This window comes from Elgaria multicarinata, chromosome 5 (genome assembly GCF_023053635.1).
Source record: "Elgaria multicarinata webbii isolate HBS135686 ecotype San Diego chromosome 5, rElgMul1.1.pri, whole genome shotgun sequence".
Lineage (NCBI taxonomy): Eukaryota > Metazoa > Chordata > Lepidosauria > Squamata > Anguidae > Elgaria > Elgaria multicarinata.
Window position 1 is genome coordinate 68,680,998 of NC_086175.1, and position 144,179 is coordinate 68,825,176.

General features: G+C 42.3%; 4 protein-coding genes across 6 annotated transcripts; 2 read left to right on the plus strand and 2 right to left on the minus strand.

The window, feature by feature from the left end:
* Positions 1–5,828: 5,828 nt before the first annotated feature.
* On the plus strand, positions 5,829–44,586 carry DNMT3L (DNA methyltransferase 3 like). Its single transcript, XM_063127692.1, has 14 exons — positions 5,829–5,896; positions 13,251–13,441; positions 16,283–16,369; positions 16,625–16,708; positions 20,424–20,503; positions 21,740–21,852; positions 24,569–24,740; positions 26,433–26,517; positions 28,520–28,608; positions 29,405–29,480; positions 31,948–32,087; positions 33,171–33,256; positions 34,130–34,185; positions 44,219–44,586. The coding sequence occupies exons 1-14, from the start codon at positions 5,829–5,831 to the stop codon at positions 44,584–44,586; spliced, it is 1,695 nt and encodes a 564-aa protein (XP_062983762.1).
* ICOSLG (inducible T cell costimulator ligand) lies at positions 44,561–68,016 on the plus strand. 2 transcript variants are annotated; one of them, XM_063126561.1, is made up of 8 exons: positions 44,561–44,724; positions 48,898–49,042; positions 53,078–53,118; positions 58,189–58,539; positions 61,076–61,345; positions 63,362–63,523; positions 65,966–66,001; positions 67,116–68,016. In XM_063126561.1, the coding sequence occupies exons 2-8, from the start codon at positions 49,029–49,031 to the stop codon at positions 67,124–67,126; spliced, it is 885 nt and encodes a 294-aa protein (XP_062982631.1). In that variant the 5' UTR covers positions 44,561–44,724; positions 48,898–49,028; the 3' UTR covers positions 67,127–68,016. The 2 variants fall into 2 exon arrangements, with proteins under 2 accessions (XP_062982631.1, XP_062982630.1); XM_063126560.1 differs by lacking the exon at positions 48,898–49,042.
* Positions 68,017–75,763: 7,747 nt separating this feature from the next.
* Positions 75,764–85,912, minus strand: GATD3 (glutamine amidotransferase class 1 domain containing 3). 2 transcript variants are annotated; one of them, XM_063126563.1, is made up of 8 exons: positions 85,724–85,912; positions 83,088–83,140; positions 82,761–82,874; positions 82,155–82,274; positions 81,397–81,489; positions 79,407–79,563; positions 77,892–78,027; positions 75,764–75,775 (listed from the first exon to the last, which is right to left on the minus strand). In XM_063126563.1, the coding sequence occupies exons 1-7, from the start codon at positions 85,865–85,867 to the stop codon at positions 77,899–77,901; spliced, it is 810 nt and encodes a 269-aa protein (XP_062982633.1). In that variant the 5' UTR covers positions 85,868–85,912; the 3' UTR covers positions 75,764–75,775; positions 77,892–77,898. The 2 variants fall into 2 exon arrangements, with proteins under 2 accessions (XP_062982633.1, XP_062982632.1); XM_063126562.1 differs by lacking the exon at positions 75,764–75,775 and having other exon boundaries at positions 77,089–78,027.
* Positions 85,913–88,225: 2,313 nt separating this feature from the next.
* PWP2 (PWP2 small subunit processome component) lies at positions 88,226–111,287 on the minus strand. The gene is made up of 21 exons (XM_063126565.1): positions 111,207–111,287; positions 109,148–109,260; positions 108,618–108,712; positions 108,162–108,261; positions 107,233–107,376; positions 106,199–106,334; positions 105,465–105,691; positions 103,629–103,772; positions 101,890–101,960; positions 101,027–101,163; positions 99,933–100,081; positions 99,361–99,508; positions 98,341–98,491; positions 97,710–97,890; positions 95,937–96,084; positions 94,916–95,024; positions 92,997–93,062; positions 92,501–92,719; positions 90,116–90,266; positions 89,681–89,755; positions 88,226–89,153 (listed from the first exon to the last, which is right to left on the minus strand). The coding sequence occupies exons 1-21, from the start codon at positions 111,222–111,224 to the stop codon at positions 88,994–88,996; spliced, it is 2,742 nt and encodes a 913-aa protein (XP_062982635.1). The 5' UTR covers positions 111,225–111,287; the 3' UTR covers positions 88,226–88,993.
* Between the last annotated feature and the right edge of the window lie 32,892 nt (positions 111,288–144,179).

The window sequence follows — 144,179 nt, forward strand, 5'->3', positions numbered from 1 at the left end:
TGGGTGGTATAAAAATGCAATAAATAAATAAATAAATAAATATGTTGATGAAATTTGATTGCAAGGAAGAAGAAAGAGGTTAGCAACAAGTCAATGTACCATTTATTTTAAGCACCCCCAGGCACTCTGGACACAGACTAGGGATGGCAGAGAAATGCATTTGATTCTCATTTGATTGTGAACTTCATTTTGCACTTTCGAACCCATATGCAAACCACAATTCAGCTATCCTTCAAAGTTTGTACTTCTAATTTTGAGATGGAGTCCCCCAATCATAAGAAACATGCAAAAATGGGTATATTGGGAGAAAGTGCACACAAAAACGTGTAAATTAATGAAAATAATGGCAAAGAAAATACATTATATTAGGGAATGGTGCTTGCAAAAATACATATATTAGGCAAAATTGTGTACAATAATGTGTATTCAGAAAAATGCATTCATCCAAAATACTTTTTTTTTTTTAAGAAAAAAATCAAACTCATGTGGAAATGGAACAAAGTGTGTGGGGGTGGGATGAGAAACAAAGACAGACACAGAAATCGACAGATTTGTCCACTCCAGTGAAGTCAATGCATGTGTGTGTGTGTGTGTGTGTGTGTGCGTGCGTGCGAGAGAGAGAGAGAGAGAGAGAGAGAGAAGATTTAAAGAGCTTAATAAGAAACTCCCTGAACTTCCTACTTCCTTTAATAATAACTTTTGTTAGACTAAGGGGCAGTATCCTAGTAAATTGTGCTGCACTAGCATAAGCAACCTTTAATTAATAAGATTAATAAATTTCTCACTTGCAGAATATCTTCCTAGCAAAAAGAACAAGAGAGAGAGAAAAGGATTCTTCAATTATTACTATACATTTCCTATCCTTAGAGAAAAGTCATCAGTGTTGTGTTCATTCATTCGTTCGTTCATTCATGATAAGCTTGGCTTGGCTGGAGCTTTGGTTGTGGGAGGCCCAGTTTGCAATGGGCTCGGTTTGCTTTGCGTGGTTTCTTGTCTGCCTTACATGGTTTTATGGGTTAAGAAAACATTGACTGTCTAGACTGACACACTTATACGCCTGGTTTGCCCTTTTCAAACTGCAACCAGGAGAAATAAGCAGCTCTACCCAGCATCCTCAGGGAGTACTTAATGAAGTCTGTAGCATTAAGTATTGTCATGTCTGGATCCACATGAGATCATGTTTTGGCTACGTAGATGTAGTAATTTGCACAAACATGTGATTCTTTTGTGACTGTTGTTAAAACACTAGAGATTAGAACTGTTAAATGTCTTCTTGAGACATCTGGTCATACTGTTGGAATTTGACAGGGTACAAGAGAAAACATCCATAAAACACCCGACTGGGAAACATTGGAGGGTGTTGATGTTTTTAAGGGGACCTGGTATACAAGCAGATGGATAAGAGAACTAAAGTGTAACATGGGGGCATTGCTACTACAAGTTCTTGCACTTCCACCTGGTAGGAGAATATTAAGCAAAACCTCTGCTTTCTTCAGGCCTCCTAAACAAAACCATCTTAAGAGTTGGTGAAAAGCCAGGAAAGACCATAGATCACTTATACTTGACCGCCATCTAGTGACATGTGAAAATGCACTCTTCTTTGAAATGCAGCTGCTAAAACCAATGAAAAGGCTTGATTTGATTTGATTTATTACATTTATATACCGCCCCATAGCCGAAGCTCTATGGGCGGTTTACAAAAGTTTTGGCTACGCTGCATTTGTTTTGCTTTTTATTACAGGAGGGGACATTTCTAGATTAAGAACAGCATACTTATAGATTGCTTTTGGCATCTTTTCATTTTAGGAATAATCTTTAAAACATGGTTTGCAATTAAATGAATATTTTTTTTAAAAAAATCATTTAGATGTCAGGTTTTTAACCCAGCAATTAATGTTTCATATATAGTCATGCGCATGTGCTCTCTCTCTCTCTCTCTCTCTCTCTCTCTCTCTCTCTCTCTCTCTCTCTCTCTCTCTCTCTCTATATATATATATATATATATATATATATATATTGCAAAGCTTGAATGAACATGCCAAAGGAAGTTGCCATCTAGCTAAAAATGACAAAGGAAGGGGCCAAATTTCCTCTTATACAGAAGAGATGTTACTAAGTAGCAGTCAAACAATACAACTCAAGAGAAAGAAAAACAGTCTTTGGTGCCATCTTTTTCAACACACTTACAGATTACAGAATATTGAATATTTCCTCTTACACTATTACACCAAAATGGCTTCAAGCATAAATCAGTTCATGGCCCATAGGGTTTGGCATAGATTTCATATGGCCCATAGGGTTTGGCATAGATTGGTCAGTTTCTGTTGCCTATGGTGAAGAGAAGCCATCATCGTTCCATCCTGAAAGGCAACATATGTGTTGGCTTGGGATACATAATGGAACGAGAAGTCTATTGAAGAGTTTTTCCAAATGGAACCGTCCATACACTAGATCACACATACACCAGGAACAGAAGGGAGCCAAAATGTGTCAAAGGAAGGAAACAATGGACAGAGTCCTATTCAACATTAGTAAATCACATTGCAACCTCTAGCACAACTCCAACAGCATTTGCTGATGCGCTACTTCCCCCTGGAAAACCTACTTGGCCACCAAACGCTACTGGCGTTGCACTAGTGGTTGCTTACCTTAGCTCAATGCAGTTCATATCACTGCTAGTGTCAAATAGGATACTGCTTCTCAGTTTAACAAAAGCTATTTTTAAAGGAAGTAGTAATCTCTGGGAGGTGCTTTTTATTTCTCAATGATATGATGATAACGATCATCAAATGTTCCTGTCATTGGAAAAAATCAAGAAGCTGTCGTGGGGGGGGGGCATGGAGCGATGGGGCTAAATACTAATATGTAGAAATAAGGATGAAGGTATTGACTGCCAATGGTAGGAGAGAAACTCAGAACAAATACTTCCATTGATGACAGACAGACAGCAGGTGATCCAGATGTATCCAGAGAAAATCTTCAAAATGATTGTTTGTTCTTAGACATTTTCTTGAAAACAAAATTAAAATAGGGAAGAAAGAATGGAAAACTCATCCCAAAAAAGTGATTAAAAAGAAACCAGATCAAGGATATATATTTTTCACCCAACCATTTAAAGAGTTTGGAGGTTAGACCATCTGATCGATGGGCCAAATCACATCTTGGTAGCTCGTCTCAGAGTACTAATTGTGGAAAATGTTCCTCATCAGCTGAACAGTGATAATATTCCCCCTCAGTAATGAACCACGAAAACTGGACATACTTGTGGAAAGGAATATGGCAGTGAAACAGCAGCGCCTTTAAATGTTAAATGTTGTGGTTGCATCAAAGACGAACCAGGAAATAAGGATTAGTATATTTCCAGAAATGACCAAAAAAATAAAATCCTGTGACTCACTCATATATTAATGGCTGATGAATCATTTTTACTGTGCAATGACTGGCTGGCTAGAAACATTCTCTCTTTCGTTTGGAGGTTGGAGTCTGGGCACATGGAACCTGGCCCAGCTCTCCCAACAGACATCTGTTGTAGTCCACCAGATGTGTTGGACTACAACCCTCATCATCCCTAAGCTGCACTGCTGGGGATGGTGAAAGATGTCATCCAATGTGTTTGGACTGTACCAGGTTAGGGAAGCCCTAGTTAGGCTGTCCTGCACTCTCTATCCTGGCAGAAATCAAGCCACCCTCCGCCATCCTGTCTGCCTGGATCCACAACTGCTGATGAATAAGAGCAGGCATGAGGAAGGAGTGCTATGGAAGCTCTCCACTTGTATCTCCAGTCAATGGAGAGCGGCACCAAGTGCCCTAGCCGAAGAAGTATTTGCGCATCCACATGTTCAGGGATGCATGCATCTAAGGGGCCTTTGGAGATTGTAGCATATCTTGGCAGATTTTATCCCAATGACACATAGAGGTATATTCAAAAGGGAAGCTGGTTGTCATTGTACAAGAACTAAAATGTACAAATGGAGGCCTTGGCTCAATGGGAGAGCCCCTGCTCTGCGTGCAGAAGGTCTTGGGTTCAATCTCTGGCATCTCCAGATCAGGCAGGGATAAATCCCTGCCTGAAACCCTGCTAGTCAGTGTTGGCAATACTGGAACTAGATGGTCCAATGATCTGACTATGGTCATAATCATGGAGAAATAACTTATTGCAATAAGAAAGTACTTATATGATTTTATTTATTTATTTATTTATTTATTTATTTATTTAAAATGGATAAAATCGAGAGGAGGAAGATTATGTACATCACCTTGAGTTCCTTGGAGGAAAAAAGGTGGTATATAAATGATAATAATAATAATAATAATAATAATAATAATAATAATAATAATTTTCATATATACTAAACATGCTCGCACTAACTTCCAGCGGCAGCGCCTTGCACATGGATCAATTCTTCTTGTCTTCCCTTCAAGAACTTTGTCCAGACCCACCAATGTTTATATTGTTAAATCCTCCCATAACCCACGGTCCCCAGGTTCAGACAACACAAACCGCAGCTGGGGCTTGAATATTCAGAACAGCTGCCCACATGTGCTACAATCCACTTCGGCTTAAATAAGCCATGTTGAGCTGTTTGATCATGCAAATAGACCCAGTGTCTGACACATTCTCACTGCTTGAAGATATATATATAAAAGTGCAACAAAATATTACTCCTCTGAAATGGAGTGCTCCTGTTCAGGGTTCTAGCAGCATGCCCTCCAAGCAAGACACTGCACAGCCCTCGCCTCCATTTTTTCCGCCCGACTGTCTGTGGCTACTGACCATGCTCAGTCTTTTTTTTCCTTAGTTGCCCTGTTAAGGCTGCAGTCCTGGTGGCCCTCATCCACTGAGTTTGTTATTAGAAGGATGAATAACCAACAACACACTTCAGATAGGTATACACAAGTGGGCAGATATTAATTTTCATCTCTAGCTGCAGAAATTTTAAAGTAGTTAATAGATATTAAAGCCAAATAAATTATCATATAGTGGGATTCAGTTTCTTGTTACTTTAAAGAAGAGGCACAAATGAAGACCAATGAGGTGCTAAAATGTACCAGTTCTACAGTACCCACAAAATTCTCTCTTTTTTCTAGTTACTTTACAGGAATTATAGGGGAAGACATGAGATTATTCATGCATTACCAGGTTGTTTTTCCCCATCCTGCACCCAGGGCAGGAGATCTGCAAGAAAAATAAACCTGTTTCCAGCGTTCAGTTCAGTCTTTCTGTTTACCATAATAACTTATATAATTTTCTAAAGAGCTTAACATGTACAGTCATTTTATTAGCATATATATTATTATGAGTGTTTCAAGGCTTTCTCCCTTGACTTTGCCTTTGCCTTTATATCACTTTGTAGTTGAATAACAGCTTGTCCTGGGAGAACAACTACTGCTCTCTCCAAATGCTAATCACTTCAAGCACTGCAGTCTTCAAATATAACGGCCCCGGGGTTTCATCCATTTTCAAGGAGTACTTCTGTGTTGGCTAACAAACAGCATTGTAACAAGCAGAGTGCAGAACACAATTGCTTCAGATGACTCAGTGCCCTACAAGACAAAGTGCAGCCTATTCATACAGCCTATTCAGACACACTTTACTCCAGGCCGGTTGACCATGGCCAGATCTACACCAAGCGTGTCCTGGGCCCCAGCAGTTGTCACTACTGTTATAAACCACTTTAAAGCAGTAGTATAGATCCTGCCCATGACTGAGAACCAGACTGAAAGTATATCTCTGGGAGCTAGTGTGAACAGTCAATTTTCACACAGCTAACATAATCTGCGAGGTGTCTGCGGAAATGTCTTTAAAACCATAGCACCTGAGTCGGACCATGGAAGATGAACTTTTCATACAAATTCTGGAGTGCCTGAATCTGACTGTAGATGAGAAGAAGGAATCGTAAAAGACATTACGGCTGGGAACCACCTCTGCAGGCTTGAACGGCTTTTGAGTTTTTGTGTCCCAAACAGTCCTGTGACAAAGGCCGTAGCTAGACCTAAGGTTTATCCCAGGATCATCCCAGGTCCGTCCCTGCCTGAGCACTGGATGCCCTGTGTGGCACTTAGATGAACAGGTTTGACCCCAGCACAATCCTGGGATAAACCTTAGGTCTAGCTACGACCAAAGTACTTTCAAAACTGACTTTCAAAAAATGGTTATTTTAGAGTACTGTACCTGCTATTCAAAGGAAAAGCCCTGCTGCATGCTCAAAGAAACTCTTTCAGTCTCAGACTTTATCATTAGGATGTGTATGCAGAAGTGTGACCGATTCTCACTCATGCTTTAACGGATGACAGTGGGCAGAATCCAATGGGGCGCTTCCGCCCCTGCTGTTTCTATTTCGCATCGTCAACGGTTGTGTCGCACAAGTGTCCCTTGCTGCTTGCGCAGTGGCGCTTCAGCACTGCCAGGCCAACCAGAAAGGAGCCAGAATGCTGATTTCTGGAAGGAGGAAGGTTGGTGGAGCTCACACAAGGGAGCTCTGCCAATCTGCCTCCTTCCAAAAACAAGCATTTCTGCTTATTTTTGGGCTTCCCCTAGGAAGCGCTAAATTTCCCTTGTGTAAATGGTGGGTTCTGTGTGCATAACACAGTCAGCAGGGCCCACCACTTGTGCAATGACATCAGCCCAGGGGGTAAGGATCAGAGGGGGCAGAAGTGCTCCATTGGATACTGCACACCATGTGCAAATTGCTGGATTCCACTCCTCATTATGTTGGGGGCTGTCTTCAGGGTGCCGGATTGGCACTGCCTCCCTCCTCAATCCTGCACTTTCCTTCTCCTGGGGCCCAACACCAAGGAGGGAGCACTGGCATTCTGGATGGCCATCTCATCCCAGAGCCGCCACTGCCGTCTTCCTAGTGGAAGGCAACCAATCACTGGTCACCTTGCATCAGGCTCCGCCCCCAGGTAGGCCCCAGATTAGCCCCGGAGCAACATTACACGTGTTGACATCACTCCCTTGGTAAACCCCCAACTTTTTCAAAATGCACCGTCATGGCGAAACCCCATCGTGGCTGCGATCCTGCACCTGCGTCATCTAACTGACAGGGCACAGATCCACAGCCACCATGGGGCTTTCCCCACATGTAGACAGCCCCTTGGCTTCCAAGCTGCACATTGCAATTAATTCTGAGTTCTCTTAAACATCATGTCAATGGACTTCCACTTGCACAACAGGACTTCCTCCCATGTACTCCACATGCGCTCCCCAATTCTGCTCCAGATAGTCCCCAATCCTCCGGAGCAGATTTGGGGGAACACAAGGTGTGCAAGAGCGGGGAAGGGAATCCGTTCCACCAGTAGTTTCCATTCTGCTGGTGGATGAATAGAATAAGATACAGCCCTATTTTACACCCTGTTACTAAAGAGTGTGGTATGGGATCGCTACTATAGGAGGTGACATAACATATAGTGTTGGGTTTAGAATGGGAAAGTTTGGGTTCACATTGCTCAGCCTAATCTACCTTGCAGGGCTGTTGGGTAGATATATTGGAGAAACCCAAGCATGGTGCTGTGGAGGCTGGTGGCTCCAATTTCGGTGGGGCTGTGAATTCATTCTGGGTTTCAGTCGGAACTAGCCAGAATTCTAAATGAACTATCCTATGCTGAACCCTATCACCAAAATGTGGTAAGCACCTTGGTTAGCTCCTTTAGAGTGGATTTACAACCCACGGAACTAGGAGCCACCAGCCTCCACTGGTATGATGATTCCCTGAGCCCCCTGGGTGAAGGGCAGAATATTAACATAATAATTCCAGCACATTCACTTACCTCAGAACTTGATATCTCAACAGAATTGTGCTGGGATTCAAACCTGCCTTTCAGTCAGTTTCTGGCCAAATTCTCTCAACCACCCTGCAACCACACACAGTTACAACTGGGTCTTTATCGCAGGCCCAAAGCACAGCCTCACAACAATTCTATGAGGTAGGTGAGATTGAGAGAAAATGGCACCTGGGGGCCCTGTGATGTGCACTTCATAGAGGAGCAGGAATTTGAACCACTGTTTGGCACCATTGTACCACACTCGAAAGCCTGCCCTCTTCTTCTTTACAGATCTGTGGAACTGACAGTGTTTCGTCTAGGATATAGGAAAAGCTTTTTGCATGTGTTCAAAGATATGTTTTCCCTTTCTTATTACATTACCCATCCCAGTCATTTACTAAGGTTCTGGAGGGAAAAATCCAAATGAGGTAAACTCAAATTAGGCCTGCTTAGAACCACAGACATCTTGATTCCACTTCCAGTTATGAAATGGAACAGCCCTCCCTCTCTCTCTCTCTCTCTCTCTCTCACACACACACACACACACACACACAGACACACACACACACACAAACACACTTTTTTAAAAACAGAAACTGTTCAGAGAATGTGGTTTCTAAGTAACAAGTGTGGATAAGCAAGATGTTCAAATTTAGGTTCTCTCAGTAGAATATGTTGCTAACCAACAGAACAGCCTTGATGTTACCATTATTTTTCCAGAAGCTTGAAAGCTCTTGGAATGCATTCAGGCAGGCCGTTATATCTGTTCGAGAAAATGCCATACTAAAGGCCATATGTCACATTTCTTTCATGTCCATTGGAGGAGGTGGTGGTGGTGGAGGAGGAGGGAGAAATAACTGTTGGACTCTGTTCATGTGTTCACTGTTGCCAAAAGGTCACATGGATGATTTGTCTTGCACTTTACTAAGAGCTCCATCAGATGAGTGTTTTAGTGCACGCTTGTTACTGGGCACTCACAATCTTCATGGGTTTTTTGCTGGTCCCTCTGATGATGTCGTCTGCCTCCTGCATGCCTCTCCTGCCCCTTCCAGTCTTCTTCACACAAGAAAAAAAAAAACCCAGTAAGTCCGAATTAATTTTTAAAATGGAAGTTGCCGCTATCCCCTGCAGGAGAAGCAGCACGATCAAAACGGCCCATTGAAAGAGCCACAGGCATGTTGTTTACTTCCACTTTCAAAAGAGGATGTAATGAGGGACAAACACACAGGTGGAGAAGCAACGGTAAGGAAACACGATTTCCCCCCGTGTGATGATGCTCTAATACACAACTGGCAGAATTGGGGTTTAGTTGGATATTCCATATGGTTTGAATGCAGTTGTTCTTTTATATGGTCACAAGCATGCTGCTAAATGTCAGTTTATGCAACAAACAAGGCAATAAAGTTCTGATACAGCGGCTTTCTCACCTTTCTTTTGTTGCCCTATGCTATGAGATATTGTCACAGCAGCTTATTATTATTATTATTATTATTATTATTATTATTATTATTTATTTATATAGCACCATCAGTGTACATGGTGCTGTACAGAGTAAAACAGTAAATAGCAAGACCCTGCCGCATAGGCTTACAATCTAATAAAATCATAGTAAAACAATAAGGAGGGGAAGAGAATGCAAACAGGTACAGGGTAGGGTAAGCAGGCACAGGGTAGGGTAAAACTAACAGTAGAAAGTAACAGTAGAAGTCTGCACAACATCAAGTTTTAAAAGCTTTAGGAAAAAGAAAAGTTTTTAGTTGAGCTTTAAAAGCTGCGGTTGAACTTGTAGTTCTCAAATGTTCTGGAAGAGCGTTCCAGGCGTAAGGGGCAGCAGAAGAGAATGGACGAAGCCGAGCAAGGGAAGTAGAGGCCCTTGGGCAGGCGAGAAACATGGCATCAGAGGAGCGAAGAGCACGAGCGGGGCAATAGTGTGAGATGAGAGAGGAGAGATAGGAAGGAGCTAGACCGTGAAAAGCTTTGAAGGTTAACAGGAGAAGTTTATATTGGATTCTGTAGTGAATTGGAAGCCAATGAAGAGATTTCAGAAGCGGAGTAACATGGTCGGAGCGGCGAGCCAAGAAGATGATCTTTGCGGCAGAGTGGTGAACAGAAACCAATGGACTGATGTGAGAAGAAGGAAGGCCAGAGAGAAGAAGGTTGCAGTAGTCCAACCGTGAAATAACCAGCGCATGAACAAGTGTTTTGGCAGAAGAGACAGACAAAAATGATCGAATCCTTGCAATATTATACAGGAAAAATCGACAAGATTTAGCTACTGCCTCAATATGAGCTTGTGGGATGGGTTTAAGGATACCATTCACTTCATTTGCTACTTACTAGCCTCAGAGTTATTTGCTGCTGCTGCTGCAGCTGGGGGCCAAAACAGACATTACTTTCAGTCCATCTCTAGTAGTTCCCCCCCACACTTCCATTTTTACTCTAGAGTAGGTGGGGAGAGAGCAATCCAGGTTCCATGCAGCCTACATTACTTGGAGAAGAAGGTGAAAAGAATACTGAATATTAAATGGAGACTCCTGAATTACAATTACATGGTGCATTTGCAAACATGGAGATTCTCTCATCCATAGCACATGGGAACAAAGCACCCAAATACAGCCTTACATTTACAGGGCAGTTCAATACATGTTTTCTTGGAGGGCTCCATTAGTAAAAGAGGTAACAATGCAAAACTATACATGTGCAGGCAGAAAAAGTCCTACAACTCCCAGCATCGGTGGCTGGGGAATGCTAGGATTTGTATGGATTTTAAATATTTATTTATTTTTATTTATTCATTCATTTTGTCTTAACATGCATAGGAGTGTGCCCTAAATGTGTTTAAGATTACAGGCTTTGTGTCCAATATTTGATTAGCAGTTTCAGTATCAAAATGACAGCATACTGTATTATTCTGGCTATCCAGATGGTGCCTAAAGTTTATTTTTAAAAAGTATTTACAATCAAAACCATATATAAAATTAATGAACATGCCATGGTCACTTATATTTCTAAGAGATGGTAGAATGTAGAATAGTACGTACATGTATGAATGAAATAATTCAAAGCTCCAATGTCCAAAGTCATTTCGCAGAGAGTTTTGAATATTTTGACTTGCTGGATGATACTATTGATAAGGAAAGGACCTGAGCATTTGGCATGGTGAGGAATCGAAGCTTCTTTCCTGTCCAATAGCACGTTAATATTGTTAACTATTTCATTATATGAGACAGACAGACAGACAGACAGACAGTCTTACAAGGCTGGAGAAACACATTAGCATCTACCGGAGCAGATAACATCAGTGAAGGATAGTGGCTGTGAATCTACTCTGGGTTTCAGTCATAACTCTAAAGGAGCTGTCCAAGATTCTGAACCTATATTGTGGAGGTAGGTTTCAGCACCTTAGATCGCTCTTTTTGAATTCTGGCTGGTTATGACTGAAACCCAGAATGGATTAACGTCCCACTGAAATCAGAGCCACCAGCCTTCACTGAATAACATTCTGCAAACGCCCTTCGCTTTATTGGGATGTGTAATACCGCACTGCGACACTAGAGGGCAGGCAAGCGTCATCGGTGTTCACCGAAAACACCATGAAGGTTGCTATAGGTAACTGCCTTACGGAATGAGCCTGGATTTGGTGAGATGGTGGGGATGTGTAGTTGGCTGGAGATCCTTTTGATATGCTAAGATGGTCCAAGTTCTGTGATAAGGTCAGGCAAGGAAACGCCCGTAGCAGCAAACTGACTTGCCTAGCCAGTGGAATTTTAAGATGTTTTTATAATGTTTTAGGATGTTTTTTAGGAAGTTTTTAACAATGTATATTATGTTTTAATTCAGTTTTATGTATTTTATCATTTATTGTTGTTCCCCGCCTCGATCAGAATGGAGAGCAGGGTAAGAAATAAATTTATTATTATTATTATTATTACCGTATTTCTTCGATTGTAAGACACCATCGATTGTAAGACACACACTAATTTCAGTACCACCAACAGAAAAAAAAACCTAAGACACACCTGTGATTCTAAGACGCACCCCATTTTTAGAGATGTTTATATGGGGAAAAAAGTGTGTCTTAGAATCGAAGAAATAGGGTATTAAGGAAAGTGCCGTCTGCACATATATCTGTCGCCAGCACTAGTACAGTATGAGCAGCTGAGGCAGGGCAGGAGCTTCCGTGGTGGCTCCAATTTCATGTGAATCCATTCTGGGTTTCAGTCAGAACCAGCCAGAACTCTAAAAGAGCTGTCCAAGGTGCTTAATCCGTTTTGCAGTTCAGCACTTTTGAATAGCTCCTTTGGAGTTCTGGCTGGTTCTAACTGAAGCCCAGAATGGATTCATGGCCCCACCAAAATCAGAGCCACCCGCCTCCACTATCTTCCCTCCTTCCATTTCATGTATGAAAGACCACGTTTCAGAACAGTCCACAATCAACAATCTGAAATGCATGCAGCAGCCCTTGCTATAAATCAAGGTTTTAGGAGCATTTCTATAAACATGTGCTATAAAGCAGAGGATATTCCATAAATGTGCTATGAAATATTTTAAAACTTCCCTCTTCTGATGGTTATATATTATTAGCACAAGAAATTAACAACTAGGTTAGAACAAATTGGGGGGGGGCGGACAGGGCTTACTTCTTGGTTGGAAGGATACCTTAAATCCAGCATGGCCACGTTGCAGCCCAAAACAACCAGAGAGCACCAGGTTGTTGGGAAAGTCTGCTTTAAATGGCTGTGATCCTTGGCCACTAGCAACCGGCAACACCACCTTGACAGTGCAATCCTATCTTATACAGGTCTCCTCAAAAGTAAGACCCTTCAAATTCAGTTTGGCTTACTCCCAGGTAAGTGGGGATAGGATTGCAGCCTAGAGGCACAAGCCTATGTCTCTTTAGATAGAAAAAAATGTCCCACAATTCTCAACGTTTCCCAGCCAGCCATGGCTGCCTGGGGAATGCTGGGAGTTATAAGACCTTTTTCTGTCTATAAACAGGCAAAAGAATTTCACCCCAAGTTTGTTTTTCCCCACTTACTAGCAATTGCAACCAGAATCCGGAGTATAACTCAGAACTGAGAGTGAAGAGTAGCTCCGCTTGACTCATGGGGGATCTCTGGATCTCCAACTGGACAACCTCTGTCAAAAGCGGCCTTCGCCAGCCAGGTGGTCCAGATGATTTGGACCTAACTCTCACCTGCCCCAGCCAATTCTGCGAATTATAGTCCAAAACAGCTGGAAGGCACAAGTTTGGGGAAGACCTACCAATCCTGTTGCTTTGCCCTCATCCTAGCTAACACCTTTTTTGCGACCCTCAAACACATGCTTGGTAATGCCATGAACTCTTATATGTAAAGTACCTATTTTGCTCCATGTTACGTTTTGGGCTAGAATCTCCTGTGCACAAATTAAATGACAGATCTTCTCCTTCCATGCCTTGCATCTTCCACTTGACCCCACGGGAACCTCTTCCTTTGCCCTCACAGAAAACACAGCCCAAGCACCCTACGCAACTTTGGTCTCTGTGCTACAGGCAAGAAGGGCTGTGTGCTCCATTCTGCTGCTAGGCAGGGACAGGGAGACCTGCAGACTGTAGTCATGACTCAGGAACATCCAGCGGTCATCATGGTGGATGCCAACAGTGACTCGGAGGAAATGTCCAGTCTCTCGGAGGCAGGTGAGTGGAAGGTAGATTTCCCCTGGGCATACCTACCCCCTATCCCCTTGCAAGCACCCCCAAAGCTGAGGAGACTTAAGAACAGCAGCAGCAGGAAAGACTCCCACCTGCTCACCACTGACGATTCACATAGAAAGCCTCACCAGATCAGCTAGGCAGCCAATCAGCTAGCCCAGGCGTGCCTGGTTAGGGAATGCTGGAGTTGTAGCTTCATCACACCTCCCGTACTCCAACGCATCTGGTGGGCACCAGGTTGGGGAAGGCTGCCTTTTAGAAGAAGCCACCTTTTCAGTACCCAGTCCTCTAGCCTGTCCCTTGAATTCACCAAATGACATACTCGGCGTGTGTGTGTGTATGTGTATGCAATACATATGAAAAACAGTGCCTTCTGCGGTGATGATGAGTACAGGTATGGAACTGCCTTCAGTCCCTCACACTGCAAAGATGGCCTCACTCAAGAGCATGTCCGGCAAGGAACATTTCCAGCCTGACAAAAATGAGATGAAATGTTCGCCTTCTGCCTTGCTTTCTTTACTAAGCAAAGTACGGTCCAGACAAATTGTGTAAGGCCATATGCAGCCTGTTAGTATCTAGGGCGGGAATGGCTATTCTTGGAGGTGAGGGCATAATTTTCTTAACATACTAGTTCATGGGCCAGAATAATCCGACCTACTCATAATATCTGCAGGCTCTCTGACAGGAATAGACCCTGGCTCCCTCCAAACAACAACTCCCATCAGCTCCAGCCAGCATGACCAATTATCAGGGGTGATGGGGTTTGTAGTCCAAAACACCTAGAGGTGCCAAGTTGCTTAAGGATGACATGCGTCCTATAACTGCAAGCATTCCCCAGCTAGCTGTACTGGCTTCAAAATGCTGGGAATGTAGGACCTTGTTCTGTCTAAACCTGCACAGGATTGTGCCCTAATTGATTCTTTTCCTTACAAGTCAAACTGTGAACAATACTTTTCATCATGCTGGTTAAATGTTGGTAGACCCACCAGGGCTGCTCTTCCCAATAAAGTGTCTTCATGGGCTACATCAACTGGCCCGAAGTCCTCATTTATGGTATTGGTTGAATGTGCTCTCTTAGTATACCTGTACTACCATTTAGTACATAAATACTAAATAAAAACAAATACAATCCTTCCCAGACCATTGAGCATTGCCATAGCATGATCCAGGGAGGATTCCAAGGATTGTTACCCAACCGTACCCTGATCTGTTTCTCTCTCTCTCTCTCTCTCTCTCTCTCTCTCTCTCTCTCTCTCTCTCTCTCTCTCTCTCTCTCTCTCTTTCAGCACTGACATTCAAGGGTGGAAGTCTTCCTGCTATCATTTCTGTCAGTTCTCTGGAAGAAATGCCTCCTGGAAGTCCCCAAAGGCCAAACATAAGTAATGGTGTTTTCAAAAACAACTTAGAAAGTTATGAAAATGTTGACCCAGTGAGCGGCTGCTGTGAAAAAGGAAATTCCATGATAGGTATAATTAGGAAAGGAATTTCAACATGAAATTGCCAAGATTAAACTCCCCTTATACAAATTTATGGTGTGACCATACTTAGAGTACTAGGTAGAGTTCTGGTCACTGGACCTAAAAAGGATATTGTAGAGATGGGAAAAGGGCAGGAAAGGGCAGCGACAATGATCAAGCTTCCCTGTGAGGTTACAACAGCTGGGATTGTTTAGCTTGGAAAGAAGATGAGTAAGGGGAGACATGGTAGGAGACAGGATAGAAGTGTACGAATTCATGCATGGTGTGAATACATTTTTCTCTCTCTCTCATAATACTAGAACCCAGTGGGGTCATCCCATGAAACTGCTTGGTGGGAGATTCAGGACAGATAAAAGGAAACACTTCTTCATGCAGCACATAGTTAAACTATGATGTTACTAAGGTCTAACTCCTTCTCCTGTACCATTTTGTGAACTTTATAAAAGGGCTGTTTTATTTCATTTGCAGATGGTTCATTGTTTGTTTGTTTGTTTGTTTGTTTGTGGTAGAACAATCACCAGCCACACCTTTCAAGCAGAGAATGCTTTGCTAGCTCCTTATACAGTAAAGAGCTATTGTTAGCACAGCTGCTTCTGCCCCTTTTAGCAAAACCGCCACCATTTCACAAACATGCTAATCCATTTAATACTAAGTTTTAAGGTTTGGCACCTTGCATATTGGGGCATTTGCCAGGGTCCACATGCCTCAACAGGGCCTACCTTCGCTAATACTTTGCCTGTGCCCTGCAGCAGATTTCCTGGGATCCTTGGCAGCCATACAGTCACAGAGGCCAGCCTCCTACTCTGGCTTGCAGAACTGGCCAAGCTGATGTCCTCTAGATGTTTTGGATTTCAACTCTCATCTGGAAGGCACCAGCTTGTAGTGGATGGACAAGTTGAGGTTCTCCAGATGTATTTTAGGCTACACCTCCCATCATTCCACTATTGGCTATGCTGGTTAGGGCTGATGGGAGTTGTAGGTGAAAATATATGGCCCACAGATTGCCCACTCCTGGCCTACATGAAACTACGCTTTCCCCATTTTCAGTTCCTTGCTTTTGACAACAAGTGAAATCCACCAAGATCTGCAGCAAGACATACCTCCAGCTATATTCTGTAAAGCAGCCTTCCCCAACATGGCACCTTCCAGATGTGTTGGAACTGGGAGCTGTAGTATGACACATCTGGAGGGCACCAGTTGGAGGAGGCTGCTGTGAAGCAAAGCCTGGATACAATGCTACGTAAACTATTGGATATACTTTGATAGGGGATGGGGGTCGCACAAAGAAAAAAAAATTCAAGTGTTAGACCTGATGCTCTTAATCTCTTTCTATCTATCTCCCCCTCAGTGATATCGTTCAGGGATAGTCCTGACATGCTTTCTCTGGGTTCTGTAGAAGAAGTTAGTCCCTCAACCATGCCAAGGTCAAACAGAGGTAATTGTGGCTTCAGGAGGAATGAAATGCATGTTGGTGTTCTGAGTATGGTTAAGTGGTCAGAATCTGAGTGAGTTATTTATTCATATATTCCTTAGATTTGTATCCCACTCTTGGGTTGAGCTCAAAGTGTGGCCTTCACAGCAACCCTAAAGGTTGCCCAAGGCCACACCGTGCCATAGCTATCTTCTACAAAAACTGGATGTGTAGGCTATTCATTTTAATTTCTCTCTCTCTCTCCTCTCACACATTTAGCTGTATCACTGGGAGACTCTAGCTCTGATCATGTGATTTCTGTAAGTTCCATAGAAGAATTCAACACTCCCAAGTCAAGCAAAGGTAACATATCTTTTTCAAGAGGAATTAAATCCATTGTGTTTGACATTTTGTTCTGCCTCAATGTACATTGTTTCTACTTCAAGAACTGTCCATTCACCCCAGCCCCCACCCACAGTATTTATACTTCGTTGCAAGTCTGCATTCCCCCTACCCGCCCCCTCAGTAAAACTGACAGGCTTTGGGGCCGGGGTGGGTGGGGGGAATCACGTCCTTGATCCTTCTTCGTGCCCTGAACAAAACTAACCCAATGCCAGCCCCACTATGAGCCAGAGTGAAGCAGCTGCCTCAGGTAATTGCTTTTGAGTGTCGTGAAATAGAAGCATTTTGTTCATTATTTCATTTATTGTTATTGTATTTTTTAATTTTAATTTTACTGATATGAAACGGGAATGGTACTTATGGGATTTACTTATTTATTTATGTCTCAGGCACAAAACAAACTTGGCTGGCTATACACCTTGGGAACTATACACCTTGAACTTGCTGGCCCTGCTAACACCCTGATTCTAGGAGACAGTGAAATAATACCTTCATTTGAAGCCAAAGCCTCGCTCCCTTCATCCTTCAGCCAGTGGAGCCTACACACCACTGATGCAGGGGATGCAAGAATGCAGCACCAGCACTTTTTTGTATGCCCGGATGCCGGCATCATCTGCAACAAACACACCCCGGGCTTCCCTGTTCCCTCTGAGCTTCACTGCAATATTCATAGTAGCTGGAGGGAAATGAATTTTCCCAACAACAATATCGTGCTCCCTGTTGCAATGCAAATATTTAGGGATGGGTTGGTCTTGAATGGTCTTAACAAAACACTATTAACTTTACCAAAGAGCTGCTCTTGGTGGAGATGAAAACTGCTAGAACTATTTTGTTGATATGGATCAACAGAACTGCCCGCATTTTTGGACTCTCCTTGGGGGACTGTCATGATGAGTGCCTGCACTTCAAAATTTGCCAGTGCAGCACTGCTAAAACAGCACAGCTAACACCCATCCCATTCTAGTATCAATGTCCTCTGATGTGAACCTATTTGTGATGTAATCTGGGAAACTGTTTCCACGCACTAAAAAGAACTTTCAGACGTTTCTGGTGCAACGTGCGCTATATGTGTTGCTAATGTGGGATGGTATATGGAAGAAAAATCAGATGGGGAGCTTTTCTACATGAGCCATTTATTGTGTACTCTTCATTCCCTACTCGCAGTTGGTTACAGGTTCTTTAAATGAGGTCGTGATCCTCCAGTTTTGCTTCTGTTTGTAAATAACACTATCTGTGAAGTTTGGAGGGGTTTAGAGCAGGGAAAATGGGGTATTATTTCTGATGGCAGAAAGAAGATGCTGTTTCTAACTGTGTATTTGCACTATTCTGCTATATCACAGTACCATCTAGATGTTACGTAGTAGAAAAGCAAAAGTTCTTTGTGTAGAGTTCAGATCTCAAGTCTGCAATGAAACGAAAAGTAAGATGCAGCAGATTAACATCATTGTGTAGAAAAGCCCATATACTCTAGCCAATGTAGATTTACATTTGAATTATAGATCAATTTGATCACCTGTGAAAAATTCCCTCCACAGAAAACATTTTATATGAAGTAAAGTGTAATGAGAGAAGTATTGAAGGTAAGATATTACTATTCCTTGGTACTGGTGCCACAATTACTGTTACTGTATACTACTAATACTACTAAAAATAACTATTAGCAGGACTTTAATGTTTAGTCAGTTAATCTATTTGACTAAAAAGTTGCCCATCAATTAATTGGGTAACAAGTTTGTTTGTTTGTTTGTTTAATTTTTTTAATCATTTTTAATACAAATTTGTAAACAAATTATGAGGAGCAAGCAACATTATAGGGTAGGGGGCGGGAACCTCCCTGTCTCTTTGGCTCAGGAGGAAGTGCCTCTTTTAAGGTGATGTATTCCTATGTAAAAAAAACAAAAACAAATATTTTATTTATTTTTCAGAATTATTGTTCTTGTTCACATCCAGACAAGACGATTAATAAGAAGTTAAAAATGATATGGTTGTTCAACTAAAATTTACTTAATCTAGTGATTTATTATTGTTGTTATTGTTATTATTGCTGTTAATTTATTGAAGCATTTAGCCCAAAGGCTACTAATCCATCAGTCCAAAACAGCAATGGCATTTCATATATGGAAGCAAGCGTCCATTCACAAATCTGTTTACTAGGTCAAGACATGTGTGTGAAAGATTCCTTGCTTGCATTTCCAGTTATAGCAATCAAGACTATAATGGATTTGAACCATGTGTGAAGCACCAAATGATCATTGCTATAAGGTTTCACAGACAACCAATCACCTGTATGTGGGTGGTATGGAGGTATTAAATATTCTGTGCTTGCCCACTTCCTCTTCCTCTACCCCACATCAAAGCTAAAAGCACCAACAACTTTTTGGCAAGGAAGGGCACAGATCCATACACACAACTCCCTGCTGTGCACAAAGATCTCTAGATTGGGCCAACTTTATCATAATGCATTGCAGGGAGGAGAATCCTAGAGTTCTTTTGATGAAGCAAATTATGTCAGTTCAACTGCAATTAATTTTTTGCTTAAAATTATTATTATTGTTTCTAAAGCATTGTACTACATTATAGATAGATAGATGCATTGTTTGCCAAGTTTCAAGGCAATTACTATGGAGGGGAGCTAGCACTGAAAAACAGATTATGTACAGACTGTCTGAACCCACAATTAATGAGTGTCATCACATGGGGGGAAATGGTGTTTGCTTACCGTCGCTTCTCCACCTGTGCGTTTGTCCCTCATTACGTGCACATGGCCCATTCAGTGGGCCGTTTTGATCCTGCTGCTTCTCCTGCACACAGCAGGAGATAGCGACAACTTTCGTCTTTAAAAATAAGTCAGACTTACTGGGGTGTTCTTTTGTTGCACGAAGAAGGCTAGAAGGGGTGGGAGGCACGCGGGAGGAAAACATCAGCATGAGAGGGAACCATGAAAATCCATGAGTGCCCAGTAATGAGCGTGCAATAAAACACTCATCTGATGGAGCTCAATGAGACAGGATCTGTGTCCATTCCATGTCTAGTTCACTACTTCAAAACGATCTCAAGTTGTAGAACCCAAAGTAAAACAAATTTGATAATTGATTGTCAGCATGGACCCTTAGCCCAGTGAGCTCCAGATGTGTTGGACTACAACCCCTATTGTCCCCACTGGCCAGTCTGGCTGAGGATGATGGGAGTTGTAGTCTAACACATTCTGGAAGGTGCGAGGTTGGGGAAGACCAATGGTTTGACTCAGTGTTTGTGTACAAAGAACTATGATTATCAGGCATGGACCATGGAAATGAGTGTTTTCACTTCATAAGAAAAATGCTATTATTAGGTAAGGAAAGGTAATTCTCCTTGGGGGTGGGAAATTTTACATAATTCTTGAAATGTTTTTGTATATGTAAGTCATGTCCCTTCTCCATGGCTAGTTGTTTTTACTCTTATATGATCTGTGTGACAAGAAAATATTACATATGATTAAATTGAAATTATAGAGAAATCTATAATGATTTAAATGTTTTCTTATATATCTGATCTATTTTACATATTTTATCATTTAATATTTGAACAACTAATAAACAGTGCTTTTTTTAAAAGAAAAAAGAAAAAAACAGTAATCTGTCGCAGTATATTCCAAAGGCAAACACTGTGTAAGATAACATTCTTTTCTGCTTTGTAGAAATTTGCATATGCTGTGGAGGACTTGAGATTCATACTAATCATCCTTTATTTCATGGAGGAATATGTGCTCCATGCACAGTGAGTAACTGATAGGGCTGTCCATCCTTAAAACAAATTAAAGCACTACATGTGCATTTATTCAGCTAAACATACATACATTCCCTTTAAAAAAAATCAGACAGAACAAAACAAAGCTGATCTTTAAATGCTGAAAACTATTCTGGGTAAGTCTTGGGGGGGGGAGTTTGTGATGTCACTGGTGTCAGCCACTCAGTACTGTGCATAGCTGGTTTCTGTCACGCTCAGGCAGAACTGTTTTCCCCTGTGTTTGACCTGGGAGAGAAGAAGGTACATCTGAACAAAATGCAGGCTCAGATTATGTACTTCTCTATGCATGCTATGATGCATCAGACTTCAAGCCCAAAGTCACATCCTCCAATCTGCAAGCTTTTCACTTAGTAGAATGTAAGCCTATGCGGCAGGGTCTTGCTATTTACTGTTTTACGCTGTACAGCACCATGTACATTGATGGTGCTATATAAATAAATAAATAAATAAATAAATAAATAAATAAATAAATAAATAATAATAATTAATCTGAGATATGTTGAGGGTGTATGTTCCTTAATGGTAAAAGGACCCCAAAACCATTCGCTGCTTCATTGTACTTCACATGTTCCAAGGACCTGGCCTATATTAAAAGCATCCAAACCAAGGATTTTAAAGCTTGCAAAGTCAGTGGTGGTAATACTAATAGCAACAGTATTTTCCTTTGGTGATGTTCACCATTCATGACCTATTTGTTCTATGTCAGATCAGCTGTCAGCTTCCTAGTCTGAGAAACTGGATGGTAGATATAAGATCTACCAAGAGTAAAGTATCATAATCACTAGAAGAGTAAACAAAAAACAAAAAACTATTTCTCTCAATATTTTTCAGACATTACAAACGATTAAGTGAAATGCAAGCATAAACAAAATCATAACATATTTTGGTCCACAAATATCTGAAAACAGGAGATTACTTTTTTTAAAAGAAAAGATTATGAAACGTATTGGAGAAAAAGACAACGTTGTATTGTCTGTTTGTCCTGCTTACTAAAGCAAAAATACAGCTGATTCAGCAGTGTACGAAAGCCTATATGGAATATGGGGATAATAGGAATACTAGCCTACTTTAAAGGGCTGTTTCAAGATTCACTGAGCTACTGCATGGAATGAGCTCTGAATACTTGAAATGCTAAATATTACTATGAACTAATGACAGCTCTCTCGCTCTCTCTGATGTGTGTGCGTTTTTGACTTGCTTTTTAAGGAAAAGTTTTTGGAGAGATTCTTCCTCTGTGATGATGACGGCTCCCAGGCTGACTGTACAATCTGCTGCTGGGGCAAATCTCTAATTATTTGTGATGACCCCAAATGTCACAGGTGACTGAAACCCAAAAGCTGGAACTAAATGTCTGGGAGGCTACCAAGTTTGACGTGGGTGGGGAGGGTGTCTTTGGGTGCTTCCAGATGGAGGGGGCTTAGCACTAACTATCAGAAGGCTTTGTGCAGCAATCCCGTCGTCTTCTTTTCCTTAACAAATTTTCTGCAGCAAGGAAAGAGGTGGGAGAAGCAGTGGGAAAATATGGGAGGGTTTGAGTGAACAGCAATTACACCAGGGACCTCCCACCATCACCACCCCCCACCACCCTCGTCAAATGATGTGGATGAGGGAAGGCAATAGCACAGCCCCAAAGGTGGACTGCTTTCACTGTAGTGACACGAACGCTAAAGCAGTGCTGTAAGCTTTGCCATTGACAAGTCCCTGATTCATGCTAATAGAACTGACGTATTTTTTTACAAAGCTACTTCAAGAGACAGCACAAGAGATCTGTTGAAACAAATATATTTCTGGAAGAATGATTTTCAGGATAAAATACAACCGTATTCCATGAAGTTTTGCTTTTACTTGGTGTTTTCTCTCTCTCTCTGCTTACAGATGAGGCTTTTGTTGCAGCATTGGCCTACCTCTACAGAATTTTGTGGGGGGGGGGGTGTTCTAGACGACATTGTCTTCTACTCATAATCTTCCTGTGTTTTCCCACCACTTCTTCCATCTCTTTCTTTACTGAGGAAAATCTGTAAAGGAAAAAAAGACTGAATTGCTGGACAACACCATTCTTGATGGGTAGCACTAGGAGCCCTCGTCTGGAATCAGCCTCACATTCACTGGGCCAGTTCACACGATCATGGAGGAAATAAGCCACGGGTGGCTTATCTACACCCACACATGCCAGTCACAGGCAGGAGGGATTGGCATAATTATCTTCAGCAGCATGGCTTGCTGTGTCGTGCAAATCCAGGCAGGATAGCTTATTGCCCTGGGTAACAAGTCACCCAGAATCCATGGGTTCTTGTAGGGGTCTGAGTGGCTTGTTGCCCATGGCAACAAGCCACCCTCGCCAGATTCGCATAATTCAACAAGGGTAATTATGCTAATAAGGTATGCAAGTGGGTTGCATCATGACTTATTTCCCCCTATGTGATTGTGCAAACTCGGTCAGTCACTCCTTTCTCTCTTGTTTGTATATAGTAAACATCATTTCCCTCCTTATCTTTGTTCATGATGGTGTTTTCATTCACAATGTAAGTTTTAATACTTTTATATCTTTATTGGGTTTACACTATATTGTACATTGGGTTTACACTATAGCCTGGCATCTACACTATATTATTTAAGACGCCAGGTGAAGACCTTTTTATTCTCTCAGCATTTTAACAGTCTATAAATTTAATTTTAACTTTGCTGTTTTAAATTTGTATTTTAAATTTGTATTTCTGCACTGCTGCTGGTTTTATCCTGGCTGTGCTTTTATACTGTATTTTATATCACGTTTTTATACTGTTTGTTTTATACTTTTAATGGTTTTAAATTTTGTGAACCGTCCAGGGAAATGATAGATAGATAATCCCTGAAACACATTTCCAGGTGTAAGAGCACAAGCACAAGAGTTCCAAGTTTGCTGTGGTAGATCATGAGATCTTAACACAAATGTCATTTTGAGACTGGATGTTTTCTGTGCTCATTAAAACTGAGCCAGCCTGAGCATGTGGAGTCAATCGCTGCTGCCTGCACCAGTACTTGGGGCTGGATTGGGTTCCAGTGGCTCTGTAAAGAAAAGGGGTGTAAGGCCATACTACACAAATTTCAGGAATTACTGTGATGCAAAGGTGTATTCTGTAGCTAATAGGATCCTCCTTCAGAGGAGGGCAACCAGGATGATCAGGGGTCTGGAAACAAAGCCCTATGAAGAGAGACTGAAAGAACTGAACATGTTTAGCCTGGAGAAGAGAAGATTGAGGGAAAACATCACAGCACTCTTCAAAGACTTAAAAGGTTGTCACACAGAGGAGGGCCAGGATCTCTTCTCGATCCTCCCAGAGTGCAGGACACGGAATAACAGGCTCAAGTTAAAGGAAGCTAGATTCCAGCTGGACATCAGGAAAAACTTCCTGACTGTTAGAGCAGTACGACAATGGAATCAGTTACCTAGGGAGGTTGTGGGCTCTCCCACACTAGAAGCCTTCAAGAGGCAGCTGGACAACCATCTGTCAGGGATGCTTTAGGATGGATTCCTGCATTGAGCAGGGGGTTGGACTCGATGGCCTTGTAGGCCCCTTCCAACTCTGCTATTCTATGATTCTATGTAGCAACTCAGTTAAATGCCCTGTTGCCCATCTCGCTGTGCACCAAGCTTTGGACACAAACTTACAAATCCTCTTCATCTAATTCAATTTTGCCTGATTTGGTCCTTAGGAAGGACATATTCAGACACTACAGGGAAGTGAGAGTGCAACCAACTCATGCTTCCTCTTTTGTACTTCTGGTATAATAACAAAATAGGAACAAACAAGATTATTTCCCTTGCAGTAAAATGTGGGAGTTCTTCCCATGACAGGAGCATGTGCTGCTTTCAGACGCACGGCTTCCTAATGTGGGGGTTACACTAGAGATGTTTCCACCCACCCCTTTTGCATAATATCCAGTGTCATGGTCCTTTGTGAAATGGTAGGCAAGTTATCTGCATTTATCGTGAAAGTTTTGAAAGAAAAATAGTGGTTCGTGCCTTCAAAAAAATCTCCTTTTAAATTTATTTAGGTGTTTTTGTGAAGAATGTGTGGACACCCTTGTGCATCCTGGGAGTTCAGAGGAAATCAAACAAACAAATCCCTGGATATGCTTCATGTGTGTGCCATGGGATATAAATGGATTACTAAAGAGGAAGACAAAATGGCGTGCAGAACTGAAGCGCTTCTATGATCAGGAGTCTGTAAGGGAAAGTTCAGTTGACTTCTATGAATGTAAAAAATTAAAAAGCTTGCTTATCCTTACACATTAGCTGGTATGTTTTCTACAGAATGTACTGCACAGAGTCTTGTGGCACCTTAAAGACTAACAAATGTATTTTGACGTACGCTCTTGTGGATACTGTCCATCAGTTGCAGGGCCCCTGAGTATGTGCTCCATTTCCAGTAGGTGGCAGCAAAGCTTTTTCTGCTGACGTGATTCAAAGAACACGGTTGTTTGCAAAAAAAATTGACATTTTTAAAAAGTGTAATTATTGAATGTTTTACTTCTCCCGGTACAAATCAAAATCCATCTATATTCCACACACATACACAAACACACACTACTCCCCATCCCATTGCCAGCCAAAAGCAGTTTCTGTAACCAAACAGGTATTACCAGAACAGACATAATCCTAAAGATGTCTTACTAGCCCCTGTGGAGCAGCATAAACCTGCACGAACTACCCACATGATTAAACATGCACTATGATTGGAAAGTGGACCTGCCAGTCACTCAACCAACCAACCAACTGTACAGAGAAATAAACTAAAAGATGCTAGTTGGAGAGACACACTGTCTACCTTTCTGAAGCAGAATTGTGAACACAATTGTGAACAGGGTCCAGCTTCAGTTCTGGTCACTTCAGAAGGAAGCCCATTTCACCTCAGGAAGTACTAGAAACTATCCAAAGGAGCCCAATTCAGTTCAGGCTTCAGCCGAATCTGATGCACGCCCCTAATATAGAGCTCCATCACACCAGCATTTTATCGCATTCTCATCCTGCCTGGTTTTCTGTTTTGAAATGTGATACTCAAATGACGTTGTGCCTGTACTGCAGTCACTTCGCCTCTTCCCCTCCATTTTCAGTCTTTTTCTAGGGTGGAGAAAGTGTGATATATTTTCTCCACTCAAAATAAAAATGCCCTTCTGTCCCCGGGTATTGCTGTACTCACGCTATGTTGTTTTTGTTGGGAGTAGTTCTCCTCCAGCTTGCTGAGTCTGTCAGTCAAACGAACGGTCTTGTGTTGAGCTGGTCGAACAGACTTTTGCTGCTCCAACCAATTGGAGCAGCAATTTGAAAAGTCTTCTTATACACATGTAAATATGTCTAATAACAAAAATCATATAATACTTTAAAAAAAAATCCACGTGGCTTGTAATTATTGTTGTTATTGGATAAATTGGGTAGGGTGACCAAGTGTCAGGATTTCCCCGGATTTGTCCTGGTTTTTGTTCTTTCCATGGTGTCAGGGGGGATTTTCTATCATTTTCAATAATGTCCTGGAATGACACACCTTCCTCTTTAAGGCTGCCATTAGCATGGCAGGAGGGAATGACATGCTTTCTTGAGGCACGTCATTCCCCCACCAATGGGGGAAGCAATTGAGGTCTTAAAGGGGAAAGTGGGTCATTTGTGGACATTATAGAAAAGGCCCCAATTGGAGTGGATGGTGGTGGTGCAGAATGAAATCATTTCCCCTCCTCCACTCCAATCGGGTTCTTTAAGGTGGCGGGGGAATAACGTACTTTCTGCAGGACTCAGAAAGCTGCTTCCCCACACACACACTAGGTGTCCTCTTTTTTGGTTTCCCAAATATGGTCACCCTAAAATTGGGGAATAAAACAAACGAAGCACATTGTGCAAACATGTCTTTTTTACTGTTTGTGTCAGAACGCTGATTGGATCTATCCACTATTGTCCCCATGGGAGAGAAAACCAATCCACGTGCTCTCCCTCTTTGACGATATCACACCAGGTAAGCAAGTGGGAAATACAGGCTTGCAAGCAAATGTATTTTCCCTTCGCCTATGGTCTGTGGCCTAGTACATTTGCTTGGGCCATCAGGAGATATTTGCTTTGCAAAGACATAAGAACATAAGAAAAGCCTTGCTGGATCCATCTAGTCCAGCATTCTCTACACACAGTGGCCAACCAGAGAGAACCGCCCAGAGAGCTCCAGCTATTGGGCGGTATAGAAATGTAATAAATAAATAAATAAATAAACCCACAAGCAGGGCATGAGTATCAGAGCACCCTCCTGCCATAGGCATGTACAGCACATTTCGTTAGGGTGTGCACCCAAGGGATTTTTTTTTTAAAGACAAACATTTATTGAATACTCAGTCATAAAGGACATTATTTTTATTCATTTATTTATTTATTAAACACTGTAGACACTGATGCCCTACTCTGTGTTTGGCTTGCCAGACTACAGGAAGGCCATTGCAGGTGAGGGGCGAATGAGGAGATCCAACTCAAGCCCCGGCATTGGTGGGGCTTTGTGGTGATATTGGCCAGAGGAGGGGCTTATGAGGTGATATTAGCAAGTGGGGGCCCTCCTCCTGGCCTCTTTGAAGTACAGCTCCCAGCAGAGGCTCCCAGTAGAGTGATTCATTTTCACTCCTGCTGCTGGGAGTAATGGTGCTCTCTTGGAGGCAGCGGTTCTTCGGCGTGGAGGCAGAGCAGCTGGAGGACAGCCGGAGGGCTGTTCCCACTGCATCTGCATCCCTACTCAATGGCACCCTCAATTTGGCGTTTATTGCTTGAGTTATTAGGGTGTGCCTGGGCACACCTGGCACATCCCTTGCATACACCTATGCCTCCTGGTCATACTCTGCAGTAACAGGGGTACATGGGCATACTGCCTCTGATCCTGGAAGTAACATATAGCCATCAGGACTAGTTTCATGGATAGCCTTATTCTCTATGAATTTGTCAGATCCCCTTTTAAAGCCATCGAAATTGGTGGTCATCACTACCTCTTGTGGTAGCAAATTCCATAGTTTAACTATGCCCTATGTGAAGAAGTATTTCCTTTAATCAGTCCTGAATCTCCCACCAATTAGCTTCATAAGATTACCCCTCTATAAGAGAAGGAGAAAAATGCTTCCCTATCCACTTTGTCCACATCATGCATAATTGTGTACACTTCTATTGTGTCTCCCCTTATTTGCCTTTTTTCTAAGCTAAACAATCCCAGCTGTTATAACCTTTTCTCATATTTTTTTATATTTATTTATTTATTACATTTTTATACCGCTCAATAGCCGAAGTCATAGCCCCTTGATCATTTTAGTTGCCCTTTTCTGTGCTTTTTTCAATGCTACAATATCCTTTTTTAGGTGCAGTGACCAGAACGGTACACAGCATTCCACATGTAGTAACACCATAGATCTTTATAAAGGCAATATGATAATGGAAGTTTTATTCTCAATTACTTTTCTAATTATGCCTAACATGGGATTTGCCTTTTTCACAGCAGCCGCACACTGGGTCAACATGTTGTTTGTCCACCACAACACCAAGATCTGTTTCTTGGTCAGTCAGCGCTGGCTCAGATCCCATCAGCGCAAATGTGAAACTGAGAATTTTTTTGCTCCAACTTGCAACTCTTTACACTGACTTATACTATTGAACCGCATTTGCCCTATTTATGCAATTCTTCCAGTTTGGAGAGATCATTTTGGAGCTCTTCACGGTCCCTTTTGTGTTTTTACCAACCTAAATAATTTGATGTCACCAGCAAACTTGGCCACCTCACTAATCACTCCTAATTCCAGATCCTTTATGAACAAGTTGGAAAGCATTGGTCCCAATACTAAACCCTGTGGGACCCCTCTGTTTACATCCCTGCTTTGAGAGATTTGTCCAGTTGTATCCAACAACTCATCAATAAAGACACACATACATAATATTAAATATTGCTCAATATTGTTTGGTATTAATGCAGTTCCTCGTATCTCATACCTGTTCTCTAGAACTGAGAAGCTTTGGGTTTCTTGGGGAAAGCATGGGCAATGGTCGACTGAAGTTTTTGGATGATGTCACAGATGTAATACGGACACATGTAAGTAGAGTTGTCTTTGTACAATTCATATTTCTCATTATGTTATATTAAATATACCTTCTGTTCCTAATGTATCAATTGCACATAACTGGAGGGAAGTCAGATTTGCTGTTAGTCAAAGAATGGCATTTGAGGGACTACAAAGATGTTACAAACTGATTATTATATTAGAGAAATAAGAGATTTGTCCCTAAAGCTTTGACATGATATGGGGAGGGGTGAGGGTTGCAAAATTCTAGCTACGATTGAACAGAGAATCAGATGTACTTATGTCTGTTTATTTTACTGGATTTAAGCACACCTAATTTAGAGCTGAATTGGAGCTGTTGTCTAAACACACTATTTAATCAATTCAATTAGCAACGGATTTGAATGGATTTGAAATGACCACTAATAACAATGCCCACAATTTAATAGAGTTAATTTTAGGGTTTAATCCTATGTATGTTGAAACAGAAAAAAGTCCTACAACTCCCAGCATTCCTCAACCAGCATAGCTAGCTGGGGAATGCTGAGAGTAGAAGGACTTTTTCCCTGTCTAAATATGCATAGGATTATGCCGTTAATGGGAGTTGTACAGATAACAGAGTTAAAGATAGTCTAGTCAGCAAGGTCAGGTCTAATGATAATTTTTTCCTGTCCATAACTTCCTAGCCATGTTCATTTGAATGTCAATAAAGCAAACGGGTGCATTTCTAAAACATCATCTATATTTAAAGGAACTAGTATAAAATTAAAATATGAAAGACTCTCTCCTCCACCCAAATTTCTGAAGACGTTTTGTTTTATTGATTAGATAGAAGATTGGGGGCCCTACGATTTTATTTTTGGTTCAACTCCTCCAGTTGCAAAGTCCTATCAACATCCTTCTGGTAAGAGATGCAAACGTATATAAAACTGTAAATATTATTAATAATTTTGTGGCTCTGTTCCATCCCAAGTGATTTAACATTTTTATTGGATTGATCTCCACGCTTCTCTAAAATAGGTTAGACAAACTCCAGCCCTAAATAAACATTTACTTTGGAATAACTGCCACTGATTTCAGCTAAACTTACTTCCATGTAACTATTCATAGGATTGTTAGCCATGCATCACAATGCTAAGCATGTTTACTTAGAAGCAGGTTCAATGGGTTTACTCCATGGTAATTGTGCACAGGATTTCAGTCAGATATTCTGATCCTATAGGCCTGAAATGGCAGCATATCATCACCTCAATGCTATTCCCTTCTAGCCAGACTTTGAAAACAAAGCAATATCAATAGGAGAACGAGGGAATGTAGCAACACTGGCAGCCACTTCTACAGCGTCTCTGGTGTCACTGCTACCATGCGCCAATTATAACCATGCTCACGTCAGACATGTACTGAAAGCACCAGTCAATAGCCAAATGATCCAGTGACCTTGGGCCAGATCTACACCAAGCAAGATATGACACTTTGAAAACGGTTTGAAAACTGCCTATGGAGTGTGTCCTGGGCCTCAACAGTTGTCGCTACTGTTATAAACCATTTTAAAACAGTAGCATAGATTCTGCCCTAACCCCATGCACCGCCCTCCTTCTCCCCCCACCCACGTACCTCCCTCACATACGTTGCAGGAAGGCAGCAAAGAACTGCTGATAATGCCTTACCTAGTCCAGACCTCTATAGCAGAAGGATTAGGAGGGCTAGAGCCACAGGGCTTCCAGCAGACAGGCGTTCAAGGCCATAGCTAGACCTAAGGTTTATCCCTGGATCGTCCAGGGGTCAAACCTGTTCATCTAGGTGACACACAGGGCATCCAGTGCTCAGGCAGGGGCGAACCCTGGATGATCCCAGGATAAACCTTAGGTCTAGCTGTGGCCCAAGTCTCCCCACAGCCCAAATACAGAGAGCATCAGTTGTCAATGCTATTCCCAACATAACAACCAGACAGTTCCTTAGCCCAATTGTTAGGAGGAAATCCATACTGACCTCTGAGTCAACACAGGATTCTGACTAAGCTCTTCCCTTCCTCTGCCGCATCCCAATCCCACCCATTTTTGCCCCTTGCACTGCCAGCATGATGGTTACGCTGGTATTGAATAATGTCAGCACAGTGGTACTGTTATATTGACATGAATCCACTAAACTGATGCCATCAGCCCAGTGCTGTGTAGTGGACTGGGACTGGGGAGACCCAGGTCTAGTCCCACTCAGCTATGAAGCTCACGGGGTGACTTTGGGCCAGTCTCTAACTCAGCCTAATCTACCTCCCAGGGTTGTTGTGAGTTTAAAATGGAGAGGAGAAGGACCATATACGTCACTTTGGGCTCTTTGGAGGAAAGGCGGGATATAAAACTTACAAATAAAGAAATCAATTTATTGCTGCACTAGTTTAAGGCATGTAGTTGCAATTGAATCCTATTTTCTGCCCATTTTCTGCCCAATCCAATCCTATTTTCTACCCATTGGCCATAATTTAAGGTTAGGATCACATTGTAAGACTGGGGAAACAATTAGCCAAGACATCTTAGGTATAATATAAGACACACAGGGGTTGTTGGATTTTTTTGTAAGGAATGGTATGTTCAGTCTCCAATTGGGTTCTGCTTATCTATACATATCACACCCTAAACTGCTTTGGGGCTCTGCAGTCTTGACAGCATTCAGGCTGGTGCTGCTAGGAATAAGAGCTGGGCTGAATTGCTCCTACATAACAGCAAGTGAATTGCCCCAGTCTAGTTAAGTGTCCAGTCCCTGACTGTCACTCTCAGTGGTTGCAAAAGAGACAGAATAGTATATTCCTCAGATCTTCCATGGCTTTCTCCCTACCGCAGCTTGGAATCTATCTTTGAAGATAGGACATCGATGCAGAGTCACACTTTTGGTTTTATAATTTAATGTCTTTGTAAAATCTATTCTTTTATTGCTAAAAGTGGAAAAATCCAAAGTGATAACTTGCCAAGTTAAATTACATGTCAGATAAGAGTCCAAAATATTGTCCTATTTCATTTCAAATTTCATAAGGTCGTAAGCAACTGAGAAAGGTGCTTTAGGGTTTTGTGAACCGCCCAGAGAGCTCCAGCTATTGGGCGGTATAGAAGTGTAATTAATAATAAATAAATAAATAAATAAATAAATAAATAAGGTGCCATCATATGCATATTAAGGCAGGAAAAAGTCTGCCTAAATACAAATCACAGCATTCTCCAGCCAACCAAAAAAGTTATGAGACTTTTTTCTGTCTAAGCATGCATAGGATTGTGCCCTTAGTGTTTGTCACTTTTTCTTTTAAGGATTGTAACCTACTTTCCAAAGCTTTTTCAAAGACCACCTTCTGATGGTTGCCTTTCTCTTATCCCTACCCTCTTAAGCTTGGTACTTTTACCAGTACTTTCGTATACTTCAGTATGGGAGACCCACAGAAAGAAGCAACAAGCCATTTTTCTGGCTGTTTTTAGACAACATCGTTCTTGACGAAGAGGACAGAGATACAGCTTCTCGGTTTTTTCAGGTAAGAAGAAAAACAAGATGCTTTCCAGAAGGCAATGAGAAAATGGTTTACAATACATACAAACATAATTTAATAGAGATGGATCCATCTACAGTTGCAACTGAATGTAGCACAGATTACATGGCGTAAACAATTCCCATTTCCACTTATGCAGAATTTCACTTCATAATGTCTATAACCGGCATCATGTTGTGACTGTGGTGGCAAAGTTGCTTCCAATCCATGTATGTATGCACGTATTTAGAGAATTTATACTCTCCTACTAAACCATGTTCTTGAAGTGACTTACAATACATTCAAAACACAACAAAATAGACATTAGGGACAAGCAAAGTTGTATACAGATCTTTCCCCAGACCTCAGACGTTTCAAGTGCTGCTACTTTCCTGGAAAAAGCATATTTGTCCTTTGGTCATGACTTGCAAAGATAGGCAACCTGGTGCCCTCCAGATGTCAGCCAACATAATCAGGACTTGCTCCAAATCATCTGGAGGGTGCCAGGTTCCCCTGGCTATTGGGAAAAAAACTTTATCAGGGATGGGCAACTTGTGGTTCTCCAGATGTTGTTGGGCTACAATTCCCTTCACCTCTAATCACCAGGACCAGTAGTGAGGGTTGATGGGACTTGCAGTCCAGCAACAGTCATATAGATCAGTCCACTCTGATCTATATGATACTGCTTTTGAATAGAGTTTGAAAACTAAAGCCAGGGCAGAACTCTGAAACCATGGCCGGATCTACACTACTGCTTTAAAGCGCTTTATAACAGTTTTATAGCGCTTTAAAGCAGTTAAAGCGCTTTACAACTGTTATAAAGCGCTTTAAAGCAGTAGTGTAGATCCTGCCCAGGATGCTGATGGGAGCCCACCTTTTAGGGCAAGATACTCCAAAACTGTTTGATCTGCATTAGCCCCCGGTTTGTTTCTGAGCCAATGCTTATCACCTTTGAAGCCTGTCACAGACTTCAATCATTGAAATGTTTCTGGAAAATGTGAGTACATTCTTAGTGAAGTGGTCTTGGCATTGCATGAGAAGTTTAGTTCAAACTTTGAGAGATTTGTATGTTTTTGTTCCTTCAAAAAGGTGGAAGCAGTGCTCAAATATAAGCAACATGGAGACATCATCAAGAATGCAGTACACATCTGGAGCAATATCCCATCTGTTAACAGGTGAGCAACTTGTTTCTCAGAAATCTTTGCCATGATGCAGCATCTTCTTTTTGAGCCAAATCATTTGTAGAGAATTTCAAAGGTGGAGACATGATAGAGTATGGATGCAGAATACATTCATGCAAAGAAAGTTCACACCTCTGTCCAGCTAATCAAGCTCTCTTGGTTGGATGTCTATCAGGGGCACCATGAAGATTGAGGGGAGACATGATAGCACTCTTCAAATACTTAAAAGGTTGTCACACAGAGGAGGGCCAGGATCTCTTCTCGATCCTCCCAGAGTGCAGGACACGGAACAATGGACTCAAGTTAAAGGAAGCCAGATTCCAGCTGGACATCAGGAAAAACTTCCTGACTGTTAGAGCAGTGCGACAATGGAATCAGTTACTTAGGGAGGTTGTGGGCTCTCACATACTAGAGGCCTTCAAGAGGCAGCTGGACAAGCATCTGTCAGGGATGCTTTAGGGTGGATTCCTGCATTGAGCAGGGGGTTGGACTCGATGGCCCTGTAGGCCCCTTCCAACTCTGCTATTCTATGATTCTGTGTCATGTGAATCATGACGTAGCGTGTCGTGTGAACCATTCCTAACCATAGTGGCTACATAACCATAGTTTAAACAAGTTCATTAACCTTTTATTGCAAAAGGGTTAGGGGCCCAATCATGGATTAGTGTGTTGTTTGAACAGGCCCCGGGAGAAAAGGGAGAAATAACTATAATAGCATCATCTAATGGGGCCTATCTTTCATTAGTTAAAGCCTGCTAAAATCTATTCACTGTGTTAAACTACACAGGTTAGAGATCCAGGCATATTTTGGGGTAGAGGGTGTTATTTTTCTTGCAAGAACATTGGTTGTTTGTTTCTCCTCTCCAGCAAATATTCTGCTTCATCCTTGTACATGGATTCATCTCTGTTGGCAAAGACCATCCGTAGAACCAGAATTTTCTGTCAGCGTCCAGCTACTCTGATTAGGGAGTTTTTTGTTCCTTTGAAAGAATATTTTAGGGCTTTTCCATAAGACAGTCTTCACACTCCAGACCAAAAGATCGTAAAGGTTGCCAACTTTCTTGCCTGCCATCACAGCTGTGCCTTTAATAGTATCTTGATGTGCAAACATTAACAGTTAACAGTTAATTATAATTATCTCCATGGTGAGAAATTATTTGTTTTGATTTATTTATACCATGCTGCTCTTAATTGCATAAGAGCAGGCCAGGTTGTTTTTCTTTTAATCAGTTAGCAAGCTGCCTTAACAATTTTATTGGACTGTTCATGTAATTCCTATTGCAACTGTATTTTAATTTGATTTAAATTGGTTTAATTGGTTTTACATCAGGCACGTACAGAAATCATATTGTTTCTTTTTGTTGCTGTTTTTGGTGGATGCAATTTGATGTTGGACTTATTTATAATAGCAAAAGTGTTTGTAAATCTTTAAATGCAAGGATTTCTGCATGCCCTCATGAATATGAAGAATTATCACAACTCATGTCTCCTAATATTCTAATGAAAAAAAATGCTTCCATTTGGACATATTGTACTTGCACAAGGGTTTTAAAGAGTATTTTTTAAGAAATAAAGATTATTTTGTCATGAGAGAATCTGAAATGATTTAATTCAATGTGTTCGTACCCATAGAAGGCAACCATCTATAAAATTATTTGTCAGATCTTCCAATCAAGTGGCTATACTGATCTTTTTTATGTCCAAACTCCCAGGATTGAATATCAATTTTGAATTATTGAATTACAGTATATCCTAAAATATTCTGCCTGGGTTGAAAAGTGTATGTTAAAACAGGTGTTTCAAAAACAGAGCTAACATTTCTAGAAGTGTAGAAGCTCATGCTTTTTGCTCACCAAAACCTCAATTTCCTGGAGGACCAAGCTGAGAATGTCATTTTCCTACTGAAAGTATGTTTGCTTTTTGTGTTCATTGGGGAGGGGCATACCTCCATAGTCTCTGGGCAAGACCTTTGCAAATGTTTGCAGCACTCTAAAGAAGAGCCCCTGCCCAGCTTTACCTATCTGTGCCTGGTGATGCAATTTCAAAACAAGTTGTTTTATTAAGTTCATTAATATGTGGAAGGATGGGTTTTATCTACACATGCACTTATATCATTCTTTTGAAGTGCAGTGAAACTGACCAGATGAATTTGCCTTGATTCTAGACTAGAATCTATGTATGATCTTGCCAAATCAATTGCAGAACTCCATTGATTCTTATGGGATTGGGAGAAGCAACTCAAAAAAGGAAAATGATCCATCTTCCCTTACCCCAAACAATGCTTCCCCTCCCCCCCCCACACACACTACAATTATATATTAGTCAAGTTATAAATACATTTGTCCAGTTATAAATCAGAAGTAATGCTGTGGTGGAATAAAGGGGAAACCGCTCCCATTGCTATAGAAGAATAAACATCTGTACTCAATCTCTGTATTCAAATTGGATCTTTGGATGTGGGGGATTCACTAACGTAAAAAAACAACTAAAAGTGCAATCCTATGCATGTTTAGTCAGAAAAAGAGCCTATAGCTCGTAGCATTCCCCAGTTGTATGGGTCTTTTTCTATCTAAACATGCATAGGATTCAATGGTAATTACTTCTGAGTAGACTTGTTTAGGATTGCACTATAAATGGCTATACTTTGCAACCTTGTACAATTCCAGACTCTTTCAAACCATAGATGTCTATTTGGGGAAGAAACAGCATAAACAAGCTGCTGGGTCAGACCTTTTCATCTGGAACATATATTTCTAGTGAGTTCAAGACTGAAGCCCTTTTCTGCCTTCTTTCCATCATGAGAAAATATGCTAAAAATAAGTCAGCTTAGACACGTTCTAAGCTGAAACGTTCTTCATTGTGATGTACTCTGCTGAGAACAAATATAAATGAACACAAGCAATCCATTGCACGCTACCACTTATTTGCAATCCAAACCTTTTATATAGAATATATAAATTAGACTATTGAGCCAAAGCTAGTGATCAGCTGTTCATGTATTATTTACTTCCTAGTACCTTGTAGTTCTGTATCTTAACAATTAAGAACTGATGTGCCTAAATACTCCCTGGATTTTTTTAATGCATGCATATGTGCACATTAGTGCTTGGCAGTTCTGCTTTGGGAGATGCACGTCCTGTGATAATGTGAAGCCCTAAGAGTCCAAGGACTAGACCTGAATGTATGTGGGCAGGCGAAGTAGAGTCATGGATTGCCAAGCCAGAACCTAAACAGATCAAGAGATTATCCACCTAAATGGCAAAGGCTCAATTAATCCTGAAAAATCCCTATCAGATGTCACCCATGAACAGGTGATTGACCAACCTCTTGCATCAACGAATTATCAAAGGATTCTAAAGGAAGTTAACAATGAGATAAAACCGAAGGACGTGACCTGTTTCTATTCCATACATTGGACTATAACAAACTGTTTAGGGTGTATCTGATGGAGAATCCTTCACAAGGACTGAATGAACTAGCAGCACAAACCAAACACCCACACTAGATAGTACTGTTTTGCAAGATACTTCCTTTTCAGCTTCCTGTATTTGTGCTATGACATCTGGAGAAGCTGCCATTAGGAATTAACTCATGTACAAATTTCATTAGAAGTTTATATTAATTTTAAAATGCAAGCATTAAAAAGATGCCTATCTAATGATGTGGTCAACAGTGGAACCTTATTCTCCAGAAACAGGATTTCCTGGTGGGCTTTGGTTTAAGGGCAGCTGCTTTGAAATACTTCAAACTTACAGGGTAGTTTTTAACAAATGAGGAACATCCAGAATGACTTGTTGAACTGTGTTCTCTTGGGGAGATGAAAAATATATTCCCTTAAAGTTACAGACATCCAGGGTCTGACCTGGCTGATGCGCTAAGGTCCCCCATGACTGCACAACCACATATTTCACATATTGCTTAAGAGATATCTTCTGGAATATAATTTGCACACAGGGCTGCTTTCCAAAGAAATCACATTGCACTTGAACTGTAGCATCTTAGTTCCATTGGGACCCAGTGAATTGGGTCACAATGTGTGTTAGAGATTTATCACTGTGCTTTTGGTGAGAAGACCTGAATATTTATTTATTTATTTATTTATTTATTTATTACACTTATATACCGCCCCCATAGCCAGAGCTCTCTGGGCAGTTTACAGAAATTCTAAAATTGAGATAAAAACGAGTATACAAAATTTAACACAGAACATACGCACATAAAGCATTAAAAACCGTTAAAAAACTAAACATGTGGGTGATTAAGATGTGCTGCCATATGCCTGGGCAAAGAGGAAAGTCTTAACCTGGCGCCGGAAAGATAGCAGCATTGGTGCCAAGCGAGCCTCGTCAGGGAGATCGTTCCTTTTGGGCCACCACCAAAAAGGCCCTGTCCCTCATTGCCACACTCCGAGCTTCTCTCGGAGTAGGCACCTGGAGGAGGACCTTAGATGTTGAACATAGTGACCATTATTATTATTATTATTATTATTTATTTATATAGCACCATCAATGTACATGGTGCTGTACAGATAACACAGTAAATAGCAAGACCCTGCCGCATAGGCTTACAATCAGGAGAGGCGTTCCGTCAGGTATTTTTCCAGAAACAGATCAATATGAGCATTCACACCGCTCCAAGAAAACCAGAGATTCACAGAGGAATGAGGAGTTTGGCTGCATGCTAATTAAAATACATGACATAATTTACACTGGATCCAGAATTAGCTTTTTTAAAAAACAAAAAATGTTTTGCTGGGGGGAAATAATTACATGTCAATTCCAACTTCTTTTTTAACATTTTCCAGTGATAAACTCTACTGTGACCCTTTCCGCCACGTAAAGGTGCCTTTATAACAAAGAGTAACGCAGAAGGCCATTCAAATTTTTCTCATTTGATTTCAGGATTTCTTTGGACAAAATAATCACGTATATCTTATACACTCCCTCTCTTGTCCCTCCTAAAATAATCAGTAACAGTAACCTACTTCTGTTTATGTGTGCCTGCAGTGTTGGCTCCAGGTTTCTGAGGACCCTTGGGCAAGACACCCCCTCCGTGGGCTCCCTCCCCCAGTGACTCTACCCTCTCACCACCATTGTTTCCAGCGGCTATTGCTCCTCCTCCTCCTCCTCCTCTTTCTCATCACTTCCTTGCTTGACAAGCAGAGCTGGTGAGCAAGCAGGCTGTGGTATCTAGTGCTCCCCCTTCTCATCACCACAGTTGTCTGGGTCAGAGTGAGAGGCAGGTGAACAGGCAGGTTGCAGAGGAGGAGAAGGAGGAGAGCAGCTCCAGAGGCCTCTTGTCAGTGGGCCCTGGGCAGGGCCCAACCATGCCTACTCACGACACTGGCCCTATGTGCGTATGTGAGTACAAATGTAGGAATAGTCTCTCAAAACAGATGTTTGTTGAGCTCCATCACACCAGCAATTTAGTGCACTCTCACCATGCCTGATGTGCACTCACATGATGCAGTGCCTGTCCTGACACCTCGCCTCTTCCCCAGCCTTTTCCTAGAACGCCTAAAAAGTCTGGATTATTTTCCTTAAGTGCGTTTCATGCGCCCTTAAGCCACCGCATAGTGCTGCTGTGACAAGAGTCTTGTTGTTGGCTTGAATGGGTTGCATCAGGTCCTGGCAGGGAAAAGTGATCTCTCCCAGCAACAGGCTCCAAGCCACAATAAAAAAAACCCAAACCTTGCATCCCAGGCTCGAAAGCTTTTTTAAAAAATCGTACAATGCCCAAATCTCTGTAGAGACAGGATTGTACTCCCTTGATGCCCCAAAGAGCCAGACTAAAGGGTCGTTCCATTTTTGCCGGGCAGAAAGGTGGTCTGGTTGAAGTACTCATCAAACAGGACCTCCTTGTATATGTCTTGTTAAAGCAGGGAAAGGAGTAACCAATGAACTGGAGGGAGAAAGAGAAGGGGCGGGGTGAAGTGGAAGAGTAACATATTGGGACCATAAGCTTGACGCGCTCATGCATCGGAGGTAAAAAACACAGAGGTAAAGCGGGGGGGGGGGATTATGTGTGATGCAGCTCATTATCTCATTGCCATTGTCTTATTCTGTATACCTCAGAATACACTTATTTCACAGCTGCAGATTCACATACCCTACTGGATTTGGTCCCATAGTCAGAACATGATGTTATGTATACAATTCTCATCTCACCTCACCTGTGACTCTGCTTCTTGTACTCCGGCATCTGTTGCTGGCTTGGGACTGGATATGCAGTCCTAACCATATGGTTAACTTGGAAAATTTTCAGAGCATCAATTAAAGCTTAGGTGTGTGTCCTTTAGAAGGTGACAAGTGCCATCACAAAGCTGACAGCGCTGATCACCAGTTTGGTGCTGGGAGCACATCCCACAACCATCCATCAATCAGGACGATGCACATAGCTAGATGGAGAAAATTGCAACCCCAAGAATGCTTCTGCAACACCTTTTGGTTGCACAATTTATAATTGTATAATCTTGCACAAATATAGAGGGAGGAGGAAGAGATCAGAGACCATAAAGGAATTAATGGTGCCTCTACAATAGGGATGGGTAACTTGTGGCCCTCCAGAGGTTTTGGTTTACAACTCCCATCAACTCCCACCATTGTCTATGCTGGTGAAGGCTGAGGGGAGATGTAGTAGACACATCTTGAGGACCAGAAGTTGCCCATCCCTGTTCTATAGTTTCTAACCTAAGGCAGACAAACCAGTACACTATGTATGTTTACATAGAAAAAGTCCTGCAACTTGCAGCATGCCCCAGCCATCAATCCTCTTGGATCTGTCCTGGATACTCTAAGCCTCCAAACCTGGAGGAATGTGCCTCCCATTCTGCATTTAAGCTAGAAGGGCATTTTCGCTTGTCTGGTGGAGGCTTCGCAAAGGGGGATCCCTCATAGCCCTACATCCCGTCTCCTCCTCTCCCCATTCACAGGACATCCCCTTTTACCCCCTACAAGCTCACATTTGCAAGCTTGTAGCAGCAGTCAGCACACTTCATTCTGCACTGGCTGAGAAGGGGCAGGGAGTGCGGTTTCCTGGCCCCAAGCTTGGAGCCATGAAACAAAAATACCCTCGGAGACATAGGATTGTTCCTTCTGTGTATCCAGGATTACAAAGTTGGTGTCCAGTGTTTCATTCTAGCATCAAAATTATGAACCACCCAGAGAGCTTCAGCTATTGGGTGGTATAGAAATGCAATAAATAAAATGCCTGTATTACTAATTTTACTACTAACATTGTAAACTAAAATGGCTGAAATGGCTTTCATTACATTGGCAGTGACAAGTGGACTCAGCAAGCAGCTCTCAGCTTTTAATGTACAAGTTGCTACTACTTGCTAAAACAAACAAAATAGGGGAAGGATTGTGAAGAAAAAATATTTCTCCCACGGGAAACAGCTAGAACTTCCATGGCTCAGATCTCCTTTGGCCTTCCCTCTCATTTTTTGGCATTGGGTAAAGAGGAGGCTTCAAGTTAACCCTTGTTTTTAATCTCATATTCATTTTGCTTGTTGATATATTTTATGGTCTAAATATTTTTCATACAATGCCCAGATGATTGTTAATGGGTCATATAAAAGTGAGGTAAATGAGGGCGAGGACAATCCTATGCCCTCTATACAGCATCCCGGGGACCTAGGATTTTTCACTTTCTGGTATCAGAGGTTGGAACCAGAGCTCTGACCTTGGAGCCCAGAAACTGTGCCCCCTCGTAGTCAGCACAGTTCTCTCCACGCCAGCTACTTCCCCATGCTTGGAAATGGGGAAAAGTTGGCAGTGTTGAGGATGGGAAGGAGAGGAGACCAGGGAAGCTGTGTTACCCAGTTTCCTATGCATTTCCTGGCCTCCTTCCTCCACTCAGAAGCCCTGTGGCTAGATGGACAAAATCACCCATCTAACAGAAATGCAAGGCGTCCATGGATGGAGGCAAGGATCACCTCCAAGCTCCAGCTGCCCTGCATTGGATACTCAGCAACCTCTGACCTCTGCTTATCTCAATAAGCCAAAAGTTAGTAAGGTAGCTCTACTATAAATACTTCTTTATGTAGATATCATCCAGGTCATAGCATAGGTAGGAATCTTATTTTAAAAATAAAGTGGTCATATTATTAGATGAGAACAAAACAGGAATAACTACAGTTGATCTTTATTGTGCACCCAAGCAGAGAGAATTTATACTAGGACTTTTCTATACAGCTTGTTTACCCCAACCTAAATGCTCAGATTCGCATTTCAGGACACATGATGCAGCCTAACATTCGCCATAGCGCTGGGTTTTTAACGCGATAATGTACATATTCGCATTCGCAATTTACCGCGACTTATAGATCACATCCGAGTTTGCACCACATTATGGTTATGCATCTTTGGGGAGTTAGATCGCATTTTGACATGTGGGCAGAGTTTTGAGGGTAGGACAAAGTGATTGGGTGATTCCCTGGCTTCTCACCTATCACGTCCTCTGGCTGCCTCATTCCTTCCTGCCGTTTTGATGTTGAATTAAGATGGAGCTTTTAAAATGAAAACAAAGAGGGGGGAATGGGCAGTGAGAGACAGGAGACATGTTCAGTCCCCCGCTCGCATCCTCCTCTGCTGCCTCGTTCCTTTGCCCACTCGCATTTCCTCTTCTATGAATCTGCGGAGCTCCGCAGGTAAGATTTATAGCTTCATTCGGCTCTACTCTATAGCATCATAGATGCGATAATGCGCATGTGCGCATTAATAACTGCACTATAAACAAACAGGAAATAAATTGCTGTTGCTGCTGCAGTGTGATGCTCTTTGTCTAGATTGGAACCAATGAAAATTCGGGTTTATATTTAATGAGGAGCAATCCCGTTGTCGTATAGATGGGGGCCTGGCCACCCCTCAAACCTTATGATCATTTCAGGAAGGGCCTCCGATCACGCCATGTATCATATTGAAAGAATGTAATCTATAAAAGAGACAAGCCAATACATATGGTCTGACTTGATCACAGTTACTAATGTCTACATTTGTTATATCTTAACGAACTAAAACACATTCTGTAGGCGGCATACGTAATACAGTAAAAATGAGATAAAATCAAGAAATAAACAGGAATTGAAATAAGGAACTGAAACTAGACACCATAACATGAGAATTGCTGATAAGATGGAAAATAATTTCATTAAATTACTTTATTTATTTATTAAAGTATTGTAAAAGTGATAAAGACATAAGAAGCATAATGTGTCAAGGAATTTATTTTGAAGATTTATTTATTTTGAAGAGTTACACCCCAATTTTTGACTGAAAAATCCATCAGATGAATTACTACTGATGACAGTAATGTAAAACTGCCCCACACATACACACCCAACCCAAAAGCTGTCCTCTGGCTGATGCTGGGACCAGGGTATTCCTCCTACCCAATTCTTTTCTAGCCAATGAATAGAGCCAGGGCTGCTCTTCCCCTTACTGTGATGTCCTTTCTGGAGGGGAACATTAGTAAATCCTTTCCTTCTGGATATAGCTGCCAGGACTGTAGGTAATCCATACTTATTTTCTTTTAACATAAAAGAGGCTCTAATTTAACATACTGTTTGCCTGAAATATCTTCATCAGATCAAGAGCTCCATCACACCACCGTTTTATCGCACCTTTGTCCTGACTTGTTTACTGTTTTGTCCTGCAACACACATACAATGTTGTCCCTGTCCTGCAGTCGTCTCAACTCTTCCCCTCCATTTTCCATATTTTTCTAGAGCGGGGACAGTCCTTTTTTTCCTTCCATGCGGGATAAAAACGCTCTTCTGTCCCTGTGTATTGCCGTCCTTGCGCTATGTCAGAACGAACCGCTTTTGTGGAGGCGTGTTCATTGAAGGGCAGTCTTGCTGATGAAAGAGGAGGGCGTGCTGATTTACTCGAACGGACTTCCACTGCGCCAACCCCATTCTCATTGCTCTCTCATTGCTATTAGTCCCCCTCAAAAGGGAGAAACAGTGCCTAAACGATCAAATGCTAAATCATCAAAACAGTAGACAACAAAAAGAGTGTGGGGAGGAAGGTGCCCACATCCATTACAATGTCCATCAACCACAAAGAACCAATGAACTGGAGGAGGAAGGAAAAGGGGCAGAGTGGGGCAAGCACAGTGGTGATATCAGGAAACATGAGCTGGTGCAGGACAAAAGGTAAACAAGGCGAAATAAGTGACCAGCGCTTGACGTGGTAATGAAACAGAGGTGGAAATCGTGGATGCATACCAGGAAAAAAAAGTAGGTGTGATGGCACTCCAAGGGGAAGGGGAGAATCACAAACTATATATAAGGAACTTTGCATATGCTCAAATGTACTGTCTCCTTTGTTATTGCACCATAGTGGAAGGTCTCTATACATAAAACTAACAACTTTATGATCCCATAAAAGTTAGTTTCACTTCCTCTTAGCCAGTTTTGATTGCAAGTATTTCCACTTGCCATTGCACACGTGGGCGGGTGAGAAATAGCTGTTGATCCAAATCACCAAGTCTCTAAAATGCCTGAAACATTCTGAACAAAATGGGGCTTGGTTAGTGGTTGTTTTGTTTGGTTCTTGTTGATCCCTTTATTTATTGTATTTTGTTTGTATGGGTTTCAGCTGCTGCTGCAAGGCGGGATACGTTCCCCTTACAGCGCAATCCCATGTCTATTTAGAAGTAACTTTCACTGAATTCGGTGGAACTAACTCGCAGAGTGTTAAGAGGAGGGTCGCAGCTTTAGGCTGCAATCCCAGCCCCACTTACCAGGGAGCAAGGTCCGCTGGGCAGACATGGGAGGATCGCACTGGTGCAATCCCATGTATGTTTAGATAGGGAAAAAAATCTCTACAACTCTCAGCGTTGCTAGCTGGGTAATGCTGGGAGTAGTAGGATTCCCTCCACCCCCACCCCCACGCCCCGCGGGTCTAAACACGCATGATAGGAGGACTGCGTCCTAAAAGAAACAAACCGCAGTGGCCAAGGTCGGAGGGGCGCGAAGCGACGCGCAGGCTTCCAAGCCGGGCCCTGACCTCCCGGCCTCCGTGCTGGCCTTAGCAGGCACCCGCAGGCGGCGCGTCCTTTCACGGGCTCCGTCATCCCGAGCGTTTGGCGGCGTTTTCGTCACGGTGTGGAGGAGAAATTTCTTCGGAGGCCGCCCGCCCCCTTCCTTCCTCTTCTGCAAGCGGAGGCCAGAGGTCTCCGCGGTCGGTTCGCGTCGTGAGCCGCGGGGTGGGGACTCCGAAGGGAAGCCGCGCTGCCTCCGAGCCTGGACTGAGCCTCACGGCCAGCAGCCAGCCACGCTCCTGGGGAGGCGTGGCGAGCCGAGCCGCCGTCAGGTGTAGAACGGAATAGGAGCCTCGCTGGAATTTCCATCCCGTCTTCCTGTTCGTCGCTCTCTGATTAGCAGACAGATTGGAGCCCTCGCCTCTCCAGCTGTGCTCTCGGCCAGATGTGGCCACGGCCAGGATGGCCCCCAAAAGGTGAGTGCCGAGGTGCGGTGATGGGTCTCCTCGCGAGGGGTGCTCGCCCCTCGCACGACGCTTCTGTTAATCTTTGCAGGAGCCTTCCCTTCCTTGTTTGCTCGGTAGAATCTCGACTTCTTTGGTTGCCTACGAGATCTAGGGACTTCAAAGCTGGTATGACGCCAGGAGATACACACACATAATTTATTTATCACATTTATATCCCACCTTTTCCCCCCCAAGGAACCCAAGGCGGCATACATAATCCTCCTCTCTGTTTCATCCTCACAACAATAACCCTGTGGGGTTGGGCTGAGAGTCTGTGACTAGCCCAAAGTCACCCAGTGGGTTTCCATGGCACAGTGGGGACTAGAACCTGGATCTCTCGACTCCCAGTCCAACACCTTAGCCACTACACCACGACGTCTCTCACATTTGCAACGTTGGTGTACATAAGATTTGCGGTTAAAAGTAAATTTCTTCATTTCTTTATCTGTGCTAAAACACATTACTTCAAACCCATATGTCTAGCAGTTCCGTCTATTCCCCTCCCCCTTTTCTCTCTCTCTAAGGTTAGGCACAGGGGCCATGACCGGGGTCAGTACCCTAGCATGGGTGGTAGGGGCTGCTTTAACCCTCCTTCCATCCACTATGGGCCTTCTTGCTTACTCTAGAGTAGGGCTTGGCGACCTTTGGGGGCCCTTGGAGCATCTGGCAATATGTGAAACCATTCTGGGCACCACCATAGAATGGGTGTGTTGTAAATGAAAGCATTGGTCTGTAGCCGCCTACCATCCTCATTTCCTAAGAACATAGCCCAGAGGCATTCATGGGAAAAGAAGATGCAAGCAGTTTTGCAACAGTCTGAGCTGCCAGTAAGAAATTTTGTTTTTTAAAAACATAAAAAGCAGGAGGGATAGGCACCTTGTTGGGTGCCAGAAAAGGTATCTGAGGGTGCACTGGTACCCACAGGTGATGGGTACCAGTGCTACCCCTGCTCTAGAATAAAAATAGGGAAGGAAGAGACAGAGCTGCTAAATACAGATGTAAAGTAGCTTTTGTTTTGGCCCTTGGAATTTTCACTAAGTTCAGTGGAATAAACTCTAATAAGTGTATCTATGCATTCTTCCTGTTGGAAGTAAGCTCTGCCCTATTAAATTCAGCAGAACTTACTTCTGTGTGGAATTGGGCTATAAAAATGTCTATTTTCTGAGTATTAAGGAAGAGTGTGTTTTGAATGGCAGGTGACTGGCATTCTTTAATAGAGCGTACCAGCCAGAAGAACACATGAACATGGGCTGATTCCTAACCAGATGATTTCACCTCCTCTGCCATGAGGATCTACTTTCCCCCATAACATAAAATAATTCAAAGTACTTTCATCTGGGGGTGGGAGAAGTTTCAGAGTGTGTGGCTGTATGTATGGTGACTCAGGGTAAAATGTTGTGATTCTTTGATAAGCACCTTCAGAACTAGGCCAGGGTTTCACCAGCTGTTGCCAAGGTTCTAACATTTTGCCACCAGGCTCAGCTTTCCATTGCAGCAGTTTGTTAGTGGGTGGACAGTTGCAATATATATTGTACTCAGTTGCTTGATGTGTGAAAGTCTATCTGAAATAGTGGTTGGCCACTGTGTGAACGGAGTGTTGGACTAGATGGACCCTTGGTCTGATCCAGCATGGCTCTTCTTACGTTCTTATGGCACTGGAATGTTAGACCTGTATGGGCATTATGCATGAACAAGAAACAGCAATACATGTTGGGCAGCCTATCCCAAACTGGCAGCCTCATGGCAGCCTCCAGAGCCAGTGTGGTATAGTGATTAGAATGTTGGATTGAGACTCAGGAGATCTGGGTTCTAATCCCCACTTGGCCATGAAGCTCACTGCGTGACTTTGGGCCAGTCACTGATTCTCAACAGGGTTGTTGTAAGGATAAAATGGAGAGGGGGAGTACCATGTAAGCCACCTTGGGTTCCTGGCAAAAGGGGGAAAAGTTGGGATATAAATGTAGCAATAAATAAATAAAATAAAAACCCATCCTGGCCATGCTTGTGACGTGGTCAAGGAGTGGGGCTGCCCCTTCCCCCATCACTCCATTTCCCACTCCATTGAGTGCCATAATTAGGTGCTTGATTATTGCTGCCTTACTTCGTTTCTCTGTTGTATTAACTACCTTCTGTGAAGCTGTGTTAGTTCACCCCAATATTTATCCAAAACTGCACATTTCTAGTGGGAGCTTTTATTCTTTACTTTGCTGATGCACAGGTGCACATATCCATTTTATAGAAATAGAGATCTGCGACATTAGTTCCTTCTCATTCCCATTCATACAGTAGCAGGGGGAGCCTGGAGAGTGGCCGGTTGTCCTTGGGTAATCTTATTCAATCTCATGGTCTCCAATATCATCTGTATGCTGATGATACACAATTATACCTTTCATCTCCGGAACTTTTTCCTGATGTTCATGATCGTATCTTGTCATGTCTTTCAGATATCTCAGTTTGGTTGCTTCATCGTCATTTGAAACTTAATATGGCAAAGACTGAATTGCTTGTTTTTCCTCCTAAACCTTCTCCTCATCTCTCATTCTCTCTTACTGTCAATAATGTTACACTTACTCCAGTCAAGGAAGCTCGTAGTCTTGGCTTTGTATTTGACTCCTCGCTCTCCTTTATTCCTCATATTGAGGCAGTAGCTAAACCCTGCCATTTTTTCCTGTATAATATTGCCAGGATTTGATCATTTTTGTCTGTCTCTTCTGCCAAGACTCTTGTTCATGCATTGGTTATTTCTCGGTTGGACTACTGCAACCTTCTTCTCACTGGCCTTCCTTCTTCTCACATCAAGTTCGTTGGTTTCTGTTCACCATTCTGCTGCTAAGATCATCTTCTTGGCTTGGCGCTCTGACCATGTTACTCCACTTCTGAAATCTCTTCATTAGCTTCCAATTCACTTCAGAATCCAATATAAACTTCTCCTGTTGACCTACAAAGCTTTTCACTGTCTAGCTCCTTCCTATCTTTCCTCTCTCATCTCACACTATTGCCCCGCTCGTGCTCTTCGCTCCTCTGATGCCATGTTTCTTACCTGCCCAAGGGTCTCTACTTCCCTTGCTCGGCTTCGTCCATTTTCTTACGCTGCCCCTTACGCCTGGAACGCTCTTCCAGAACATTTGCGAACTACAAGTTCAATTGCAGTTTTTAAAGCTCAGCTAAAAACTTTTCTTTATTCTAAAGCTTTTAAAACTTGATTTTGATCTTACTTTTATACTGTTAGTTTTACTCTACCCTGTGCCTGTTTGGTGCATTCTCTTCCCCTTCTTATTGTTTTATTATGATTCTATTAGAATGTAAGCCTATGCGGCAGGGTTTTGCTATTTTATTGTTTTACTCTGTACAGCACCATGTACACTGATGGTGCTATATAAATAAATAAATAAAAATAATAATCCTGCCCTGGATAACTTGGGATTTTTGCTTCTGCGTGGAACAGTGGACATAATGGGGAAGGGAGTGGGACAGTTTGCTGGAATAGGGTGAAATTGGGGTGGTTGGGTGCTCTCATTGGAAGCCTTCAGAGCCTGTCCAGGATCATTGGGGATTTTTGCTTCCTTGAGGAAAATTGAGCTGTTTTCCCCCTATCACCCCATTGCCTCTGTTCCAATCCATTTTTCCCCTTTGGAACATTTCCACATATCTGAAACTGTGCATTTCTGGAGTTGCAAACACTGAGCCTTTTTCTTTCCTTTGCCGCTGCACCGCTGTACTTCTCCAGTTATCAAAATAGAGATCTGCCGTATTAGTTCCTTCCCTATCCCATTAATACTACCAGTTGCAGGGAGAGCCTGGAGAGGGGTGAGTAACAAGCCTTTCTCATTGATAATGTTGGTTCTACACCAACCCCACCCGGAAGTATGTTTTTCCCAGCTCTGAACACCCAGATTTTAGGGATGGCTGGCTCCGATGTGTAACATTGACAGAGTAGATCCAATTTCATCATACTGCAGAGAATCAGATCAAAGTGCTTTCCTCCCATGCTCATGAAGATAAGGCTCAGGACAGGAAAATGAAATCTCCAAATTTGGAGGCAGCATTCCTCTGATTACCAAAAGCTAGGGAGAAAGCCTGGAATCGAGCATCTGTTACCTGATACAATATCAATTTCTTACTCTCTTTTAAATATAAATACAGTACACATATCGGAGGCAATATCTTTCTGATGATGGAGACACAACTAGACCGTAATCTTCATAGTGCCCTCTTTGTAAGATGATCATTGCTAGTCCATTGTTGGACTAGATGGAACTTGGTCTGATCCAGCAATGCAGTTCTTCAGGTACTTATATTTTAATTCTCATGCTTTAGTTCTCAGGTGTATATCAACCCGCTTGTACGTCTTCTGTTCACTGCATGCATCTGATAGAGCAGACTGTTGTCTACCATGCCTTATGCCACAATAAACTCATAGGACTAAATATACAAGATCATATTTTGTAGTCCATAATCATCTGGAACATGAAATACAATTGTTGCTCTTTTGTTATTCAAATGGTAGGAGCAACGAAATATTAACTGTGTGGAGTGTTTGTGTTCATACTGCTAGCCAGCCATGCCCTTCCCAGGAGACTCAGTTCCATGCCTCTGCCCACTTGTTTTCTGTTCTCTCCACCTGCCAAAACGGTCAGTCAGACTCAGTCCTCGTGAGTTTTCTTCTTCTAAATATAGATTTACAACACTTGTAAACCTTGGGGTTTCCCCAAGTCTGCTGACACCTCCTGTGTTGACAGTAGTCAACGATTCTTTTTAGGATTCAGAATAACCCATGTATGGTTGAAGGCTAAAGTTTCATTAAGCAAGAATAAACTAACAGAATAAACAAAGCAGAAGAAAGTAAAATTCCCTAATTGCGTAAATCCACTTCAAAGCAAGATCTTAAACTTGTGTTCCTACAGTTGCTGGGGAATCCCAGAATCAAAATATGTCAACAGACGTTCTAAAAATGGCTTTGGATCTTGAACAGCACCTGACCATTTCAGCCTGCATGGGAGTATCTCAGGGATTGATGTATACTGTTATGCTCATAATAATCCCACCTCCATTCTAGAGCTAGTCCAATGACTTTGAGTATGTTTAGCAATAAGCTAGCATAGTTAATTCCATTAAAGCTACTCTGGCTAAGAAGTAGAGGTTTCAAAAGATGCTTATCTACTAGTTCTTGAGCTGTGAAGAAAGACAGAAAGACCCTGTTCAGACAAAATGCTAATCCATTATTAGTCCACTAACCCTTTTGCAGCAAATTGTTAGTGAGCATATTCAAACCATGGTTATGTAGCCACTATGATTAGGAATGGTTCACACAATACACTAAGTCATGGTTCACACAACACTCTAAGCCATAATGTTTAGCTCAAAATGCTTAAGTGCCATGGCTTAGCGTGTTGTCTGAACAGAGTCTTTGTGTCTTTCTTCCCCCACCCCACCCCAAGTCCTCCCAACATAAATGTTAAGTTATTTGAGAGCTCTTCACCTGCTTGTAGCTTCTTATGAGAGCTAAAATTCATTTACAAATTGGTTCAGATGGCGTCTACGGGCAGTCTGTCATCCTTGCCACTTCTTCTGATATTAAACTTAGTATCAGTTTGGTTATCAGTTCACAGCAGAACATGTCAGCTGCCCAAAGAAAATAATACTCGGGACTCCTAGGTGTGCAGAAATATATTAATTTGTAATTAAAGTGGGCCATGCTGAGTAGCTTCCAGGACCTATGAAATGTTGAGGATATGTGTCTGGGGGTGTGGAGAGACAAAAAAAGGAAAAGGGGGCTAAAGGGAGAGAATTGGCTTGCTCAAAACCCTGCCAGCCAATTTGATGTCCTCCAGGTGTTGGACTACAGCTGCCTGGGGATGATTGGAGTTGTAGTTCAACTGAGGGACACCAGGTTGGGGACAGTTGGCAGTATCCTAGAGGTGGGGGTTAAAGTTTTATTTATTTATTTATTGCATTTTTATAGCACCCAATAGCCGAAGCTCTCTGGGCGGTATAGAAAAATTGAAACCATAAAAATCATTCAAAATATAAAACACAGTATAAAAGCATAATATAAAATACAACCAGGATAAAATCAAGCACCAATGCAGAAATTAATACAGATCTAAAATACAAATTTAAAACAGCAAAGTTAAAAGTAAGTTGTTAGACTGTTAAAATGCTGAGAAAATAAAAAGGTCTTCACCTGGCATCTAAAAGAGTATAGCGTAGATGCCAGGCAAACCTCTTTAGGGAGTTCATTTCATAGCCGGGGTGCCACAGCAGAGAAGGCCCTCCTCCTTGTAGTTGGGAAATTCCCCTCTCCAGTCTGCACTATATAGAGGGGTGAGAAGGGCACCTCAAAAAATTAATATAAAAGCAAAAAAGTCTCTGACTTGTTGAAATTCAGCAGCAAATCACTCCACAGCTGCTACAGAGCACTAAAAGGGGCAAGAAGCCCAATTTGGCAAGAATATTCAACACACTTCAACCTTCAGTTCAAAGCCCTGATAACATGCTTGCAGTATTATGGAAGTGGTTAGCAAAACTAACCACATCATGTCCAAATTGAATTCTAAGCATTAATGCTACAGAAATAAACAGAACGTGAATTGAATTGCAACATCTTGAAACAAGTTTGGGAGACTTTTTAAAAAAAATCTTCTACTTTTTTTTTCTAAAACCACAAGATTTGTGGTGGTTTGGTATTTAGCATTTGTAGACCTTTATTTTTAAGGGCTTGAAAATGTAACTAAAAGACAGATGCAACCATTGATAAAATTGTTGTTTTACAAATGTTGATATTTTCAGCTTCTTATTCTCACAGTTCTATGTCATTAAAATAGAATAGTGAGGTGAAAAATGGAACATTGTCACAAAATGTGTTTCCGGCAGTCTTAAATTTCCCAGCATGCATGCTGGAACAAATGCTTAGATTCAGACAGTAATGGCCTTGTTAATGTGCAACTGACCAGCACAAGAGAGGAAAATGACGTGACTGAGGTTGGGTGGCTGTCAAATGCCTCCGAGATCTGAGAGATGCTTGCAGAATCCAACATTGAGGTGCTGTGCAGGGTCAGCTGGAAAAGTAGTGGGCAGGAAAGAGATGGGAGCATAGAGTATGTTAGAGCCTAGAAAATTGGGTTGGATCCGGGGATAATCATATTTAGAGTAATGTCTTTGAAATCAATGGGACTTAAGTTAGCCACTGGAATGCAGCCCCTGAGAGCTTCTGTGATATGTTATTTGGCCTTTGGGCTGAAACCTTAAAAGAATGGAAGTGAATTTCACGTATTTGTTTGAACTAACCAGCCAATCCATAACTGAAGCTCTCTCCTTCCATGTTAATGATTCCCAACATTGCCAGTGACTTCTATAGGCAAAACAAGCAAATGACCATAGAACAAGAACACTCTTTAAAACTGAAAACTTGCCTTGCTTCAAAATTTAGCTTTGGGGCAGATGCTGTGGGCAGTGCCAATTTCCATAGACTTTCTACAGATAAAACTATTCCTTACTCAAGTAAAGTTAGGAGTTATGTGACCAGTATGGGAAAGTATCAACGTAGATCCAATTCATAAAGTATCTGCTGAGGTAAAAGTGTTTACAAAATCCTCCTCCTGTATGGTTGAGTGCATACATTGTTTATGTGGGTATTGACACCACCACTACCTTCCTCTTGAGTGCTCAACCGTTACCATGACAGCATAGAACCAGGCCATTTGAGAAGCTGTCACACCACCTCAGTATCCTGTTAATTGAGACTAAGGATCTTCTAGAAGTAATATAAAGATTTATTATCATCATCCTGATCAACTTTTAGACAGGCCAACTTTGAATGAAGTTTACGTTCATGTCATCATCTAAATGCTGTTTTATAAATAATTTTTAAAAGGTATTTCTGTCCCCCCCCCCACCTCACCCCCAAATTTATAAGGACAGAGCGAGTTAATAAATCTAAATGCATGCATAAAAGCACAAATACATAAGAAGTCTGGCAGCGGTTTTGTAGGACTTTTTTTCTGTCTAAACATACATAAGTTTCTGCCCTAAAAGGTTGAGCTCACAGACACCAATTCCAATTTTAGCCCAGCTATGAATTCCCAAGGTAGGCTTAGGAAAGCTACAATCTGTGACTTAGTTCTATATAACTTATTGAAACAATTTACGAATAACTATGAGGACTACAAAGGAAAATGCAATGCAAATATTAATCTCGTTATTATATGCCCTTTCTGTCAGTATCTGGTGGTTCTTACATTGTGTTTTACAAATTCTGAGTAATATGTATTTGGTAATTATTTATGAAGACATTGTCTCACAATCTGTTTCTATTTTGCTTTAGCTTTGGACTCATGGTCTTGTTTCTTTGGATTCAGAGAGCTGGTAAGTTATGACTGTACTGTTTGTTATGTATAAAGCAAGCTCTTAAATATGATGTTGAAAATGAGAATGATCAAAGCTAATCTGCCTTACCCTAAAGTTAAAGGTGGATTGCAGAAATGCAAAGAAAAGCACGTAGTTATGCCTTTTTAGATATGGTTAAGCAATCTATAAATTGATTAACTAAATCAAATAAATAATAAAATAATACACATGACTAAATTAAAATGTCTATACTTTTTGTTTCCTCATCAACCTCCACAAGCTTTTTTCTCACTCAGGAGAGCTACCATTCTAAGGTTTCCAGATCACACACACCCGAAAATCAGCTCTGTGCCTTTAACATGTGCACAGCAGGCAAATAGTTAACAGGTGCATCACCAGATCCCCATATTGGGAAAAGCTATGCTTGTTCAACTTATTGTAGCATGGAAGATAGGGTGGTGGTAGAGCTTGCAAGGGCCTTAGAGTGAACTGAGTTTCCCTTAGATTCTGCTAAGATGGCAGATGTAGACTGAAGGTAATCAAGAAGAGAATAGTATTGATGAAGAGCAGTAGATGCTCCATTAAGAACTAAGCCAAGTTCTCTTTTCCACTAAAATGTTCAACATGAATTGAACTGAAAACAGTGAATCATAAGAGTGTCTACCTTTGTATATTAAAAACTTACATCCATTTCACTCTATAAAGTAAAGGTAGGAAAACTTCAAGTCCACAGGATCCATTTTGTTTTGTTTTTTAACTAGAACACTGAGATACACCAACCATATCCAGATGCAAAAGACTTACACTTAAGCTCTGTCCAGGCATAATAGACATACATATAGACATAAAGTGGGGAGAGGGCAGGCATGTGCATTCAAGCCCTGCCCTCCAAATCCTCATGCCCTAGTTGCTTTTAAATTCTTTGACAATGAGTGCAAAATTTCAGTGATTACAAAGCTCCCATGATTGGCAAGGTGTTGGAGTTGGTATGTCCAGGAGTGGGTTTTTGTACAGAAGAACCAGTGGTTCTGGTATTCAAAACAAATTCCTGGCCTCAGAATTCTTTAATTCTAAAACCCTAACGAGGGCAAGGGTTGATATCCCTGGAGCTTTGTAAGCCAAAAGTGCTTACAAAGTCATTTTGAGACCTTTGCACTCAACACGTGAAGGTCTCAATGGCAGCCAGGAACATGGGGATGTGGGTGGGTGGGTTCATTTGTGCCCCACATCACTCTCCCACATGTGTGCAGATGAATGCCTGCATAGGAGTTTAGAATTAAAGAATTCTGAGGCCAGGAGTTGGTTTTGAGTACCAGAACTCAACAGTCCTTCCCCACAAAAATCCACTCCTGGTCACACCCTCAGCTTTCTACATTTCAGCAATATAATTTAGGGCAGATGGGAATCATTTTATTTCTGTTATATTTAAACAATTGAGAGTCAAAAATTCTTGCCTGCTGCCCAGCCCTGATAGAAAGTAACATAAGAAAATATGCTGAGCAAATAAAGCTCCAGTCTAAATCTAAATCAAAGTATGTAGATAAGGAAGCCAGGGGATTTATGGAAATAAACACCAGGCTCCACGTAGAGTATGTGTCGAGTTTTAATTTTGGAAGGGTAAATCCAAATTGGATGGTAAAACCCCTGGGATTAGATGAAACAGGAAATTATATCTTTGAATGAAATTGAAAGCTCTTGGCCTAGCAAAAGTAAGAAGCTATACAGTTATGTGGGAATTCCCCCAGTTAGAGGAGGGATTAATATCATTGAGGGCTGTGACTCAGTGGTAGAGCACATGTTTTGCACACAGTAGGTCCCAAGTTCAATCCCCAACATCTCCAGGTGAGAGTAGGGCAGGATCTACACTACTGCTTTAAAATGGTTTATAATGTTTTTGAAAACTGTTGGGGCCCATGACACATTCCATATACCGCTTTCAAAGTGTTATTTCCTACTTGGTGTAGATCTCACACAGGAAAGACTCCTGCCTGACAATCTACAGAGCCGCTGCTTGTCAGTATTGACAATACAGGGCTAGATAAACCAATGGTCTGATTTAGTATAAGGCAGCTTCCTGGGTTCCAAAATGACTGCAGGCTGTGTATTCTTGTGTTGGCTGATCTGTCAGGAACAGCTTTATATACAAGATCCTCTTTGATACTGCTCGTCAACAAGTGATACACATAATGATCTATGCTGTTTGTTTTGAGTATCAGAACTCAATGGTCCTTCCACACAAAAATCTATTCCTGGTCAAACCCACATCCCCATTTTCTTAATTTCAGTGGTAACAAGCAAGACAAGTGTGTGTATGTGTGTGTGTGTGTACCATCCAAAAGACTGCATGAAATCCTCTCGCAAATTGATACCTTTTTTCATCTATACTCTCTTCCAGCCATTCAGTTTCACATGGCAGTGCTAAACAGTCAGGGGAAATCAGCTGTGCCTTTCATGGGAAAATATTGCTTTGACCCTGTTTGACACCACTTTGAGTGTGTGCTAGAGAACTGTCTTGTGGCAGCTGGTCCATCAACTTTAAGTAACTACCCATTTACAAGGGAGGGCGAAATTGGGCCAGTGGGACGTTTTTTTCAGAGACCACCTACTTCAATATATGCCGTCATAATCTTAAGGCCATCCAAAGGATAAGATGAAAGAAAGGCCCTCAGAGAGCCTGAAGGCCTGCAGAAAGCCTGGCTGTTCTCCGCCTCTGATTCTCTCTACTTCCAGAGATTTGCCAAAGTCCCTCCCTGAACCCTTTATGCACAGTTAGGCCTTTATATGAAGTGGCATCTATGTAGTTTTGGCTAATCATAACCACAGCAGGGGTAGTGGTGGTGGAATAGTTTGTGAATTCACTGCCACAATATGTGGTGATGGCCAGTAGCTTAGACAGCTTAAAAAAAGGATTAGACAAATTCATAATGGATTATCTATCAATGGCTATTTGTCATGATAACACAATACCAGATGTGAGGTGGTGAAACAGGATGGCCATGCCATCATAGTCTGTTTTTGAGTTTCCTGTTACATGTGATTGGCTGCTGTAGAAAATAGAATTGAGACAATGAGTTTCAGTTTGAAGCAGCAAGGCACTTTGATTGAATCCACCAAGACCATTGCTATGCTCTTAAAACTAGTGAATGGCCTCGGCTTTGTATGGGCTGTTCCAGCATTGCTCCTCTAAATGAGCGATTTATTGCATGCTTGTGATTGGCCACTCATGAAAGTTTTTAGGTTAATTTCTTGACATCGTCAGCAACCAGGACATTTCCCAAGGAATCCTCTAGAAATCCTGGGATAAAAAGAACAGCATTATCTTTTGTCACTAGATGGCGCTGTCTCAATAGAACTCAATAGAACTGAATGAAGGGGAAGTACTCAATTCAAACCCCTTATCTCCTCCCATGTAATGCAGCCCATAACAATCATGCCAAAGAAACAGGAAGCACAAAAGCCCCAGGTAAACAATGTGATTTCACTTAATATAGAGACGTTCAGAGAAGCCTTTAAGCAAAATGACATAGCTGTCACAGTTGGATACATTGTGCCTGTCCTGTCTGAGTGATTTCATGCCCATTGGCCACCCTAGGGACAACCCCTGTAATGGTACATCCACATAGCCCCCTGAGGGAGGAATTTGTCCACTCTGTTCTCCAGGGGGAGCCACCCCACAGAAGTAGGGAGGGGGCAGCCATATAACTCTTTCCTTTGGACTACCCCCATGGCTTCAAACTGTAGCGACTACAAAGCTATATGCTGGTTAGGGATGTCTGCTACCTAATGACTGAAGCTGATACTGCAGGCTTCAAACAACTGACATATTTAAATTGATTAAAATTAATTAATGCATTTAAAATAACCACTATAGTCCCCTTAGTATGCATACCCAGTTTCAATATCTTGGTCATATTGCCCTGATAGATGGACAGACATCCTTTTATTATTATTATTTTAGATTAGCCAGAACCACATGCATGCTGCGTACTTCCAGACAGAGGGCTCCTAGGACTAACAATAAAAAGACATTGTGCAGCTATTCCGTCTTTTCATCCTTAACAGAGTTTTTTGGCAATTAAAAAGATGGAAGAAGTGGGAAAACATGGGAAGGCTACAAATTGGAGATATTGGGCCTGTTCAGATGACACTTTAGGCTCTGTGGTTAGTGAAACTGTGGTTCTCTGGGGTTAGCACTAACCACAAGCTGTGCTATCGCACACAACACTTTAAGCCATGGTTAGAGCCACTAATCCTGCTGCAGACGTTCCAACTGTGGTCAGTGAGTGAGCAGGATTTAGCAAAATGCATCGCACAAGGCACCTTAAAACCTGTTGCTTAACCCAAAGCCTTAACCAGCAGGGTTTAAGGTGTCTTCTGAACAGGACTTACATCATCTGGAAACACCCTCCCACCTTAAAATTCTGTGAATGAGGCAGGGTAATTGCACAATAAAAGCTTCCTCTGGAAGTACCTACCGTCTTATCCATGTAGCTAACTGTCCAAGGAGAGAGAGAGAGAGCACTAAGAAAGAAAGAAGAAAGAATGTTTTGTCCTCCACCATGTGATCCAAAAATATTCACAAAACGGTAGAAAAGAGCTATTTGCTGCTTCTGCCTTTGACCTAATAGACAGGGGATACCTTTGGCAAATGTTAGCCACCACTAATATCGACAGAAGGCTGCTCTTCTTCATTCAATTGCTGCATACCAATACTTCCCTCAAGGTTAGACTTGGGGCAAATGGGCTGCTATCTAAAAATGGTCAGTTTCCGGGCATCAATTCCACCACTGTGATAAAAAATGAAGTGGTACTAAAACTTCTTTTGATTACTGGGGATAAGTTTAAAGGTTATTTTTATATAGTTTGACATTTTCAAAATAATACTTGGAGAATATTTTACGCCACTATTTTGTTTTTCCTTCCCACCCTGAGCTTCTGTGGGTAAAATGGGTTATTAATCTCAAATATCATGCTGCTTGAATACATATTAAGTTCATTGGAAATTAAAAGAAATGTTGTAGAACTGGATTCTATGCTGCAATGTATTTTTTTTTAATTATGGTTTATCTACTCTGTTTGTCTTTATAGATAATGAGCCAGTTGTCACTGGCATAATAGGAAGTACTGTTGAACTAAGATGCCACTATACTGGAGAACAGCCACTCATCCCAAATACATTTCGAATACAGTGGCAAAAAGAAGGGGTGACTCAATGCTTTGTAGACGCTTATTTTCCTAATGACAGTATGGAAGAATACCAGTGCAAAGAATTCAAAAATAGGACTCAGGCTGATAAGCAACCAAAGGATGGTCACTTTTCTCTGAAACTGTGGCGCATCAGTCTTAACGATGAGCACACATATGAGTGTGTGATACAGGAAAGTAAAAATGGATTATTTAGACCTATTCATCATGCAAAAGTAACCCTCAAAGTGGCAGGTAAGGCCTCCCTTTCAAAGCAAATATTTCTAAACCACCTGTCAATGACCCAGGAGGACACCGCTTAAATGTTTGCAAAGTTCTTTTGCAAACGTTTGAGGCCAGAGAATAATGGGGGTGGGGGTAGCTTGTTCAAAAGTGTGCATGTTTCTGATTATACCATGAGAACAGAGGAACAATGGTGTTTTATTGAGAGATTGCGCTTCTCCACACACAAGTGATTTATTGTACGCTCAGGATCAGTCACTCATGGAGGTTTGCAGGTCGTTTTTATGACATCGCCAGCCTCCAATGCCTCTTGCGCTGTTTTCAAGCAGGAATCCGTCATTTTATATAACTCTGAAAATGCAGTAATAAATGGAAAACGTGCTATAAAACAGCACCACCTGCTGGCAGTAGAATTGAAACCTCTGGGAAGGAACTGGCAAAAACAAACCGGGTGGGGGGGGGACGAGTCTTGTGCCGGTCTTTAAACACATGAAGACTCCAGAAGGCAAAGCTATGGTAAGGCTGCAGGATTTTTGTTGAATGTGGAAAAGCCCACTGAACTAAACACAGGGAAGGGACTATAGCTCAGTGGTAGAGCACCTGCTTTGCATGCCGAAGGTCCCAGGCTCAATCTCTCATGTCTCCAGGTAGGGCTAGGAAAGAATCCTGCCTGAAATCCTGGAGAGCAGAGGCCAGACAGTATTAACAGTACTGGGCTTGATGGACCAATGCTCTGAGTCTCAGTATAAGGCAGCTTCCGGTGTTCCTATAGGGAGCAACCCAACCCCTTCCTTCCCTTCTCCTGCTTGCAGTTTGATGGTTTTGTGAAACCTGGGGCTAAATGAACAGCCACAAAAATGGAGTTCATACAAGCAACCTCATATGCACTTTAGAGACTCGCTGTTTTGTCCCTGTTGTCTTTCACTAAATCTAACCCTGACTTTGCTAGTATCGTACATTTCAGCCCTGCTCTTTCAACAAGCCCCACTGAAAGAAATGAGAGCTCCATGGAAGCTGGGGTGTGAGGGAATGCACCCTTTCGTTCTGTCATCTGTACCCTGTGTCACCTTGCTTGATTTGCAATTTTAGGGCTATGTGACCACAGCAGAGATGGGGTTAGCCCTGCAAAGCCACACGGGGCTCAATTTGACCCTGTGCTTGATTGGTCCTTTTCATGGGAGTAGAGATGTAAAATTTCCAGAAATTTTGAAGCCATGGGGGGGGGGCTTTTTTTCCCGGGGGTGGGGGTCGAGAAAAATGGGGGAAATGTAATATTAGCACTTTTTACAGATTGGAAGTCATTTTGTTACTTTAGGAACATAAAATTTCCTCTCTTTTTTTGGTAAAAAAATGGATCTACAAGCTCCTGAACTGTAAGGAACAACTGAACTGTAAGGAACCTCTTTGGTTTTGCCAGTTTATGGGGAGCAGGCCAGAAACAATTTTTAAAAAACAAACAGAAGAAACCATCAACACTAGTAACAAAGAAAATTATTTATTTCTCCACTAGTCCTCCATTGTCAAGCAGACATAAAGCACCCATTCCCATAAAAAGAACTGAGTAAAAGGGGGACCAAGATTCAATGAATATGCATGAAATTTAATCAGACTCATTTTCTGAGCTACAGCTATCACTAGAAGTTTCAGTCTCTGCTTCAGTGGCAGTGCCCCCTAGAGGCAGAAATGCATCTTGCTCTTGAATTTGAGAGTTGTAGTCTCAGTTTGCAACCTAGGACTTGCTTGTCCTCAGTACACAGAAATTGCAATAATCTGATACTGTACATAATTTTTAGAAGTCATTTGAGAAGTAAATATATGAACACCTTATCTTAAACATTTTATATATCATGCTAAAATAAAACATCACATAATCCATTTTTCTTCATTTCCCCATTTTTTGGGGGGGAAAACAAAAAAAGGCATCGGAACCCACCCACCCAAAAAAAGCGTTTCCCCCCCCCCCCGCCCAAATTTTTCCAGTTTTTTTCCAGGCCTTCACATCTCTACATGGGAGACTGTGGAGATAGTGGGGTTAGTTTGAGTTATGGACGCCGATGGGAAAGGCAATCTCTTAGTAGAAGAGTGCATGCTTTGCATGCAAAAGGTTTTGGGTTCAGTTTCTGACTTCTCCAGCTAAAAGAAACAGGTATCAGGTGATAAGAAAGTGGTTCTCCAGGGTCTCAGGCATTCAACTTAGACAATATTGTGCTAGATAGACTCAAAGTCTGACTTGGTATAATGCACTATGTTTATATGAATGGAGAAATAGCGCAGCCTAATGACTTTACTCTTTTGGTGTTGCTTCCTGCATTTCTGGTTTTTCAGTAAGGCACCAAACTCCCATGCAAACAGGACCCAAGTCCCGCTACCTGGGTTGACATAATCTGATGGCAGTGCAAGGTGCTGGTGGAGAGGTGCAATAGTTGTTCTATTACCATGTTTTGACCTTCCCTCCCTCCAACCTTTTATAGCCACACCACCACCAAAAGTAGGCAGATGAGACTGTGAAAATGCTGTTGTAAAAGTATGCCACCCTTATTTCTTCCAGCAAACTACAGCAAACCGGTTTTAACAGTTCTGGAGCGATCTGAAGAAGAAATGACATTTTCTTGCAATTCTAGCCATGGATATCCACAACAAAAGCTTTATTGGATAAATCAAACAGACAACAGCCTCTTGAATGCAACAGAAACATCCATTAAAGAACCTGATGGGACATTCAGTGTTTACAGTGTGTTAACGATTAAAACAGCTTCTGACATAAAATTAGGGTGTCAAATTGAAAATGAGCGGCTTCAGCAGAATATAACTACCATCTGTAAGTTAAGGCTCACATTTTATCTGTTTCAGCTATGGTCTGTTTGTTGTGAAATGTCTGTAATGAAGGGCAAAAATAGGTTTGTTTTATTAAAATACACAATACAATGCAAATCCTGAACCTTAAAACCTTGGCTTTTGGATCATTTGTAAGTTAGAATGAAATCTTGGCATCTTATACAAGACATGGAGGCATGGTTTCAGAGTTTCAGTGTAAATTCATGTGGGTCTCATAACATGAAGCTTGCATCCAAATTACTGGCTGATTTAGTTAAATCGGAATGTTTTAGTTAATTCAGCCCAGGAATGCTAGATCACTGTGGTGTTGTGTCAGAAGTAGTTGCCTTTGGCTGAATTCTTCTTGAATGTATTAAGTTATATGAGCTACAGCTGGCAATTCTGTAATTCCCTGTGTCCCAGGGGTTGAGCCCCCTGTTGTTCATCTCCCTTGGGATCCCTTCCCTCAGGCTAAGGGCACGTTTGTTCTGTGTAAAAGAGGGGTCTCTCCTTACACTTCAACCGTTCCCTTTTATCCACATTCGCACCCAGTTCGAAGAACACTGATGTCCCCACTAGGCTTGACAGCCCTTAATACCGCTGCCACCATATGTCCTTTATTTAATACCTTTGGTCTCACGGAGAGACTACTTATAATGAAAGATAACAAACTGTATGCTGTGAACAAAAGACTTATAATTTATTAATTATACATAAGATGGTTAAGAAGATTTATTCGTGTGTTCAGTAAAAGCTCTGAAATTAATGTTACATTTATTCCTAGCGTAATCTAACTCCCCCCTCTATATCTGTCCCAAAACAAGATTGTACCTGCACTCTCTAGCTCTAAACCCCAAATGTCTTCCTAACTCACTGACTCACCCCTCTCTAAACCACTCACTCCATGTTCTCCACCAATCATACGCCACCACACCAACATTCCATTCTCTCTCTCCCCCCCCTTTAACTAACTTACCATATTAATTCTACACAAAGGACATAAACACCATTACCATAAATATACATACCAACTGTACCATAACTCACATTACATAGCCGAACATAACCCACCCACCCAAACTTCCTTGCCTGTCCACTTTCAACTTGCTGATAGCACATATCTTTCTTGTCCCTTACATAACATTTGTTGTCATGGTCCCTCTTTTTTCAACTTCAATGTCTCCGCCACCCTATGGTCCCTGCTTTTCAGACTACTCTGAAGGACTGTGGGTTGTTTGTTGACTCATGGGTCATTATGTTGTCTGGATACAGCCAGGGTGGCTTGTTAACTATACAGCATGGCTTATTTTCTCGAACAAGCCACCTTGAGAACCCATGGTTTGTTATTGGGTTGTTCAGGGTGGTTAACAAGTCACACTGCATGGTTAATATGACACCGTGATGGCATGACAGTGTTGAGAGAACATGATAATCCACCCTGTGGAAAACATGATGCATTCAGACAACACACTAACCCACCATGAGTTATCGTATTGTCCGAATGCAGTGTGTTTTCCACAGGCTGGGTTAACATGTTGTCCGAATGCAGTGCATTTTCTGGAGAGTGGGTTATGTTGTCTGAACACAGTATGTTTTTCTCATTGTGGCCTGTTAACCATGCAATGTGGTTTATTTTTCTCAAGCTATCTTGAGAACCCATGGCTTGTTGTTGAGTTGCTCAGGTTGGCTAACAAGTCATACTGCATGGTTAATGAGCAACCCTGAGGGAAACATGCTGCATTCAGACAACACAATTAGCCACCCTGTATTATTATTATTATTATTTATTTATATAGCACCATCAATGTACATGGTGCTGTACAGAGTAAAACAACTGATCCAAAATTTGATTTGACTGCTTTATGTGTGTGTGAAAATGAATTTTCAAGTATGTTGGAAGCATAAAAATACTAAACTATGCTACTTGTGTTATCTGCAGACTGAGCCACTGTTTTATAGATCTTTTGCTTTTTTCCCTGCCTTCCCTCACCCACCCACCCCTGGCATTGATCCTATTTAGTTGAATCAAGCAGTTCTACAAGCAGCCCTCGAACTGATGCCCACCAACATAAAACAACTATAGTTCTGAGTGCTGTAGCACCTGCCGTTGCCATTGCACTCATTCTTATTCTATATATCCTGTGTGATAAAAACAAGCCTTCTCGTCAAGGAACATATACTGGTAAGTAAGCAATACATGCATTTTTGCAAACACCGGAGTGGGAGAGGAATAGCCCGTCCCTAGATTGCCAGAATGGTTAACCTAGCATTTCTCAGGCAGAAATACAGCTGGGATTTTGTCTTGGGTGCAATCTAAATGAGCACCCAACGGTGCTGCCCTGACCCCTCTCTTCATCTGGCTATTTACACCTCAAGAGGGAACCTCTTTCCGTGGCTACCCATAGGGTTTGCCATGCCCTGCATTTGAAGTATATGCATCCAAATGAAGTAGCCCTTCCTGTTGAGGATGCTGCTGGGAGAATGTGCAGCATTCCCTCCATGAGTGGAGGAGTACAGATAATGGGATCAGGACCTTCCTCTGACTAGGGAGGTGGTCTCCAAATCTAGTTTCTGCAGGAAGCTCTCTTCCCTCCATTTCTAGATGACTTCCTGCCTTCATCATGGATAGGCAGACTTCTCCAGTGTCCAGCCGAAAAAATGGCCAGGAAAAATAAAAGGCAGCTCTTCAAAACTGCCCAGATTTTCTGTATTTTAAAGACAGCAATTTACATACATTTAGTTGCATATGCTTACAAACAGCATTTTGTAAGTTTATTGTATATATACTAGAAGCGCCGTTTTTAAGTTTATTCAGTTCAATGTCTGCCTTCTATAAAATACAGAAAATCCTGGCAGTTCCCAAGAGCTGCCTTTTATTTTTCCTGGGCATTTTTAGGCTTGGCTCTCAAGAAGAAGGACAGGTTCAAGGCAGGTTATTGAATCAGCATTCACATCACTGGTAAGTAGGTCTGTCAAGTACATTGAGAAGATGTGGAGAGAGCTGGGCTCACCCTAAGGCAAAAAACAAGACAGCGACTCCTGTTTTTAAGAATATTTGTACGCACCATAAACATCATGCAGCTTTCCTTTTTCCCCCCACCTGGATCCTTGGTTGCATGAAGGGATGCTACAGTCGCCTAGTCCAATGCCCGTACACTTAGGGCAACAAGCAGATGGAAAGCTAAGCTAGTAGGAAGAACAGAACGTCCCATATGGCAGCCCTCCATACATTGAATACTCAAAATGGGGAGAGATCTCAGAGTCCCGCTTCTGTTTGGGAAATCTGTCATAATCTTGGTCCCTGTCCCCTCTCTTCCTAGCTTAGTCTGGAGGTTGGAATTTGTAGACATACATTTGAAAATTGGTGCTTCCTACAACAGGAGCTAAAGAGCAAAGTGCTAACTATAGCTCAACTGCGATCAAAGTACATTCTCCAGGTATTGCATAATGACCGCATAATAGGTATTTATTTATTTCTAGCAAGCAGCAATATTCATGCTGCAGAGGATCTCTTTAAGCCTCCTTCTGTAAATGTCATGGACAGCATGGAGCAGGGGTGGGCAACTTCTGGCCCAAAACATCTGGAAGGCCACAACTGCCAAGATCCCTTGACATTGGTTATGCTGCCTTGGGTTGATGGGAGTTGTAGTCCAAAACATCTGGAGGGTCACACATTGCCAACCCCAATGTAGAGCCACTCTGCTTCTCCCTTAGGACTCTAATCGCGTTAAGGCTGCTCATTACATTAGTGAAGACTCACTAGCCTCTCTTTGATAAAAGAGAGATGGGGCAAATGTCTTGATAATACAGTGTTACAATAAGTCCAGAGTACAACTGTTTCAGAAAGCTTATGGATTGCTTCTTGGTAGAGTCCAAGACCAGAAGTAAAACATTTGTTATTCTTACCCAGACTTTTGCTTTGGCAGAAGCCCTGAACCTTCCAGTCTGTAAAGGGGAAGACAAATTATTAGACCACCTTGGCAAAACAACCCTGGATTTATGCATGCAGCTTGATGCTGTTTACTTGTAGAGGAACAGCTGCTGGCTCCAATGCTCAATCTGCGTAGTTTAACTTTTGCCAGTACATTTTAATGTTGTTTTTGTCATTAACAGCAGTCATAACAACATTGGCTCTAACAAGGCATTTTCAAATAATAACGAACATTTTCGAACGAACATTTACATTTTTATTTATATAGAAGATGTACTGATGAACTTAGAAATATAGTGATTTTTGCAGAGATGTGACAAAATGGGGAAATTCACCTGAGAATGAAAGATGCAAGTTTTATTTTACCATAAATGTTTACAAAAGAATGGCTTGCTTAGTATACAAACACTATACTCCCATCCAGATTTTGCACTTAGCATAGTATATAAAATGACTTCCTGGAGATTAGCTTAATCTCTATAACTTCATATTTAAATATTCTATTGATCTTACTCTTCCTTCATTTCTGCATTCTACCAAACTTGTGGGCTTGGTTATATAATCAATTATTGGAGTTCTAAGTTCTTAATTGTCATCTTAAAAGCAATTAAACTGATCCTCCTTCCATTTATAGTAAACATCATGTTACAATGTATCTTTTGAAACTTCTTGAATTATGCTTTGTCTTTACAGGTGTTTTTGAAAATGAAGAAGCAGCACAACACAACGGTAAGGAGAAAACAGTTCACCAACCCAGTAATAAGATTTCTTCAGAAAAGTATACTTGGGACTCGCAAACTAAATTTTTCTTGAAATCTTTTTTTTTCCCAAATAAAAACAAGAGTCAACCTAGATTGGGCCAGATCTTGGACCCTGTTCTTTACAATATGAGTCATTTAAGAAATTCCATTATCTTTTTTGGCTGCATTAGTTTTGGGTTCCCCCCCCCCACTCTGGCAAAAGCAAATGTGTGTGCATGTGGATAATAACATAGATGATAAAGATATAGGTGGTGTTTCTTATGTATGAGTGCTAAGAAGACTGATTTAGCACATTTGGAGCTCCATGACTCTGGGCACGCAGGTGCTAGACTAGACCACTGTCATCTCTGTTCCAATAGAGGGATATTTACATAGGGTTCTCACCATTGGGCAGCATTGCCTTGAACTGTGAACTTTTGCTGGTAGACAAGTGAGATGGAGACTTTGAGGGGGGCAGGAAATGGAAGCGCTGTCATGTTTTGATCCTAGCCCACTAACTAGATGGCAGGTGGGCAACTCACAGCCCATGCGCTCCAGGGAACACACCTACTTTTCTGGTGCTCCTACTATCATGGCAACAATCCTGATGCAGCTGGTATCTGTCGAAATCACTGGGCTGGGGAGGGAAATCTTAACCTCCCCCTTCACCACCACCACCCACACCTCTAGAGATCCTATTCCCAGAGGATGTGGATGCATGTGCACTCACATTTATTTATTTATTTATTTTATTATTGCATTTATATCCCGCCTTTTTTCCTCCAAGGAACCGAAGGAGGCATGCATAATCCTCCTCCTCTCCACTTTATCCTCACAACAACAACCCTGTGAGGTAGGTTGGGCTGAGAGTCTGTGACTGGCCCAAAGTCACCCATTGGGTTTCTATGGCTGAGTGGGGACTGGAACCTAGATCTCCCAACTCCCAGTCTGACACTCTGATCACTACACCACACTATGTGCATGTGCTCCCCCAACTCACCACCCAGGACTCAGTTACCTACTCCTGCACTAAATGAATATTGGTATGAAGCAGTTCTCCTTTTCCCATATATAACGGGTTTTTAAATTTTTTATTTTTAAAGCTCCTGTTTAAAGCTCTTGGAAATAGAAAACTTCCAGAGATTTCTTGGACTGCTGGAGAGAACTCAATTTGCTATGACAACGCTGCCTTGAAGCATTCCCTGAATACCAGTGGAGATGTGTTTTATCTGCCACGTGACATGGGCTGGAAATAAAGTTCTTATGCACTGCCTGCAATTAGCTTTATCCACCATTTTATGGGTGAAGAACACAATTCTACCCAGTGCATGACTGAAGGATAAAGACTATACAATAGAATTGGTCCCAGGAATGAAACCCAGAAGGGCACACTTTTTTTAATGCAGTTCAGGACTGACACTATACAAATGCTGACACCTAAAGTTGAGCTATCTGAGGGTTGCTTCATCTGTTATAAAGTCATAATGCTGACACATTCATGGAGGACGGATCTGAACCAGTTCTCTTGAGCTCCTGAGTCTTTCTGTTTGACCCTGAACACCAACTGCTGGCGAGCAACAGTGCCCACTGCTATGGGTCTTGTTGACTTATGGGAAGGAGAGTACTGGACTAGATGGACCTTCCAGTCTGACTGAGCAGGGTGGTTCTCATTTTCCAAAGGGTGGTGGTGGTAGAGGGGGAGGCGGCGGCTGAGCCCAGTCCAGTGGAGGCATAGCGCATGAGAGATCCATGGTGGGGTGGAGAGGTGTTGGTGGGGTGGAAAGGTATTGGTGGGGAGATCTCTTTCAGCTGGAGGGCCAAATTCCATTTGGGTGAGTGTGGCCAAACATACAATGCCCGCATATTTTAGTTTAAAGCTGTTACTGCCAGTAACTAAGCCTTAGAAGGCGCCACAACTTTTAAAATGGGGGGAGGGGAACTGTAGCAAAGCTGGGAAATGAAGGCGGGGCCATTTGGGAAACTGGGTGGCCATATAGAGACCCACAAGAGGACTGGAATGGGACCCCAAGCCTGGGGTTCCCCACCCATTATAGAGAGCAGCCCAATTAAAAAGCAAGGATATGCCTTCTGACACTACTTCCAGGTAAGTGGGCAGGCCTGCTAAATTGTTGAGAATAAGGAAGGCACAAGATTGGGGAAAGCTGCCATAAGTGTTCTCAGGATTCCTTTGTATTGGTCATACTTAATCAGTACAATTATATTTTTGTCACGCTAAACCAAAATCTATTGGTTTTTAGTACTGTTTTCTGTCATCTGTGATAATGAACTTACTAAACTCAATTTATTTGGTGAACCACCCAGAGAGCTTCACTTATTGGATGGTATAGAAATGTCATAAAATAAAGTAGCCATAAGTGTGAGACATACACTAATACAGGAATGGGGAAAGTGTGGCCATCCAGATGTTGCTGGAGTGCCACTCCCATCATCCCTCACTATCAGGTATGCTAGCTAGGGCTGATGGAAGTTGGAGTGCAACAAGTTGCCCACCCCTATTGAGGTCTATTCAGAAGGAAGTGCCACTGAATTTATGGACTTATACATCGGATTGCAGCCTAGGCTAAGTGTAAATTACAGGCTTAAATCAAGCCAGAAGTCCTGCATTCATTTCTTAAAGATTCAACAGAGCTCCATTGATAATGTTGTTGCAGGCTGTCTCACAATTCAGTCCTAAATACTTGGAAAAGTATTTTCAATTATTTCTAATTGAACTTGCCAGAAAACCCATCTTAAAAGTGGGTAGTTTTCAGATAAACTATAAATTCTTACTAAACCAATGCTTAATTTACTTAGAAGGTACATCTGTGGGAGAGTACTTTTAAAAAAGTAAGATTTTTCTTCCTTCATTTTTATGACATCATTATTGGAAGATGTCGCCCGAGCTATAATTATTTGTTACAGTTAGTGCCTAACTGAGCAATTTGTAAGGTATGAATAATTTTGCAGTATGAATAAGATTGATGTTTTGGTCAATTTCATTCCAAACTAATTGTGTCCTTGTGTTGTCTAAAGTTTTGAATACATTGTCTATACACAGAGGTGAGTTTCTTATCATTGTGCCAGAATGGCAGCCGTAGGTCTGATTTAAACATTTGTCAGATGCAGGTTTTGCAGCAGCAGTGATAGATGCTCATGGCCCATCCCAAGTTTGAATATAACTGTAACAAAATGGGTTGCATGTGCCCAGTTCTACCTAATGAACAAAATTCCAAGTTACGAAATCTCTAAGTAGATACTCTTCATTTTCATCACACACACACACACACACTACTATTCACTCACTTCTGACAAAAGACTGGCAAAGTAAAAACAATAATAATGATATATTTATTTGTTACCCGCCTCTCCCTCTGGATCGAGGTGGGGTACAACACAAATAAAAAACCAATAAAGTACATAAAACTAATTCAAACATTTAAAACCAGTGCATCATTAAAAGCAGCACATCATTAAAAAAGGCATCTTAAAATTCAGCTGGGTAGGCCTGCTGGAAGAGATCAGTCTTTATGGCTTTCTTAAATTCTGGAAGACTGGTAAGTTAACGAATCTCTCCCAGCAAGCCATTCCACAAACTGGGAGCAGCAGAAGAAAAGGTCCTCTGGGTAATAGTTGTCAGCCTTGTTTTTGTTGGCTGAAGTAAATTCTTCCCAGAGGACCTGAGTGTGCAGGATGGATTGTACGGATTGTACAAATGAGGAACTTCTAGTGAAATACCTGTATCCTCTTCCTTATGAGACTTTGGAGTCTTTAGTACCGCTGGGTTACTCCCAGGGTATTTGTTACCTAATTTTGCTATGGATAAACATCCAGCTCCTGTGTGTCCTGCTAGGCACATTCTAGCCAAGAAGGGCTTTTCTATCCCTACCTCCTTACTCCTTTTTGTAGTGTAGCAAAACAGACACTGCAGAAATTAAGCATCGCCTAGGTTATGAATTTCTTTTTAAATGGTATTTTATTTAATATATGATTACATCAAAAGTCAAAAAGAGTATTGAGAAAATGTTTCTATAGTACTCTGTGAACAAAGCTTGAAATTACCTTGAATTGCAGATTATTTTCTTCTTTAAGCCATGAACATGGATTATGGTTCGGGGTGTTTAAGGTGACCCCTTTTGGGGCCCAGATCCTATACAGCCACCACCATTTTCAGGCCAAGGTTCTATACAACCACCAAAGGTGTGTGGACCTTTGGGTCTGACTCTGTGGGCCTACAAAAGATTTTTAGACTACAGCATTCCATATTGCAAGTTGCGGTGATGCCCCCATCTTAGATAGCTTTAAACAGGAATTTGGCTGAATATTATTCAGGCTTGAACCAAATGGATGCTAGAAATGAAACCTGTTGAAAGCTACACCAGTCCTGTAGGAAGTATAAACTTTCCTATTTTATATGCTCTGATATCAATACAGAGAACAAAGGAACAGGCTGAATTTCCTTTAATACTCTAAGCATCAAAGAGGAGCTCTTCAAGTATTTGAGCAGTGTAGCAATGCCACATCTCATAACAAGCCACAGATGTGATTCTATGCATGTTTAGACAGGAAAAGCCCTACAACCTCCAGCATCCCTCCAGCCAGTTTATAGACATTTGTTAGCAAGCCAATGCAATGAAAGTGTGTCCAGATTTACTTAATAGATACTATGTTGTGGATTGAGCTGATAAATTTGTGTTTAAGGCACCTAAGTAGATTAGAAAAGGAATGTGTTTATTTTCAAGTGGAAATCACTCTTGTAACTCTCTTTGACTTCATATAAAGCTTTTATGTGTTGCTGTCAACTTAAGTTGAGGGCAAGTTCACACAATCCATTAATGTGGCCATATTATCCAAATGGCCCACTTCAGTTATTTTTACTGCTGTCTTTATGTACAAATCTGCAACCACAAGTCTATCAAATATTGCACATTTGTATCAATCATGCCCAAGCCTACTTCTCCTTTTTAGGTAGCAACTGCTACAGTTAGAATGGTAAGTAGATAACGTGATTGTTTTTAACCCACAAAAACAGCTGCTGTCATGGACTGCTTATCCGGTTGTGTCCCACTGGCACTGTCTTAATTGAGCATGCACAGCAGATTTGAATCTAAAGCACACCAGTAATATGAGCAATTTCGATATTAATTAAAATAGTGTATGATTGTGAGAAACATGATAGACTTTGATGGGCACCCTGAGAATGCTATTGCCCACAATTTTCATGGTTACATTCTGGGAAAGCTCATATTTCATAGGGTCTCAATCAGTGTGAACTTGCATATTGTGCTCCTTGCCTTTTTAAAAACAAGATTGTGACCCAATATCAGGGAGCATGAACTATTTCTCCATTTCATCAAATTCCTTTGAGACGGTGTAGTGATGGAATGCAATCAGTGGTAGACTAGACTGCATAAGAATGAATCAAATTAAACTCAATCCGAATAAGTTGGGTAATGATACTAGACTCAGTGGACTGGTTGGCTGGGGTTACACTCCCCTATAGAGATAGGTTTGCAGTTTGAGGGTATTGCTGCGCCCAACATTATTTTGTCCAGGTCACAACTGTGGCCTGGAGTGTCTTGTATCAGTTTTAGCTAATGTATTAGCTGTGCCGGCTACTGCACGATAGAGACTTGACCACTTGTTCATACTGTGGTGACTTCCAGATGAGACTACGATAATGCTCTCTACACATAGCACAGAATGTAGCTCAACTGTCAACAGGTGGGTGTACTGATATTCTCATATTCCACCTGTTTTAAAGCATCTGCACCAGCTGCCAGTCTGTTTCTGGGCCCAATTGAGAGGGCTGGTTCATACCATTTTAAAAAACAACCTAACGGTGCAATCCTATGCATGTTCAGACAGAAAAAGTCCTACCTCTCCCAGCATCCCTCCAACTAAGTATGCTAGCTGGAGCATGCTGGGAATGGTAGAACTTTTTTTCTCCTAGATATGCATAGAATTGTGCCCTAACGTCTTAGCTCCTGATTATCTCAGGGAATGCCTCCTCCCAGTGTTTCAGATCTTCTGATGAGAGCTTCCTCCAGTTTCTGCCTTACAGGGATGTGAGGTCAGCTTCCTCCAGGACCAGTGCCTCTTCAAATAGCAGCCCTGACCCTTTGAGACTCTTCCAAGAGAGGTTCATACAGCCGCCTTCCTGCTGGCTTTCCGAAGGCTGGTGATTAAAAAAATATCCAGGTAGCCTTTAAGAATGACTGACTGCTGTTTCCATGCTTTATATTGCTTTCCTGATTTTGATGCTGTCACTGCTTTTCTGCTATTATTGGTTTCTAGTACATATTGTGTTTTAATTGATGTTTTTATTTTATAAACTTCTTTGGTTGTTTATATGAACAACAGCGTAGAAATCAGCTAAAGAATCTTGGCAAAATATAGCTGCATCGGATAACATTTCACTCTAGGGAATCCTGAGAGAGCTAGAGAAAATTGGTCACCAGAACTTCAGGCAGCTCTGTTTCCAGTGCTGCCAGGACTTCAAAATAGCTAACAGCCATAGTGAAAAAGGTAGACTAGGAGGCAAGTTCTGAGGAACCTTTCATCACCTTGGAGCCCCTAGATGTCAAGCTAGAAGTTATTTTAAGAGGACTTTCAGCTTAGCCTTACTTTTGTGTAAAACTGATCTTAAATGGTAAAGTTAAACGCATGCCCAACTCTCTCCCTTTTGAAATGTGGAACTTTGTGTTAACTTTGGTTGGACTGTGCAGTACATAAAAATGTAAGAGTTATGTTGGATCAGACCAAGGTCCATCTAGTCCAGCATTCTCTTTACACAGTAGACACACCCACACCCGTTTATATTGCCTGTGATACTGGAGGTAGCATATAGTCACTAGGACTGGTATCAATTGACAACTTTATCCTCCATGAATTTGTCTAATCCCTTTTAAAAGCCATACAAATTATTGGCCATCACATGTAGTGGTAGCGAATTCCATAGTTTAACTATGCGCTGTGTGGAAAAATATTTCCTTTTATCTGTCCTGAATCTCCCACCCTTATCATAGAATAGCAGAGTTGAAAGGGGCCTACAAGGCCATCGAGTCCAACCCCCTGCTCAATGCAGGATCCTTGTTTCATGGGATGACTCCAGATTCTAGCATTATGAAACAGGAAGAAAAAATGTCTCCCTGGCCACAGCATGCATAATTTTGTACACTTCTGTCATGTGGAAATTACTGGTCACTGATATCTTGAGTACTATTCTATGCGTGTCAGTGATACTCAGCACTCCAAACTGCATTTCTCAAGATATAGTTGGAGTGGAGTTGGGGACATAGATAGAACTATAACATTTTCCCCATGACAAAGTAGTGCAGTGTTAGTATTATTGAAGTGCAATTTCCTTTTCACATATCAGGGGAAAGATTTCTGGATTCCCCACAACTAGTAAACAACCACACATTCATTGCACAATTAAACAGTCATCTAGAAAGTGGTGGGGCAGGAACTGTTTCTTCTTTTGCCTCAGAAAATACATTATATACTACTAGCCCCTTAAAAAGAAACCAACTTGCTAGAAACTGGCAATGTCAACGCCAAAGAATGTGTTTATGAGTTGGCAGGCATTCATGGCTTGTCTTGGCTGGCAGTGCATGGAAGCCCACCATTTCCCTAATTAATCCCTTCTAAGAGGATATTACATATAATTCTGGAAACTGTGAAACAAAGGGTGAAGGTCATATGTAGAAGCTAGAAATGCATCTCTTTGCGCTTCTATGAACTTGAGATAACTGTTCAACAATAGTTTCTCTTCGTCTTCCTAGGAAAGTCCCACCATGTTTCCCTACTCCTATGACTGTAGTCTAAGAAGATATGAAACTATGTTGTGCTACAAATAGCTGGAATTGATCCTCTTTTTAAATATGAAAAACAAAACTCAACATTTAGAGAAAAAAACGTAGTAGGACAATTATAAGTTTGATTTCCGAAGGGGTAGCCATGCTAGTCTGATGCAGCAAAAACACAGTTTAAAGACTAAAGGATGCAGTCCTATGCATGATTAGACAGAAAAATATTGTACAGCTCTCAGTATTTTCCAGCTAGTCATGCTGGAAGTTGTAGGACTAACTATGCATAGGAGTGTGCCGTAACAAGTTTATTATGGCATAAGCTTTTGTGAGCTACAGTCTACTTCATCTAATGCAAGAAGTGTGATTAATTGGCAGGTGTGGAAAGAGGCAGACAAACAAGAGTTACACCCATCCACCCACATATGTGTAGAAGGAAAAACCAACTCTGGTTAAGAAAATTTAATAATAAAGGTGTAGACTGACAATATCTGTTAAAGCCTAAATGCATGTAAAAGTGGCCTTTCACAAAGCAGTATTAATAACATTGATAAGCTGCAAGTGTTAATTAGTATTAATTATCAAGCATCTTTTGTGAACGGTCATTTTAACAATTTTCATGCATGTAACGAGAGTAAAATGGAGGGATTAAAGAGACTTGACAACTCTGTTAAAGCTGGAATGAGAGGGAAATGTCAACTAATTATGCTATAAGCATTTGGCATACTTAGTTCTTCATTGGTGGTTCTATTTACATGTGTGGGAATGAGGTGCATGAGATGAAATAATTTATAACAAGTGCCCATGGTGACAGATTTTTGTTAGAATATACAGTAGTTGTGACATAGTTCAGCCAAACTGCTTCTTATATTAAGGGCCAGGCTTGGAGCAGTTTCCTAAGTTTCTATGCTGAAAAGGGGCAGCTCCCGAGAAGCTCCAGTCAAGCTGCTACGTTCTGCAATAGCTGCAGCTTCTAGACCAAACTTAAAGGCAGCCCCACACACAACTCATTGCAATAATCAGGACTTGAAGTTACCACTGTGGCTCAGCTATCACTTTTTTAAAATGTCAGTTATTAAGAGGCCAACATGCTTCCCTGCTATTTAAAGAAAGATGCTATATCGTTTGAGATAAACTGATTTATTGCTATGCATAAGGAAAGGATTGCAACAGTGGGAACCATGAAACTATTCTCTCTTAGGGGAAGATAAGGGAATTTAGGGAGAAAGAGGAACTGCAGTCAAATATAAACCACACTATAGTAACAGAACCTGATTTCTCTCTGTGAAAGTGGATGAACCATCATGTGCACTTTGGGACAGGAAATTTGTGTGGGGTGGAATATGTCACAAGATTTTGGGAATAACTTAATAGCTCATGCAGCCAACAAAAATGTTCTAAAATCCAATTTGTAGGATGCAGTTTTGGGAGCACCCTTATTATAAATATATAAAGGGATTGTAACTATTATACTCCCAGCACAATTTAGAGAATCGGAAAGGTTTTGAATATGTAGACATTTTAGGGCACCCAAATATGTTGGCCAATTATTCCCTGTAGGAAGGAGAGCAGAAAATTTTGAATATTTTTGCTGGCAATCATAGGTAATATTATTTACAAAACCATAGCAACGACTTCCTCTGCATCAGTGCAATACAGCAGATTCCATTTTAGGATGCAATATTTTGGGTAAGTCATATTAAAGATGCCACCTGATGTGAAATGCATAGGTGTGGATGATATTGGATTTGCAGGATGTTGCTGGGGACGTATAGGTGTGTGTTTTTAATCCCACACTGCACAGGTGCATTTTGCTGTTTGCCAAGGTTTAAGGGTGTATAATCAAGTACATAGTACCAGTGAGAGATTTGCAGGTACTGCAAAGCATCACATTAATTGCCTACCAATGTCTGAGCCCTGAGCTTTTTCCATTGAACATACAGCTGGTATGAAACCTATAGAATATTGGCACAATTTACCCCACTATCAGAGTTCTGCTCCCCTGGATAGGATTTGCATGATCTCAGCTGTTAAGAGGAGCTATAAGTCAGCATTTAGGACTGCAATCCTGTGCAGACTTACCTGGGGGTAAGTCTGCTTGGGCAGAGAGCTCTTCTCTACCACCTTCTATCTGACCCTTTTAACTTGAAATGGCAGGATTCGAACCTGGGGCCTTTTGCATGGAAAGCATGTCCTCTACCCTAAGCCCTAGTCCCTCCCTCTCCCCTGAAAAATACCATTTTCCACAGTAAGTTAAGTGCCTGTGTATGTAATGTTAAGAAGAGCCCATCATAACTAGATCATGATATACAGTATTTGCTCGCTGCTTTGCAGTCTAGGTCAACAGTATAGTAAGCAAAACTAATCCCTAAGAATTCTCTGAGAAATACCGAGCATATAGGGGAAACTGGCTCTATGAAATAGATTAAAGCTTAAGTGTAGATAAGATCTTCTGCTTTGGTAATAGTGTAGAATCCCAGTTTTTGTCCTTATGGATTTAGTACTTGAAGTGTAGACAAGGAAGCATGATGTGTACATTTCACCTGCCAATTGATTGATATCTTCTTTAAAGCATGGAAATCCCCAGTAAAATCCCCTTGTCAATTTGTCAAGACTTCTCAAAACAATGCACAAAGATCCTATTGTAGAACAACCTCTGTGAAGGATTTTTCCCGCCTATATTAGAATATCCTCTGCCTGGGAATAAGGCCAAGTTATTATTTAAGCAGCTGAAGTAGTGGATGTGCAATATTTACTTAATAGATGGTGCCCAAATTTTACATTCTTGCCATACAAAACCCAGTGCGCACACACAAAACACATTTCTAAATAAATAAATAAATAAATGTATGCAACAATGTATGGAACTGCTTTGGTAAGTGGATATTAATACAGGAAACTGAGCTAATTGTTAAAAAGAGAGCTGTTTCCTATGATGTTCTCTGGGCAATATTTCAACAGCCACAGTAAGAAATATTACTCACTTTCCCTAGAGCACTCTACTATAGCAAGGCCGCTAGCCTGTTACGGAAATAGCAAGTTGGAACTCTTTCTGATAGCAGATCTGCTGCCTAGGAGGGGCTTGAGCTGCCATTTCAAACAAAAAGATGGGATCTTTCCCTCTGTTACTTGCATTATGGCCTGCTGTTCATTAGGGATACACTTTTTCATCTCAATCCTTTCTTCTGTCATTTGTTTAGTTTTCGCCTGTATTTCTTTGTTGATTCAGAACTCTTATTGCATGCTCCAAAAACATTCAGGCAGAAGCTTTCAAATGATAGTAATTTATTTGCAAAAAAATAAAAATAAAAATCCATTCAATTAGAATTCCGCCAAGTAATTGTGCAAGATAATCTAAACACACTGGCCCAGTCAGGAATTTATTATTTTATTCTTGCTGTATAGATTCTGATGAGAGCTGCAATCTTTATCAAGAAATTTTGTAATGTCACATTTTATGCCATGTATACGCAACCACATACTCATATTTTCAAATTACTAGAATTTTTCTCTTTATTTAGGTTGGAGATGAATCCCAAAAATGTTATAGTCCAAAGAGTTAGCCCAAAGATTTAGCCCCAAGAAATGAAACCCTAATTTTGCTATTCTTGATTCACACATTCCATTCACTGGAGACTACACCATACAGGGAATACTAATGTCAAGTTCTACAATGTTCAGATCACTAATTTGTGCACCTTGTTATGATTTCCACAGTAACATTGTAACTACTGGGACCATATAACCTGCAGTCCCTGAAAAGGCAGAAAAAGTGATCAGAAAAATTCTAAGAGGTCATAATATTCATTTTAATTGCCTAATGGAGCCACTATCAAGTAAAACATGTTATGCAGCAAATGTCTCCAGAATAATAAACAATTTGTCAGCTGTCTTCATGAAGTTTCAAAGAGTGCTGTTGAAATAAGGAAGGAATCATGATTCAACACGCTTACGCTGTTCCAGTGTTAGAAATTTAAGCAACTCAGTCCAATGCAATCCTAGGTCCCTTGCCAAGTCAGTATCATCAGGACTGCAACCTTACTAAAATCTATTGTTACTGCTATGAATAACATAGATTTCATTTTCCTGTCAGTTTCAGCACATTTTTTACCATAGCCCCAATGCCATCAAAGATGTGATGCAGTTCGGTTTCACACATAAATGCTGGGGTAGTTACCACCTTGTGTTTTGTGTCCACATGGGCTTCATAGAGGACAGTTAAGGAAAATACAGTGACTAAACAAAGCTACAGAACACAGGCCTTTCAAGAACCATCCAACTAAAGCCCAGAATGCAATCTGTCAACCTTTATGTCACTGACCTGGATCGCACAACACTATATGCCACAGTGAGCTGTCACCATGGGTTGCTCCAAAGTAGCTTGTGGTGACGTCTGAACCTGGAGGGGTTTTTTCATTGTGGATTGTTTTCCATGAAAAAGGCACCCTGGGAACTCATGGCTAGTTGTTGGGTTGTTCAGAGTGGCTTGTTGTGATGCCCGAACCAGGCAGGACGCCTTCATCATGGGTTGCCGGGAATGGCTAGAGAGCCACCTGGCGAGAGCAGCAAAAAATCCGTGCCACTCCTCACAGTTTTGCTAGAGCTGCTGCCCTCCCTTGCCAGTGCCCTCCACCCTGTGCTCCTAAAAATGGAGAAAAAAGGACACCAGAGAGTGTCCTGAGCATGTTCACAACCTTTCATTATTTTTTCGGTCTTGTGCAAGTACACATATTTGAAAATCCGCTGCAATTAAATTTGTGTGGTTTTCCCTTCTGCTTTATTGCTCTGCTTTGCATATATTTGCATATATTTACTGATCCTCTACTCTGCCTTGAAATGTGTGTATCTTTACCAATCTCTGTGACTCCTTGCTCTGCCTTGAAACGTGCATAACTTTACCAAACCCCATCATTGCTCTGTATATCTGACAGCTAAAGGAGACCAGTGGAGGTGAACGACACGCACAAAGGGGGTGGGGCCCTGACAGCAACTGATGCCTGCAAGAAAGACTTTTTGAGTGGGTGTAATAACTTTATAGTAATTGCTACCAATTGCTACCACCATTTTTTCCATCCTCTTTTCCAGTCCCTGTCCTTGTGTTCTTTATATCATGAGCCTGAGGGCAGGGACCATCTAATCATTTTTGTCAACTGCTCTGGGAGCCCTTTTTGGCTGAACAGCAAGGTAAAAATGCTTTAACTTACTTCCCCAGACACAATGTTTGAGAAAAATTCAATCGATTAAAATGTTACCATACTTCTGAAGTGTACCACCACTAATTCACCTAGCTGTCCTAATTGTTGAAAATTTGGGAAACTGAGAAAGGTTTCAACAATGTAACTTATACTATTAATGGTATGTATCAGTGGAATGCCCTTGGGTCCCAGCCATGTATTGCTGAATGTTTTTCACTTCTGTATAAAGATGTAGAGCTTTGTGAGGTCTTATATACTGACCTCCTCAACCCAAATCCATTTAAGTAGAATTTGCTTCCAAACATGCGTACTGGATGGGAGTTCCTAAGATAGGATGTAGGGAGGCAAAGACATTTTTCATTTCTGTCTTAATCCAGCAAAAAAAGGATATTGTGACTTCTCTGATGTGATGTTTTCCTCCCAGTGCTTTAATGGCCTCAGCAGTTCCAGCATAAGGCCACTTACCACCTTGTTCTTCTTCATGTCCTACAGTGACTTCAGTACCAGGAAGAACCTTTGCAGCCAAGACTGGTGAAATGCAGCACAGACTAAAAGAAAGCAGACCCATAATCTCCACTTAGGTTCAATCGTAAGAGGATTTACTGTCTTATGCAAAGTCAGACTGTATTTGCACCTTGCTTTCCTTAAAAAAATTCAGCACACACTAAAAGGAACAAAAGTCAGTAAAGTCACAAAGCAACAGCAGCAGTCTTAGTCCAACAAAATCAGGAAGGCAAAGGAAAAAAAGTATCTTCAGACTTCAAGGATGCAGCTGCTAGTGTTACAGCAAGCTTATTATTATTATTTTATTATTATTTTACAATATTGCTGTAACACTTACTTTATTAAAATCTAAGAACTAGATGTTGCTGTCAACAACTAGTAAAAGCATTCACAATCATTTAAGGGCCAAACTAGACATTACACAGGAGATGCATGTAGCAGACTCAATTTTTTTTTTAATGAAAACAGCTCTTGCTGGAGGAGGAACAATCCTGATGGCTATGTGCTACCGCCAGTATTGGAGACGGTATGCCTATGTACACCAGTTGCTGGGAGCATGAGCAGTAGGGTGCTGTTGAACACGTGTCCTGCTTGTGATTCCCAGTTGACCACTCGTTGGACACTGTGTGAACAGAATGCTAGACTAGAGGGACCCTTGGTCTCATCCAGTATGGTTGTTCTTACGTATAGGGTAAGAACTCTGAAAATAACTACCTCCCTGGCTATTTCTGCCTCTGAAAATAACTACCACTCCAGCTTTTTTCCCACCCACAAGTTAAAGCTCAGCTGGAAAGAACAATGTTTACTGGAAAAACAGCCAGAGGAAAATGTGTTTAGAAGTTCATTCCCATGCTTCCCCCACCCCTCCCATTCTTGAAAGCAGCTGCTTCCAGATGCTTTTCGTTAAGAGAGAGAGACCAGGAAACCATTTCTTGTATTTGCCAAAAATGCTTTGTTTGGCATTTTAAAGTAAATACAAATAACACTGGTTATTAGGTGAAAAAATTTGGCACCTGGGAATGTTCATCCAGGTCTTAAACTGGAGAAACTCTGTACTGTTAGCAGGAAGGGGAAAACTAAAACGGAAATGTTAAGTAGATAGGGAGGATGAACGCTGAGAAACTGACTTGAAGAAAGCCCAGAGGCAGCAGGAAGGGGGACAGGTAGGCAGTGACATGAGAATAGGGACCTCAGGCAACATGGTGGAGGAAATAATGCCTGGGGGAAATTAGGACCTAATAATGGAATGTAGAATATTCACATGGGACTGGGTGAAGTAAGTCTAGAAGCCAGGAGGCAGTGAAGGAAGTGAATAGGAAATCTTTTGAACCATTGCCCTCACGTCCTGCTTGTGGTCTTCCCAGAGGCATCCGATTGGCCATGTGGGAAGCAGGATGCTAGATTAGATTGAGCTTTGGTCTTATTCAGCAGGACTGCCCTGCCCAATTTGTGATCTATCCAGCCCAAAGCAGCCCATTAATCATCTATTGTAACCTGTCAATTGCTTGACAACCCTATTTCTGCAGTCCCGACAAGATAGCAAAAAACAACAACCCAAAGCCGGTGGGCTCAGTTTGACTCGCAGAGTTGCAAACCTTTGGCTGAAGGCAGGTTTGTAGCATTTCAAATAACATGAATTTTGTTTACCTCACAGAAGGCTCTTTTGAAATGCTCCATCACCTTATTATTATTATTTACTTTTATATACTGCCCCATAGCCAAAGCTCTCTGGGTGGTTTACAAAGATTAAAATACTGAACATTAAAAACTGATGTACACAATTTAAAAGCATAAAAAGAGATTAGATACAATATCCATTTAAAACAACTATTCTGGGTCAGGTAAAAACTCAATATATGCTGTTAAAGCTTACCTACCCAATGGGTTTCCCAGATTTGTAGAAATCCTTTAGAACACGTTCAACTTCTTTGTTCACTTTACAGTCTTTCCCATCCACAGCAAAGGTAGACCTGCCACAACAAAAGAAACCAATTTTATGGCATAGAATATATTATTCCTAATATTTGTATGGCATAAACACCAAGGTGTTGTTGTTAAAAAAGGTACAGTAAAAAATAACTATTAAGGTAACAAAAAAAACCAAAACCCTTCCATCTTGGGGAAATACGAAAGCCTCGTGTGGTGCAGAGTGGTAAGCAGCAGTTACTGCAACCAAAACTCTCCCCACGGCCTGAGTTCAATCCCAGCAGAAGCTGGTTCTCAGGCAGCCGGCTCAGGTCGACTCAGCCTTCCATCCTTCCGAGGTCGGTAAAATGAGAACCCAGCTAGCTGGGGGAAAGGTAATTGCGACACCCCGCTGCAAAGTCTGCCAAGAAAATGTCAGAGAAAGCAGGCGTCCCTCTAGGAATCAGCAATGACTTAAGTGCTTGCACAAGAGGTTCCTTTCCCTTCCATCTTGGGGAAATACAGGTAAAGAAAACAAATGCCCTTCCTTTCATTGGCGTGTGGGTGGCATCTCAGTGCCCCCTCCCTGCTCGCCCCAGCAGCTATGACCAGAACTGTACACAGTATTCTAAGTTTGCTTGCACCATTTATCCTTATAAAACATGGAATTCCATATAAACAGCTGTAATAATAAAGTATAGTGTGGTAGTTTGTACAATTAAATACTCACAGGTTTTTAGCAGCTCCAAAACCTCCAGGAAATATCACAGCATCATGTTCCTTTGCAGTAAGTTTAGCCAAGTCTGCAACTTTACCACGAGCGATCCTCGCCGATTCTACCAGGACATTTCTTGGGGGCAAAGAGTACAAAGAGAAGTGCAATGGCAGTGTGGGCGCACAAATAGAAAATACAGAGTACTGTTTTCAAAGAACCCAAAAGCACAGTGCACTTAATAGCTTCAAGTAATGAAAAATACACATATGTTGGCAAACATACATTGTGAATAACAAAGCTTTAAAAGAATCATCACATTTAAAAGTCTCTATACATCTCTTACAGACTGATGTTGCATAGTAAGTTACTGAACTTATTTGTAAAGTCTTTAATACTGCAGAGTCATATTTAAATGGATTGAAGGAGTGTTCAGAACAATGAGAAATATGATCAGAAAAACAGGAATGCTACATATTAAATCTGGATGGAAGAGACAATCTGGAAAGCAGGGATTTAGAATAGCCCTATTTCAGACAGCTCGGCTTCCAACAGAGAATGCTTCCAATATATATTGTGTACAGAAAGAGACTATCGTGTAGTATACTGTAAATTAGCTCTTACCTTGTTTCACCCCCAACTGGCTGCCCTTTGCTGTGGTCAATAACATGCATCTGAGAAATATTTGGAGCATACATCTGCACACTGGCTCCTCCACGACTCAAATGGACCAATATGCTATGAAAGATATAAGAGAGGAAGGAGCAAAATAAGGATCATGATAAAATTAATTTTACCTTATAACCAAAATATCGGGAAGGGAGAATGACTATTCAAAATACTCAAGTGAGAAGTCATCTAACATTGAAATGTCTGGGTAACTAAACTGTTTTTTGATCACTACAACTGACCATTATTTGAGGGGGGCTATGATTATAGAAATATGCTTACGCTGAGGCTTCATGGATTTCAGTACCATCATAAACACCACATCCAGAAAGGACCTGCAAAAAGAAAATCAGAATAGTGATTTGTAGGCACCTGGTTGACCACTAAATTGTTGTTTTTCTTTATGTCCAAGATCACATATTATGAGGGAACAAATACATTTGGAGATAAAATAATGGCAGCCATAGGGTTATCAGATAAAACTGCTATCAACATAATTAACACAATTAACATAGTTGAAAAACGTAAGTATAACATGGGACAACCTATTCCTAGTAATCCACATTTCAGACTTGGCTGTGATCTTAAGCACACTTACTTTAAATTAACCAATGTTAAGGCTGCAATCCTACGCATGCTTAATAAAGCCCACAGACATTTTAGCAGGGCTAAAATTTCTAAGTATAAGAAGGGATAGAATTTCTTCTTCCCAGCAGACCCAGCCTTCTGAGTTTCTATCAGCACTTACTTTGCAACTCCCATCTGCATGGTATTACCATCATGAACACTACTCACTAATTGTAATGACGCACCACCATTCTCAGATTTCATGTAAACATAATTATGAGCTCTAGTTTTCCATATGGATTGTAGAAATGTTCTTAATTTCTACAGAGGGTAGGGTGTGCTTTGGCTACACTCTTAAATAATGACACAACATTACAACTGGAGTAAAAATGCATTTGGAAGTAAAACTCCAATCCTATACACTTATCTGGGAGTAAGCTCCATTAAAAACAACAAGGTTTGCATGTGTGGCCCTCCAGATGTCGTTGGATTACAACTCCCATCATGGCCCACTATTAGAGATATTGGCCAAGGTTGATGGGAGTTACAGCCCAACAAGATCTGAAAAGCCACGAGTTACCTGCCCCTGATGGAAGGAATTTAAGATGAAAGAGACCTAGGTTCTAGACCCCACTCTGCCATGAAACTCACTGGGTGACTTTGGGCCAGTCACTGATTCTCAGCCTAACTTACCTCACAGGTTTATTGTAATAAGTATAAAATGGAGAAGCGGAGGAAGAGAATCATGTATGCTGCCTTGGACTCTTTGGAGGAAAGGTGGAATATAAATGTAATAAATAAATAAAATGTGTCAACAGAGAACACATCTGTTCTCCAATTCTGTAGGTTATTTCCAGAGAGGTGGTCCTGCTAGTCTGGTGCAAAAGAAAAAGAGTCTTGTAGAGCCATAAAGACTAACGCGTGAATTATAGTATAAACTTTCACAGATTAGAGTACATTGGGAAAGACAAGGCGAAAAGGAGACACGAAATCAGTCGTCAAATATCTGAAAGGCTGTCACGCAGAAGAGGGAGCAGAGTTGTTCTCTGTTGCTCCAGAGGGCAGGACTAGAACAACTGGGTGGAAATTGCAGGGGAGCAGATTTCAGCCACACACTATGAGAAACTTCCTAACAGTGAGAGATGTTTGGCAGTGGAACAAGCTGTCTCAGGAAAGCGGTGGGCTCTCCTTCGCTGGAAGTATTTAGGCATCTCTCTGACAGACACAGACAGACTATATAAATTCTCAGGAAAGGATAGATTAATTTAGTTAGGTTTCTAGGCAAATTTATTTCCCTGAACCTCTCTTTATCAAAGTCGGCCACTGACTAGGGCAAAGGGCTTTGCTAATCCTCAAGTCCAATATTTTAAGGCCACCCAAATTTCTCATGTGTGTCAAATACTTAGCCCTGGACCAATACTGAAACTATAAAGCAAGACTGAAATGTTGCTTCACCGCCCCCCCTTCTTCTTGTTGCTCAAGAAATTGGTTTCATGAAGTTTTATGTTTTTATATGTTTTAGCGTGAGCTACTTTGAGAGGAAGAGCATGTGGTGGTAAAGCAGGCTATACAGTTTAAATAGAAATAAAACAAATAACTCAGATTGCAACTAAGAATACAATCCTAAATACACTTACTAAGGAGTAAGCTCCACGAAACATAGCCAAATTTATTTCTGAGAGCTTGCGGAGCAATGAATTTACTGTTCTTCAAGGTGCCACGAGATTCTTTGTTATTTTGCTTGCAGCAGAGTAACAGAGCTACTCCTCCGGAAATTACTTCTGAATAACCATGCATAGGATTGTGTTTTAAACCAGACCCTGGCACTGCAGCTCGCCTGTCTCTTTCCACGACTAACAAGGTTATTATTATTATTATTATTATTTATTTATATAGCACCATCAATGTACATGGTGCTGTACAGATAACACAGTAAATAGCAAGACCCTGCCGCATAGGCTTACAATCTAATAAGTGACCCCAAAACGCCCCAAAGCAGCCTTTAAAAGCATAGCGGTGTTAATACCTCATCAAGGCGACCCTCCTGCGCGTTCAATGCCTGCAGGACAGGCAGAAATTCAAGGCATGCGGATTTGCACTGCATCTGGGGGAAGGGAGCGTGAGGCTCTTAACCTGTTGGATTTCTGCCTGCGCCGCCGCTGTGAAAAGCACAGGAACCCCGAGCCGCGCAAGGAAAGTGGCAACAGCTACCGCGTGAAGGCTGCCCCCGCGCTTTAGGGCACAAAGCAGGGAGGAGCCCATCCTCTCCTCGCGCCTAGCTGACGACTCGTACTCCTGGCAGCCTGCCGCTGCGCTTGTTTGCCTGGTGCCGGTGGCAGCTGTGGACTCACCACCGCGACGTTGGCCCCGCGAAGGCGCTGCGCCGAAGCATGAAACGCAGCCGCAGCAGCGTGGCCGCCCGGGGCAACCCTCAGCAACAGCAGCGCCGAGGACAAGAGCGGCGGCCTGCAGCTCGCCAACCTGGCGCTCAACATCGCTGCTGCAGTTCAGCAGGGCTTGAAGGGGAAAGAGCCGCAGGAGCAAGACGGCGCGGCGGGGAAGACGCGGACAGCGTAACTGGCCCCAGCGGCTAAGGAGCGCTTGAGGGGCGTCTCTATGGGCCGGGCCGGGCGGCAGCGCAACAGCGCCTGCTAGAGGCGAGGAGGCTTCTCTCACTGCAGCCGCTTTGATGACGCTGAAGGACGACTGAGGCGGCTTCAAGTTCCTCCCAGCGCCTGGCTTCTAATTAGGCCATGTGCTCGTTAGACATGTGCTATCAGAGCTCCACAAGACCACGCTGCGCTGCCTGCTTTGGGTGGGTGGGTGCGTGTCTTGTACTACTTAAGAGTAGACCCACTAAAATGAATGCAGCCCATTGGGTACGCCCCTTTGTCAGCTCTCCACTTTCTCTTTCCTAAATTTATATACGCAGATGCCCTCCGGATGGTTTACGATCAAAAAGAACAAAACTAAATCCCAAAACAATAAATACAACAATTTCAAATACAGAATGTTTCAAAATATTAAAGAGCCAGTTTAATAACCAGACCACCAGATTAGAAATTAAATGCCTGCTTTAAAAGGTCTTAACCTTCTTAAGCTGCCTTCTCCTATCAGAGGTTAGCTATCATCACAGCTATTTTTATTTTTGATGCTGCTGCTCTAAGTAATTGTATAGATTTACTGCTGTACCATTCCCTCAAGTTCTTTAGCTATGATGTTTGTCTTCTTCCCACTGATCTTTTCCCTTCAATTTTGCATTTTTTCCCCTTGGATAATATGACCAATATACTAATTTTCTTCTGATGGTGATATTTATTAATCCCATTTGCTTGCTTACTCTATGTAGTGCATCATCATTTGTTACTTGGTCAGTCCATCATATCTTCAACATACATCAGTATATTCACATTTCGAAAGATCTGGTTTCCCCCCCCCACTCAAAAAAAAATGTCTTCAGTGTCCAAGCCTCCACTCTATAAAATAATTCTGAAAACACAACATTTTACCATCTCAATCCTTAGCACAAGATTAAGATTGCAATTATATAGCAATTGTTTCATCCTGACAAACGCTATTCTTACCATCTCAATTCTTGTTTCTTCTCTTGCATTTATTCATTACCTTCATTGAGTGAAGTTTCTAGGTATTTATATTTTGTGACACCTAGGGACTAAATGAACAGAATGAAGATGCCAGATTTCTGAATTTCCACAAATTGGGGGGGGGGGCACTGAGGAGAAGCCTCTTTCCCTGACAGCCACCGATTGCACCTTTGTGAGTGGCAGCACCCATAGAAGAGCCTCCAAAGATTATTTTAGCAATCACACGTCATGTCAAGATAATCTCTCATTAGGCCAAGTAAGGTGGCTGCTTCAAGCAGCTAATTATTGAAAAGGAAGCAAACTGTTGATTAATTTATTATTGTTGTATTCTTACTCCCAGGGAGACACTTGTAGACTTTATTTTTTTGCCTCAGAGGCCAGCCTTGATATAACACGCCTTGACTTGCGAAAGGAGAGGAGACCCATTTGCTCTTCCATCTCAGGCACTCCTGATTACATAATCACTCCCCCTGATTCAGGGCTCATCCAATTCACCAATGTATTTATTTGGAGGATTTATACCTAGCCCTTTAGCCAAAACAGTTACCAGAGCAGCTTACCAAGGTAAGTAGCATGATACTTCCTGCCCTCAGGGTTACAAACTATATTTAAGACATGACATACAAGGAATAAAGGATAGGGAGGGAGGATATATATAACTAAAAATCGTTTTTAGAAAAGCCTATTTGAAGAGATGGTGATGGTGACCCTTTACTTCCTCTCCCTGTCTGTTTAGAAGGCAGGTGGCTGAAATGGCCTCTGTGAGAGGAGAAGAGGCCCAGTCCCTGCTTGCTAAAGCAGCAGCAGCTGTACAATTCAAATGCTGGCACTTATATTTAATGCCCTACAAGTCTTATGACCCCGGTACTTAAAGAAACAGTGTGTCCCATATTAGCCTGCTTATTACACAGGAGTTTTAAACATCTATTAAACTTTTATAACATTTGATTTTTTCAACACTGCTATTTCTATCTGCTGTTTATTGACTGGTGTAGTTTTATGCATAGTATTATTGCATTTTGTAATAGTGATTGTAAATGGTCCTGGAAATATTACTGAAGGATGGTATTAAAATCCTTCAAAAAAAAGGCAATACAGTAAGCTAGTTCCATCCCCCCATCTCCACGGCTAAAACACCATGTGCAAACTTGGCCATCTACCAGTAATTCCCAGTGTACCATTGGGAAACAACTTCATTTGTTTTAGCCTGTGGTAGTAAAGCTTTGCTATTAGAAACACAAATACATGGAATGTCTTCATGGTTTTAATTCAAGCTACAATATTAACACAAGAACACTGTAGTACTTCCTAGTGTAATAGCTACACCAGGGTATTTGTTGCGATCACCCAAAAAAATTAATGTACTGAGGCACACTATTACATACCGCATTCTTCACAAAAGTGATTAGACGTAATAGGCTCCAAAGACCCTATGAGGCTATGAACCCGCCTTCCTCTCTCTATCATATTTTCATTTTGATATCTGCATACATTTCATGATAAATACCTTGTATAAAATATGCTTGATCAATTTCTAAAGTTTTGATCCGTAGATATTATTTATTTATTGCATTTTATACCACCCAATAGCCAAAGCTCCCTGGGCAGTTCAAAATGAGCCTTGCTTTGCTTGTAAGACATATACATCCAGATCTAAATTCACTCATTTAGTTGATCTTTAGTGGCCCTTGTATCTAATTGCTTTATGGTATAAGAAGTGATTTTATACCCAAAACAACTTAGGCAATTTGCCAACCAATTCCACACACACGGGTCCCATGCATGCGTGGAAGCATTTACCACTCACATTGGAGGCGACATGACTGCTCCACTTTTACATGCTTTATCCGAAGCCAAGCAAAAATCCATGGCTGGAACATAACAGCATTAAGCTGCACATTCAAATCACCTGTACAAAATAAGCCGCTATGAGGGCTGTTCAGTTCTCAGTGAATACCACTGCTTAAACTTATTGCTGCATGAACAAGTTCTCAAAAATTAATAAAAGAAGTTTTTTCATGAAAGCGCAGCTGATTCTTCCATAAGAGAGTCATCACTGGAGTCTTCCAAATTCTGCAAATCTTCATCATTTTCAGCTACATCTGCTGCACGTTTTATACCCCGTTGTTGTGAAATGGACAGAATATATTTCATGTTATAACAATTCCAGTCACAACTGTAGAAACAAAAAAGAAATTGAAAGATTTTTATGGTAGGTTCAAAGCAGTGCAAGTAAGAGCCTAATTACATGTATAAAAATGTAGCCAGTAATCAGAGGTAATATACTATTTAGGATTAGTTCACACATGCAACACACATCACTTGATTACTGAACACTTCTCAGTTAAAGCAAATGTGAGAACTGGCCTCAATGAAAAGTATCTAATGTAGAAAGAACAAAAAGAGTTATGATGGCTCTGTATTTTCTGATACCATCAGACCTTCTAGCATTAACTACCATATGCATGGACCCCTACTAAAGATAATCACTTTAAGTGGGGAGTAAATGAATACCCAAGACGCTTGCCAAAATAAAATCACATAAAATTGGGGGGTTCCCAAGTAAAATCCTTCACAAGAGATGGGGAGTGAGATAGAGAAAACGGGCATTTTAATTAAGAAAGATAGTAATCCTCTTCAATATTCATTCACTTGCTACTGAGGAGGGAAATGATTTAACATAGAATGCAATTAAATACATACAGTTTGGAAAGATCTTCAAAATGATGCTGAATGCTCTTCTGGAGAAACTGAATAGTAGGCAGCAGTTTCTCTGACCTGAAAAAACACAAAAAAAACTTAAACATCTCTATTTATATAGTCACTCTATAAATAAGAGACAATATTGCTAATATTTATATTTAACAATTCAACATCTTAAAGAATTTGGGGGGGCTCTACAGCTGTGGCCTGTTATTTGCAATGAAGTAACTACTACTTGTAGCAGAGATATATACACACACACAAAGAGTGAATGAATGAATATGGTATTTTAGTGCTTGATACTGTCCCATTTCTAACGCTAAGAAGATCTGAATCAACCAGTACTGATGAAAGACCATTCCAAAGTCCTTAGAAGGGCAAGGTATTTGCATGTGTTATATCCTCCCTTCCTTCTAATCTCACACTCCTACTAACCTTGTTTTTAACTTGCATCCATGCAACATGAGCAATCTCTGAGTCCACATGAGGTAGAATTCCAAGTGACGAGATTTCTCAAAGGAAGAGGCTAAAAATTCAAGCATCTTTTCTATGTATAATTCTGGGAGTGATGAGCAGACTACTTCAACTGTGTTTTTTAAAAAATAAGAGGATTTGTTAGTTAAGATCACACGAGCAAAAACACAACCTGCAAAACAGTAGAATCATAGAATAGCAGAGTTGGAAGGGGCCTACAAGGCCATCGAGTCCAACCCCCTGCTCAATGCAGGAATCCACCCTAAAGCATCCCTGACAGATGGTTGTCCAGATGCCTCTTGAATGTCTCTAGTGTGGGAGAGCCCACAACCTCCCTAGGTAACTTCCATTGTCGTACTGCTCTAACAGTCAGGAAGTTTTTCCTGATGTCCTGCTGGAAACTGGCTTCCTTTAACTTGAGCCCGTTCTTCCATGTCCTGCACTCTGGGAGGATCGAGAAGAGATCCTGGCCCTCCTCTGTGTGACAACCTTTTAAGTATTTGAAGAGTGCTATCATGTCTCCCCTCAATCTTCTCTGCTCCAGGCTAAACATGCCCAGTTCTTTCAGTCTCTCTTCGTAGAGCTTTGGTTCCAGACCCCTGATCATCCTGGTTGCCCTCCTCTGAACACGCTCCAGCTTGTCTGTGTCCTTCTTGAATTGTGGAGCCCAGAACTGGACACAATATTCTAGATGAGGCCTACCTCACGTGATTTGGAAGCTATACTTTTATTAATGCAGCCCAAAATAGCATTTGCCTTTCTTGCAGCCATATCGCACTGTTGGCTCATATTCAGCTTGTGATCTACAACAATTCCAAAATCCTTCTCATTTGTAGTATTGCTGAGCCAAGTATCCCCATCTTGTAACTGTGCATTTGGTTTCTATTTCCTACATGTAGAACTTGGCATTTATCCCTATTAAATTTCATTGATGTTTTTAGCCTAGCACTCGTCATCTGCAAATTTGATCAGCGTTCCCTGTACCTCCTCGTCCAAATCATTAATAAAAATGTTGAAGAGCACTGGGCCCAGGACTGAGCCCTGCGGTACCCCACTTGTTACCTCTCCCCAGTTTGAGAAGGTTCCATTGATAAGTACTCTCTGAGTCCGATTCTGTAGCCAACTGTGAATCCACCTAATAGTTGTTCTATCTAGCCCACTTTTAGCTAGTTTGTTAATCAGAATAGCATGGGGCACTTTGTCAAAAGCTTTGCTGAAGTCAAGATATATGATGTCCACAGCATTCCCACAGTCCACAAGGGAGGTTACCCAATCAAAAAATGAGATCAAATTAGTCTGACAGGATTTGTTTCTGACAAATCCATGTTGGCTTCTAGTAATTACTGCATTGATTTCAAGATGTTTACAGATTGACTTCTTTATAATCTGCTCCAGAATTTTCCCAGGGATGGATGTCAGACTGACTGTTCTGTAGTTCCCAGGTTCCTCCTTTTTGCCCTTTTTGAAGATAGGGACAACATTAGCCCTCCTCCAGTTGTCCGGCACCTCCCCCGTCTTCCATGATTTTGCAAAGATAATAGACAAAGATTCTGAGTGTTCTTCCGCTAGCTCCTTCATTATTCTAGGATGCAGTTCATCGGGCCCTGGAGATTTGAACTCATTCAAGGAAATTAGATGTTCTTTGACCATTTCTTTATCAATCTCAAACTGCAATCCTGCCCCCTCAACTTCTGCTTCACTTTTTCCAGGGGGGTCATAGACCCACTTTTCGGAGAAGACTGAGGCAAAGTAGGAATTGAGCACTTCAGGCTTTTCTTTGTCATCTGTTATCAATTTGCCATCCTCATTAAGCAGTTGAACCACCATTTCTTTCCTCTGTCTTTTACTACTCACATATCTGAAGAAAGCCTTTTTATTGCTTTTAGCATCCCTCGCTAATCTCAGCTCATTCACAGCTTTAGCCTTCCTAACACCATTTCCGCACTTCTGTGCCACCTGTCTGTACTCTTCTTTTGTAGCCTGGCCTTCCTTCCACTTCTCATATGTATCCTTTTTTGTTTTCAGGTCATCTCTAAGCTTTTTGTGTAGATTATAAACTTTCCAATCTCAAGCTCCTTTTCAAATAACTATGTATATATTTCCAACAGGAAATCTAAATCTATGAACACCTAATATCATGTGACATAATCCATTTTCCCATTTCCTCCACCTTTCTATTCCTTTACTAGTTGCCACCTTCTACTCGTGTCAAACACCCAAGATCCTTTGCGACTTTATCCTTTCCCTTCTCCCCAGTACATAGGGAAACCAAGTCTTGCCAATAGCTTAGAACTTTGGGATATTTGACCTTCTGCAATCATCACATTAGACAGCAGCCCAGCTTACTTTCATCGTGTGGCACAGTTTCCAAAACCTCCTGAATCAGTTTCTTCTCATTCAGTCGAAAAGCCATGACAATAGCCTTGGTGTACTCCTTCTGATGCAATACTTTACGAATACTGCTAGGCGTAATGTCAATTTCTAAGTCATATGGATCAAAGATCAGACCAGAGTCTAAAGAGTAGATAAGAAGACCTTCTGTGGTGGTTGCTGCCCAGCTGCGACCTGCAAGGAAGTATTGGTTGTATTGTTTATTGAGCTTCTCAGAGAAGAATCTATGGGTACAATGGCTTTCTGCTGGCTATTTATAAAGCATGTGGTTTGCCACCAGTCAGATAATCAACTACTCTTCATGTTATGAAAATGCCATAAATGATCAATATCTTGTAATTACAATTACAGTTACATAATTGTAACCCAGCCACTTTATTCCATTTAAACTACCACAACATGGTCCTAACGTGCCAGTAAAAACTTATTGGATCCATTCTGAAACACCCACCAGTTGGAGAGAAGTGGAGGCAGGTCACTCTTATCTCTGGTTTAAAGTATCGAGAACTCATGTCACCTGAAACAAGGCAAAATGCAATTCAATCACTTCCTGTTTTAAATATTAAGATCGTACATATCAACCACAACGCTGAAAGTGCCAAGAATAAGTGTGACAAAGACAGCAGATGAGTACATATGAGTTCACTACTGTTTGTTAGTTTTCCCAAGATAACCCTCCCCAATCCTTTCTAAAAAGTTTCTTTAAAGAACACTACCCTATATTTCCCTTTCACAATCACCACCATTGAACTATACAGATATAGATGTAAGCATTTGTGTTAGTCACCTATTATAGCAGGGAGGAGGAACATTTTTTAACCTGAGGGCCACACGGCCTTGAATGGCTCCTCAAAAGAGACACATGTCAGAGGTGGGTGGAACCCACTTTCATACACATGCCGATACGTAACACACCCATTTAGATATGAGATTATAGAGATGAAAAAAGTGCAGAAAAGGGCAACTAAAATAATCAAGGGGCAGGAGCATCTCCCTGTGAGGGAAGGTTACAATAGCTGGGATTGTTTAGCTTGGAAAAAAAGGAGGCCAAGGGGAGACATGACAGAAGTGTACAAAATTATGGCATGGAAAATGTGGATAAGGAGATATTTCTCGCCCACTCTCAAAATATTAGAACCCAGTGTCATCCCATGAAGCTGATTGACAGTGCGTAGTTAAATTCACTTCCACAAGATTTAGTGATGGCCACCAATTTGGATGGCTTTAAAAGGGGGTTGGATAAATTCCTGGAGGAGAATGCTATCAATGGCTGCTAGTCTTGATAGCTATGTGCTACCTCCAGTATCCGAGGCAGGAAGCCTGTGTGCACCAGATGCTGGGGAACGTGGGTGGGAGGGTGCTGCTGCACCGTGTCCTGCTTTGTTGGTCCCTGGACGACAGCTGGTTGGCCACTGTATGGACAGAGTGCTGGACTAGATGGACCCTCAGTTTGATCAAGCATGGCACTTATGTTCATACACACACACACACACACACACACACACACAGAGAGAGAGAGAGAGAGAGAGAACTACCATCACATAGAAAATCCCCTCTCCAAATTGAAATTAACCCTTTCAAAAGTCTCTGTTGTCACTAATGCAGGCTTTTTAAAATCTAAATTGCCATGCATGAGGAAGGAGGGGCAAGGTTCAATGGGGGTCACCAGGCACAGGGTGTGTTAGCTCTTCCTCAGCAGGAACCCCCACAAAAATATGTTCCCCTGGTGTGGCAATTAAGCTTTATAAAAAAGACTTTAAAAAAAATGAATTGCTGTGTGGGTGGTGAAAAGCAGAGAGGAGGTTGCCGGCCAGAGGTTCCCTACCTCTCCCTTACCTGTAATATCTAGGACACAGAGTAATCTAAGTTCAAACCATAACACTGAGGAAGTCCACCTTGCTAAAGGTGTTGCAAACATTAATAAAACAAGTAAGACAGGTCGCTGCAAGAGAGAAAACAGGGGAGAAGCAACATGGACAACTTGACAAAGCAGGGTGAGAATGAAAGTGCAGCAGGCACTGAATCATCTTTTACTTAGAAGCATCACAAAACATGCAAGTGATTGTTGTAGCTACCGCAACGTGAAGAAATAATTCAATTTTTCAAGTGCCCACGACCTGCAGCAATGGGTTTCACCCACCCATAGATGCTAAATAATGACACTATTCTATTGATAAGTCTTTCAAGCTAAATGGCTGATAACCACTTCAGCAAGTTGATCACCACTTTAGCATGTACAAAAGATTTATTTCAAAAGTTCTTGTCCTTTCCATCCCACACTGGTTCAGCAAGGAATCTTCCCAGTTCACATGGTACAGAACAGAAACTACATGACTGATTTGCTGAGTATTGTTGAGAGGCAACAGTTACCTCTTTTTACTCCTGGAAGAGGGATGGCAACACTATCATCATCCCCAGTTCCTTCATCAATTAATGCCATGCTGCCAAATTCAGTCATTTTCCTACGATCCAAGTACTCCTGTAAAATAAAGTACAAGACAACGCTTACCTCATTTAAATAGAATGTGCACACCTTCAAATCAACTATTTGGAATTTCTACCATGTTGCAGGATATGACTGCAATGTCATATCCCACATTGGCTGCTCAACCTCCATCCCTCCTGACCAAATCCAAGAAGTGTCCATTATTCTCAGATAAAAGTAAACCACTATGAAGACAATAACATTAATTCAGACCAGAAATAATCATGCCTTAAAACAACAATGCTTCATAGCAGACACATGGGGCCAAAACGGACACTACTTTGTAGCAGCAATGTCTTCTAGAGAAGACAAAGGACCCTATCATGGGGGGGGGGGGTAGGGGGGCTTTTAAGATATGGATCTTCTGCAGCTACTCTAGAATAAAAATATGCTAAATATGGATGTAAAGTAATGTTTGTTTGGGCTACAGCCAAGTCAGAAACACAGATCTGCATTCCTTGGTCTAAAGATTGAGTTCACTGTTGGTTTCCTATTCAAGTTGCTATAGGGCAAGCAGCAGTAGCAAATGTACTTCCATTTCATGACATCATATAGGTCGGGAGTGGGCAGAAAGTATATCCAGAATTACTGGTAGATAACTGGGTGATTTGTAGATCAGCAAGGGTTTCCATCGTGATCAACCATTTAAGAAACTCTTCCAAAAAACACTTGGGGAAAATCAGGAGTACATCACAAAATCTTGGGCTGAGCATATACTCAGGCACCCTATTCCTTTATTATTAGCATACGTATGCATTTTCACCTCACTCTGACTGGTGGAGCTCAGGAGTCTAATAAAAAAAGCAAAGTTGTTCCCACGAGCCTACCCAACTCTGATATAAGTCATCCTCTGATATAAATCTTCCCTCATGCCAAAACACACAGACACACACACACACCACTAACCTCCATTGCATCTAAGGAAAGATTGCAAGATATTTCAAATTTCTTGATGAGAATCTGTTCTTTAACATGATAAATACAAACGAACTTTGACAAACCCCCTGCTAGAATACACTGCCCATCAGCTGAGTAACACAGAGTAGTAAAGGATCTGAAAGTAAGAAAAAGAGAGAAACAAAGACACTGTACATCAGTAATTTCAACTACTTAACTTAAACCTCTCTCCAGTGTATTTATATTGGATTAACTACTATCTCAGAAAGGACAGCCACCCCAGAACAAGCATTTAGCCTTGCTTTAAATCTCTTCAGCACAATTTAAGGATTATCTTTTAGAAAGTTTGAGCTTTTTTGCCATGTGAACGCAACAAAACGTTGCAATGTATTCTCACCTCCTAATAGGAGTGCTTCGGGTTACCAACCAGCCATGCCCACCTCTAGGAGGTTATTCCATTCCCAACCTCCAGTTCTCCATATTTCCTTTCCAACTGTCACTTGACATTCTGTAGCTCCTGGTGTCCAATAAGAGTCCTCATTGGGCTCTGGGGAGCTGTCCCCTTAAGATTTTTTTTTTTTTTTAATGCATTTTGTACTTCTGCAAACATTAGGGTTTGCCCAAGCATACCAATGCCTCTCTTTTGTTTCTCAATGGCTCTGCTTTGGCTTCATTTCTGTTTGCACTCAGCCACCCAAGTTCACGATTAGAGGGAATGTCAGCTCACAGGGAGACCACTGTGATATGCTGGACAATGTCAAAACTAAGTGATTAGAGCATGACTCATCACATGCAGAGGCTTTAAAGTTTCGGCTTTCATTTTTTGAAATCAGCCTAATCTAGCAAGGATTACTCTGGTTATATCACATTGTGCATTCATAGTTATTAATCACAGGCCCACTTTGCATATCATGGTGGCAAATTGCTTCCAGTTAGGTTGTTAGCATGACATCCAAACACTACGGGTTTATGGGGTAAACAACCCAGAGTTAATTTACAATCTGTTGCTAGGTTAACTCTGGATTTTTTAACACATAAACAATCCAGAATGCCAGGTTCAGACATCACACTAACAACCTAGGAACAGGGCTTGTGTGCAGCCTGGCAAATCGTAGGTTAATTAACCCATGATTTGCCGCTTTGACATGCAAACTGGACCATAGAACAGCTGTTGCCATCTCTATTAATGAAAGTGAGAAGTATTTTCTCTTCTTAGAATCATGTTCATGATCACTTAAAGATTTACTTGCAATACATTTTCTGTAAAAGTTATCTGAATAAAATGTTCAGCAAAATTACATTAATTTCTGAAATGTTTATCTGTCATTTGTTCACTGCCTTTGATTGTTAAGATTATGTAGGCATAAGAAAGGTGCTAAATGATATTACTAACTCATTGTTAGTTCCACACAACAGTTATGTTTTTATTAACAGCCCATAGTGACAGGAGCATCAAGAAAGTGTAAGCATCTTGTTCAGAAAATATCAAGCCAGATATTTACACTACCTCATATTCAATCTTTCACTTTCAGCCGAGAGTCACATTTAATTTAGAAAAAAAGGCCAAAATTCTCATATTCTAACAATCCCATGGGAAATGCAAGAAAGCTTCAAAGGAAGCATGCTGTGCATGAGCTTCCTATTTCTGCATTAAAATAAGCTATATAAAAATACAAGCTGGCCAGATACCTGGATGGTAAATTCAAACAACTCTAACAAATATTCCTAATTCAAAGGAATATAGTTAGTTCTTCATAAAAAGGTCACAAATATTCTACATACTTCCCCTTTGCAGCTTGCTTGGCGGTTATTTTGTCCAGCTCCTTCCTCCCCATCTGTAGATCATGTCGCCCCACAATTGATCCAGTCTGCACTGCATTTTCATGATCCCAGAAAGTTATCTGTCCATCCAGGGAAGCAACTGCAAGTTCACTGCCATCCGGGCGAAAATCAACTGCAAGCACTGCAAAGAGTAAAATCAAAGTCAAGCCTTGTTTAAGAAACATTCCTTGAAATATGCGTTTACTACATTGCCCTCAATTCTATAAACCCGGCTACAGCCACACAAAGACCATATCCAGAATTTCCACAAATGCTTCAACTTTACGTTTTCACATGCACAGAGATCCGCACATTTCATGAGCACTATCACATTTGCACAGTATTGTCCTGAGACACAATGGTTTAACTCTGACATTTCTTTATTTCAATATGATATCCAATCTGACAAATTAGGCTCAATTCAGACCACTTGCTTTAAAAGCCTTACATACAAGTTTCTTCCCAATAAAAGCATATAGGAGAGACCATGTGATTGAAGCTTCAAGCAGCCAAGCTATCCCATAATTACTGCAAGCATCAGATGAATAACATTGGTGTATGAATTCACTCAGGAGATGTCCAAAGGATTTACCATCTGAGTTTAGTGCCAATGTTTCTTTAGTCCTCCAGCTATCCAGCATATCCCATAATCTGACTGTCTTATCCCAAGAGGCACTTGCTAGGACACACTTCATTGGGTTAAAACAGAGGCTGCTGATGGGGCCTTCATGACCAGCTAACACCTAATGGGGAAAAAAGTACATAAATAAAAATATGGAAATTATGTAAGGCTTGTTCTATATATAATCCTAAACCAAAAAAGCACAGAACCGCATATGCATGATGGGTAGTTCAAAGGTCAACCATCACAAAAGATTTTATTACTGGATTGTAATAATAGTAATTTAAAGTGACTACGGTACATGAGTTTTGGATCACACTTTATACTAGCAAACTACATGACCTGATTTCCCATCCTTTAATGCATGTACAGTTTAAAACTAAAAGCAACTGCACTAAGCAAATCAGTTGGCAAATACGACCAAGGGCAAGGATTCCAGGATCAAACAGTGGGATTCCACTATTACCACACTGCGGACAATTTGCCCCAGAATTACAGCTGGGGACACTCAGCTGGGATTAGCATAGGGGCCCATTAAGTAACTGGTCTGGATACAGCCTTATAGCAAATAATTATAAGAGTAGTGAAATTGACAGGCAATCGAACAGAATAGACCTTTCCACTTGGCTCATATAGGATGCTGTTGAAGCTATGAAGGCACAAACAATGCTAAAGCCACACAGATACATAGCATAAGGCATTAGAAGCATAATTTAGATGTAAATGGGCTCATTATGTAAGAAAAATTGAGGAGTTCTATAGGCATATGCCTCTTTGACTCTCAGGTTTAAAAGTTCCTGGAGTTCTCAATTTTATTGAGTGTTTTGATGATCACTTTAATCTATGGAAGTACAGGGTCCTATTTATTTATTTATTTGCAATATTTATATATACTACTTTTCATTTGAAACAAATCCCAACTGAGTTGGCCTCAACAGAAAGTGTTTCAAAACAGGCTGAGACTATGAAACCATAATATCAGTTGCTTACGTCCAAGAGTCTTCCACTCTGCACTGACCACACAAATACTTCGAAAGAATCCTGTGAACCAGCTGAAACAATCTCACCACTGGAGTCCACAGCCAAGCAAGAGAACTGGGTTGGTCGTGGGGAAGTAAAGGTGCGGAAATTGCGGTATCTGTTTAAAATATACAGAAGTAAGATCTAAGAACCAATTTCTATGCTTAAGTATTGTTCTCAGTTAAAAACACCTCTATGATGTTACAAAGGGGGGGGATTACAGAAAAACATTCGTTTTGATTTTTTATTATATTTCTACAATCAAATCCTAGTCTTCTCTCTGATATGCCAGTGTCTGGTGTGATTTTGACATGAGATACTTTCAATTGGTAACGCATCCACACAATCTCTCAGGTAGCACAACCGCACAAGAGGCATGTCCCACATCAGAATTTGCACATTTGACCCAATGAAGCAGTGCATAACAGTTTTAACAACAAATGTCCAGATTTTAATTAAGAATATACACTCTAAATCCTCTGGTTTCTACTCCAAGCTAAAGCGAAGCTCAAGAAGACTAGAAGGCAAAAGAACAAATTTACCTGTGCAAATCAAAAGCTCGCACTGTTCCATCTAGGGAAGCACTCAAAATTACGTAGCCTGAGGTGGTAAATGTTACAGCAGATATGCTGCTGGTATGTTCTGTAAAGGTGACAAAGCAGAAACCACTACTGGTGTTCCACACCTTCACCTGCAAATGGAACAAAAAATACCCTTCAGTAACCTGCAGCTATATCCCTTTTCTAGGATTGGCATATTTAGCTTCAACAGATCACCCTCACTCACTGAAAGCACAACACAGTTCACTACACTTAGTTAGATCCCAGATAAGTTGACTACTCATGTTTGAGTAAGAACTCAAAATTATTTCTTTAGAACCTCAGTGACATGAACATATTATTTCACCCTCAATTATATATCTCACTGAAAATATGATCTAGGTACATACTAGGGGCAGCACAGACAACCTACAATGTGGTTGACTTCAGTGTTAAGCAGACTCTAATGTTTAAGAAGTAAAACCACCCTCATAGCAAAACATGAGGAAAAACATACAAAAAGCTTCACACAGCGCATAGTTAAATTATGGAATATGCTATGAAATATGTTAACTTTTGTAAACCACCCAGAGAGCTTCAGCTATGGGGTGGTACATACATTTAATTAATAAATAAATAATAAATAAATATACCACAAGATGTAGCGATGGCCACCAATTTGGACGGCTTCAAAAGGTGATTAGCTAAATTCCTGGAGGAGAAGGCTATGAATGGTTACTAGTCCTGATAGCTATGTGCTACCTCCAGAAGGAGATGTAGTAAGTTTATGTACACCACTTGCTGGTGAACATGGGTGGGAGGGTGCTGTTCCACTCGAGTCCTGCTTGCGGGTTACTGGTCAACAGCTGGTTGGGCACTGTATGAACAAAACGCTGGACTAGATGGACGCTTGGACTGATCCAGCATGGGTATTCTTACATTTTTATTTAAAAGACAAGTTTCTAGCTCCTAAGAAATGTTTCTGGCACTGAGAAAAATGCACTGTACTAGCATTTTGACAGCTTCTTTCTTAGTATAATTACAGTTCATATTCAGAAATAGTGGGTTGTAGAGAGCCCCAGCACTGGTAGACTTACTTTTCCATCATCCCCACCAGTAACCAAATACTGCCCATCTGGAGAATATGCGAGTGACCCCATACTGTTGAAATGACCTTGCTGCTTCAGCACATAGGACTCGCTTTGCCATTCCCACACCAGGAGCTGCCCCAGACCTGTCAACACAATGGAAAGGAAGGTTGCACATGTAGTTCAGATTCAAGAACAATTAAATCTATACATTTTCCTGCAGTGCTACACAACCATTCAGCATTCACACTGAAACACAAAATATAGTTTATATGCACCCGAAAATCAATTACTAATAATTTCAAAATTAAAGTGAGACTCTCTAGTTGGGAGATTGCAGTTGATGAGTTCAGGAATACTGTGGGAGAATTGACTGTAAGACTGGCATCAGTCAAAACTGACAGCACTTGACTAGATAGAGGTCATACTTTTAACACACTCAGGATGCCACTGGATTTCTTACACAGGCTTGCACTTGCCCATATTCACATGGATGAAGTGATGCATGATCTGGAAACAAAATCATGCATACACAGTTTCACACAATTGCTGCAACCACTGCATCCCATTGTAGAGCTGCAATGATTGAAGCCATCACATGTAACCAACTAATAATGCTGCTCCACTTTGAAGTCAGCTGTGCTGCAAGCTGCCATGAACACAGGAGGGGCAAAAAGGAAAGAATAGGAACTAAATTTACATTGTTTCTTGTTCAAAGGCCACACTGAATTTTCTTCCTGCCTTTTAAATTGTGTTTCAATAATTTTTTTAACCCAGTGTAAGGAAGTTTCATGGAATCAATAGGGTTATTTTTAGCATAACTGATGGGATAAGCAGGGTCACATCCAGATGTGTATTTCATACTTACACACCTGCACATCCGAAGGCAATCCAGTCACCAGTACTATTGATAGAAATGGACGCAATCCTCTGGTCCGAAATGCTACAACAAAATAATTCGCAAGAAATCAAATTAAAGTTGAGGAACGAGACTAAGAGGAAAGCTAAGCATTTGGTTCTTAACCCAAACTTTCAGACAGTCATCACCATCATCATCATCTCATTTCATTTCTATGCCACCCAATAGCTGAAGCTCTCTGGGTGGTTTACCACAATTCACATAAGAGCAGGCATTATTAAGTCATGATGAGAAAAGGGCTTTAGTCAGTATCATTTAGCATAATGATACTGACTAAAGCCAGCCAAGGTTCTGCAAAATGGATCCCTCATGTTCACTGCTGTGCAATGTACAAAGTAAAAAACAAAATATTCACATTATCACTTTGTTTAAAAGACCTAAATGGTACCGCTTTGAGAATACATTTAAGATGATCTCAGGAGAATTACACAAGTCTGATTAGTTTTATCCTTAAAGTTCCTGAAGAATAGTTGCTGGACATTTTGCTTATTCAATACGAGGGTGGAATATTTCTGTTATTAGGTATCCCTGTCACTGGTAGTGAGCCCAAACCATGTGAGCTACAAAATAAGCTTTAGGAAGGTTCCAGACATTTCTTCACAACACTAGCCAGTGGCTGTTGCCAAAAAAAGTGATTACAGAGAACAACTTAACAACTAACACAGTATCCCAAAAAGTGAGTAAGAGAGACAGCCTGCTGCATTATACCGACCTGACACCCTTTGAATTCAAATGTGCACATTATTGTGCAAATTCAAGGCAACATCCCTTATTATGATATACATTTTTTATTTGTCCGTGCAAACCTGTTTGCTCAACTTTAAAAGATGGTTGGTATAAGTCAGGGGTACAGAATATCTTTGAGCCTAAGGGCTGAATTCCATTTTGGAGAAGCTCTTGGGGGACACAGAACCAAAAACTCCAAAGACTCCCCCCCCCCCCCCCCCGCAGCATATTTTGGCTTAAAGCTCTTACTGCCAGTAACTAAGCCTTAGGAGAGGCATCTCTACCCCTTGGAACAGGGGGAGGGGACCACAAAAGTCACAAAACCACCAAACAATCAGTGGTTGGGGGAAAGGGTGTGGGCCATCTGGGGAACCCTGAATGGCTGGATTTTGCCCCTGGCCTGAAGTTCTACTTCCCTGCTGTAAGTCAATGGGCTGTTTGGATGCTCCATCACAGCTCAATGCTCCAGTCTGCCCAGATTGTCACTAGGAAACCATCACAGCACAAGCACCAACACCACATTAGCCACAAGGACAGAGTGTCAATTAAAAGTAATTTGAAGATTTATAGGGAGCCAAACTCAACTTAAGCTTTATACTTTTACTACAAAACATTTCACTTGCAGGTTACATATATTCCCTTGGATCCCTTACTGTTCTCAGTCTCCTCCACAGATAATATTTGCTCTGTTCCTATGTTCAATGCAGTTCCACATACACTTACCACTCAACCTTTGCTTCCTACTCCTCTAGGAAAAACAGACCTAGACCTCCAGCCCTACTATCAAATTGACCCACCATGTTAGGTTTTTATTTAAATTGGAAGAATTCCTGCCAATAAGAAAAAACAGTCTAAGCTACTTGAAACACAAAAGAATTTCAAAGAGAAACTTACAATTAGTATTTTCTTTAACACTACATTTGACTTAACACTACATTTGACATAAGCAGCCATATTCATACTAACCTTAAAGAATGGATGAGATTGAACTCTGGAAGCTCGTGAAGGTGAAAAATACCAGAAGCAAAGCCAGTGACTAGCAGGTGGATTTTCTTGTGGTAAGCTGCAGCTGTCAGGGTATTAAAGTCCCCTTCTTTATTGAAAAAGTGTCTGCGCAAAAGAATATACATGCAGACAGCAGAAAGTTATAAGGTGACAGATCTACTGACAGATGTTTAATACAAGGCACATTTATCATTCAATTACCTTTATAACAAAGAACAGTTGGATAAATAGAAGAAGAAACAATTACCGTTTATGGAACAACAGTGTTTTGGACACGTTGATGTACAAAAGAAAAGTGAACAATAGTAATTAAAAGTCAAAAAAAACCCAAAACCCCACTCTATAAAAGCCAAATGAAGTATGACAATTTCTCATGACAACCAATTTTCTTTATCTCAGATAACTACTATCGTGGATTTTTATTTGGTTACCGCCTGCTAACTTCTATTACTATCATTCAAATCGCCATGCAAAATCATTTCAATAGTGGCATTGAGTTTTCTTTCCCCTTGGAAATTATCTTTCATGTTTATACTTAGTTAGATGGAGCATTTTAAAAGAAAGCACTGTATACAACTTTAGCACTCCTTCCAAAAGCTATGTTACTACTTAAAGAATGTTACAGCATGGGAGGAGTCACACCAGCTGCCACCTAGAAAGAAAACCTAGCAGTCGTGTGTGTGATACACTCCCCCTGAAGATTTATTTGGGCAACAACTCTCACATTCTAGTTATTACTAGACAGTAACCATGGGCTCGAAAGAAAGGTTTTAAATATTATCCATTCAGAAACTGGAGTAGTCTGTCTAGTACAATTGTAGGAACAAAAAACCACACTATGTTTGAGACAGAGTTGGACAAATTTATAAGGAATGCCTTGCAACCTCCATGAGACATGAGAAGTTGGGCTGCACACCTACGTTTTTGTGCATCCTCCATTTTAGTGTGTGGCTTGGCTTACTTAAGGTATCTGGATTATTTTATTAAACTAGCAGCTGCACAGGCCCTTGTGGCATAACACTGCTTTCACTACTACTGCACCTAGTGTACTATCACATGAATGACGGGGGGGGGGGGGGGTGTGCATGGATGTTCAGTGGCATTTCCATATTTCTGCCAGAGCAGATGATTGACCTAATTAGCACTATGAATTATTTTCAGACCTGGGACGCACCTTTAGCCCAATCACGTATTTGGGAATGTTATCCTTAATTCTGAACCCTATTATGCGGATGGTGATAGAACTGTGGTTGCAACCCAGAGAGGCCAGGCTGCCACCCAGTAACTGATGGACAATGATCTTCCAATGCCATAATTTCCTCCACACACTATGATCTTGGATACCTCAAAAGGATTGCAGTTAATCATACAGACCTCCTGAAAATGGCAACCACATGCATGGCATAGCTGAAGTGCCATGCAGAGCAATGATCTGACTACAAGCAGAGACGTGAGGTTTTTTTCCCTAATATACCACTATTTCAGCAAACATTGAAATCAAGGCAACTTTCATAGCAAAAAGAGGATCCTGGGTTGGCAAGGAATAATTAGCAACATAGAATCTACTAGACTGTGTCTTCAATTCGCAGAATTAGTTATAATGACCAATCCTCAATCACTTCTGCCATTCCTTTAATCCACACATTCATTGTGTGCTGACGAAGTATTCTGGTACAGTTCTTTTGTTTTCCGTGGCTAAAAAATGGTCAAAGTTGTACATTGGCTTTGAGTGCAAGACAAGGATGCTTAATACAACAAATTCCTCCTATGCCTCTCTTGCTCTGGAAAATCACTTACTTGGCAGCACAAAAGTATTTCACTTTTTTTCTGCTCTCCTTTTCATTTGCACTGGCTTTCCCATGAACCTCTTTGCCTTTCTGTGCTTCCGTCAATTCTTCACCTTGGTCTTTGGCCAATTCCTCCTTGTCTTCAGATTGGTCTTTGGGCAGTCTAGTTTTCAAACCATCTAGCTCCGTATCACACTGCCACACACACAAAGCGCCATCTCGGCTAATTGTGTACAACTAGAATATCAAAACATAACGGTTACAACCATCACAAAACAGAAGTGGCCCTAAAGAGTTGAGGTATACAGCATTCGCGCTATTAAAGCCAACAAGGATCTGGCAACATCTGGCCCATAAGACTGTAATCCTCTGGCAATAGAATCCTATTTAATGAAACTTTATAACACCCTTACAATCCATGTAACCTAAAATTACAACACACTGCACTTCAATATGCACTCTCATTTTGGGGAAAGCTACTCTTGAAATATTTGGATGTGTGAAATCTAATAAATCCAAATTTTCAAGGAACAAAAAGCCTCAATATGATTGTATTTATTGTTATTTTATTTATATTATACCCTTTTTAAAAAAAACTATACAATATATGAGCACCTTGAAGAAAGTTCAGCCCAAACACAGACCCTCATAGTCTTACCTTTTATGATTACCCCAAACCAAAATAAACTAGTTAACTACCTACCAACATAAAAACTATTATGAAAAATATAAAAAGGTACATACGTCTAGACTGTGTTCTTCAAAAAAACAGGCAACAATTGCATCCTTATGACCTCCCAGTGCGTAATAAATCAGGTTGGCCCATCGTTCTGCTCCAAATACCCACGTTGACATATCCTTGCTGCCTACTGCAAAACATCTAGATATTTTTTTAAAAAGAAAAAGTGGTTAGAACATCATTATTCTGTGGATCTCTCAATAAGTCATTTATATCAGACAACTGCCCATGGACAGCTGGTGGCCTTGGGAAAGATACTAAGAAATGACAAGACACAGTTGGATCCAAAGATTCACTTCCAGACCCACAGGAAGTCTCCTGTCAGAGGAAGGCAGTCTTTGGATCCAATCCATAGTTCCCAATACCCACTCTTCCTTGTCTTCAGATTGGTACTCTCTCCAGTTTAACTAGTTAAAACTGGAATATGTATTCAGGCAGTTCTTTACTGCTGTTGGCCAAAGTGTAAATATGCAGGAAATTGCTAAATATATGAAATTGAGGTTGTTAAACAGATCAAGGGACATTTAAAGTGTGTAATTTTGAACTGCCTGACAAAATTCTGGAAATATGCATGTACATCCAATTATGGAAGAGCAAAAGGTGATTTTCATAGGTTCCCTCTTTTCACTGAAGCCCCTTGCAAATCCCAACCCCAATTCACTCTGAAAGACTGGAACCATGGAGGAGGGCTGTACGGGTCACGGGGAATAGGTGAAAATACCCTCCTCCTTTCTGTTCATGGAAGGCCTTCACTGGACTCCCTCCATTCACAGAACTGCTCTGCTGGATGTAACCCATGTCTGCTTTATTATAAACGGCTTGCCATCAATTGAGACACAGTGAAAGATGAAAATGTATTAGTGAATGAAAAAGGTGCATGATGGACTACAGCCCTAGGGCAACATTTCCAGACACACATGAAAATCTTTCATTATTTCTAAAGAAGCGTATCAACATATGCAAACAGCACAAGTTCCACCAACTTTCATCAGTTTTGCTCATTTTCTTTGATGTTTTGACAAGCTGCATAAAAACTTACTTGGAATCATCAGTCCAATCAATGCATGTTGTTTCATCATATGCACCATAATACGTTGTGTCAAGGACAAATGCATTAAATTCTCGCTTTTTCCCTGGGGCATGATACATCATAGCCACTTTGTCCTTTGTGACAACAAATTTCCTGTTAAAATAAATGGAAGAGTAAACTTAATGTAGATAAATCTTCAGTAGAGAAATAAAGATCAAGAAGATAAAGCCTAGCAATGTTCAATAGCAAATATTTAGATAAGTAAAACTGTGCAGACTTCTGAGAGAGAGAGAGATAAAAGTATATATTTTCACTATACAGCAGGCATGGGCAGCTTGTGGCTCTCCAGATGTTTTGGCCTACAAGTTGCCCATGCCTGCTGTACAGGGTAAAAGGGTGTCTAACCTCAGGTCTGCAGGTGAAATCTAAACCCATCCCCTTTCCCCTAAATGCCAATCGTTTAGTGGTTTCTCAACATTTGCAGGTTTTTTCCCCATTCTGAAAGGATGGAATGCCTCTCCTAAGGCTTAATTACAGGCAGCAACAGCATAATAGGCAGGATATTATTATTTTAGAATAGCTAAAATATGCTTCCCTTTGGCATACTGCCTTTTTCCTTGAGCCTTGCCTATCACTTGAATGTGGCCCCCAAGAAATTCTCTGAAATGGAATTCGGCCCTTGTGGTGAAAGTGGTTTGACACCCCTTATTTACAGCCTAATAGTTATTTGTAATAGTTTTCATACGCTGCAAAAAAATGCACTGAGTGGTCCAATAAAAGTTTTTACTTTTGCTTTGTTGTCTATTTTTTAAAAAACAGATTTCTGTCCTTTCATCACTACTTTCAGGATGAATAGAATTTAATTCAGGGACAGTTATTACTACAATTATTGATATACACTGAAAGGGAGTAAAACAAAACAAAAAAGTTCCTCGTACTTTCCATTTGGGGAAAAGCAGACACTATGCACAGGTTTCTGAAAATGGAACCGATGGATCACAGATTTACTGATCAAGCTGACAAGCAAGGCAGCTCCCTCTGGGAAAAAGAAAAAAAGAAACGCTTCAAACACATTTTTCAAAGATTCAAATAATACAAATAGCATCATCTACATTGTGGGAGTTTGAACTGAGACACAATTCCAACTGGAATACAAGATTAATTTTATTTCACGGTATCTAATTCAAGTGACAAACAACTATTGTCTTGAACATGTATTTATTTATATATGTATTTATGTTATTTGTGGGATTTACTTACAGCTGAATAAAACAAAATATATACAAAACAATAAAATATTCAGTTATTCTTAAATGGAATATAAACATAGTTTAATATTTGTTAAGGTAATCCTTGGTTTTGATCATATTCCTTAAAAAGAAAAACCCAAATACCTTCATCAACTAGTATAGCAAGATTTCCATTTGGAGAGAGTCCGACGCATGCGACATTGTATTGGGTTGCCACTTGTAATGTTTCAGACTTGTTACTGGGAGAGAAGGTAGAAGAATAAATAATATGTCAAAAACAGCACCAAAATAGTAGTCTGCAAGGTAGTAATTTGAGTTACATACTGCTGCCTAATCCAGGAAGGGTGATTTGAACATGGAAACATGTTTCTGCACTAATGTATCAGATTTCCCAGGTGATCAAAGAACAGAATCAACATCCTCCCCAACTTTAATCCAATAACTTTGAGTATAATAGAGTATATTTCTTCCATTATAGAGGAAGAACTAAAAGAGCTCTAGAACCAGTCCCAAGAAGCTTTTTAAACAGACTATTTTAAACAGACTATTTCATACGTTGGGGATGGGATGGGGAGAGAATCTCAAAAACAGGAGGGGAAATCACACCCCAACATCTCTAGTGATCATGTACTGATTGAGAAGGTTGTTATAAATGATGAGGAAAAAATGCATACTTCTTCAAGTCAAAGACAGTAATTCTGTTTCCTACAGGACTAATCAGAGAGTTTCCATCTGGAGTAAAATTCAGGTTTCCACGGCGGTAGACTGTACCCAGCAAGTTGGAAAACTACAAAAGAGAATGGAAGTTACATTGTGAATGAACAGAAAAGTGACGTGGTGCACAAATCTGGATAAAACAGTGGTGGTGCTTAATCTGGATAAAACAGAAATCTTCCTGGACAGTTAAAAGGCAAATCAGAGAAGAGAGATTCAAGATGTGATGAATGGGGCAACATTTTCCTTTGAAGACTCAGCTTTGCAATTTGGGGGACACCTAGATTCAACATCAATGCTCAGTTTTGTTTTTTGTTTTTATCCAAAGCCATGCTGGATCAGTCCAGTCCAGCTTTCTGTTCACAGAGGCCAACCAGTTGTCTACGGGAAACCCACATACAGGACCCCACAATGCATTGGAACAGTTGATGCTAGTGTGCTAGCTGTGTTCCTGGAGACACTACATCTGGCCATGGTGACACATGCCTCAGTTATACATCAATTGGATTACTGTAACACACTCTTTATGGGGCTGCCTTTGAAAAGTACTTGGAAATTTCAACTGGTCCAGAATGCTGTGGTCAGACCGTTGACCAGGGACAGTTACAGGGAGCATACACAATATAAATAAAATAGAAAAATAAGATGTTATATTATCTTACCAAAAAATACAAAATAACCTAAATTAGAACTATATGGTTGAATATTGTACATTACCTCAGGTACTTCAAGAATCCAATCCAGTTCATGAAACAGAATTTGTTAAATTTAACAACTTTATACTGTTAGTTTTACCCTACCCAGTGCCGGTTTACCCTACCCTGTGCCTGTTTGCATTCTCTTCCCCTCCTTATTGTTTTATTATGATTTTATTAGAATGTAAGCCTATGCGGCAGGGTCTTGCTATTTACTGTTTTACTCTGTACAGCACCATGTACATTGAAGGTGCTATATAAATAATAATAATAATAACAACAACAACAAGTAATGTTATGCAGTTTACAAAGCTTATGGTTTCAGCTTTGAAACCCTTATGAAACCCTGCCTACTCTACCCACTAGTCTGCACTACCTCCTCCCATTCACTCCCCCCAATAATAAAGCACGTTGATCCTACTCTGTACTAAACCCTTACCCAGACTCCTCTCCTCTCTCCTTCTCACACACACACTCGCTCCCCCTCCCAACAGCATTAACCACTAACCAACCAAAGTCCAAACAACACTTACATCCTAAATAGCAACATACTTTAAAACATTACAAATACTTACATTATACATAATTGGCAATAAACAGTAAAACAGCATAATGCCCAACTCAAATATTGGCAAGTCTCAGAAGAAATCATTCTGAAGCCAAAAGGCAGTAACCAACGCCTTCCTAAGCATCAATGGATCTTAACGTGACCTACTGATGGCAAATTTAATTGGAAATCTCCAGTAACTTGAGAGGATGCCAGAATGTGAAGATGCCGGCAGTCTCTCAGGCATTTCGGCCCAAGGATTCAGGATGGAAAAGAGAGTAGGGCTGGGAGAACTAGCGTGGAGAGTTAAGGGGATAATAATGTTCCATTTTAATAATTTGTGACATTCAAGTACAAGAGCAAGCTGGTTAAGCACAAACGCGCATTCACACGAAGTCTGTCGTAAGAACACAAATGTTTTGGATGCATTTGCCCACGAGTTGACTGTCGGAGAGGGATGGGATAGACTGGGGGGGGGCAGGGGGGAGAGAGAACCCCTGTGGCTCTCCAAAAGAGCTCAACCCCTATTGAGAGGCTCAGCCCAGGTTTCATTCTTCAAGGCTATCGGAAGAATCTCACAAGACAACGATTAAACGTAGCAACGGGAAAGAAAAAGGAGGACCAGGCTCAAGAGACCCACGGGAGGTGGGGGTGGAGGAGATTAAGGGGGGAAAAAAACCCCGCCGCCGCCAGTCAGCCTGCCGAAGACAAGCCCCGCAGCTCGCTCAAGCCCGAATCCCCCGGGCCGAGCGAAGCCGCTCGCCTTCCTTTGCTCACCTTGTAAGCGAACTTCATCCCTGCAGCCACCCTCGTGCCGGTTCCAGCGTTACAGTGGTTCACACATGGAGAAACGCGAGCCACCGGAAGGTTTCCCTCGTTTTACTTCCGGGTCAAACAATAAGTCCTTTGAGTAACTCGACAACTGTTCCTGCTGCGTCCCCCGGGCGGAAGGGGAGGATAAACAACGCGGCTCTGACACTCAACGTTCCTAGTAACATTCGGGCCTACGATGCTGCTTTAATAATGTTGTTTTTAAAAACAACAACAACAACAACAACGACACTTTAAGGCTGCAAGTCCCGTGCTTGAGAGCAAGCCTCGATCTGAACATAGGCTTACTATGCGTAGAATCGGGTGACGCCAGGCCAGACCCACTCATTATGACAAAAACAAAAAAGCTAGAGTGCCCTCTGGCAGCTCAGGTAGATGTGGAAAGAGAGACTAGCTTTGGTGCTGGTAAAAAACAACACGTTCTTTAATAAATTCTTCTTTAGGGTGACCATATTTTGGAAACCAAAAAGGAGGACAACATGGCAGCTTCCAAGGGGGCGTGCCCACCAATATGTCTAGCCCCCAATAGGGCATGCCCACCAACTTGTCCAGCCCCCAAGGGGGCGTGCCCACCCAAACATGGCCTTTTGCTTAACAAAAGACCTTAACCAGCATGGTTTAAGGTGTCTTCTGAACAGGCCCACAATCTCGCAAAGGGCATTGTGGTCATATCAAACTCTGACAAACAAAAGGGGAAAGGCAACATCGAGGGGGTGGGGAGGTTTGACCTGTGAAAGGAAAGGCTCTAAGGGATGGTGAAATAGCTCTGAATTCACAAAATCAGACCCAAAGTGAACACAGCTAAGCTAAGCTTTCTCAAAAGTGGTAAAGAGGCAGATGCACACATCCTCAAATGATGTTTTAAGATACCCCTTGAGATAGGGTGACCATGTGAAAATTAGGAGAGGGCTTCTGTATCTTTAACAATTGTATTGAAAAGGGGAATTCAGAAGCTGTCATTTGTACACATGCAGCATCTGGTGAAATTCCTCCCCTGTTTTGTATCTGGTCACTCTATAAAGCCTGCAGCTTTAACTGTTGTGATGAAGAAGGAATTTCACCAGGTGTGGCTTGCATACAAATGACACCTGCTGAAATTCTCTTTTCTCTACAACTGTTAAAGGTACAGGAGCCCTGTCCTCCTTTCATATGGTCACCCTACAAAAACGTTAGTATTTGTACACTCAAGTCATGGGTGCACTTTGATTTAGCTCCTTGCTGTGCGGTGCTGGCATCTAAAAAGAAAAGTTGAGTGTTTTCAATATTTGGCTTCACACAGTCAGGTTTTTGCAAGCCTCCAAACTGCTAAGGGGACCTCTGGTAACTTAAAGAAGTCCTCCCAGGGGAAAAAAAAGACACACTTGGAGCCATTGTAGGCTGTAACTTCTGCCTACTGGAGCCCATTCCTCAGTTAAACCCAAGCAAGGCAGGGGTCCCCAACCTTGTGCCAGTTACCAAGGGCCCTGGTCAGCAAAGCCTGCTGAGTGGAAGCAGTAGGCAGGGGGTTTCAAAACCGGCTCCCCCAGAAATGAAAATAGATCCATTCAGATTTTTTCCCTATGGAATGAACTCAGTTCTTTAGGGGAAGACATGAATGACAAGCAGCCAACTGTACTCTTGTATAAGGTTTGGGCATTATTAATAGAGCAAAGGCAGCACCAATCACTGATGCCAACTCCTGGACTCCTGAGCAAAGGCAGGTCTTGAGAGAAGCATGTGCAGCAGTATAGGGATGCCCATTTCCCCCATAGACATCCTCAAGTGAACAAGAAGCTTCAGTGTAAAGCTCAGAGGATGCCCCCCCCCCCCCCCTGACAGGGCTACAGTGGGAACCAGGATACTTAGCCCAGCCAACAGCAAAAGTAAGTATAGGCAGTGCAGGTGCACAATTGTTGCCAGTGGGAGAATCTAAAGTGTCAGAAAGAGACTTCCCAAAGCAGCAAACAGAAATCCAGACTCTCCTTAAAGCCCTAGCCACTGGAGGAGGCAATACTCTTAACTGCCAAAGAAACCTCTCCCAGAAATGCACAAGGGAAATTTCCCCTCAGCCAGAGAAGTTGAGGCTTCACTTCTTAAGCCAAGTGAGTCCATGAAAGGGCCAGTTTTTAAAGATCCCCCAGTTTGAGCGAGCAAACCCAGTCTAAAGTTTCTGCCATGCCAAATTGTAAACAAAATCCTGTGGCATGTTTAGAAGTAGAAATTACAAGTATAAAGCCTGTCAAGGAATGCTGTGGAGCACAGAAAGAACATTCTTAAGAAACACTACTGCTTTAAAGCACTTTGAAAATGTTTTGAAACCTGTATATACGGTGTGTCCTGGGCCCCAACAGTTGTCAAAACTGTTATAAAGTGTTTTAAAGCAGTAGTGTAGATCCTGTCTTTGTCTCTTGAAATGGTGGTAAAGTCTAGTAAATAACTCCTTGTATTTGTTAATCAGATTTTGCTTCCTAATAAATAGTCTACTTTAAAGGTAGAGCTTCCAACTGCAGGAAGTGTCTACCTGAAACACAAATTAAGTTTAAAAATTAATTCTGTGCCTAGCATGACCAGATACAAAAGAGGGCAGGGCTCCTGCAGCTTTTATTGTTGCGATGAAGAGGGAATTTCACCAGGTGCTGCATGCATACAAATGACACCTGTGGAAATTCCCCTTTCAATACAACTGGCAAGCAAGAAGCCTAGTGGTCTCAGCAGGAGCCTTTCCTCTGGGAGGAGAGGCTCAGTGATTTCAGCAGCAGTGTGGCACCTCCCCCCCCCCCCCCCCGCCCAGGTGGTGGTAAAGGCACCCAGCCATTTCAGCATCATGGCCCCATGCCTCTGGGCAGTGGGGACGCTTGGACTCTTCAAAACTGATGGTACTTACAGTTGAGTGTTTCTATAGGCATTTGCTGTAAATAAGAAATCACATAGGTTGTAGCAATGCTGAAGAAAAATCCCCCCACCCAAACAAAAGGAGCAACTCCTTAACTCCTAACAGAGCAGTTCCCAGACAAAGAAATCAGAATGCAATTAGTAACAGCTGACTGCAGTGTAATAAACATTAGGGGTGAGAGGAAGACTGTACCCAAGAGGTGGACCTGGTTGTGGGTGTATCTGCTGAGGGTGAAGGTTTAGGGAATTTGGCCTGAAAGTCATTAAGAAGCTTGCAGCAGCAGCCATGTTTCTCAAGTCCTTCAGACAGAATTGTCACCAAGCAATCTCAAAACCCCCAAAGTAAATATTAGTATTCCCTCATGTCTTGGATTTTTACTCTCTCCCCCGCCCCATTCCACAGTTCAGTCCTTAATTTCTCTCCTCACTCTCAGGCACCCACCCCACCTCCAAACTTCTATGTCCCTTTTCAAGAAAAACCTCTGCCACAAATCACCCATTAGATGCACTGCTCCCTCACAGTAAAATTAACTGAAAGGAAACAAAAGCCATGGGTTCCCCCAGTCCAGAGTCTTCAGCTACAGAAGGGGAAGGGGTCCATTCCCCCCTCCTTCCCATAAGCAGAGTTAAAGGGGATTGAGGACTGGCACTGTTGCTCAGTAGTAATGCACCTACTTTGCAGGAGAAAATCAGCTTTGGAAGAACCAGTTCCCATGTGCCACCTTGTCACATTACAGAACACCGAAAAGCTCAAGGCTGAAAATTCCTACTCAGGAGCAAAAGGGTGAAGACTAGAGGGGTCTACTCAAGTGAAGGAAGAACCACCTGTGAATACTAACGAGCCAGACTCAATTCAGCTGCAGCTACAGAGCCACAGTGCATATAATCTCTCAGTATTCCCAGTTCCTTAGTTAGGTAGAGAGTTTGCATAGGGGAGAAACTCAAAAAAGAACCAGTTCTCTCATGGCTTTCTGTCCTTCCTGAGAGCAGCGCAAAGGCCCAAGTGGCACTAGGGGGGTAATTGGGCCACATGAAGCAATGAGCCTTCTGTCTCAACTGCGTTTCACCTGCTAGTAAGAGTGCCTTCTCGCTTGGCCTGGACTGTTTCAATCTGCAGCTTTGCTGGTAAGGATTTGCCATCGGGGACTGTAGTGACTGGATTAGGCCAGAGACTCACCTGGAAGTGGCTGATAAAAGAACCAGCCCTGCCATGGGCTGCTTTTCTGGGAGCAGCACAAGGGACCAACTGGCAGCATGAGGCTTACTGGGCCACACGAAAAACACCCAGCCCTCTGCCTCAGCTGCATTTTACCTGATAGCAACAGTGCCTTTTTGCTTCTCCAAGCTCTATTTGGTGGCTGGCCTGCTTACCTGGACTGTTTCAATCAACAGCCTGCTAGTAAAAGTTTACTGCTGGAGACTGTGTGGTGGCTGGATTGGGCCAGAGCCTCAGCTGGAAGAGGCTCATGAAAGAACCAGCCCTACTATGCCTTCCTGGGAGCAACACAAGGGACCAACTGGCAGCATGAAGCTTACTGGGCCACACACAAAAAACTAGCCCTTCAGCTGTGTTTTACCTGGTAGTAAGAGTGCCTTCTCGTGTGGCCTGCTTGCTTATCTGGACTGTTTCAATCTGCAGCTGGCTAGTAAGGGGCTGTTGCTGGGGACTGTGTGGTGGCTGGATTGGGCCAAAGCCTCACCTGGAAGAGGCTCATGAAAGTACCAGCCCTGCCATGGCTTTCCTTCCTTCCTTCCAGCAGCACAAGGGCCCAACTGGCAGCATGGGGCTGATTGGGCCACACAAAACGCCTCGCCCTCTGCCTTAGCTGCTTTACCTGCCAGCAAGAGGGCCTTCTTGCTTCTCCAAGCGCTGCTTGGTGGCCAGCCTGCTTACCTGGACTGTTTCAATCTGCAGCTTTGCTGGTAAGGGTTTGCTGCTGGGGACTGGGTGGTGGATGGATTGGGCCAGAGCCTCACCTGGGGGTGGGGGGGGATCTACACTACTGCTTTAAAGTGCTTTATAACAGTTTTGACAACTGTTGGGGCCCAGGACACACTGCATATACAGGTTTCAAAACGTTTTCAAAGCGCTTTAAAAGCAGTAGTGTAGATTTCCCCCACCCCCGGAAGAGGCTCATAAACATCCAAACCTATGGGGAGGGGGGCTTGCCTGGCTTGTTCCCAAGTGGTGCCTTGCCCCCAAATGTGGGGAAAGCTGGGCATTTCTCTCCCCCTTCTTTCTCGCTTTTCTTATTCATTTTCTTTCTCTCTCAATTCGGGGGTAGGGATTTTTACAAACCAGGATGTGCCAGGATAGAAGGGAGGGTAAGATGGAGGTAGAGGGTGCTGCCATAGCAGTTGTCATGGATAAGGGAAGGTCTGGCACAATGGGGAGGAAATGTTAACAAAGCTGTGGGGGAGCTAGATGGCTACAAGCCATGGCCCTTTCTGATCAGATCCCCACCCCACCCCACCCCACCCCAGGTTCCTGGTGGACTGGCTACTGAACCCTCTGGCTTGGTTTATTTATTGCATTTATATACTGCCCCGTAGCTGAAGCTCTCTGGGCAGTTTACTAAAGTTAAACAGTAAACATTAAAAACAAATATACAAAATTTAAAAACATAAGCATAAAAACAACAGTATCCTTGTGGAAACAGCTATTCTGGTTGTGGTGCTGGTGGTGAATGCCAGGTCAGCTTGCAACAAGACCTCACTCATCACTGAGACATGGTTCAGTGAGCTGGGCAGTGTAGCAGGGTGACCATTTGGAAAAGAGGACAGGGCTCCTGTATCTTTAACATTTGTATTGAAAGGGGAATTTCAGCAGGTGCTGTTTTATGCATGCAGCACCTGGTGAAATTCCCTCTTCATCACAACAGTTAAAGCTGCAGGAGCTATACTGTTGTTCCCCGCCTCAATCAAAATGGAGAGGTGGGTAAGAAATAAATACTTTTATTATTATCAGATACAAAAAGGGGCAGGGCTCATGCAGCTTTAGCTGTTGTGATGAAGAGGGAATTTCACCAGGTGCTGCATGCATACAAATGACACCTGCTTAAATTCCCTTTTCTATGTAACAGTTAAAGATACAGAAGCCCTGTCCTCTTCTCTGTATGGTCACCCTATGGTGTAGACATGACCCAGCTTTGCCCATCTGGTTATTTAGTGCAGACCCAATCCAGGCTTGAGTGCCAGGGTTGGAAGTTGCCATGATCCATAAAAGTTAAATCTTGCTCACCAGGAGATCCCCTATGCCCTGGGATAGGCTATGAGGGCCTGTACCTTGTGCTGGGCCAAAGAGACAGACTAGGGATACTATTGGTGTACCACCCACCCTGCTACCCAGTGGGTTCCCTGACTGAGCTGCCTGAGGAGCTCTCGGATGTGGTCTTGGGAAATCCTAGGGCCTTGGTCCTGGGGGATTTCAATATTCACGTTGAGGCTGCCTTAACAGGACCAGCTCAGGATTTCATATTCTCCATGACAACTGTGGGGCTGTCTCCATTTGTCGCAGGCCCGACACACAGGGCAGGGCATACCCTTGACTCGGTCTTTGCCTCAGGGTGTGAGGGGGTGGTCTGGATTTTGTGGGGAATGGAAATTACCCCATTGTCATGGTCAGACTACTTCCTGGTGAAATTTGGTCTCACACAGTGGCGGGGGTGGGGGCAAATGCTCCCCCCAAACAAAGAGCTTGCCACCCCAGTTGCAGTGGAGTAGGAAAGAGTGGCAAATTCAGCTGCTCGCCCCATCCTGCTCCTGCAAAGGAAGGCCAAGGACATCTTTCTCACTGGCCCAGCCGCTGCCTTCACTCGCTCTTCCGCTCACTCCCCCACCCAGCCGCTCCTTGCTATGAGCTGCTCTGCCTGACCTCTCGCGACAGTTGCTGACCAAGGAGAGAGAGAGAAGCTGTATGTTTGAGTGTTCTCTCCTTAGCTCTTTCTCTCTCCCCAACCCCCAAGTCTGGACTCCAGCAAGACTGAGAGAGAAAGGAGGGAGGGTTAAGGAGGACTCATCAGCAGCACTTTTTTCAGAATGCTTGCTAAAACATTTCTTATCTGCCCTTGCTAATTTTAGGGTGTCCAACCCCCTTTTTTCAAGCTGTTATTTTGGTAAACATGGTAGGTGTGTATCTTGTTTCACCTTAAAAACAGAGCTGCAGCACAATCCTAAGTATGTCTACACAGAAGTAAGCCCCACTGAGATCAGTAGGACTTACTCTGAGGTAAATGTGCTAAAGCGTCAGCCTGAAAAAGAAGGGAGGGTGAAGTAAAGACAAGAGAAAAGGATACCGATGAAGGCATTGTAGAAATAGAATAGCAAGATAACTGTGGGATGTTTAACCATATTTAAAGAAAATAATAAGTACAGTAATGATTAGTGCCCTTAAAATTAGTGCCCCTCTCCTTCATTCATGTGTAACTGTATTTTAGTCTCAATCAAATAATTGCAACAGTGAACCAGCTAGGTTTTCCATGAGAAAACTCTGTACCAGGTAACAGATAGGTTTTTTTTAATTAAAAAGATATCCTTTCCTATAACAAAATGGTGCTTACTCCTAAGTAAGCATGTTTCACTGCAAAAGGAAATCCTATTTGATTCCTATATTCATGCTAGTGTGGCATGATGAGTTAAAGGCACAATTTTATGCATGTTTAGACAGAAAAAAGTCGTTCAACTCTTAGGGTATGCTGCCTAGGGTATGCTGAGAATTGTAGGACTTTTTTTTCTTTCCAAGCATGCATAGGGTTGCACCTTAAATGAGTTTAAAATGTGAAACTCCTCACATGTGTTGAAACACACACACACACACACGTACATGTGTGTGTGTTTTAAATGAGCCATGTATCCGCTTCTAAATCTTGTGGCTCCTTAATAGGAGTGTGTACTTTGATCTTTTAAAATATTGTATAACCTTAATTATAGACTTTTTAAAAGTAACGTTTTAAGATTCGTGTATTGTTTGTTTTTAACACATGTTTATTGTGTGTGAAATGGTCTGAAGACTTAGCCAGTAAACTTTTGATCGATTTTTTGATTGATATAATTGCTCTAGTATCAGGAATGTAGCAGCTGTCAGTGTGGAAGGTATATCTGCCATTTGAACTGAAGTGATACATTTTAAGATATAAAGGGGCCTATAAGTATCTAAAATTGCTAAACAACACCATTGTAAGCTACTACCTGATTATGCAGAAAGAGGTGCCCAGCCAATTACTACATTTTGCCATTATAGACAGTGAGGGTCCTGGCAAGGGGAGGAGTGGGTGGACTGGCTTCTGCCATATTCAATGGAGTGCCAGAGGCCTTCTTTACCTGTTGCTTCTTCCAAGCTGCCCAGGCCCCTTATCTGGGTTAAAGAGACAGAAGTGGCACTGCAGCAAAAAGGGATGTAGGCTAGGGGCAAGATAATATGTGGGTATGTAGTGTGGTTTGGCTTGAATTGCTTGTGTCTGGGTTTCCTTGGCTCTCAAAACATCTTTCTGGACTGTACCTGCTAGTTATATGATCCACAAGGCCAGGTTGTGGTATAGTCCTCCTTGGCAGGGGTTTGCACTTGCTAGAGAAAGGTGAACAGATGTTAAGAGAAGCATAGGGAACTCTTCTTCTTTTGGTTTCAAAAGCTATAAAGTGTCCTGTGACATCGTGAAGACTCACAACTTTATTAAGGCATAATAAGCTGTTGTCAACTGGCCTCAAGTGCCAAAATGACTTGACTGGCTTGTGCACTGTGACTTTTTTTGAGGGGGGGCATCAAGTCATTTGCTAGTCCACTTGGGCAGCAAAATGTCTTCAGGCGACCCTGGCCGAAGATGGCTGTAAGTTAGATACAGAACAACATGCATTGGGTTTCCTAGCTGTACAGGGCCCTGGTGTCTCAGGCAGGATCTACACTACTGCTTTCATTGAAACATAGAATAGTAGAGTTGGAAAGGCCTCTAAGGACATTGAGTCCAACCCCGTGCTCAATGCAGGAATCCACCTCAAAGCATACCTGACAGATGGCTGTCCAGCTGCCTCTTGAATGCCTCTATTGTGGGAGAGCCCACAACCTCCCTAGGTAATTGGTTCCATAGTTGTACTGCTCTAACAGGAAGTTTTTCCTGATGTCCAGCTGGAATCTGGCTTCCTGTAACTTGAGCCCGTTATTCCATGTCCTACACTCTGGGAGGATTGAGAAGAGATCCTGGCCCTCCTCTGTGTGACATCCTTTCAAGTATTTGAAGAGTACTATTCTGTCTCCCCTCAGTCTTCTCTTCTCCAGGCTAAACATGTCCAATTCTTTCATTCTCTCCTCATAGGGCTTTGTTTCCAGACCCCTGATCATCCTCATTGCCCTCCTCTGAACCCCCTCCAGCTTGTCTGCATCCTTCTTGAAGTGTGGTGCCCAGATCTGGACACAATACTCAAGATGAGCCCTAACCAGTGCCGAATAGAGGGGAACCAGTACCTCGCATGATTTGGACACTATACTTCTATTAATGCAGCCCAAAATAGCATTTGTTTTTTTGCGGCCACATCACACTGTTGGCTCATATTCAGCTTGTGATCTACAACAATTCCAAGATCCTTCTCGCTTGTAGCATTGTTGAGCCAAGTATCCCCCATCTTGTAACTGTGCATTTGGTTTCTTTTTCCCAGGTGTAGAACTTGGCATTTATCGCTATTAAATTTCATTCTGCTCCAGCTGTCAAGATCACTTTGAAGTTTTTTCTGTCTTCCAGGGTATTAGCTATCCCACCCAATTTTGTGTCAATTGCAAATTTAATAAGCATTCCCTGCACCTCTTCATCCAAGTCATAAATAATGTTGAAGAGCACTGGGTAAAGGACTGAGCCCTGTTGTACCCCCCACCCACCCATTACCTCTCCCCAGTTTAAAATGGTTTATAACAGTAGTGACAACTGTTGGGGCCCAGGACACACTCCATGTACAGTTTTCAAACCATTTTTCAAAGTGTCATATCCTGCTTGGTGTAGATCTTGCCTCAGTTTGCTCTTACTTTCCTTACACTAGGAGTCTACCCTGTACTGGTTCAAAAGTAACTGTTTCCTAAAGAAAGTGTTCTGTCTGTCTAATTTGTATGTCAAGAAAATGTTTGTGTAGTGACTCTTAACTTGTTTGAAAGCTTTTCTACTTACTGTAATTAGAATTTGGCTCATACATGCTAGATTAAAAAACAAACACCTACTGGGTAAATTAATCAATATATGACTTCAGAATATATGGTTAGGATAGCAGTTTTAGTGTGAGAATATACCATTATTTTTATTTCAGAGAACTTATGTGAGACACAGCCCGCTCACCTAGAAATATACTTTGCCCCTTCTGTGCCCCCACCCCCCAGAGTTTCCTTTCTGGTGCTGCCACTGGCAGTCCCTCCCTGCAAGGCTGGGGGACCCATTAAGATGGTCTGTCCCCAGAGACTTATGAAATCCGAGTGGTTCCTGAATGCTTTGGGAGAATTTTCAGTAGCCAGAGCCAGCAATTCTGTCAAGGCCCTTGTCATACTATGGAAGGATGCAGTGCGAAGGACCATTGACCCAATCACTCCTGAGTGCCCTTTTCAACACTGTAGGACTTGGAAGGTGCCTTGGTTTACTGGGGAGATCAGGGCAATGAAACAGGTCAGAAGATGGCTGGAGTGTAAGTGGCGTAAGACTAATCATGAAGGTGACCGAACATGCATAAGAGTGTATAATCATGCCTACTGTATGGTGGTGAAGGCAGCAAAGAAGGCTTACTTTGCTGCCTCCGTTGCATCAAGCTGTTGTCTAGCTAAGTTTTTCAGAGTGGTTCAGGGATTACTTGCATCTAACCCACCCAATTCAATACTAGAACCCTTGAGGGCTCACTGTGATGAGTTTGCAAGACACATTGAAGATAAAATTGCTCACCTTCATGCTGGCTCAAATGCCACTATTGATTCAGTGTCTGTTGAGGTGTCCAGTGCATGGTCTTATCCTGTTTTGTGATATCAATCCCAGTTTTTGGAGCCTAGGATGTGGACAAGACACTAGCATCGGTTCAACCCACCACATTTTCCCTTGACCCTTGCCTGTCATGGCTTATCTGAGCTAGCTGTACTGGCCTTCTCCTCCTGGCTGTACTGAATGGCAAATGAGCAAAGAATCTCTATTGAAATGCAGCTTCTGCTTGAGGGACACCTGAAAACTAAGGTGTCTCTTTGGATATTGCAATTAGTAAGTTTTACCTTTTTTTGTCTTATTGTGTGTGTTTTGTTCTTGTACGTAATTGTACATTTTCTCTTCTCTTCCCCAGCTTGTCTATCTGCTTGATCAGCTTGCTTCAAAGAAAGGTAAGTGCCTGGGATTTGATTTTATAACACGTTTTGTGGTTTGAATTGTTGGGAGTTGCATTTTACTTTGTCATGTATTTTGTGGTTTGAGAGTTGGTTTGTGTCATTCTTTGGCATTTATCATACAATCTGTTGTGTGTTTAATCAGAAGTAAATCCCAATGGCCCTGTTCAGAAGGCACCTTAAACCATGGTGGTTAAGGTTTTTTTGTTAACAAAAAAGCATTAACCACTGTGGTTTAAGGTGTTGGGTGTTTTCTGAACAAGGCCAAGATCTTTGACTGTGAAATGGGAGGGTGCCAGGTTGGGGAAGGATGGTGTAGAGGAAGAACGGCTGGCCGTGACAGGGTTAAACACACCTTACCAAGATTCCTTCATGGCTTTCTAATGGTGCTTTCACATTTAATACTGCATTTTGTTAGTTGATGCATTTTGTGGATTGAATTGTGGATTGAATTTCATTTGATGATGCATTTTGTGCTCTGAATTGTTGGAAACTGCCCAGAGAGATCAGTTGTGGGAGTTGGTTTGTGTCATTTTTAGGGTTTTATCACACACCTCTACATGTATTTAATTAGAAGTAAATCCCAACGTCTTTAACTGTGAAATGGGAGGGTGCCAGGTTGGGGAAGGATGTTGTAGCGGAAGAACGGCTGGCCATAACAGGGTTAAACACACCTTACCAAGATTCCTTCATGGCTTTCTAATGGTGCTTTCACATTTAATACTGCATTTTGTTTGTTGATGCATTTTGTGGATTGAATTGTGGATTGAATTTCATTTGATGATGCATTTTGTGGTTTGAATTTCATTTGATGATGCATTTTGTGCTCTGAATTGTTGGAAACTGCCCAGAGAGATCAGTTGTGGGAGTTGGTTTGTGTCATTTTTAGGGTTTTATCACACACCTCTATATGTATTTAATTAGAAGTAAATCCCAACGTCTTTAACTGTGAAATGGGAGGGTGCCAGGTTGGGGGATGGTGATTTAGAGGAAAACTGGCTAGCAGTGATAGGATTAAAAAAAACCTTACCAAGATTACTTCCTGGCTTTATAAATGTGCTTTTGCATTTTACATCATCATATATTTCGTGGTTTGATTTGCTGTGGATTACATTTTATTTTAATTTATTTGCAAATATAAAACTTAAATATCAGCATGCAAGGAGTAAGTAGTAAATTGCAAATACTTCTTAAAAAAAGAAATAAAGTCCACCTATAGAGTCCAACACTAAAAATACACAGTACAAATTTAACATTAGTTCTTAGGCAGATTTAAAATATAATTAACTAATGAGAGGATAGGTCCCAAATCAAAAGGAAGGCTGTCAGTTTATTACTGTGTATTTTAATGTTTTCTCCTGAGAAACTATTGTAATGATAACCTATTAAAGACATTTCAAAATCGTGTGGGTGCTTTCATTTCGTTTGTGCGTATAATAAAACACCGGCATTCTGTTACAAAAGTGTCATTTTTCTTTTCGCCTCTTAATACTCTCAAATGTTCAGTAAGTTTCTGTTAGAGTTACTTAACATAATACATTGTACCATCTTCTTATGTTTAAACTTTCTGCGTACTTCCAACATTTGGCAATTAGCATTATAATTAATAATGTGTAATATGGTTTTAACAGTTGTTCTTAATTGTCCAAAGAACTTAGTTGTAAGACCTTGCTTGTGCTACCTTTTAAAATATTAAGTTGCTTCTTAGCTTTCTCCCAGGTAAGTGTGCAAACGAATTATGAATTCACTTTTCACAAGATGAGAGTATAATTTGTAGGCGTGCAAAAATAGAATTATAAAAACAAACACAGCAAACTTCCCATTCATTGGGATGCCAGTTACTTAAAGTTACCCTGCACCCATTAAAGGTGACTAAAAACTGTGTTAGACACAGCTAGTGTCCCATTCATAGGGATGACATAGAGTAATAGTTAACTTGCCAACCGTTAAAGGACTGGCTGACTAAAAACTGTGTTAGACACAGCTAGAATCCCATTCATTGGGATCCCAGGGACTTATAGCTACCCTGCCACCCATTAAAGGGCTGGTGTATTTAAAACTGTGTTAGACCCAGGTAGTCTCCCATTCACTGGGGGCCAGGGACTTATAGCTACCCTGCCACCTGTTAAAGGACTGGCTGACTAAAAACTGTGTTAGACACAGCTAGTGTCCCATTCATTGAGATGCCAGAGACTTATAGCTACACTGCCACCCGTTAAAGGGCTGGCTGACTTAAAACTGTGTTAGACACAGCTAGTACCCCAGAGACTTAAAGCTACACTGCCACCCATTAAAGGACGGGTGGATTAAAAACTGTGTTAGACACAGCTAGTGTCCCATTCACTGGGATCCCAGGGACTTATAGCTACACTGCCACCCGTTAAAGGGTTGTCGGACATTAAACTGAGTTAGACACAGCTAGAACCCCAGAGACTTAAAGCTACCCTGACGCCCATTAAAGGGTTGGTGGATTTAAAACTGTGTTAGACACAGCTAGTACTCCAGAGACTTAAAGCTACACTGCCACCCGTTAAAGGGCTGGTGGATTAAAAACTGTGTTAGACACAGGTAGTCCCCCATTCACTGGGATGAAATGGAGTAATAGTTACCTTGCCACCCGTTAAAGGGCTGGTGGATTAAAAACTGTGTTAGACACAGGTAGTCTCCCATTCACTGGGATGACATGGAGTAATAGTTACCTTACCACCCGTTAAAGGGCTGGTGGATTAAAAACTGTGTTAGACACAGCTAGTATCCCATTCATTGGGATCCCAGGGACTTATAGCTAACCTGCCACCTGTTAAAGGGCTGGCTGACTTAAAACTGTGTTAGACACAGCTAGTATCCCATTCATTGAGATGCCAGAGACTTATAGCTACCCTGCCACCCATTAAAGGGTTGGTGGACATTAAACTGAGTTAGACACAGATAGAACCCCAGGGACTTAAAGCTACCCTGCCGCCCATTAAAGGGCTGGTGGATTAAAAACTGTGTTAGACACAGCTAGTATCCCATTCATTGGGATCCCAGGGCTTTATAGCTACACTGCCACCCGTTAAATGGTTGGTGGACATTAAACTGTGTTAGACACAGCTAGTATCCCATTCATTGAGATGCCAGAGACTTATAGCTACCCTGCCACCCATTAAAGGGTTGGCGGACATTAAACTGTGTTAGACACAGATAGAACCCCAGGGACTTAAAGCTACCTTGCCACCCGTTAAAGGATTGGCTGACTAAAAACTGTGTTAGACACAGCTAGTGTTCTACTCATTGAGATGCCAGAGACTTATAGCTACACTGCCACCCGTTAAAGGGCTGTTGGACTAAAAACTGTGTTAGACACAGGTAGTCTCCCATTCACTGGGATGACATGGAGTAATAGTTACCTTGCCAACCGTTAAAGGACTGGCTGACCAAAAACTGTGTTAGACACAGCTAGTATCCCATTCATTGGGATCCCAGGGACTTATAGCTAACCTGCCACCTGTTAAAGGGCTGGCTGACTTAAAACTGTGTTAGACTCAGCTAGTGTCCCATATATTAGGATGCCAGGGATTTATAGCTACCCTGCCACCCATTAAAGGGTTGGCGGACATTAAACTGCGTTAGACACAGCTAGGACCCCAGAGACTTAAAGCTACCTTGCCACCCGTTAAAGGGCTGGTGGACTAAAAACTGTGTTAGACACAGCTAGTGTTCTACTCATTGAGATGCCAGAGACTTATAGCTACACTGCCACCCGTTAAAGGGCTGTTGGACTAAAAACTGTGTTAGACACAGGTAGTCTCCCATTCACTGGGATGACATGGAGTAATAGTTACCTTGACAACCGTTAAAGGACTGGCTGACCAAAAACTTTGTTAGACACAGCTAGTATCCCATTCATTGGGATCCCAGGAACTTATAGCTAACCTGCCACCTGTTAAAGGGCTGGCTAACTTAAAACTGTGTTAGACTCAGCTAGTGTCCCATATATTAGGATGCCAGGGATTTATAGCTACCCTGCCACCCGTTAAAGGGTTGGCGGACATTAAACTGCGTTAGACACGGCTAGTACACCAGAGACTTAAAGCTACCCTGCCACCCGTTAAAGGGCTGGTGGACTAAAAACTGTGTTAGACACAGGTAGTCTCCCATTCACTGGGATGACATGGAGTAACAGTTACCTTGCCAACCGTTAAAGGACTGGCTGACTAAAAACTGTGTTAGACACAGCTAGTGTTCTACTGATTGAGATGCCAGAGACTTAGAGCTACACTGCCACCCGTTAAAGGGCTGGTGGACTAAAAACTGTGTTAGACACAGGTAGTCTCCCATTCACTGGGATGACATGGAGTAATAGTTACCTTGCCAACCGTTAAAGGACTGGCTGACCAAAAACTGTGTTAGACACAGCTAGTATCCCATTCATTGGGATCCCAGGGACTTATAGCTAACCTGCCACCTATTAAAGGGCTGGCTGACTTAAAACTGTGTTAGACACAGCTAGTGTCCCATATATTAGGATGCCAGGGATTTATAGCTACCCTGCCACCCATTAAAGGGTTGGCGGACATTAAACTGTGTTAGACATAGATAGAACCCCAGGGACTTATAGCTACACTGCCACCCATTAAAGGGCTGGTGGACTAAAAACTGTGTTAGACACAGGTAGTCTCCCATTCACTGGGATGACATGGAGTAATAGTTACCTTGCCAACCGTTAAAGGACTGGCTGACCAAAAACTATGTTAGACACAGCTAATACCCCAGAGACTTAAAGCTACCCTGCCACCCGTTAAAGGGCTGGTGGACTAAAAACTGTGTTAGACACAGCTAGTATCCCATTCATTGGGATCCCAGGGACTTATAGCTAACCTGCCACCTGTTAAAGGGCTGGCTGACTTAAAACTGTGTTAGACTCAGCTAGTGTCCCATATATTAGGATGCCAGGGATTTATAGCTACCCTGCCACCCGTTAAAGGGTTGGCGGACATTAAACTGCGTTAGACACAGCTAGTACCCCAGAGACTTAAAACTACCCTGCCACCCGTTAAAGGGCTGGTGAACTAAAAACTGTGTTAGACACAGCTAATGTCCCACTCAATGGGATCCCAGGGACTTATAACTACCCTGCCACCCGTTAAAGGACTGGCTGACTAAAAACTGTGTTAGACACAGCTAGTGTCCCATTCATTGAGATGCCACAGACTTATAGCTACACTGCCACCCGTTAAAGGGTTGGCGGACATTAAACTGTGTTAGACACAGCTAGTACCCCAGAGACTTAAAACTACCCTGCCACCCGTTAAAGGGCTGGTGAACTAAAAACTGTGTTAGACACAGCTAATGTCCCACTCATTGGGATCCCAGGGACTTATAGCTACACTGCCACCCGTTAAAGGGCTGGCTGACTTAAAACTGTGTTAGACACAGCTAGTACCCCAGAGACTTAAAGCTACCCTGCCACCCGTTAAAGGGCTGGCTGACTTAAAACTGTGTTAGACACAGCTAGTACCCCAGAGACTTATAGCTACACTGCCACCCGTTAAAGGGCTGGTGGATTAAAAACTGTGTTAGACACAGGTAGTCTCCCATTCACTGGGATGACATGGAGTAATAGTTACCTTGCCACCCGTTAAAGGGCTGGTGGATTTAAAACTGTGTTAGACACAGGTAGTGTCCCATTCATTGGGATCCCAGGGACTTATAACTACCCTGCCACCCGTTAAAGGGCTGGCTGACTTAAAACTGTGTTAGACACAGCTAGTACCCCAGAGACTTAAAGCTACCCTGCCACCCGTTAAAGGGCTGGCTGACTTAAAACTGTGTTAGACACAGCTAGTACCCCAGAGACTTATAGCTACACTGCCACCCGTTAAAGGGCTGGTGGATTAAAAACTGTGTTAGACACAGGTAGTCTCCCATTCACTGGGATGACATGGAGTAATAGTTACCTTGCCACCCGTTAAAGGGCTGGTGGATTTAAAACTGTGTTAGACACAGCTAGTGTCCCATTCATTGGGATCCCAGGGACTTATAACTACCCTGCCACCCGTTAAAGGACTGGCTTACTAAAAACTGTGTTAGACACAGCTAGTGTCCCATTCATTGAGATGCCAGAGACTTATAGCTACCCTGCCACCCGTTAAAGGGCTGGCTGACTTAAAACTGTGTTAGACACAGCTAGTACCCCAGAGACTTATAGCTACACTGCCACCCGTTAAAGGGCTGGTGGATTAAAAACTGTGTTAGACACAGGTAGTCTCCCATTCACTGGGATGACATGGAGTAATAGTTACCTTGCCACCCGTTAAAGGGCTGGTGGATTTAAAACTGTGTTAGACACAGCTAGTGTCCCATTCATTGGGATCCCAGGGACTTATAACTACCCTGCCACCCGTTAAAGGACTGGCTTACTAAATGTGTTAGACACAGCTAGTGTCCCATTCATTGAGATGCCAGAGACTTATAGCTACCCTGCCACCCGTTAAAGGGCTGGCTGACTTAAAACTGTGTTAGACACAGCTAGTACCCCAGAGACTTAAAGCTACCCTGCCACCCGTTAAAGGGCTGGCTGACTTAAAACTGTGTTAGACACAGCTAGTGTCCCATTCATTGAGATGCCAGAGACTTAAAGCTACCCTGCCACCCGTTAAAGGGCTGGTTGACTTAAAACTGTGTTAGACACAGCTAGTACCCCAGAGACTTATAGCTACACTGCCACCCGTTAAAGGGCTGGTGGATTAAAAACTGTGTTAGACACAGGTAGTCTCCCATTCACTGGGATGACATGGAGTAATAGTTACCTTGCCACCCGTTAAAGGGCTGGTGGATTTAAAACTGTGTTAGACACAGCTAGTGTCCCATTCATTGGGATCCCAGGGACTTATAACTACCCTGCCACCCGTTAAAGGACTGGCTTACTAAAAACTGTGTTAGACACAGCTAGTGTCCCATTCATTGAGATGCCAGAGACTTATAGCTACCCTGCCACCCGTTAAAGGGCTGGCTGACTTAAAACTGTGTTAGACACAGCTAGTACCCCAGAGACTTAAAGCTACCCTGCCACCCGTTAAAGGGCTGGCTGACTTAAAACTGTGTTAGACACAGCTAGTACCCCAGAGACTTATAGCTACACTGCCACCCGTTAAAGGGCTGGTGGATTAAAAACTGTGTTAGACACAGGTAGTCTCCCATTCACTGGGATGACATGGAGTAATAGTTACCTTGCCACCCGTTAAAGGGCTGGTGGATTAAAAACTGTGTTAGACACAGGTAGTCTCCCATTCACTGGGATGACATGGAGTAACAGTTACCTTGCCAACCGTTAAAGGACTGGCTGACTAAAAACTGTGTTAGACACAGCTAGTGTCCCATTCATTGAGATGCCAGAGACTTATAGCTACACTGCCACCCGTTAAAGGGCTGGCTGACTTAAAACTGTATTAGACACAGCTAGTACCCCAGAGACTTAAAGCTACCCTGCCACCCGTTAAAGGGCTGGTGGACTAAAAACTGTGTTAGACACAGCTAGTATCCCATTCATTGAGATGCCAGAGACTTATAGCTACCCTGCCACCCATTAAAGGGTTGGTGGACATTAAACTGTGTTAGACACAGATAGAACCCCAGGGACTTAAAGCTACCCTGCCGCCCATTAAAGGGCTGGTGGATTAAAAACTGTGTTAGACACAGCTAATACCCCAGAGACTTATAGCTACACTGCCACCCGTTAAAGGGCTGTTGGACTAAAAACTGTGTTAGACACAGGTAGTCTCCCATTCACTGGGATGACATGGAGTAATAGTTACCTTGCCAACCGTTAAAGGACTGGCTGACCAAAAACTGTGTTAGACACAGCTAGTATCCCATTCATTGGGATCCCAGGGACTTATAGCTAACCTGCCACCTGTTAAAGGGCTGGCTGACTTAAAACTGTGTTAGACTCAGCTAGTGTCCCATATATTAGGATGCCAGGGATTTATAGCTACCCTGCCACCCGTTAAAGGGTTGGCGGACATTAAACTGCGTTAGACACAGCTAGGACCCCAGAGACTTAAAGCTACCTTGCCACCCGTTAAAGGGCTGGTGGACTAAAAACTGTGTTAGACACAGCTAGTGTTCTACTCATTGAGATGCCAGAGACTTATAGCTACACTGCCACCCGTTAAAGGGCTGTTGGACTAAAAACTGTGTTAGACACAGGTAGTCTCCCATTCACTGGGATGACATGGAGTAATAGTTACCTTGACAACCGTTAAAGGACTGGCTGACCAAAAACTTTGTTAGACACAGCTAGTATCCCATTCATTGGGATCCCAGGAACTTATAGCTAACCTGCCACCTGTTAAAGGGCTGGCTAACTTAAAACTGTGTTAGACTCAGCTAGTGTCCCATATATTAGGATGCCAGGGATTTATAGCTACCCTGCCACCCGTTAAAGGGTTGGCGGACATTAAACTGCGTTAGACACGGCTAGTACACCAGAGACTTAAAGCTACCCTGCCACCCGTTAAAGGGCTGGTGGACTAAAAACTGTGTTAGACACAGGTAGTCTCCCATTCACTGGGATGACATGGAGTAACAGTTACCTTGCCAACCGTTAAAGGACTGGCTGACTAAAAACTGTGTTAGACACAGCTAGTGTTCTACTGATTGAGATGCCAGAGACTTAGAGCTACACTGCCACCCGTTAAAGGGCTGGTGGACTAAAAACTGTGTTAGACACAGGTAGTCTCCCATTCACTGGGATGACATGGAGTAATAGTTACCTTGCCAACCGTTAAAGGACTGGCTGACCAAAAACTGTGTTAGACACAGCTAGTATCCCATTCATTGGGATCCCAGGGACTTATAGCTAACCTGCCACCTATTAAAGGGCTGGCTGACTTAAAACTGTGTTAGACACAGCTAGTGTCCCATATATTAGGATGCCAGGGATTTATAGCTACCCTGCCACCCATTAAAGGGTTGGCGGACATTAAACTGTGTTAGACATAGATAGAACCCCAGGGACTTATAGCTACACTGCCACCCATTAAAGGGCTGGTGGACTAAAAACTGTGTTAGACACAGGTAGTCTCCCATTCACTGGGATGACATGGAGTAATAGTTACCTTGCCAACCGTTAAAGGACTGGCTGACCAAAAACTATGTTAGACACAGCTAATACCCCAGAGACTTAAAGCTACCCTGCCACCCGTTAAAGGGCTGGTGGACTAAAAACTGTGTTAGACACAGCTAGTATCCCATTCATTGGGATCCCAGGGACTTATAGCTAACCTGCCACCTGTTAAAGGGCTGGCTGACTTAAAACTGTGTTAGACTCAGCTAGTGTCCCATATATTAGGATGCCAGGGATTTATAGCTACCCTGCCACCCGTTAAAGGGTTGGCGGACATTAAACTGCGTTAGACACAGCTAGTACCCCAGAGACTTAAAACTACCCTGCCACCCGTTAAAGGGCTGGTGAACTAAAAACTGTGTTAGACACAGCTAATGTCCCACTCAATGGGATCCCAGGGACTTATAACTACCCTGCCACCCGTTAAAGGACTGGCTGACTAAAAACTGTGTTAGACACAGCTAGTGTCCCATTCATTGAGATGCCACAGACTTATAGCTACACTGCCACCCGTTAAAGGGTTGGCGGACATTAAACTGTGTTAGACACAGCTAGTACCCCAGAGACTTAAAACTACCCTGCCACCCGTTAAAGGGCTGGTGAACTAAAAACTGTGTTAGACACAGCTAATGTCCCACTCATTGGGATCCCAGGGACTTATAGCTACACTGCCACCCGTTAAAGGGCTGGCTGACTTAAAACTGTGTTAGACACAGCTAGTACCCCAGAGACTTAAAGCTACCCTGCCACCCGTTAAAGGGCTGGCTGACTTAAAACTGTGTTAGACACAGCTAGTACCCCAGAGACTTATAGCTACACTGCCACCCGTTAAAGGGCTGGTGGATTAAAAACTGTGTTAGACACAGGTAGTCTCCCATTCACTGGGATGACATGGAGTAATAGTTACCTTGCCACCCGTTAAAGGGCTGGTGGATTTAAAACTGTGTTAGACACAGGTAGTGTCCCATTCATTGGGATCCCAGGGACTTATAACTACCCTGCCACCCGTTAAAGGGCTGGCTGACTTAAAACTGTGTTAGACACAGCTAGTACCCCAGAGACTTAAAGCTACCCTGCCACCCGTTAAAGGGCTGGCTGACTTAAAACTGTGTTAGACACAGCTAGTACCCCAGAGACTTATAGCTACACTGCCACCCGTTAAAGGGCTGGTGGATTAAAAACTGTGTTAGACACAGGTAGTCTCCCATTCACTGGGATGACATGGAGTAATAGTTACCTTGCCACCCGTTAAAGGGCTGGTGGATTTAAAACTGTGTTAGACACAGCTAGTGTCCCATTCATTGGGATCCCAGGGACTTATAACTACCCTGCCACCCGTTAAAGGACTGGCTTACTAAATGTGTTAGACACAGCTAGTGTCCCATTCATTGAGATGCCAGAGACTTATAGCTACCCTGCCACCCGTTAAAGGGCTGGCTGACTTAAAACTGTGTTAGACACAGCTAGTACCCCAGAGACTTAAAGCTACCCTGCCACCCGTTAAAGGGCTGGCTGACTTAAAACTGTGTTAGACACAGCTAGTGTCCCATTCATTGAGATGCCAGAGACTTAAAGCTACCCTGCCACCCGTTAAAGGGCTGGTTGACTTAAAACTGTGTTAGACACAGCTAGTACCCCAGAGACTTATAGCTACACTGCCACCCGTTAAAGGGCTGGTGGATTAAAAACTGTGTTAGACACAGGTAGTCTCCCATTCACTGGGATGACATGGAGTAATAGTTACCTTGCCACCCGTTAAAGGGCTGGTGGATTTAAAACTGTGTTAGACACAGCTAGTGTCCCATTCATTGGGATCCCAGGGACTTATAACTACCCTGCCACCCGTTAAAGGACTGGCTTACTAAAAACTGTGTTAGACACAGCTAGTGTCCCATTCATTGAGATGCCAGAGACTTATAGCTACCCTGCCACCCGTTAAAGGGCTGGCTGACTTAAAACTGTGTTAGACACAGCTAGTACCCCAGAGACTTAAAGCTACCCTGCCACCCGTTAAAGGGCTGGCTGACTTAAAACTGTGTTAGACACAGCTAGTACCCCAGAGACTTATAGCTACACTGCCACCCGTTAAAGGGCTGGTGGATTAAAAACTGTGTTAGACACAGGTAGTCTCCCATTCACTGGGATGACATGGAGTAATAGTTACCTTGCCACCCGTTAAAGGGCTGGTGGATTAAAAACTGTGTTAGACACAGGTAGTCTCCCATTCACTGGGATGACATGGAGTAACAGTTACCTTGCCAACCGTTAAAGGACTGGCTGACTAAAAACTGTGTTAGACACAGCTAGTGTCCCATTCATTGAGATGCCAGAGACTTATAGCTACACTGCCACCCGTTAAAGGGCTGGCTGACTTAAAACTGTATTAGACACAGCTAGTACCCCAGAGACTTAAAGCTACCCTGCCACCCGTTAAAGGGCTGGTGGACTAAAAACTGTGTTAGACACAGCTAGTATCCCATTCATTGAGATGCCAGAGACTTATAGCTACCCTGCCACCCATTAAAGGGTTGGTGGACATTAAACTGTGTTAGACACAGATAGAACCCCAGGGACTTAAAGCTACCCTGCCGCCCATTAAAGGGCTGGTGGATTAAAAACTGTGTTAGACACAGCTAATACCCCAGAGACTTATAGCTACACTGCCACCCGTTAAAGGGCTGTTGGACTAAAAACTGTGTTAGACACAGGTAGTCTCCCATTCACTGGGATGACATGGAGTAATAGTTACCTTGCCAACCGTTAAAGGACTGGCTGACCAAAAACTGTGTTAGACACAGCTAGTATCCCATTCATTGGGATCCCAGGGACTTATAGCTAACCTGCCACCTGTTAAAGGGCTGGCTGACTTAAAACTGTGTTAGACTCAGCTAGTGTCCCATATATTAGGATGCCAGGGATTTATAGCTACCCTGCCACCCGTTAAAGGGTTGGCGGACATTAAACTGCGTTAGACACAGCTAGGACCCCAGAGACTTAAAGCTACCTTGCCACCCGTTAAAGGGCTGGTGGACTAAAAACTGTGTTAGACACAGCTAGTGTTCTACTCATTGAGATGCCAGAGACTTATAGCTACACTGCCACCCGTTAAAGGGCTGTTGGACTAAAAACTGTGTTAGACACAGGTAGTCTCCCATTCACTGGGATGACATGGAGTAATAGTTACCTTGACAACCGTTAAAGGACTGGCTGACCAAAAACTTTGTTAGACACAGCTAGTATCCCATTCATTGGGATCCCAGGAACTTATAGCTAACCTGCCACCTGTTAAAGGGCTGGCTAACTTAAAACTGTGTTAGACTCAGCTAGTGTCCCATATATTAGGATGCCAGGGATTTATAGCTACCCTGCCACCCGTTAAAGGGTTGGCGGACATTAAACTGCGTTAGACACGGCTAGTACACCAGAGACTTAAAGCTACCCTGCCACCCGTTAAAGGGCTGGTGGACTAAAAACTGTGTTAGACACAGGTAGTCTCCCATTCACTGGGATGACATGGAGTAACAGTTACCTTGCCAACCGTTAAAGGACTGGCTGACTAAAAACTGTGTTAGACACAGCTAGTGTTCTACTGATTGAGATGCCAGAGACTTAGAGCTACACTGCCACCCGTTAAAGGGCTGGTGGACTAAAAACTGTGTTAGACACAGGTAGTCTCCCATTCACTGGGATGACATGGAGTAATAGTTACCTTGCCAACCGTTAAAGGACTGGCTGACCAAAAACTGTGTTAGACACAGCTAGTATCCCATTCATTGGGATCCCAGGGACTTATAGCTAACCTGCCACCTATTAAAGGGCTGGCTGACTTAAAACTGTGTTAGACACAGCTAGTGTCCCATATATTAGGATGCCAGGGATTTATAGCTACCCTGCCACCCATTAAAGGGTTGGCGGACATTAAACTGTGTTAGACATAGATAGAACCCCAGGGACTTATAGCTACACTGCCACCCATTAAAGGGCTGGTGGACTAAAAACTGTGTTAGACACAGGTAGTCTCCCATTCACTGGGATGACATGGAGTAATAGTTACCTTGCCAACCGTTAAAGGACTGGCTGACCAAAAACTATGTTAGACACAGCTAATACCCCAGAGACTTAAAGCTACCCTGCCACCCGTTAAAGGGCTGGTGGACTAAAAACTGTGTTAGACACAGCTAGTATCCCATTCATTGGGATCCCAGGGACTTATAGCTAACCTGCCACCTGTTAAAGGGCTGGCTGACTTAAAACTGTGTTAGACTCAGCTAGTGTCCCATATATTAGGATGCCAGGGATTTATAGCTACCCTGCCACCCGTTAAAGGGTTGGCGGACATTAAACTGCGTTAGACACAGCTAGTACCCCAGAGACTTAAAACTACCCTGCCACCCGTTAAAGGGCTGGTGAACTAAAAACTGTGTTAGACACAGCTAATGTCCCACTCAATGGGATCCCAGGGACTTATAACTACCCTGCCACCCGTTAAAGGACTGGCTGACTAAAAACTGTGTTAGACACAGCTAGTGTCCCATTCATTGAGATGCCACAGACTTATAGCTACACTGCCACCCGTTAAAGGGTTGGCGGACATTAAACTGTGTTAGACACAGCTAGTACCCCAGAGACTTAAAACTACCCTGCCACCCGTTAAAGGGCTGGTGAACTAAAAACTGTGTTAGACACAGCTAATGTCCCACTCATTGGGATCCCAGGGACTTATAGCTACACTGCCACCCGTTAAAGGGCTGGCTGACTTAAAACTGTGTTAGACACAGCTAGTACCCCAGAGACTTAAAGCTACCCTGCCACCCGTTAAAGGGCTGGCTGACTTAAAACTGTGTTAGACACAGCTAGTACCCCAGAGACTTATAGCTACACTGCCACCCGTTAAAGGGCTGGTGGATTAAAAACTGTGTTAGACACAGGTAGTCTCCCATTCACTGGGATGACATGGAGTAATAGTTACCTTGCCACCCGTTAAAGGGCTGGTGGATTTAAAACTGTGTTAGACACAGGTAGTGTCCCATTCATTGGGATCCCAGGGACTTATAACTACCCTGCCACCCGTTAAAGGGCTGGCTGACTTAAAACTGTGTTAGACACAGCTAGTACCCCAGAGACTTAAAGCTACCCTGCCACCCGTTAAAGGGCTGGCTGACTTAAAACTGTGTTAGACACAGCTAGTACCCCAGAGACTTATAGCTACACTGCCACCCGTTAAAGGGCTGGTGGATTAAAAACTGTGTTAGACACAGGTAGTCTCCCATTCACTGGGATGACATGGAGTAATAGTTACCTTGCCACCCGTTAAAGGGCTGGTGGATTTAAAACTGTGTTAGACACAGCTAGTGTCCCATTCATTGGGATCCCAGGGACTTATAACTACCCTGCCACCCGTTAAAGGACTGGCTTACTAAAAACTGTGTTAGACACAGCTAGTGTCCCATTCATTGAGATGCCAGAGACTTATAGCTACCCTGCCACCCGTTAAAGGGCTGGCTGACTTAAAACTGTGTTAGACACAGCTAGTACCCCAGAGACTTATAGCTACACTGCCACCCGTTAAAGGGCTGGTGGATTAAAAACTGTGTTAGACACAGGTAGTCTCCCATTCACTGGGATGACATGGAGTAATAGTTACCTTGCCACCCGTTAAAGGGCTGGTGGATTTAAAACTGTGTTAGACACAGCTAGTGTCCCATTCATTGGGATCCCAGGGACTTATAACTACCCTGCCACCCGTTAAAGGACTGGCTTACTAAATGTGTTAGACACAGCTAGTGTCCCATTCATTGAGATGCCAGAGACTTATAGCTACCCTGCCACCCGTTAAAGGGCTGGCTGACTTAAAACTGTGTTAGACACAGCTAGTACCCCAGAGACTTAAAGCTACCCTGCCACCCGTTAAAGGGCTGGCTGACTTAAAACTGTGTTAGACACAGCTAGTGTCCCATTCATTGAGATGCCAGAGACTTAAAGCTACCCTGCCACCCGTTAAAGGGCTGGTTGACTTAAAACTGTGTTAGACACAGCTAGTACCCCAGAGACTTATAGCTACACTGCCACCCGTTAAAGGGCTGGTGGATTAAAAACTGTGTTAGACACAGGTAGTCTCCCATTCACTGGGATGACATGGAGTAATAGTTACCTTGCCACCCGTTAAAGGGCTGGTGGATTTAAAACTGTGTTAGACACAGCTAGTGTCCCATTCATTGGGATCCCAGGGACTTATAACTACCCTGCCACCCGTTAAAGGACTGGCTTACTAAAAACTGTGTTAGACACAGCTAGTGTCCCATTCATTGAGATGCCAGAGACTTATAGCTACCCTGCCACCCGTTAAAGGGCTGGCTGACTTAAAACTGTGTTAGACACAGCTAGTACCCCAGAGACTTAAAGCTACCCTGCCACCCGTTAAAGGGCTGGCTGACTTAAAACTGTGTTAGACACAGCTAGTACCCCAGAGACTTATAGCTACACTGCCACCCGTTAAAGGGCTGGTGGATTAAAAACTGTGTTAGACACAGGTAGTCTCCCATTCACTGGGATGACATGGAGTAATAGTTACCTTGCCACCCGTTAAAGGGCTGGTGGATTAAAAACTGTGTTAGACACAGGTAGTCTCCCATTCACTGGGATGACATGGAGTAACAGTTACCTTGCCAACCGTTAAAGGACTGGCTGACTAAAAACTGTGTTAGACACAGCTAGTGTCCCATTCATTGAGATGCCAGAGACTTATAGCTACACTGCCACCCGTTAAAGGGCTGGCTGACTTAAAACTGTATTAGACACAGCTAGTACCCCAGAGACTTAAAGCTACCCTGCCACCCGTTAAAGGGCTGGTGGACTAAAAACTGTGTTAGACACAGCTAGTATCCCATTCATTGAGATGCCAGAGACTTATAGCTACCCTGCCACCCATTAAAGGGTTGGTGGACATTAAACTGTGTTAGACACAGATAGAACCCCAGGGACTTAAAGCTACCCTGCCGCCCATTAAAGGGCTGGTGGATTAAAAACTGTGTTAGACACAGCTAGTGTTCTACTCATTGAGATGCCAGAGACTTATAGCTACCCTGCCACCCATTAAAGGGTTGGTGGACATTAAACTGTGTTAGACACAGATAGAACCCCAGGGACTTAAAGCTACCCTGCCACCCGTTAAAGGGCTGGTGGACTAAAAACTGTGTTAGACACAGCTAGTATCCCATTCATTGGGATCCCAGGGCTTTATAGCTACACTGCCACCCATTAAAGGGTTGGCGGACATTAAACTGTGTTAGACACAGATAGAACTCCAGGGACTTAAAGCTACCTTGCCACCCGTTAAAGGATTGGCTGACTAAAATCTGTGTTAGACACAGCTAGTGTTCTACTCATTGAGATGCCAGAGACTTATAGCTACACTGCCACCCGTTAAAGGGCTGGTGGACTAAAAACTGTGTTAGACACAGGTAGTCTCCCATTCACTGGGATGACATGGAGTAATAGTTACCTTGCCACCCGTTAAAGGACTGGCTGAATAAAAGCTGTGTTAGACACAGCTAGTGTCCCATTCATTGAGATGCCACAGAAATAAAGCTACCCTGCCACCGTTAAAGGGCTGGCTGACTTAAAACTGTGTTAGACACAGCTAGTACCCCAGAGACTTATAGCTACACTGCCACCCGTTAAAGGGCTGGTGGATTTAAAACTGTGTTAGACACAGGTAGTCTCCCATTCACTGGGATGACATGGAGTAACAGTTACCTTGCCACCCGTTAAAGGGCTGGTGGATTAAAAACTGTGTTAGACACAGGTAGTCTCCCATTCACTGGGATGACATGGAGTAACAGTTACCTTGCCACCCGTTAAAGGACTGGCTTACTAAAAACTGTGTTAGACACAGCTAGTGTCCCATTCATTGAGATGCCAGAGACTTATAGCTACCCTGCCACCCGTTAAAGGGCTGGCTGACTTAAAACTGTGTTAGACACAGCTAGTACCCCAGAGACTTAAAGCTACCCTGCCACCCGTTAAAGGGCTGGCTGACTTAAAACTGTGTTAGACACAGCTAGTACCCCAGAGACTTATAGCTACACTGCCACCCGCTAAAGGGCTGGTGGATTAAAAACTGTGTTAGACACAGGTAGTCTCCCATTCACTGGGATGACATGGAGTAATAGTTACCTTACCACCCGTTAAAGGGCTGGTGGAATAAAAACTGTGTTAGACACAGGTAGTCTCCCATTCACTGGGATGACATGGAGTAACAGTTACCTTGCCAACCGTTAAAGGACTGGCTGACTAAAAACTGTGTTAGACACAGCTAGTGTCCCATTCATTGAGATGCCAGAGACTTATAGCTACACTGCCACCCGTTAAAGGGCTGGCTGACTTAAAACAGTATTAGACACAGCTAGTACCCCAGAGACTTAAAGCTACCCTGCCACCCGTTAAAGGGCTGGTGGACTAAAAACTGTGTTAGACACAGGTAGTCTCCCATTCACTGGGATGACATGGAGTAATAGTTACCTTGCCACCCGTTAAAGGGCTGGTAGATTTAAAACTATGTTAGACACAGCTAGTGTCCCATTCATTGGGATCCCAGGGACTTATAACTACCCTGCCACCCGTTAAAGGACTGGCTTACTAAAAACTGTGTTAGACACAGCTAGTGTCCCATTCATTGAGATGCCAGAGACTTAAAGCTACCATGCCACCTGTTAAAGGGCTGGCTGACTTAAAACTGTGTTAGACACAGCTAGTACCCCAGAGACTTATAGCTACACTGCCACCCGTTAAAGGGCTGGTGGATTAAAAACTGTGTTAGACACAGGTAGTCTCCCATTCACTGGGATGACATGGAGTAATAGTTACCTTGCCACCCGTTAAAGGGCTGGTGGATTAAAAACTGTGTTAGACACAGGTAGTCTCCCATTCACTGGGATGACATGGAGTAACAGTTACCTTGCCAACCGTTAAAGGACTGGCTGACTAAAAACTGTGTTAGACACAGCTAGTGTCCCATTCATTGAGATGCCAGAGACTTATAGCTACACTGCCACCCGTTAACGGGCTGGCTGACTTAAAACTGTATTAGACACAGCTAGTACCCCAGAGACTTAAAGCTACCCTGCCACCCGTTAAAGGGCTGGTGGACTAAAAACTGTGTTAGACACAGCTAGTATATCATTCATTGAGATGCCAGAGACTTATAGCTACCCTGCCACCCATTAAAGGGTTGGTGGACATTAAACTGTGTTAGACACAGATAGAACCCCAGGGACTTAAAGCTACCCTGCCGCCCATTAAAGGGCTGGTGGATTAAAAACTGTGTTAGACACAGCTAGTGTTCTACTCATTGAGATGCCAGAGACTTATAGCTACCCTGCCACCCATTAAAGGGTTGGTGGACATTAAACTGTGTTAGACACAGATAGAACCCCAGGGACTTAAAGCTACCCTGCCACCCGTTAAAGGGCTGGTGGACTAAAAACTGTGTTAGACACAGCTAGTATCCCATTCATTGGGATCCCAGGGCTTTATAGCTACACTGCCACCCATTAAAGGGTTGGCGGACATTAAACTGTGTTAGACACAGATAGAACTCCAGGGACTTAAAGCTACCTTGCCACCCGTTAAAGGATTGGCTGACTAAAAACTGTGTTAGACACAGCTAGTGTTCTACTCATTGAGATGCCAGAGACTTATAGCTACACTGCCACCCGTTAAAGGGCTGGAGGACTAAAAACTGTGTTAGACACAGGTAGTCTCCCATTCACTGGGATGACATGGAGTAATAGTTACCTTGCCACCCGTTAAAGGACTGGCTGAATAAAAGCTGTGTTAGACACAGCTAGTGTCCCATTCATTGAGATGCCAGAGAATTAAAGCTACCCTGCCACCGTTAAAGGGCTGGCTGACTTAAAACTGTGTTAGACACAGCTAGTACCCCAGAGACTTATAGCTACACTGCCACCCGTTAAAGGGCTGGTGGATTTAAAACTGTGTTAGACACAGGTAGTCTCCCATTCACTGGGATGACATGGAGTAACAGTTACCTTGCCACCCGTTAAAGGGCTGGTGGATTAAAAACTGTGTTAGACACAGGTAGTCTCCCATTCACTGGGATGACATGGAGTAACAGTTACCTTGCCACCCGTTAAAGGACTGGCTTACTAAAAACTGTGTTAGACACAGCTAGTGTCCCATTCATTGAGATGCCAGAGACTTATAGCTACCCTGCCACCCGTTAAAGGGCTGGCTGACTTAAAACTGTGTTAGACACAGCTAGTACCCCAGAGACTTAAAGCTACCCTGCCACCCGTTAAAGGGCTGGCTGACTTAAAACTGTGTTAGACACAGCTAGTACCCCAGAGACTTATAGCTACACTGCCACCCGTTAAAGGGCTGGTGGATTTAAAACTGTGTTAGACACAGGTAGTCTCCCATTCACTGGGATGACATGGAGTAACAGTTACCTTGCCACCCGTTAAAGGGCTGGTGGATTAAAAACTGTGTTAGACACAGGTAGTCTCCCATTCACTGGGATGACATGGAGTAACAGTTACCTTGCCACCCGTTAAAGGACTGGCTTACTAAAAACTGTGTTAGACACAGCTAGTGTCCCATTCATTGAGATGCCAGAGACTTATAGCTACCCTGCCACCCGTTAAAGGGCTGGCTGACTTAAAACTGTGTTAGACACAGCTAGTACCCCAGAGACTTAAAGCTACCCTGCCACCCGTTAAAGGGCTGGCTGACTTAAAACTGTGTTAGACACAGCTAGTACCCCAGAGACTTATAGCTACACTGCCACCCGTTAAAGGGCTGGTGGATTAAAAACTGTGTTAGACACAGGTAGTCTCCCATTCACTGGGATGACATGGAGTAATAGTTACCTTGCCACCCGTTAAAGGGCTGGTGGATTAAAAACTGTGTTAGACACAGGTAGTCTCCCATTCACTGGGATGACATGGAGTAACAGTTACCTTGCCAACCGTTAAAGGACTGGCTGACTAAAAACTGTGTTAGACACAGCTAGTGTCCCATTCATTGAGATGCCAGAGACTTATAGCTACCCTGCCACCCGTTAAAGGGCTGGCTGACTTAAAACTGTGTTAGACACAGCTAGTACCCCAGAGACTTATAGCTACACTGCCACCCGTTAAAGGGCTGGTGGACTAAAAACTGTGTTAGACAAAGGTAGTCTCCCATTCACTGGGATGACATGGAGTAATAGTTACCTTGCCACCCGTTAAAGGGCTGGTGGATTTAAAACTGTGTTAGACACAGCTAGTGTCCCATTCATTGGGATCCCAGGGACTTATAACTACCCTGCCACCCGTTAAAGGACTGGCTTACTAAAAACTGTGTTAGACACAGCTAGTGTCCCATTCATTGAGATGCCAGAGACTTATAGCTACCCTGCCACCCGTTAAAGGGCTGGCTGACTTAAAACTGTGTTAGACACAGCTAGTACCCCAGAGACTTAAAGCTACCCTGCCACCCGTTAAAGGGCTGGCTGACTTAAAACTGTGTTAGACACAGCTAGTACCCCAGAGACTTATAGCTACACTGCCACCCGTTAAAGGGCTGGTGGATTAAAAACTGTGTTAGACACAGGTAGTCTCCCATTCACTGGGATGACATGGAGTAATAGTTACCTTGCCACCCGTTAAAGGGCTGGTGGATTAAAAACTGTGTTAGACACAGGTAGTCTCCCATTCACTGGGATGACATGGAGTAACAGTTACCTTGCCAACCGTTAAAGGACTGGCTGACTAAAAACTGTGTTAGACACAGCTAGTGTCCCATTCATTGAGATGCCAGAGACTTATAGCTACACTGCCACCCGTTAAAGGGCTGGCTGACTTAAAACTGTATTAGACACAGCTAGTACGCCAGAGACTTAAAGCTACCCTGCCACCCGTTAAAGGGCTGGTGGACTAAAAACTGTGTTAGACACAGCTAGTATCCCATTCATTGAGATGCCAGAGACTTATAGCTACCCTGCCACCCATTAAAGGGTTGGTGGACATTAAACTGTGTTAGACACAGATAGAACCCCAGGGACTTAAAGCTACCCTGCCGCCCATTAAAGGGCTGGTGGATTAAAAACTGTGTTAGACACAGCTAGTGTTCTACTCATTGAGATGCCAGAGACTTATAGCTACCCTGCCACCCATTAAAGGGTTGGTGGACATTAAACTGTGTTAGACACAGATAGAACCCCAGGGACTTAAAGCTACCCTGCCACCCGTTAAAGGGGTGGTGGACTAAAAACTGTGTTAGACACAGCTAGTATCCCATTCATTGGGATCCCAGGGCTTTATAGCTACACTGCCACCCATTAAAGGGTTGGCGGACATTAAACTGTGTTAGACACAGATAGAACTCCAGGGACTTAAAGCTACCTTGCCACCTGTTAAAGGATTGGCTGACTAAAAACTGTGTTAGACACAGCTAGTATTCTACTCATTGAGATGCCAGAGACTTATAGCTACACTGCCACCCGTTAAAGGACTGGTGGACTAAAAACTGTGTTAGACACAGGTAGTCTCCCATTCACTGGGATGACATGGAGTAATAGTTACCTTGCCACCCGTTAAAGGACTGGCTGAAT

Excerpts from the sequence above, each read along its gene's own strand:
- PWP2 (XM_063126565.1), bottom strand. Across the intron at positions 108,713-109,147 it reads ACTGTCTTTGACTTGAAGAA|TAACAAGTCTGAAACATTAC; the intron begins GTATGCATTTTT and ends CTTCTCTCCCAG. Across the intron at positions 90,267-92,500 it reads AACTGTGCCACACGATGAAA|TTGAAGTAGTCTGCTCATCA; the intron begins GTAAGCTGGGCT and ends TAAAAAACACAG.
- DNMT3L (XM_063127692.1), top strand. The coding sequence starts at position 5,829 with ATGGAAGATGAACTTTTCATACAAATTCTGGAGTGCCTGAATCTGACT. Across the intron at positions 16,709-20,423 it reads CACTCCCAAGTCAAGCAAAG|AAATTTGCATATGCTGTGGA; the intron begins GTAACATATCTT and ends TCTGCTTTGTAG. Across the intron at positions 28,609-29,404 it reads CAGATGTAATACGGACACAT|ATAGAAGATTGGGGGCCCTA; the intron begins GTAAGTAGAGTT and ends TTTATTGATTAG.
- GATD3 (XM_063126563.1), bottom strand. The coding sequence starts at position 85,867 with ATGTTGAGCGCCAGGTTGGCGAGCTGCAGGCCGCCGCTCTTGTCCTCG. Across the intron at positions 83,141-85,723 it reads GCGGGGCCAACGTCGCGGTG|GTCCTTTCTGGATGTGGTGT; the intron begins GTGAGTCCACAG and ends TTCTTTTTGCAG. Across the intron at positions 79,564-81,396 it reads AAATCTGGGAAACCCATTGG|TCTGTGCTGCATTTCACCAG; the intron begins GTAGGTAAGCTT and ends GCTTTCTTTTAG.
- ICOSLG (XM_063126561.1), top strand. Across the intron at positions 53,119-58,188 it reads TCTTTGGATTCAGAGAGCTG|ATAATGAGCCAGTTGTCACT; the intron begins GTAAGTTATGAC and ends TTGTCTTTATAG. Across the intron at positions 61,346-63,361 it reads GCAGAATATAACTACCATCT|TTGAATCAAGCAGTTCTACA; the intron begins GTAAGTTAAGGC and ends GATCCTATTTAG.